This window comes from Tauraco erythrolophus, chromosome 12, assembly GCF_009769465.1.
Source record: "Tauraco erythrolophus isolate bTauEry1 chromosome 12, bTauEry1.pri, whole genome shotgun sequence".
Lineage (NCBI taxonomy): Eukaryota > Metazoa > Chordata > Aves > Musophagiformes > Musophagidae > Tauraco > Tauraco erythrolophus.
The window spans coordinates 7,976,243-8,117,807 of record NC_141476.1 but is presented as its reverse complement, the minus strand read 5'-3'; the positions used below and the strand labels follow the sequence as shown (position 1 = coordinate 8,117,807).

General features: G+C 49.0%; 1 protein-coding gene across 1 annotated transcript; it reads right to left on the bottom strand.

Moving 5' to 3' along the window:
• Positions 1–26,433: 26,433 nt before the first annotated feature.
• Positions 26,434–132,836, bottom strand: PRICKLE2 (prickle planar cell polarity protein 2). The gene is made up of 9 exons (XM_086619075.1): positions 132,795–132,836; positions 132,371–132,456; positions 57,265–57,448; positions 45,500–45,613; positions 43,606–43,743; positions 43,032–43,235; positions 41,191–41,377; positions 38,089–38,952; positions 26,434–27,302 (listed from the first exon to the last, which is right to left on the bottom strand). Exons 1-9 carry the CDS (start codon positions 132,834–132,836, stop codon positions 26,434–26,436), a joined length of 2,688 nt encoding a protein of 895 aa, XP_086475201.1.
• Between the last annotated feature and the right edge of the window lie 8,729 nt (positions 132,837–141,565).

Sequence of the window (141,565 nt, the reverse complement as noted above, 5' to 3'; positions counted from 1 at the left end):
CTGCCAGTTGTTTTAATGCCATAATACACCCTGGTGATCCAGCTGAAAGCAGAAGCCAGTCTCTTTGCAGCTGGCAGGAGCTCCTCAGCACCTCCCTACTGCTCTGCACCCACAAAGGACTAACCCCAGGAGTGGTTCCAGGGCATCCAAGGAGGTCTCCTCTGCCTGATGGTGATTTTGGAGTAGGACAGGTTTGTCAGCCTCTGTAGCCATGCAGCCAAGCTTCAAACCAGCAGAATATAGTGGTATTTGCCATTGACAGGCCAGTGCTGCCTGTCGTGCGTCTGATGGCTGTGCTCCTCTCACAGGGAGCAGAGGTTCTACTGTCTGCTCGTTAAATCAAGGGGTATCACAACTCTCTGATGTCTAACAGGCACAGACATACTGACTGTTCCTCCCTGTGGCAGAGATTTTTGAAGGCTGCAGACCTCACGCTCCCCAGCCACACCATGTGCTGCTGGGAGCAGCAGCAGCAGATGGGTTAGTCTGGACCAGGCAGATGGGTCATGGTCAGCAGTATTAGGCCTCAGCACAGTCCTGTGGACTTTCTTCAGTGACTCATTACCTGGTATCTCTGTTGCCTGCAGCCCCAGATGGGCAGTTCTCCCCAAGGATGCTCATGCATATAGGGATGTTTGGTTGCTCCTTGCAGTTCCTGGGTGTACACATCCCGCATGGTCACTTACCCCTGACTGTTGCAGTTGATCACTGGCACCCCAACTACTGCCACCCTCCTTGTCCTCAGTTTTGCAGCTGTGTGAGGCCACAGAGAGCTGAAAGTGCAAATACAGATTTCCAGACCTTGTGCTTCCCCAGTAACAGCTGTTAATAAATGCTACCCAGAGCAAGGTGGCCTTCCATGCCCTGACGTGAAGTTGCTCCTTGTTGCGTCCTGGCCAGCCCTTCTCCCTTAGAGCTGTGTCCAGGCCACCCCGATGTCCAGCGAGGCACATCGGCTGCAGCGTGTCCGACTGCGGCTGAACAGCCACAAGATGACAGTGTTTCAGAGCGATAACCGCTCTGTGTCTCTAACTGCTGGGTTTTTGCTTTGCTGGGCTTTTTTTTTTTTCGCCCAGCCTGCTTTTCCTAAATGCTAACCGAAAGCTTTGGGGACCACCAGCCTTCTGCAGGGGCACAGCTGGGGCAGACCACCCAAAACCTGCCGTGTCCCTCTCCCCAGCCACCGCCTGGTGCCCAGGCTCCTCATGCCCGGCCAGACGTTGACTTGCTGCTTGCAGGGAGCCACCAGTATGGCAGTGTCAGGATAGGAGTGTTTTGTTTGCAAGTGCCATCGATGGAGGTGGGCACCCGGGCCGCCACTGCTCCCTCTACCCATCCAGCCCCGGCTGGTGCGGGGGCTCCTCTCTCCCTGCCTGCACGGGGGAGAGCTCACATCACCTCGGGGTACATGGCATTTGCCAGCAGCAGGTCATGGAAACACTCCACTTTCCTCTCTGAGGAGGTCCTGTGTCACTAGCTGGCTCTCCTGGGCTCCAGAGGCAGGGACCACCCCGGCACTGTGAGCGTTCTCTGCCAGCACATCAGGATCCATGGCAGGGCTCCGGATTAGACCCGGGTGCTGCTGAATGCCTTTGCTTTCCCAGCACAAAAAGCATGACGGGTTCTGGGAGCTGGTTGGTGTGTCTGTTCTGTAATGAAGAGCTCTTTGTGCACAACCACGGCACCACGAGCTGCAGGCTCACCTCGGTAATGCCAATTACGCTTTCTTACCTTGCTGTGATCCTCAGGCATCTTTGTGTTCCTTTTGCAGGGCACTTTTAACTTAACTTTGGAAAAGATGGCACTTGAGTCATGTCTGGCTTCATTCTTCATCCTTCGGTAGCAGAAGCGTTGACAGCAATACTCAGATCTGCCCTAGAGCTGCACTACATAAGCCTACAGGTGTTAGACATTGATTTCTTCCGAACAAGCTCCTGGAAATTATCTGTTTTCGTAAGTAATTATTGTTGGCACAGATATGGCTTTCATCTCTGCAAGTTTGGCTCTCAGAAATTACAGTCTGTATTAGTGAGAAGTGAAAGGCAGAGGCTCAAGCCCTCTACCAGTGCAGCTTTGCTGGCCGGCTGCCATTAGACAAGCCCTGGCACAAGTGGAAGGACAGTTAGAACATGCCCTTGGAGTGGGATTTCTGCATCGCTTGACCTCCCCGATGTTGTTTTGTCACCGTCTCCGTATTGCTAATTGCATCTGATCAGCCAGATATCCGTTTCAATGCAATTATTGTATTTTATTTATTTATCTGGTTATTTTCAAATCAGTAAATCCTTCCCCACTAGCGCATCAGGATGCTTCGAAGGACAATATTTCACATAGTCCCCAAATTAAATCTTTTATGGCATTAAAATCTGTTAATTGGGGTGTTCCAACAAGCAGCCATGTTAGGGGGAGTTTATTACCCTGGCAAGACAGGATGAAACCAGATCATTAATTAGAGATCTGAAAAGCTGTTAATATCTAATGACTGTGAGAAATCAAGCTGGCAGGTCGGGATGGGATGGTGGGGGAGCCTCTTCCTTCACCCCGTACCTGCAGCAGCCCTGGGTGCAGGGGAGGGTGATGGCACACTGCTGCCGGAGGCTGGATTTATTTAACTCCGCTGCTTCGGGAAGTCTTGGGGGAAAGCTCTTTTTTAACAGGTGAGAACCCCCTGTATTTGGTGCTGCAGAAACATGCGGGAAGAGACTTCTCCTGGGTGAAATGGCTTGTAATGAGGAGTTGGAAAGAGTGCTGCAGCACGGGGAAGCGTAATTCTGCACCATGTGTCCCACTGTCAAACCAAGAGACACTGAAAAGATGTTTGTAGTGTTCCATAAATATACACACATGCAAACGATTTACACTTGAACCTTTTATTTTAGGTCCTGTATTGCAGCCCTTCTGCTTTTAATGCCATCTGGAGGCACAGGGATAGGAGCCTGAGAGCCTGAATTTCACAGTGAGGTCTATTTATCTTTTTTCCTAGGTATGGATTTACTTTCAGAAAACGGGTACTCTAGACCACCTCACTGGTGCCTTTGTTTCATGCACAGCAGCAGCACCCAGAACATAACTGGTGTTCCCTGTGACAAACAGTGTGAATATTGTCGCAGACTGGTGCTGGATCTGGCCCTTGCTTCCTCACATGAATCACAAATATCAATACCTCCTCCAGACTGATGTGACAGTTTTTGGGGAGTACCATCCTCGCAGTAAGGTCTACTGCATTTTCAGGTATCCTATTGCACAAAGAAATCACAAATCTTTATCAAGATTTGTCAGCTCCAGCTGTGGGTCTGTATCTGCCTTGGTTTTTTAGGTAATTGGTGCTGTACACTTTCACCACATGGTTGCTTTTATGTGTGCGGTTCCTTCTTCGGGCACTTCTCTGTTGACTATGATTACTACCACATCAACTGAAAATGCTCCTGTACTGTATAATTAACTTTATCTGCTTTGCTACAATGCCTTTCGCTGGTAATTACACACACTTCAGCTCTTTCACTGCGTTTCTAAGACTTTAAGAAAGTGCTGATTACTCTTGCCCAATCTCTGTCCAAACTGAAGAGCTTTTACATGTCTACAATTGTATCTTTTTCCTTGCAGCAGCACTGCTGTAACCTGGATATTGATTATCGCACATATAATGTGATCTTTAAATAAACCATCTGTTTCGAATTCGTTGGGGTTTACATGTGCCAGTAGCAAAAAAGCTAATTTAAATCCTCAAGTTGTTGGCTGGTTGGTGTGATAGTTATCAGTTTACTGAGATAATTTGTAATGGAGAGCAAGGATTTTGAAATCTTTCAGTCCTCTAGGGAGTTACTCCCTTTTCCTTCCCCTTAGCTCAACCTTCCCTGCAATGCCTTAGTGACTTTTGTCCTTTGATGATTTTTTTTAAGCCTCTTTCTCTAAGGCAATAGCCTCATGCGATTATAGTGTCTGCCCATCAGGCTCTGTTTCTGTGCTCTAATGCGTTTGAACCCCGTGGTCAACTTGAACCAAATTTGATAGATGTCATGAGCTCTTCATAATGTCCAGTTCCTTGAAGTTACGTGCAGATCAGGTAGGACAGATCCAAAGTGGAAAGGATCAGCCGTTTTGGCTAACCCACATCGTCCTGCCCTGCAGCGCCTGGATCTCAGTGCCCCACGCTAGCAATGCCCTTTGCTCAGCTGGTGTTTAGGGAACGTGGCGACCAGTGAGGACAGCTGTGTGGTCATCACAGGCTACATGGAGGAATGGGAAATATATAGGCGTGAGTCACATAGAGAGGAAGAGCTGGGAGTATTGCTGTGGGGATGGGGATGAAGTGGGGAGAAGGGGTATGGGATCGGTGGGAAAGCAGCCTTCATCCATGACTGCTCGCAGAGCAGCAGCTGCCACTGTAATTACAAATATTGATGTATTTTCCACAGCTTCTTTTCAAACACACAGCCTTGTTTATTTATTTTTTTTTCACTCTTTATAACGACAAGTCGTTTTCACATCGTGCAAAGAAAAGCGCTTGGCTGAGAAGCGTTGTGTAATTTCCATTGAGAGCTCGTGGCAAACCAGGCACGCATTTATTAATCAAGGGAAGCGCTGTTTGATGCAAACACCAGTGTGATGTTTTAACATCGCGTTGCCTTTTAAGATAAACCCAGTGGTGGAGCAGATGCAGTCTGTACATCCTGCTAAATTCACAGGGCAAGGTACTTTTCTAAAGCATATGAGCATGTCGCTCTGGCCATTGCTGCAGACTGTTGGTGTACCTGGAGAGCATCTACCAAATGCCTGTTGACTTGGACATCCATTTAACTGAAGAAGCTGCTCTTGCATCCTTCTCCTGAGTGCACTGCGAGTCCCAGAGTGAGTGGGATTTGGGGGTATATGCTCACAGCGCTGTGCTGGTCTGCCCTGGCATGAATCACCTTACATGTTGCACTTTCACTAATAGGCAAGTTGCTGTCCTGAGAAACTTCAGTTTGGGTGAAAATAGGTGGATTTTTACTTTAGGGGATTTTGTGTCAGTTTTAATAAGGATCCAGAAAATTCAAACCATGTGGAACTGAGAGTCTATCTCCGAGTGCAGTGCTGGAGGGTGCGCCTCAGCTGATGGAAATCTCTTTGCTGTTGCACAGAGGTATCTGAGTGACTTTGGGAAGTGGAGAACTGGGATGCCCAATGCCTCCAGTATCTTTCTTTCTTTTATTTGGAAGAATAACCCTGCTTTTCCAGAATAGGAATATCTTTCATCTGGTAGAGGTGAAGAAAACTCTCCAGATGATTTACATCATGTCTTGAGATCAAACTTTCAAAGGTCACAGAGAAGGGCCTTAAGCAAGGAAAGCGTGATTTAGCCCTCTATAAATGCTAGTGTTATTAGTGGTATTACCGCAGTGTGGGTAACTTTTTGTTGCATATTTAATCTTCTTCAGCTGTGATTTGACATTATTGAGTAAAAAAACCTGCGTAATTGGTTCCTTTTGGTGTCTTTCTATGTTGTAACCGCTCAGAAGTAAAGAAGCCTGTGCCTTGGTGGTATTTCATAAATACCTGGTTATCTCCCTGTAAAACCCCGGCTGACTGCGGCGTTCAGCCTTCGCTGCTGTGGCAGTTCTCTGCCCGTCTCCGTGGCACACTGCTCTGCAACGGGGCTGCGTTTAACTCTGCTTTTGTAGCTGATTAGAATTGCCACTTAGGTGGGGTTATTTTTCCCTTGATTTCCATTTTCCTTTCACTTCTCCCCGGCTTTCCTCTTCGCATCTCTTGCTCTCTGTGCTTTTCTTTTTCCCCTGTGCCACCTCCTCTGGTAAATGTGAAGGTTCTTCTGCTGTTGCCTCCCTTTGAGCTGTAGTTTGAGTTTCTGATTATTACATGTTACAGCTTCTGAAATCCCTCCTACTACTCACAGGAACCCGGTGCGATGCTGGAGCACTTCTCAGGTACTCGCCCTTGAACCAACCTCTTTTTGTTGTGCCTGCTGAGACATACCACTTGGCACTTACTAGCACATGGGCACCATTTGCTGTCGCAGGATTATTCCTGTTTATTCAGTGCTTATTCCAATGCAGCATAAAAAATGAAGCAGGATTATCCTGGCCCCAGCCAGCAGTATGTGCTAGTGAGTGAAATAATGTGTATTCTGCTGCTTCTTGCATCTTCCAGCAAACATTTTTCCCTGTTACAACTCAGTTCTTTCTTCTCTAACTGCATAAATTGTCCTTTTATGTTCTCCTAGTGTGACCTGCATGACAGTACCTCCACATCTCACCTGCTTTCCTCTGTGTTCGTGCTGAATCCTGCCCAGCCATTTCCAGTGCCATCCCACGGAGGTTGTACCTGCTGCTCTGCTATCTGGGCTGGCTCCCTGTACGCCTTCCCCTGCGCTTGCAGCTCATGTGCATCAGTACAACAGCAATTTTGGCTGGAAGAATAACCCCAGAAATGCTGCTGTCTGCCTGGCATGGGGAGGTGTTCCTCACATCAAAGAAAAGGTACTTTGTGGAATGCAGTTTACTGCTCTCTTGAGCAGAGACAAAGGTGTCCTGGTTTGTGGCCATCAAATGCTTGCTGTACCCCTGCTTTCCACCCATCAGGGCTCTCTGCAACCACGCTGAGCTCCCTGTTTCATGTGTTTTTTGATTATTTCAGCTCTTTGGCACCCATCCATTCTGCTGTTGGATGGCTGGATCTCACCCTCAGTGTGCATTTTCTGGTCATAGCAATGCTTGGTCAGATGCCATTTAGACACCGGTCCAACTCATCAAATAACTTGCTTTCCTGCTCAAGGCCTTGGACTTCAGTCAAGTTAACCTCTGAGAAACTCTCTTGTCTTCAGTTTCATGCAGGAAGTATTTGGTTTGTGCTGACTTCTTTTTTCAGTGTTATTTTTTCAGTAGTGTGTATGTATATAAAATATATATATTAAAAATGTGTGTATATATATGTATACACACTATATATAGTTACATATATAACTATATATACACACTATACTGTATATATGTAATCACACACATATGCCTGAATTTATCTATCTACATATTTAGATATGCACATAATAAAGCTTGCAGGAGTCTTGCATTCATTTTTCTCTCAGAGTTTTGTTCTCCTGGAATTTTCGCTGATCCATAATTTTCTAGTTTGCCCCATTTTGCCCTTTAAAATCCATTTTCCAAGAACATCTAAAATTACTGAACTGTTTATTCGACTGACTTTAATGTCTAGAACATTTTCAAAGTAACGTTCCTGGAGCAGCTATTTTCAGCTACCTTTTTCATACCTGCTTGTGTTTTGTGCTACTTTACGTGTAGTTTCCATGACAATTATCCCCAGAGTTAGAGGCAGCCTTGCCCTTGGTTGCTGTTTTGCAAAGCTGCCCTTGCTCTCGCCCATCTGAGAATCTGACTGCAGAAGTTCATGCCTGATTCAATTTTTTATTTTCATATCTCCTGTATGTCCCACTAGCACTGTACGGGTCCTACAGGCTACCGTAATATTTATTGCATTCAGCATATTGCCATGGAAATTGTTTGGAGGGCAGAGCCATATCATCCTCAAAAGGAGCAGCATCTTCTGGCTAGTGGAAGAGGACACATCACCCACGGAAGGACTCATACCAAGGACTGGCTTCCCCTGGTGCAAGGTAACCCACTGCTCGACACGAATTCCCAAGAGCACAGTGCAGCCAGGTTTGGTACCCATGGGAATGAGAGAGGAAGGTGGAAAGAGCAGGCTCGTGCTGTGTATGGGTGCAGGTTTGCGCAGAGCCCAAGCCCTGGCTGGCTCCTGCCCCCATCACACCCCGGCACCAGCTCCCCACCCTGGGCACAGCCCCTGCCCAGCCACATCCTCCCTCCTGGGCATGTTTCTTGACTGCTGCTCTCTTATTCTGCAGAGTTGTTCAAACATGAAAAAAGTATTTTGAATGTTTTGAACCATATATTGACTACAACATCTTTTAACATTTTTAGTGTCTTGGTGTTTTCTTCCTGCTCATTCTCCTTTTCCTGGTTCCTCCATCCCACCTCTAGCGACTCACAGCTGTAGCTGAAGTGCCAAGCAGCATTCCTTGATGTGTTATCTTTACATATGTCCTTATTGTCCTTATTTCTTCAGTCTGGTGCATATAACTCTGAGCTTTCTGTATGATCTACTCTCAATCCTGCCAGTACCTCCTCACCCTTTCTATGCATTGGGGTTTTTTTAGTTTAGTTGACCGTTTCCTTCTATTTTTCCATGCGCTGCCTCCTTTCATTCTTACCTACTTGCGTCCTTCCCTCCTGCCACCCCCAGCTTCCTCTCCTGAATCCACTTAAGTGTAATCTAAAACATACTGCATGAAAGTGGAAGCCCAGAGAAATATTTGCTCTGGCTCTTGCCAGCACTGCGCGATGCCAGTGAGCTCTGAGGCAGCGGATTCTCAACCCTGCAGTAAAACGAGCCTTTCCCGTAAGTTTAAAATTTGAGTCTTTCTTGCAAACTACAGTCAAAATGATTGTCAGCTCAAAAAGCGCCTTTTAACTAAATGCAAAGGAATGCATTCAGAACAGATTTTTGAATTTCCACCACGATAAAACTAATTACAATTACCAGCCCGTTACTGAAGCAGAAAACATCCAGAATGCCATAATACTTGAAGTTATGTTTTAAGGAACAAACATACCAGATCAGAGAAAAAAACTTCAAAGTCCAAAGTAATCGTCTTCTTAAACAGTCTTAATTGCTTGTAGGATAAATGGGAATAAAGAACTAGGAGAAAGGGAAAGCCTTGCAGATAATCCACATGGAGAATGTGATCTGCTATAGCAAATGAGCCTTGTGTGATCCGGTACCAGACCATGCCAAATTACCAACTCACCTGCCCAAATGCCACCACTCACCCACCAACTCAGCTCACAGCGTGCAGCGGAGACCGAGACGTCCCATTTCAGGTAGTTATGGGATAATGAATGCTTCTGCTGGCTACCGAGAGCAGCTCTTCAAAGCTCCTTAACTGTTTATTCATCCTTGGAGTTGCTCTTAGTCGTCTCATCCTTAGTCAGAAGAAACATAGAGTTTTGCAGCTGTGCTGGGTGAATCGCTCTGCTCCATGTGAACAATTTATCCCAGTTCTGGGGAAAAATTTGGGTGCTTGCCAGCAGTGTGTGGCCCTCCTTGGGTGGGGAGGGAGATCTTGGTGATATGTGAGATTGAGCTGCTCTTTGCAGTTTTTTCCCAGCTAGCTCAAAAAGTCCATTTCTCCCTCTGGAGGGCTTTTTTTCTGGAAATAAGTTACTTTTAAATAACTGACTGATTAGAGCCTTGACTTGTTCCTCTGTCTGCTGGAGGTGACTCAATAGGTGCACTTTACTAGTCTGATCCTTGCAATATATATATTGTTCACCATCAGGCCCAGCCCAGCCACAGCAGGGTCTGGGGTGATATTCCTTGTCTGATGTGTCTCACCAGGACCCGGAGACTCTCCGTTGAGGGTAGCTCTGGCAGTGAGAGATTAGCCTCACTTTCCCAAGAGTCACAAGTGTTTTCTTGTTTGATGCTTTCCTGATTTCGTGCTCCGCTGTGTGTCCAACCCCAGCACCTTGGGACAAACCTTGGTTAGAACAGCATTTCTGAAATGCCATGTGCCCAGCAGCACGGCAGCCGGTCATGCCGAGATGCCCAGTTGGGCTCCTCCATGTGCAGTGGCCAGTTGCCTGATTTGCACAGTGTCTATCTGCACCTCTTCCTGGGCCAGCCTGGGTGGTGGGATGGGCTATGGAGAAGTCCAAGGGGTGGCAGGAGAAATTAGAGGAAGGGAGGCAGTGGAGGACCAACCCCTATGTTCACCACCCCACTACGCACCACAGCTTTGTCTCAAAGCATTAGCCAGGAGCGGGGCTGCCGGTGGGACCTCTAAAAACACAGATGGAGTGAGTGGTGGGGAGCAAGAAAGAGAAGGGGAAAGCGGCCAGGCTGGTGAGATGGGCCTGGGAACTGTGGGCGGAGCTGAAGCTCCCAAACTGCGTCTTTCTGTGTGTGGTTGGACTTGCCGCGGTGCCATGGGGAAGTAGATTTTGGAAGCGGTCACGGCTCGCTGCTTCTCGAGCAGTGGTGTTTATGGCTGGCTGTGGTTTTGGCACATGGTTCCTGTTTCAGTTTCTCCTCAGACGCGTGGTTTGGGTCTGCTGTGGCACAGGGGTCTGCTCCCAAGATCCGAGGGCTGGGAGGGCAGCATGGCTGGTGGATTCCCTAGCATTCCTTTTCGATGGCGATGGAGCCGAGACGAGGCTGCTCTGTGGTCCCCTTCTGTCATTACAAGGCAGATGATATTTTATTCCAAGTTAGACTAACCATGAAAACGTGCTGGACACTGAAAAGAGATGTCTTGAGCACACAAAGCAGCTTACAAGCCTGAGAAGAGAGGAGGGAATTTTTCATTTGGCAGAACAACAGGCTGAGCGAGCGATCTTGTTTTTAATAAGCTCACAAAGCTTTCCTGAAAGCCAGGGATTTTTTTTTCAATCCTGAACACATGAGGTATTTTCATTTCATAATGAATGCGTGTTATGTCCAACTTCCAGAAAGCCTTTCACATGAAAAAAATAGCAAAGACTTTTTCAGATGCTGAAGTGAACAGGGTGGAAGTAATCATGAAACAAAATGCTGGAATATTTGCTCTGTGCTCAGAGATTCTGTGGCATCTTGTATTGTCTGAAACAGCACCAGATAATAATTGTACGTGCGAATCTCTCAGACTGGGGCAACAGGGAGAGGAGCCAGTCTCTGTGTCTCCATAGAGCTGGAAGAAATCTCAGATATTTCTGTTTGTCTGCAGAACAGCTGGGGACTTCTCAGACATGAATCTAATTAAGCATATTCCTCGCCACAAACGCTTCAAGTCCTATTTCTGAGATCCGAATGTCTTTCCAAAATGAAGCCTTAGGAATATTGCTTTCATGCAGCATGCTTGGGTTTTTTTTCGGTCTGGGCAAAATTAAATTACAGTTATAGGCTCAGAGCAAAATTTACTGAAGTCAATAATATTGACTGATATCTGGATATCAGCAGAATGTCATGCATTAGTAATAGCTGAATTTAATCCACAGGCCCAAGAGGGCTCCCGGCAGCAGTGTGGGTGTTGGAATCGTCCAGGCTGGGATGACATTTGAAACGCCTGGTCCTCTCTGCCCAGCGATGGGTGTCCTCCCTGCCACAGGTACTGGAGCCCCATCCCTGCCTCCTGCCCTGCTCCAGAATTCAAATACTGAGAATTTTTTTTATCTACTTACCATATCCCAAGGTTTAAAATAGAGTATTTATTTTCTTGGTAGAGAAAAGGGCTTGATACAGCAAAGGACTTAACTGGAGCCTTTTCATTGTGCCCGGGATGCAGAGTGGTGCAAGCCTGGCAGTCCCGGTGCAGCGCAAGCAGCCGGGACTCCAGCCCACAGCCCGTCCCTGCTCCCGCCGGCACTGGGCATGCTGAGCTCCTTCGGCTGTTTCCGTGGCACACATTCCCTCTGCGTGGCTCTGTGGGCCGGCTGCCGAGCGGGCAACCGTGCCCAGATCAGCCCCACCACCCCCTTGCTGAGACCCCACTGGAGCCCCAGCTCCACCACAGCTCTCCAAACCACTGATTTCCAGACTTGCAGCCACTTTTTGTTTTAAATCCTGGGTTTTGAATCAACACAAACCAGAAGGAACATTATTGCTTGTTTAGTTTTGTGGCACAAGGTCACCACTCACCTCTCTGCTGTGTCTGAAAGCCCTCTCTGGGTTTCTTGCAGATTTGAAGGAATCTTTTACTGCTGATGTTCCAGGGAAAACATTAATCTGAGGAAAATCCCAGTATTGATGCACTACGGTTTTCCTCCATCTGCCTTTTTTCTCCTACTCTGTAATTCCACTCTTAATCCAGTTGATGCCAAGCATGAGGCTGGTCCTAGGTCTCGGATCCTGCTCTCTGATGCAGTTAAAGCACAGCCCTGGGAAGGCTTGTTGGGAAAGCCATGTAGCCTAAGACCATCTGTATTGGGTTTGCGTGGCAACGTTTCGGTAGTCGGGGGGCTACAGGGTGGCTTCTATGAGAAGATGCGGGAAGGTTCCCTTGTGTCTGATGGAGCCAATGCCAGCCAGCTCCAAGATGGATCTGCCACTGGCCAAGGCTGGGCCCATCAGCAATGGTGGTAGCACCTCTGGGGTAATAAATTTAAGAAGGGCAACAGCTTGTGCTAGGGAGAAGTATGAGAATATGTGAGAGAAACAACCCTGCAGACACCAAGGTCAGTGAAGAAGGAGGGGGAGGAGGTGCTCCAGGTGCTGGAGCAGAGATTTCTCACAGCCCATGGTGAAGACCATGGTAAGACAGTGTCCCTGAAGCCATGGAGGTTAACGGTGGAATAGACTGCAGGTGGATGCCCAAAGGAGACTGTGACCTTGTGGGAAGCCTGCGCTGGGGCAGGATCCCAGCAGGACCTGTGGAGAGAGAAGCCCACGCTGGAGCAGGTTTGCTGGCAGGACTTGTGACCCCATGGGGGACCCATGCTGGAGCAGTCTGTTCCTGAAGGACTGCTGCCTGCAGAAAGGACTCACACTGGAGCAGTTCATGAAGAACTGCAACCCATGGGAAGGACTCACGTTGGAGAATTTAATGGAGGACTGTCTCCTGTTGGAGGGACCCCACGCTGGAGCAGGGAAAGAGTATGAGGAGTCCTCCCCCTGAGGAGGAAGGAGCAGCAGAAATGACATGTGATGAACTGACCACAACCCCCATTCCCCATCTCCCTGCGCCACTCAGGGGAAGGAAGTAGAGAACTTGAGAGTAAAGTTAAGCCCGAGAAGAAGGAAGGGGTGGGGGGAAGGTGTATTTAAGATTTGGGTTTATTTCCCCTTATCCTACTCCGATTTGATTAATAATAAATTAAACTAACTTCCCCAAATTGACTCTGTTTTGCCCATGATGGTAATTGCTGAATGATCTCTCCCTGTCCTTATCTCAACCCACAAGCCTTTCATTATATTTTCTCTCCCTTGTCCAGCTGAGGAGGGGAGGGATAGAGGGGTTTTGGTGGGCACCTGGCATCCGTCCAGGATCAACCCACCACACCATCTAACACAACTGGAAAAAACAGATAAGCTTTCGGTCGCATAAGCTCTTCCTCGGGTCTCTTATATGCAAAGTTACTTGTCTGTGCTCCTCAGATAGTTTGGTTTATGTTAATTTGCATATACCAAGTATAGCGAAACCCGGTGAATTCTCCTGATATGTTTTCGCTCTTGTAAGAAACGTGATGGGAAGTAGAAGATGTGATCATCTCTCTCCCTAGTGGCATCAGTAAATATCACACATATCAGATTAAACCCTTGACATTTTTCCAACAGTGTGAAATTTGCTTGAAGATGTTGGAAAATGAGTTATAGATGTGAAAGCAAGGCTTGGAATATGAATGCAAACACGTTAACCCTAAAACTGATGTAATTTGCTTTCCTCGTCATCCTGGTGCATGGAGGTGGAGGGGCCGTGGGGGAGAGCTCCCACCACGGCGGCAGAGATGGCGATGAGCAGGATGTGAGCCTTTTGGCTCTAGAATAGTGATGAGGTGCTAAATCCTGCCCAGTGATCCTCAGGGATGCACCCCAGCCGTGAGGTGGGACATCACCCGCTCTGGCTGGTGTATTCCTGCCCCGAGGTCAGTGTACAAACCTCTCCCACGGCAGCACAGCCCCCAGGGAGAGCTGCCTGGCAGCTTCTGCATGAAAAATACACTTTTCACTTTGCTGGAAAGACAAAAATCCCTCAGGGATTACTACAGTGTGGTCACCCACCTGCAAAACACTTCGGGAAAGGTGAAAACTGGGGATTTCAGGTGGCATTGTGGGCAGGACCAAGTCTTTGACCTAGAAGTTAAGATCAGGACTCTCATACGTCTTATAATGAATCTGGTTTCATTTTTTCACTGCAAAAACGCTCCAGCAGGTTTTCAGATGTTTCTCCCTCCAGTGTGCTGCAGTTGAAAGGTGCACTAGGTTAACGATGTTGGATTTTCCATGCTTGCATTCAGGGGTCTCTCATGTCCTGCTGGTAAGACCCAGTCCTGGTTCAGTGAGCCCGTCTGAGCTCCATCCCCTTCAGCCTCCTCCATGGACGTGCGCAGGGTGTCAGTGAGCAGCGGTAGCAGAGCAAAAACTGAGAGACAGGAAAAATATTGTGCATTTTAAGGAACAGACTAATTTTAATCCAGAGGAATTGTTGTGACAATTACACTATTCAAAGTGGTTTCGATGCCTCTTAATTTCTTCTGCATTATCCTCTTGCTCCCTTGGAGATGACCAAGACAGAACTTGATTGCAACTGCTGCTCATGAGCGCAGTGGTTCCTTATGAGCTATTAGGAGTGCAGCATTCGCTGGAGTTGCCATGGAGATGCCAAGGCTGATTGTAAGCCAGGTGAACCGCTCCTCCTGCCGCGCCACTGCTCATCCCTCCTCAGGGACACAGACTGTGCAGCCCATCCCTTCGGCTGGAGGGAGCAGTAGCACCAGACTAGGCTGTTTTGCTACTAGGAGAGGTGGTTGTTTAAATCAGAGCGTGGACTGGGTGGCTTGAGAAGAACCCGTGCACCATGCCAAATCTCTGTCCCAAATATCCTGGGTCCAGTCTTTTGTGGATGCTCTCATGTTGGCCTCACTGACCTGGCCAAGAGCTGCTCTGAGGGAGCTGCGGCCATCGCTGGGTGTTTATGCCCCCATCGGACGAGGGGGTAGCTCTTTCTGGAGTCGTGTTGTTGCACTGAGAAATCTGGTCTTTCAAAATTTTTAACTTGAAGTGCAGTATTAGCATAAATTAGCTGAGAACACGTTTATCTGTGATGGAGTGAAGGTTGCTGTTTGGCAGCAGGTGGCTTGCTCTAATGCAACAGATATTCTGTCTTCACTTAATAAGCATCTATCAGATAAAAAGGTGATGTGGTTGACACACGGCTCATCTATTCTTAGATTTGGCATTTGGGATCATGGTTTCACGGCTCGGATCTGACTGGAAGCATGTACCATTTCACAGGCAGGAATGATCTTCCCTGTTAATAAACGTTGACTCTGATTTCAATGCAAGATGAGCACACGTCCTCTCTGCCCTGGCTGAAGGCTGCAGCGTGTGCTCAGCCACTGCCTGCATTTTGTATGCTTGGATTTGCCCCCAAAAACATCAGACTTCTTGCACCCAGTGCTGCTCTGGGGACTGGGGAGCCCCCTCCTCTCAGGGTCCAATTGTGGGAGAGCCCATTGGACTGCCGGGGTATAGACTGGGGCATATCTCCTCTATGGATACCATTACTTTATATATCTTACCTTACATATATATATATATATGTCTCCTACTTTACGGATATCTTACTCTGACACCACAATTGTCTCCTTCAAAATACAAAGTTAGAGCAGTTCTTACAGATTTCAGTCCTCTGAGTGAAGGTCAAGAATCTTTTTTTTTTTTTCCCTTCTTTTGAGAATGGTAATGGAAAAAAATTTTACCAGATATGGAAACAGGGTCAGAAAGCTGCAGATAAATGGGGCAGAGCATTGAATAAAGTGATAGGAGACCTAATTACGGGTTTGAAGCTATGGGATGAAATAGGTAAAAATCTCACAGGAACTTGTATCTCCTTGTATTTTTTGCAAAAACTTGAAATGCTCTTTCCTCTACTCACATGAGCCTTTTAGAAATGAGTACATTTTTAGTTGAAAGTTGGAGACAAGGACTAAATGGCCTTGGCATTAAACAGCACGTTTCAGTTGTCCAAGAACAGCTGGAGAGATGGTCTCATTTTCCTCCTTGTATTCAGGATTGGGTGGTTGACCTTGGAAATGTGAGTAAAGGCTTTTTTCCCACTTTTTCATATTGGCGTTTGTAATCACCACCACCACACGTCCAGTTGTACTTTCTACCATCTACCCACTTCATGAGCTTAATTTACAAGGACAAAATTATGTAGTACTGAGATATTATATCATGATTGCAGCAGTTGATTCATCCTAGCTGCTTGCCCTGCCTGCGTGGGATGTGCCACGTTTGCAGAGTTGTGTTTGCACACCTAGGAGCGAGCGTTCACGTTTCTGCACAAGTCCTTGCCCATCCCAAAGCTCAGACTTGCTTGTGCTGGTGGCATTTGACAGGACAAATGGGTTAGCCAGCCATAAACCTCAGAAATTCAGGCTTCTGAAAGCCTGAAATACAGGCACCCACTATCTGAGGGAGGAAATTGGGAATCAAAATTGTGTTGAGTAAATGTCCTTATGCTTCATGCTGTGCTCTGGGAGAAGAATAAGGAGCGTGTGCTCTGCAGGTGGGCAGAGGGCTTGGGGTGCTGCTGCTGGCTGGCAATTTGTTTGCTCAGTCCTTTGCTGGGAAAGTAGTGGTAACGCATCAGAGAGAGGAGAATACTAGTTTGCGGGTATGTAGTCCACTCCCACTGTTCATGAGGCTCTTCCTTTCCCAAAGTGCTAAGAATAAATAACGCGGTACGAAAATGAAGGCAATGTGGTTATCGGGGCTATTAGATGACAGCACATGGGGAGCTGATTTAGATCTGGATATTCTGCCTGTAGTTTAATGTAGTGGCTATTGGAGAAATCACTTCTCTGGAAGACCACACGTGCCGGTGGGGAGAGGGTATCATGCCGGTCCTGGGATGTGCTTATCTTTAGGAAAGAGTGCTGGAGAACCTCGCTCCACGTTGGTGAAACTTGATTACTGCCTTATCATTCAGAGCTCGAGGGATATATTCATGCTGTTATTATAATATGCTATTTCCTCACAGTTCCTCATATAAATGATGGAGGCTGTGATGCAGAACTCTGCGTGTGTGTGTGTGCAGGAGAGGGAGAGCCTTGTGCCTCTGTAAATGAAAACCCATCTGCTTTCTGTGCTGGAGGTGGCTGCTCAGTGCAGGGCAAGGGCTGCTTGTGTTGGCTTTCACAGTGAGCCGTGGTCCGTGACCATGTACCGGCTGCATGCACTGGGAATGAGAAACTTGCAGTAAGTGTTCGGAAACCGAGATGTGGCTCCTCCAGCACCTGCCTGGATCTTAAAGCTGCCCAAAGCAGCAGCTCAGGGTCCCTGGGAGATTCACTCTGGTTCTGCAGCAGTGTTCATTGCTGGTTCCCTGGGGGAGGAGACAGAGGTGGGGACAAACCAGAGCCATGCTGGGGTGCTCACAGCCCGCTTATTGCTGGTCCACAAGCCGGAACCCCTGGCGGCCCACTGCCACTGGCTTATGAAGGGACACCAGTCCCAGGCCAGACCCTTAAACCAGCTTCTTTATTCCCAGCACACTCAGGGAGTTGAACCCCACTTTGATGCAGGTCAGCAGGGAACCTGCTGGTGATGCTGGAGGAGATCTCAAGCAGTGCCGGCACATGCCAGTGCTCCCAGCCCTCCCAGTCCTTGGCGAAGTGCGGAGCAGGGGGCAGAGCTGGAGGTACGTTTTTGTTTGGTGGTTATGGTAAAGCCACTCAGTCTTTAGCTGCTTCATTGGTGAGAAACGGGTGAGCAGGGATTTATTGGGAGAACTTTTTGCCTCCTCTGCCAAGAGCAGAGTGACGACCCTGCTTGCAGGGACCCTGGGGAACATTGTGAGCTCTCCAGCAGGTTGTTAAAAGATCATTTTCATTAGGAAGCAGAAATCCCGCTGCTGAGAAAGATTGCTTCACGTGAGCAGATCTGGGCTTGCTAACCAGTGTTTCCCACTTCCAGCCAACCCAAGTCCGGTTATCTTGCCAAAAGATGGGCCCAGGCCACACCAAGGGAAAAGTATTCCCATGGGCATCAGCTCTTTTTATATTTACCATGAACAAAACCTCAGACCTCTGGAGTCCACACACACAGGGACAACGGCACGGTTTTCTCTCTGGAGAGAGGACTTACCCCTGGAGATGACCCTGTGCCCGAGCACTGGGCACTTACAGCATCCCTGCGAGTGTTTGATCGTGGAGCCTCACTCGCTGCCTCCATGCCTTGGCACAAGCTCCTACTCAATTTTCTGTTATCTTTGCCCATTCCTTAGCTTGTTTCATTCTTCATCCCAGTTTCCTCCTGTACATGTGATTGAATCTGGTACTGCTCATTGCCCAGTTACAGAGAACCAGAATATTGCATTGAATTATTTGATCTTAAAACTGTCACCTGTGAAAAAAATTGACGTTACATACGGAAAGAAAATAAGTGTTAAAACTTCATTGAAAGGAAAAGTGGTTTTGAACAATTTTCATTTCACTCTCTTTGCCTTTAAACTGCCTCAATATTCCAGTAATAATTTTGGGTTGTTTTGACCTGAAAGAATCAAAGTATTCCTTTTCTGACAAGGCTGACAGATGCTTTGACTGATGCAAGCTAAAATCAGGTCTTTCAGTCTAAGAAATGTTACAACATGATTTGCATACAAACAGAGACCTAGACAAGCACTTGAAAATTTCTTGCACTTGCAAATCCTGACACTTGAGACGAATAAAAGGAATTTTACTCCCTGAGCCCAGTGGATGCTCAGCAATAATGACGTTCTCGTCAACATTAGTTTGAAACTCCAAATTATGAACATGATACTGGGAGATTTTTGCCTTTCTTCCCCCAGACAGGCTCTCCAGACACTCTCTTGGCTGTTAACAAGCAAGGCGCATGAAAGGCAGCGATCTCTGGGGCTGCAGTAATGCCTCCGTGGGGAGCGATGCTTGTTTGCTCCAGTTCTCTCTGCATCCAAAATCAACTGCCTCTCTTCCTCTCTTTTGCCATAAACGATTACGTTCATAAATATGCAAAGATTTGCTTCCTCTGAGCAAAACCCGCTGCCGTCACAACTGGGCCAGGTGGTGGTCAGGCACGCTTACTTCCATCATTGCAAATTCTGATATAAACTGCTGGAGGCCCTAGTGTCAGGAGAGGAGGCTGCGGAACAGGGCAAGTGTCTCCCATGGGAGATGCTCTGCTGCCTACCACGATGCTGTGTATCCAGCATGGGGGAGAGTTTCCCCTACTTCTCCTTTCCCCCTTTTTCCCCTTCCATTTTCCATTCCTTTTCCTTTCCATTTTCCCTTTCCTTTTTCCATTTTCCCTTTCCCCTTTCCTTTTTCCATTTTTCCTTTCCTTTTTCCATTTTTCCTTTCCCCTTTCCTTTTTCCATTTTTCCTTTCCTTTTTCCATTTTTCCTTCTCCTTCTCCTTTTCCTTTTCCTTTTTTCCTTTTCCTTCTCCTTCTCCTTCTCCTTCTCCTTCTCCTTCTCCGTCTCCTTTTCCTTCTCCTTCTCCTTCTCCTTCTCCTTCTCCTTCTCCTTCTCCTTCTCCTTCTCCTTCTCCTTCTCCTTCTCCTTCTCCTTCTCCTTCTCCTTTTCCTTTTCCTTTTCCTTTTCCTTTTCCTTTTCCTTCTCCTTCTCCTTCTCCTTCTCCTTCTCCTTCTCCTTCTCCTTCTCCTTCTCCTTCTCCTTCTCCTTCTCCTTTTCCTTTTCCTTCTCCTTTTCCTTTTCCTTTTCCTTCTCCTCTCCTTCTCCTTCTCCTTCTTCTCCTTCTCCTTCTCCTTCTCCTTCTCCTTCTTTCTCCTTCTCTTCCCTACCCAAGGGCCACCCCCTACTCGCAGACACTGACGTGCCAGGGCCTGGCCTCCCCAGCACACACCAAAAATTACCATTTCACCTATGTCTTATCCAAGGACGAGGTTTTAATTTAACTCCTCTGTGGTGGGCTAGCAGGGGGTACACAGCTGTGGGGGGCACACATCGCATCTGCTCGCCCAAAATCTTGCAAATTTGGGGTTCAACCATGAAGAGTTTGCAGCAGTTCTCCCCGGCCCCCCTTTCCTCCCCTGCAGCCATGTGAACAGCATGCAGTGTGATACGCAAATATTTCACTAGGCATTTTTAAACTATTTTTTACAAGAGTCTGTGAATTCTGTCAAACTTTCTAAATATTCAGAAACTGCTCACCAGCCACATGAGCCGATGAAGGATGGAGCTGGCTGGGGATGGATTTACTATTTTGAAGAGTCATCACATAAATTATTCAACAGCCCTAATCTGACCAGCTGTATTTGCTGTCATGGGCCAAGAGCTCCAGAGGCTGCTGCCTCCCAACACCGACCAGAAATTTCACTGTTTCGGCTTTTGGCAGCGAGTCGAGGTGAGACCCGACTCAGGCGGATGAGGCAGGAGGAGGTTGGAGGGGAACTCATCTGGAATCATCCAGCCTGATGGCAAAAACCTCCATCAGGCCAATATATGAATGGCCTTTCCAACAGGCGCTCTGTGGAACCCTGTGCATTGCAAATGAGCAATGATAATTACGGAATTGCAGTGCCTCCAGATGTTTTGTATATGTTTCAGTCTTCATTTATTTGTTTTCTGTGCTGAGTTACTTGGGATACTGAAAAATGTAAATAATGAATATGTGATGAGCAGCAAGAATGGATCCCTGCCTTGCCTCGCTCTTCCAAAAAAGCTAATTAAACCAAGTACCAAAATAAAAACTGCTTGAGTCTGCTCCAGCATCAGCCGTAAAAGAGTCTTCATGAGCAAATAATTGACAATTAAAGCCCAACTTACAGAAAAGAAGAAAAAAAAAATCTTTTATACTGCTGAAGCGAGCTCTTTCGAGCAGCAAGGATCTACGTGAGGATTGTGTCAAAGGAAATGAGCTATGGCTGGGGCCTGAGCGTGCTCGCACACAGGTGCCAACAAAACTGGCTCAAGCTCTGAGCCAGAGCCACTGGTTTAAATTAGAACTGTTCTGGCAGCCTCCCTCGTCCAAGGTTTTTAAGCTCCTTGTTGGTAAAAACATCATTACGAATAAGGTTTGGAAATGGGGAAACTGAGGCACAGAGCACAAGCAGGGCCGGCAGCCGAAAGGATCACTGCGGCTGGGGTGGGAGTGGATTGCTGGGCTAATAATCAGGGCATGTGCTAATATATACATTGCCTAATATACACATAGCTTAGCTCAGGGCTAGCTTTCTGCTGGGGGGGGGGGAGGATGTTGATATGGGATCCCAGTCCGGAGGACTGCATATTTGATTGTATGAATTATATATGTGTGTGTATATATATATATATATACACACACACACATATATGTGTATGTATGTATATACTGTGATCTCCTGTGTGCTGTTTGGAGTTTAATGCTTTATTTAAACTGAATTAACTTGCTTCGCAGGGCTTTGTTTATCCATTTTAATAAATCAGCTCTTTCAGCTAAATCTTGCCTTAAGAGTTGATCGTATCCAGAGCCTCTAAGAGAGCAGCAGATATAAATATTTGCTTTTACAACGGGAAAACTCTCCTGAGAATGCTTTAGCAAATGACTGTGGGTTTGCCTAAAACAGGGAAGCTGGTAATTTGCTGAGTTATTTAATAAGAAGTGAAGAAGCAGAAAGGTGGAGCTGTAGCAAAGAGATCTTCGGTCACGGAGCTAAGGGACAGTGTGCCATCAGGAGGGTTAAGCCTGCGAGCTGCTGCCTTCTGCTTCTCCCAGGTGAGGATGAAGGCTGGATGCAGATGAAGCTGATGGTGTTACGTGGAGGGAGGCATGCAGCACAGTGCCAGAGCCCAGGGCTGAAGGACAGAGGCAGCAGACTCAAATAATATAAACTTTCTCATTTTTTCTCCTGCTCAGAGGTCCAGACAGGCATTCTTGGCACTAGGAATGACTATAAGGTCTTTCTATCTAACAAATGAACTGTCAGCATCTTGCAGTACCTGGTAATAAAAGGCTTTTTTTTTTTTTTTTTTTCCTTTTTTCTTTTGGTATTGTCAAATATTGAAACAGCTGTGGAAAATGGGAAGGTCTTTCCTAAGGGACACTCAGGCAGGTACTAGTGGGACTTTCCAAAGCAAAACTACCTGTATGGAGCAGCCCTCCGGCTGCTCGGGTTTGTCTGCAGCCAATTTAAAAAGGAATGGAAAGGTGTGATCACACACTCAGAAATGCAGAGGGATTGATCAAACGGTGCTGGTGTAACTCGGAAAATGGCTACTGAAAGTGTCTGGGTTGGTGAATCATGTGCAGTGATGACAGGGTGGGAAAGGATCGGCTGGCGGCTGCAGTGGGCCTGGCAGCAGCTCATGGGAGATGGAGAGATGAGACCTGGCTCACGAGAATCCCACTTTGGAGGCTGAATTAAGAAGAACAATGTTATTATTTGGGACAGTTTATAACTGCGCTGATATGTCATGACTTTTGGATGCTTTTGGAAAGGAGACCCAGCTCTCTAGTGACTTGTTCATGGCCCTGAGCATCCTTGGCCACCGATTCCCCTTGTACACAAACAGGAGCTGAATTCCTAAATAGTTTTAAGGATCTAGGTTGAAAGTGTGTTGCATAAAAAAACCTCACAACGCTTAAAATAAAGTCCTCTGAAATTGCTCTCAGCTAATGAGCTTCCCCTGGCAGTGGAGGATGGTCATTTAATAGGTGGTAGATAATCTCCGGGAGAATGAGGACAGCCTAGATTTCAAGAATAGCATAATTGTATGTAAATGCAAGGAACAGGGATTTATTTTTTTTAGCCTGAAAGAGCAAAGTTCATCAGATAACATGGCAGCTCCCAGCCCAGGGGTCCAGATGAGCTGGAAGCTGGGGAAGGGGCCGGGGAGCGAGGGCAGCAGCAGCAGAGCATCGCTAGGTTTGGTGCTGCTGGCCCCACGCTGCACGAGTAGGCATTTTTGGGGGTATTTAATTGTGATGCTAAAGGCATGGCTGTTTCTCAGCAGCCCTCAGCCTTCGTCTAACCACTCGTTAATTAAACTGCCACCCAATGCTGCTGTCTTTGAGCTGCGCATCATGAGCAACTGGGTTTTTCAAAGCCACTGAGCACTTTGGGTGCTCAGGACCAGCTTGCTGGAAGCGATGCACGCTCCCAGCCTGACTGTAAAAGGCAGATTAATCTCCTGCCCCTCACAAAGCCCTGGTCAGCATCGCATGGCTCTTTGTGCTGGGACGGACAAGGTACCACTGATGCCAGCCCATCCCCTGGAGTCATGCTGGGTGAGCCTTCCCAAGGACTTTTTGGGGTAAAAAAGGAAAAAAAAAAATCTTTTAGAGAAGAAAATTGTGGCAGCAATAGACCTGATCAGATTTTATTACTCTTTTTTTAGAGTAATTGTCACATTTTAGAGACACATTGAGAGTGTGCCAAGCTGACTCTGGCAACACAGCTGTCCAGAGCATGGGCAAAAAGCTTCCCACTCCCTCGGCCAAAGAGTGACCCCACCACTGCGCCCGGTTCCCCGCCCCAGGAAAGTGGACTCACTGACGGTCACCTGAGCTTCAGGTGGTGTCATCTTCACTCAGTTCTCGGTGACGTGAAAGAAAAGGGCCGTACACAGCGTGCACAGAGAGGCAAAGCAGCGGGGCCAGATGGCGACGGAGCAAAATTTTACAGGCTTGTAGCTCCATCCCTCAAGCTCAGTGAGTTTGTCAGAAATGGTTAATCATGCCTCAAACGGGCTAAGAAAGAAAAAAAATAAAGCTCTTTTTTTTCTTGTTTTAACCACGTGTCACGAAGTGAATAGGACTTCTGGAGCCCGTATGAAAAATAAAAAAGTCAATAAACTAAAATATTGACTCGCTATTTTGCCAGCACTGTCCTTCTTACAAAATGTGACCCAAGACCCTTCTGTAGTGCTGGGGAAGGGCCCAGTGGAGGGGGCATCACCTGAGATATTTTTCTCTCCCCAGTTCGTTGCCTGTCTTTTCTGATTCCAGCGTTACATTAAGGCTGGGTTGCATACTGGCGGTCTGCAGGGATGCAGAGATGCTCTCTGGTGAGGAACAGCGCGTTTTGAAGAGCCGCTTCCAGCAGCAAAACCATCCCACATGTAGAGGCACCAGGCCCTGGCTTTCGGTACAAAATTGAATAGGAAAAGGTGCTGCAATTCTGCTGCAAGGAGCCTTTAAAGCTTGCCAAGTTCCCCCTGGGGAGAGGCAGCAAGCAGCTAACGGGGGAAAGGCTGGGGATTAGGTTTTTAGCCGAGCGATTCAGGCTCCCGTCGTACAAAGCAGCAGCTCAGCTGTACCAGAGCTGACAGACAACGTTCATTGTGCTTTTAATCACTGACAATGAATTAAATTGTACATATTAAAAGCCAATTATATACTAACCTGTAGTTAGTGTCATACTTGTCGCTGAAAGCAATACCCCTACCCGACCTACCAGGTCTGTTTTGGAAAACATGGAAAGATCAGTGATCTTTCTAAGAAAAAGGCTGTTATTTATAAATTACAGGTTGACATCTCCCCCAGCATAAGCCAGAGGCCCGGCAGAGATTTTGGCTGAGCTGTGCTGACTTACACCAGGTGAAGACTTGGCTTTTTTAACACCAAAAAATGGGTCCGAGTGACCAAGCCTGGGGAAGGCGCTTGGTGTGCAGGAGATGCTCCTCCGTCGGGTTCCCCTGCCCACTGAAACCACGTCAGGGATGGGGCTGAGCTGGTTCTTGGGCTTTTATTGCAAGACCAGCTAAATAAAAATCAAGTTAATCAACACTCCTTAAGAGCAAAAAACATACACACGAGACTGCCCTTTGGATGAATACTTCCATTTATTCCAACTGGAAAAAAAAACATTTTGTTTTTAAATATACTTAAGTGTCATTTCTTTTTTTTCTTTTTTTCTTTTTAAAGGAATAATAATTATTATCACATTGTCCTTTACAAACAACAAAAAAATTCCTAGCAATAGTCTGTAGTATGGAGACATCCATCTTCAAGATTTTTCTGCATCTACTGCTTTGAGGAGGCAACAGGACGCGCCCAGGGGTGCCAGCGCTGTCCCTGCAGCGGGACCCTCCTCCTTGGAGTGCGGGGCAGGGGCTGGCTTGGTGGAGGTGCAGGGGCACCCCAAGATGCTGGCAACGCGTGGGGCGAGGGCGATGGAGCCAGTTAAGCCTTTCAGCACTCCTGCAGCTCAAAGCCCAGCTTTATCTGAACACAGTTAGATGCTAACCCGCATCCTGGGGTGCCAAGAGCCCCTTTTGGAAACCTGCTCCTTCCCGGGAAGCACTGGGACAAGCCAGCATCAGTTTGCAATCCTCCGGCGCGCTCCGGGACGCGCCGTGGTGGCAGTGCCCCAATGGTTTAAAGCACACAGAGAACAAACTCACATCCACCATAACACAATACAGCTGAGCCCTATTTATAGAATGCTCTGCATGGGGCTGTCCTGGCTCCGCAGGCAGAGGCTGAGCCCACCCTGGGGACAAGTTGCCCCCACTCCTGGGCACAAGCGGCCTCGGAGGGGCGAGGGTGTCTCGCCAGGGCAGGATCAGCCCGCAGGGAGCAGCTCGCAGTTGTTCTCGTACGTGTTAGGCAGTAGGCAATATTGAGACTTCCACTCGGTAATGAACAGCAGTTAACATAACCCAGGAGACTAGAGCACCATAAGACAAGTCTATATTCAAAACAACGTCATGCTGACATCACACAATTGCACCATTTACACTTTTTTATTTACTCCAAATAATAGTTCAACGTTTAGTAACTTCAGCGTTCTCTACAGAGGTGTAAAATTCCTTCTCTGGCTTTGGTCATTTACAACGTTGCAGACATTTGGTAGTTCTGTTCTTTCCTATTTAATAATAATAATAAAAAAGTCCCTTTTGCAGCTGTCAGGATTCCTGTATCTGACTGATGGCATGTACCTGAAAATCACAGGCGAGAGCAGACTTCAAAATGCCACTGAGGCCTCTTCAAGACTTAATGAATCAGAAAATGTTCTCATTATTTACCAGGATAAAAACAAACCAACAGAAAAAAGGGTTAAAAAAACCCCCAACCCTCAAAACAGATGACAACTCAAACTCTAACTGATATATTTAAGAAATTTGATGATGAAATGGAAAGGGGAGGGGTCCAAAGTACTGTTTGGTTAGCTCTGGCTGAAAACAATTCTGAATGTGCATGCGTTTTCCCAGTGACTCCTAAGATATAGAAATTCCTCTGATATTACAAAATACAAAAATATTTTCTCCAAACTCTCATTTACATTGCATTTACAACAATCATGGAAATAACTTAGGCTCCCACACTGTCCGAGAGACAAACTACCTACCGACATGGCTAACGGAAAACAAAAACGTGATGGAAAGCAAAAGCTACCGGCAAACTGATGCTGAGAGTCAACGGCGGTAACCAAAACGTACGGACAAACGGAACTCAAAAGGGCGGCAGGATTTGGGAGAAAGAGGGAAAACTACCGGGTAAGTATTACAGGCTAAAGTGAACTTTTTTGTTTCTGTTTTCTTTTTCTCCAAAGTAAGATGTGCAAAATATATTCACCGTGCCCAGGATTATGACTATTTATAGAAGCCAGTCTACAACCTTCTTACAAATCCCTACTCTTCGGGTCTTTATCGTTACAATAAAAGCGCTTACATGAGCTAAAACAGTGCAAGTTTGTGAGTTACTTTACATTCTCCCAAGGTGCCTGGCAAGGATGCCATTAGGATATGATACAGTTTTTGCTCTTCTGTCTTTTCCGGCTGTGCAACTGTCCTCTGCCACCCAGTGTGGAAGACTTGGGCATGCTGTACGAGCCGTACTTGTGCAGGAGCTCCTCGCTGGTCACGTACCGGAGGCGGGCGGGCTGGGGAATCGGCTCCCCAAGGAAATAGCCCTCGTTGTCGGACTCCGAAGAGGAGGAGCAGGTCGAGCACCAGTCGTATTCAGCGAAGTAGGGCCCCCATCTCTCACCCAAGTGGTTCTGCAAGGCGAGATCCGACACCGTCCGGGGACAGTGGCCGTAGACATCCCTGCGGGGACCCTGCTCCACTGTCTCTCTGCAGCTCCTCTGGTGCAGGAACTGGTCGTAGTCTTCCCTGGCTCGCAGCGAAGGTCTCTCCTTCAGCCGGCAGCACTGCTCGCTGGCCAGGTGCAGGGCATTATCTGACCGGGAGCGTCGAGACCGCCGGGGCCGGTGCGGGCGGTAATGCCGGTCATCATCCCGCAGGTTAGTTCGCCGTCGCGTACGCTCGCTCATGGGGGCATGCCTGGAGCCCTCCTGCACCCCCAGCTTGCCCCCGGGCACCCCGCTGCCATAGTCGAAGCTCTGGTGCATCCGCCCGTGCGAGGGCCGCTCCCGGTAGCCGAGGGGGCTGGCGAGGTCGTGCAGGTTGGGCTCCATGTCCTGGTACTGCTGCACCGACAGCAGGCTGCGGACCGACTCGGCGCTTCGAAATTGCATGGAGGAATTCAGGGTCCCCATGTTGCTCATCTTCTCCGAGATGTTCATGCCGGAGTCTTTGCTCAGGTCAGGCATCGAGAACCTGGAGAGATGCTCCTGGCGCTTGGCTCCGCCGTCTGCGGAGAGGCCTTTGCAGGGAAAGGGGAAAGGAAGGAAAAAAAGAGAGTTAAGAAAGAGAATTTTCTGTCAGCAGAGATGGAGGGACAAGGCTGGGTTTGGCCCGAGACTTTTGCTTTAAAAAATAACTCGGTAGTTCAGATGTTGTCCTGAAGAGCCCTCTCAAGAGGTTGATATTTTTATTTTTTTTTTTAAAGAGCAGGCAGTTCCTCCTTTGGGGAAATCACACCAATTTAAGGTGTTTCGAATTGGACTCCAAGTTGCTTTTCACGACTTCCTTCTCCATATGTCTATGCTGTCTGAGACTTGATAGGAATAACTAGTGACGCCAGTGAGAAATTATGCATCAGAGGTAACCTGAGGCCTCCTGCACGCTGAGATAACTAGGGTGCCATGATCCTGCACCCACACCTTGTGCAACAACGACATGTTTTGAAGGACTGAACAATGACAGGGGCAGCTGAAAACGGGGCGGCTGACTAATTCAGGCTTGCCACTATCCTGCACCGCACGGGTCCCCTGAATGACACCCTTGGGTCCCCAAAGGCGCAGCCTTGGCCACATGCATGTGGTTGGGTTTCCCAGGAGGTGAGGAAACACCCGAGCCCCAGAGGATCTGCTGGAGGACCCTCCTTACGTCCCCCGTAAGCAGTGGGACGGCAGGAGGGTCAGGCAATCCCTGCAGATAACCAGGGAGCTGCACATGGCAGGAGCCAGGAACATCGCTCCAGCTTGATGGGCTGCCTTGCTTGAAAGGGTGGCCCACTGGGTCTTTCCCATGTGCCAGCCAGCCCTGAGCTCCTGCAAGGTGCTCTCCTCCGGCCCAGAAAGCCTTAATCTGGCAGCAGAGAAGTGGGGTCAACGAGAAACTCAATGCACCCCACATTGCCCTAGTCCTTGGCCTGTTTTCTGGGTGTCTTCTGCCTATTTTCCAACTATCTCCATGTTGGCTTGACAACTGGCAGCAGTCAGCGCTTGCACTGCAAGCTCAGGACAACATGTTTCGCAAGCTATGTCAAAGGAAATCCATTTCATCCCAAATCAAACGCAGCGTGTTTGCTTTGGCGCTCTTCTCCCCATCCCTCTCTGACAACCTCCCCGTGCAGACCAAACGCAGAGCTGTGCACCATCAGCAGGATTTTCAACATGACGCACAGCCCTTATGCAATCACCGAGAATTTACGACCTCTTTGTAAATTAATTTAAAAACCCAACCACCCAGCCCACAATTCAAGAATAAACTCCTTTTCCCCTTAACAAAAGCTGCTTACATTTCATCGAGAGCTCAGCTCCTTCGGCATCAGCCGCTGCCTGCCAAACCTGAACAAGAACAAGGGCTGCTGACACTGACCCCGCTCACGAGCCGCTTCAGGGTTTCTTTAGACTCAGCCTTAAAAAGATCAACAGATCCTGCAAAGACAGGCAAGGTTTTCCGAATCCTTGCTTTTCTGCTGTTAATGGGGATGTTTCTGGAATTTATGATTACAGAGGAAGGTAAAGCAAAGGCGATTCCTGAATGCCGCAGGAAAAGGGAGAGGCTAGGTTAAAAAAAAAAAACAGTTAAAGCTATGTTTTGTTTTGAAAAGGGCAGACTTTTCAAGCCAGCTTCGAGCTATTCCCAGCACACACCACCTCCCCTCTGGAGCTGTGATCTTCTGCCTTGGATCCCAGTGATGCCCTTTGTCACATCAGGCACTGCTCCCCATGCCCCTCCCGTGCCACTGTGGAGGAGCCCAGCAGCAACCCCCCAGGAGGGAAAAGCAACTCAGTAATATGCACAAAGACCTCCCGAAACGCCAGAATAACAGTAGGATTGCCGGCAGAGCTGATCCGAACGTGAATCACGGCCGCTGACAGCGAATGTGGCCTTAATCAGATCTGTCAGACAATAGCTGATGCCAAAGAAAATGAGTCCTCGGTGACATTTATACAGCCCTTCGTTAAGAGAACTGGCGCAGCCCCGTGATAAGCACAAGCAACGGCAGCACTGTGCAAGAATATGGCTCCGAACGCCGTGGGATGCTTCTGCCGTGTCAGCAGACTGATTCTGGCAGCCTTGTGTGGAAGGGGCCAACCTCATCCCGCCTCGCAGGGGCATGGGGCACACCGGTGCTTTGCTCCCCGTGCGCCGCCAGCCGCCTCGGACAGCACCCGCGGGTCTCGGCTCCCTCTGCCACGGCCAGCTCTGTCCTCTGGTCCTGTATCCAGCAAGAATAAAAACAAGCATCTGGAGAGAGGTTCCTGGAAAGGCAGATTCACAGGTTTAGTTTCTGCAGGATGGGGGTCTCCAGCCCCTCGCACACACCTCTGGCAGACACCACGATTGCTTTGTCCTTTCCTTTTCAGAGTGTTGGCCAGCACAGGGGGAAGCAATTCCAGACGAGGAATCTGCGATACATGTATGACTCGTGCTCGGAGTGCAAGATTTAATCAGTGATTATTAGGTCCAGGGGAAGTTTCTGGCTGTTCATCCAGACGGCCTGATTATAATTAAGCACACACATTTTAAAATCTTGAATCACTGGGAAAATGTGGATTGTAAAAGGAATCCAGCACAGAGCACGTACACCACCATCGTCAGCACACGGAGCTCAGGGCGTGATGGAGCCCGTGCTCGGGAGGCGGCAGCAAAGCCACCCGAGACCCAACAGCTTCATTTCTCCATGCGACAGAGTGGGAAACGCTCCTTGCTGAAGGCCAAATGCATCTTCCAAGGCAGATTTGGCAGGATGCACGCGTGCAAGCCATTTTTTGGGAGCCACACGAGCAAGTGACCCAGCAAATAGTGTGGCCAGAGGCCAAGGAAACTTTGTTTTATCTGCTCACGGTGGCAGTGAAGGATTTCTTGCACTCACTCAGGAGCAAAGCTGTGCTTCTACAGCATCCCTGCAAATACCAAGAGCTCCGCACGGCTCTTACGGTGCGGAGCAGGTACCAGGTCAAGGATGCAACTTCTAACCCACGTGAAACACAAAGGTGCCTCCAGGCTTAACTTTACGTTTACACCAACGCAAGGTGTAAAAGTATCGTGAGTGGGGGACAGGCCCAGATTAGATCTTTGAAGCTCGCAGAATGATCCTTCCCTTCCTTGCAGAGCCACAAAGCCTCAGTAAGGCGTAGCGGGAGGAAGCCAGGAGCACAGCTTGACCGCAGTGGGTTCAGAGGACAGCAATAACCATTCATCTAAAAAATTTCATCTAGAAAACATGACCTAGGAATAAAGTTTGAAAGAGCAGGGATTGTTTAGTCTAGAGAAGAGAAGGCTGAAGGCGATATAATAACAGCCTTCAAACGTGGAAAAAAATGCTTGTGAAGAGGAGGGAAATACATTATTCTCCAGGTCTGCTGAACTCCTGCAAGGGTTATTTCAGCTTGGAGAAGAATAAAAGTCTTACTGTACAATCACAGCAGTAGATGGCCAGGGCAGGCTCTGGCACCGGAGGGTTTCCCAGGCAGCTGAAGGCAGCAGGGGCCTGGGCACAGGCAGGACCACTCCAGGTCTCCAGTCCCACACCACCCTGGATGGGGCGAAGGTGGCACTGATCCTCCTCTCCCGCAGTCATTTGCCATTTCAGAGCTATGCCAGCGTATTGAGGCCCAATCTTCCTGAATTACCAGTATTTATTTACAGCTGCTGCAGCTCCCTCTTAATGAAGTGCTTCATCTGGGAATGCAGCTAACAAACGAGAGAGCCCTAACCTGGAAGAAAGAGCCCGCGAGGGGAGAGCTCACCATGTCGCAGTGATTTTTTTTCTAACAAGAAAACTTGAGGATCTGTTTCCTGAGGCCATCCAGGGGAGCAGGAGCCCACGGCGTGGGATGGTTGTTACACCACCGAGCCCTTTCCAAGGGTGCAAACCCAGGGATGACATGCTGACCCTACGAGACTTTCCTTCTGCAAAACGATGCTCCAAGAGACACCGAGCGCCTCCGGCAGTGGCTGCCCCAGAGGCTCTTGCGCTGGAAGAGGAGACACGGCACCTGCTGCTGCCAGCACGGTGCGGCGGCCGGTGGCCGTCCCGCAGCCAGACTGGAGCCAGCACCGCGGCGCACGTGGGCACAGCAGGTTATTGTGCTGCTGTTCTCCGCTGCGTGGGGCTGCCAGGCTCAATATTTCACCCCGGAGCCATGGAAACGCACGCCTTTCGGATGAAGACAAGTGAAAGCTGAAGCTTGTCTGCGGGTGTTCGATATAAAACTCGAGAGCTGGCTACAGCACCAGGAACACAAAGCAGGTTTCTGGTTAACATTAAGGTTTGCTAAGAACATGCTGTACGAGCCTCTCTGAAGTCCTTCCCCACCCCTGTTAAGAATCGTATTTACCCCACAAAACATTGCCAAAGGAAATAACAACCGAATAAGCAAAGTGACGGCACAAAGATATTCCTCATGAGCATCACCTCTACAACCTCGCCACAACAAAGCACTCGGAGGCGCTGAAATCTCGCCATGTGCTTTGCTAAACTGGGGCTGCAAGTTGCATTAATTAAGAATTATTAAACCACTCGGCAAATGACAGCAGAGAGGCTGCAGAGAGCACGTATGCTGGGTGCGAGGCTGGGAACGAAGCCCCCCGTGAAGGGAAGCAGCTCCCAGCCCTCACCAAATTAACACCCCTGTGAAGGTGGGATAACGTGGGGTGAGGTCCTGCCACAGGCCGTGTCCTGCTGCACAGAGACCATCGTCCACTTGGGATATTGCAAACAAACAGGGCTGTGCTGACACGTGCTTCTTTGAAGCATACACATGTCCCTGTGCATGGCCGTCCTCACCACCCGATACGCACAGAGGTGCCTCTCCACACCAAAACCCCGCACCCAGCCCAGCACGCCAGCATTTAAGTGCAGCTATAGAGGCACAGGAGGGGATGATGCAGCATCTCGTGTCCAGCCCCCACCCCATGTCAGAGCCTTCTGTCTCTCATAGCATCAGGCAGGCATGTCCTCTCCACCCCTGAAACAGGGTTGATTTCAAGTTCAACCCCAAGAACTCAAAAGGAACTTAAGGAGAAACAGCCTGCCCAGGGCTTTGTTTATAGCTCAGCCTCATCTCACTTTTGAGCGACCTCAGGGTGTGCAGAAACAAAGCAGAACCCTTATGTAAGTGGAAATCGTGGAGAGTAAACAATTTGGGGGAAAGCAGAGTGCTTGCCAAGCGGGTCGCGGTGCCGACAGCCTCCCACGGTGTGGCCCCGCATGCCATCCCAAGGGTGTCAGGGCATATGTCCCACTGGATCAGTCCCTCTGTCCAGCTCACTGAAAGAAGTCCCTACACAGGTGCTGTCTGGGAAAGGAGCTGGATTTTAATCTGGAAATGTCCCTGTAACCCCCTGTCATGGACACCACCAGCTCCTACACCCTCACCAGACAAGGCCAATGCGCTGGTCGGGTATGATGTGCTATTGCTTCACCCGACGTCTCCTTCCAGAGCCCATTTTGGTCATCCCTCTGGTTTGGTCATTACCCCTTGTGCTTTGGCACATCCATGTGTGGCACCAAAGGCGTGAAGGCATACTCATGGCCAGCCTCTACAGTAAGCTCACCAAACCTCCCACCACTGAGCACCAAAAGGTGGGTGGGAGGAGAAGAAACATTCCTGGCAGTTTTATGATGTTTCAGCATCGGCCCTTTGGAAAGGAAAACCTCTATCTTCACATCTTGGGTTGTGAAATGACTTGGCTTAGACTGGGGACTGTTATATCTGGGTCTCAAAATTGCAAGAAATCCCCCCAGGGATCCCATCTTCTGACTCTGAAGCAATTTTACGCTGCTCATGTCTGGGGGGAAGAGGATGGTAGGAGCATGCTGGAGAGCTGGGAGCCTCCCTTTTCTTAGAAAAACCCAAGAACAGCCAATGTGTCATTTGCTGGCTCACGTAACTCGGCTGAAGTGCCCAGGGTAGCCGCCCGCTCCAGCCCAGGGGAAAAAGGAGCTGCTGCGGGATGCTGTGCCACTGAGGACATGGTGATGGGGACCACCTCCCGAGCCCCTCACTGCCGTCCCTGAGGGCGTTCAGCAACTGCTCCCAAGCCCTCGGTGCAGGGGAGGCTGGGTCATTGAACGCTTCTTGGAAAATATATCCTGGCCCTGAGAAACAGCTTTTTCCTTTCTCTCCCTGCAGCTTTCCGCCCCTCCTGAGGCAGAGCAAGAAGTGGGGACTGGAGACAGACAACGCCACCAGACGCAGGGATCAGTGCTGACCCACGTGCGTATTCATACGTTTTTTCTCTCTGCCTTCTGGCTATATCACAGTTGTTGTTTAGTCCTGGAAAAACAAGCTATCTGGGGCCTTTGGGCATCTCACAACACAGATGACAGAAGAAACGTGCACCATTCATGTGAAATCACATTCCATCCTGTAACGGCACCAGTTCAACTTTTTTTTTTCCCCTGGATTTATGCCCGTGGCAGATGAGGCTGTTACCCTCACCCAAACCCATTTTCTCAAGGAATACTTCAAATCTATTTCCCCTTTTGCATACGACAGTGTCACCATTCAACACGACTTCCACCTCCAAATCACTCCTGCTCTCTGCAAGCCATGCACAAAGAGACTGTTCCCAGAGAACAACATTTAGCCCCCAGGTACTTTCTTAAGTGGGCTATTTGACCAGCTGGCATTTTGTGGAAATGATTGCTTGGATCAGCAGAGATCAGCTCCTGATTTCCAAGTCGGTGCCTGCAAAACCTTTTTAGGCTTGCAAGCACAAGCAGAGCAAGGCAGAGTACAAGCACTGGGAGCAGGGATGTGATGGACCGAGTATCTTCTGGGAAGCGATTAACCTCTGGCAGGATCAGGCTCCGCCTCATGAAAAAAGCTTCCTGGATAGACTCCATCTTAGCATTGTCCTGATTGCTTAATGAAGGGAGCTATGGGGTAAACATTGCTACATCATCCACTGTTTTGTATTGTTTCTAATGTTGTTAAAAAAAAAAAAAAAAAAGCAAAAGCAGCCAAAGGCAATAAAATAGAAAAGATAATATAAAATCAGCAAAAATAAGCTCTCTCTGGGAAAATGTGCTGGGAAATATTTTTTGCTCTTTGCCTCTCCATCTAATGGCCATGTCAGGCAGGAGGAGGACCCAGTCCCTGGGAAGCTGTAGTGGATCGAAGTGTGTCGCAGCCTTCAGTTAGTTGATGGCAAAAAAGGGATCTTCAAACAGAAATGCGGACAGAAAGGAGAGAGCAGAGGACAGCAGATGCTCCCATCTAATTCAAATCCTGAAACAGAGCACAAGGAGGGTCCCCAGCTACCTCTGCAACACAAGATGTGTCACATCTCTTTACTAACCCAGGAGGAACTGGCTTTAAAGCGATTAAGTAGAGCCTGGTAGGTAAGGTGAAAACCTGGGGTCTTGTAGAAGACTTGAGGTCACATAGATCACCAATGGGTGACCCCCTCGTCTGGCACTGAATGCATTACAAATATTATATGGACAACATCTGCTCACAGGAGGCTGCCTTCTGGCCAGAGGACAGGGACTACTGCTGCACACCCCATGAGCTATCTGCTTTTACTGACATCTCTGGCTAATTAGTAGCTAAGTCGTAATAGAAACATCACAGCAAAATCTGCTGCCAGGGAGGGACCAGCTTTTAATGCATGCGTCGCAGGTCAGGGACTGTTTGCCCTTCAGCTCACTCTAAAAAAAAAAAGAATGTTTTCAGCAATGCCATAAAACATTAGATGGATGCAGTGTTAATTACTTCACTTTATAAGGTGGAGCAACTGTGCAGCATCAGTAGCTCAAAGGGACCTTGTATGTGGATGCCCAGGAGTTTCTTGCAAAGCAGAGCTGGGGCACGCAGAGTGGAGGGCATGGAGCGAGCCAGACCCCCGGGCTCCATGGGGTGCCTGCTGGGCACCTTGCTTGGCTGCGGCGGGGAGTGTGTGGACAGGAAAAGCCAAGCAGTGGGGTGCTGTGCCCTGCGCCCCCCAACCCAAAACCTGCTCTCCCACAGACCTCAGCCAGGTCACCAAACCTCCCTGTCCTCAAAATGCTGCCTGTTAAATGGGATGATAATTGTGCCCTCCATAATTGCACATGCGGCCCCGGGGGGGCTGCCTGTTACTGCTGCAATGTCCCCAGCTCCAGGTGAGCCAGGTCCCAGAGCAAGGAAAATTATTAGAATTTTACACATTAATAAAAATGTTATCACCTCACTCTGCAGAGGAACTGCTTAAATTTGTTGCAAGCCCCATCATGCTGAGTGTCTGCTCCAGAAAGCAGGAAAGAAGCGAGTCGTTAAGACAGGCGCTGCCCAAAAGGAAATTCATACTTTTGCTACGCATGGAGGATGGATGCCTTTGGAAGGTCTCCCTCCCAGCATTTTAAAAAGGGGTTTCTAAAATGAAAGACAATGATTTTCACTCTACTGCGAAGGCCTTGCCACGTTTCCCATCTCTTGACCTGTATCCCCAATAACTCGTTACACTTCAGCTCCAAAGCACGCAACAACCCCTCCAATACTCAGGGATTGCTCATCCGGACTTGGTGTTGCTCAAGACTCTTTGTACTGATGGGGTTTACACAATACGAGTTTTCAGGAACAAGAGCGGCTTTGGAAACACGGAGCTTTGCTTAGGGAAATCTTGTTTTGGAGAGCAATTTCCAACTCCCTTGCTATTTCACATCTATTTTTCCTGTGTATATCTGAGGCTGTTTGAGCAGAACTCTCTCCAGCTCATTAGCTTCTCCTCTCCCCCTCCTGCTTTACCACTTGCTGGTTAGGGAGATCCTGGCTGAATACAGAGATCACCTCGGAGGCTCCGGGGTGACCTTATAGTGGTCTTCCAGTACCTCAAGGGGGCCTACAAGAAAGATGGGGAGAAGCTGTTCAGGAGGGCCTGTTGTGATAGGACAAGGGGTAATGGTTTTAAAATAGAGGGAGGTAGATTCAGATTAGATATTAGGAAAAAATTTTTTACCATGAGAGTTGTAGAACACTGGAACAGGTTGCCCAGAGAGGTGGTGGATGCTCCATCCCTGGAGACGTTCAAGGCCAGGTTGGACGAGGCCCTGAGCAACCTGATCTAGTTGGAGATATCCCTGTTTCTTGCAGGGGGGTTGGACTAGATGACCTTAGAAGGTCCCTTCCAGCCCTAACCATTCTATGATTCTATGATTCTACGATCATTTCACATCTTGGCACGGGGCTGGCAACTTCCCTAAACAAACACACCGAAACCCAGGAGCGGGGCGAGGATGCACGGGTGGAGCAGAGCAAACCTGTCCATCCAGGTGGGGCAGCGCACAGAGCTGGGCTTCAGCGTGGCTCAGCTCTCTGGGGGCCTGGTGATGCTCCCTGGTGCATCCCCACCACCCGGTGCCAGCATCCCATGGTGGGCCTTGGGACCAGGCACCAAACACCCTGCGGGCTTCTTGCTGCCCGTGACAGCAAAACAGATGGAATCCATTTCTCCTATGAAGACAGGCTGAGAGAGTTGGGGTTGTTCAGCCTGAAGAAGAGAAGGCTCCAGGGAGACCTTCTAGCGGCCTTTCAGTACCAAAAGGGGCTGCAAGAAAGCTGGAGAAGGACTTTTTACAAGGGTGTGTAGTGGTAGGACAAGGGACAATGGCTTTAAACTGAAAGAGGGGAGATTTAGAAGCAATTCTTCACTCCGAGGGTGGTGAAACGCTGGAACAGGTTGCCCAGAGAAGTTGTGGGTGTCCCATCCCTGGAACTGTTCAAGGCCAGGGTGGATGAGGCTTTGAACAACCTGATGTAGTGGAAGGTGTCCCTGCCCATGGCAGGGGAGTTGGAACTAGATGATCTTGAAGGTCCCTTCCAGCCCAAACCATTCTGTGATTCTATGATTCATTTCACAGGGGGCAGGCACGGGACCTGCCCGAATCCAGGCAATGCTTGGCTGGAGCAGAGAGAAGCCGGGGGAGCGGCAAAGAAAAAGCAAGGCAGTGTCTCTGGTGAGCAAACCAGGCTCAGTATTTTCTTTTCTGAGCAGTATTCTGCTGAGGGACACGGAAGCAAGCAATAGCTGTGCCAGGCGGGCACAGCCGTCCGACAAAGCAACTGCAGCAGGCTGCAGGACGGCGTGCGCAGGGGCTGAGCCTCCCCAGCGCCAGGCTGCGGACCAGAGCCCCGTCACAGACACGTCCGTGCACGCACACCCATCCCCGCAGCCGCAAAATGAAACTCAAACACGTTTGGGGTGAGAGGACCCAGAAATACCATCCTGGGATGCACTCGTGAGAAACGGACTCAGCCTGACGGGACAGGCATCTCCCCTGGCTTTTCCCTGCAGTTTCTACCAGAGGGCTGGGGGAAAACCAGCCAAGTTGTGCATAGAGAGGGAGGAATTTCTTTTAACTAGTCACGTGCTGGAGGACTGCGTAACATGCAAAAGGGTTAACTGGGTCTATTTATTTCAAAGCATTTAAAACTATTTTTAGCCTCTGAGGGCAGCTGACAGCAGTTCTTCAAGCGCCGAACGCTGGAATCTGCCTCTGCGTTAGCAGCTGGCCTTGATTTTTTCCCCCCCTCTTCACAAAAGGGAGGATTAAAGAGCTTGAAAACATTTGTTTTGAGCTACACAGAAGGGCCAGACATCTATAAAGCCCTGTACTTGGTATACAAGCAAGCAGAGAGAGAGTGGGCTGCCAGGCACACTCGGGGCCGGGCATGAAGCCCATGGCCCCGAGCGACCATCCCCAAGCTGCCGGTCACCTCCATAATGGGAAGACACCTGCCGTGGCACTGACCCTGAGCACAAGGGACCCCATCGCATGGAGGAGATCCCGGGGTGTTAGCAGGATGACAGGAGCAGGGGTGACCTACCTGTTGCGTTGGAGAGTGCGAGGGACTCCATGGAGCCGCGGGGAGTCTGCTCGGTGGGCGTCAGGTCCTCTGTGAACTTGAGGGCGTTGATGGGGTGGCGGGTGCGGCACTGCGGCGTTGGCATCCCGCCTTCCTCTTCCTCTTCGTACTTAGGGACTTTGAGACTTCCTCTGGTCTCGGGGAAGCTCTGGTTGGACATGTCGCTGTAGCTCTCCTGCGAACGAAGCCTCCCCGAGTAGTAGTCCTCCCTGCAGTCCTGGATGAAGCTGCCGCCGTGGCCCTTCATCGCCAGCGAGGAGCTCCTCTTTGGGTTGCTGAAATGTTTCGCCCACAAATCCGGCTGCGAGCCTGGGACCTGGCTGGGGTTATAGGAGGTCCTTATGTTGCACTGGCTGAGAAGCTGCAAAGGGCTTTGGGACTGACTTTGCTCCATTTTGCTCCCGTAGTGATAGAGCTCATCTCGGCTCCTCCATACGTGCTCCCTGTTGAGGCTTGGCGTCTGGCTGGCCAGGCTCAGCAAATCCATCTGCAGCGAGAGTGGGTCCACGTCGGTGGAGAGGCGGTTGGAGGTGACCTGCAGCTGGTTGCAGGGGCTGCGCGCCCCCTCCTCGCCTTTCCCCTTGTTCTTGCCAATCTTGGCGCTGCGGCGGGACTCCTTGGCTCGGGCACTCTGGAAAGCTGAGTCGGAGGAGTCAGAGCCATTGGGGTCATCACCGACACTGCAGGCCCTGGAGCAGAAGATCTGCCCCTGCTTGGGCAGGAAGGGTCGTCCCAGCAGGGACTTCTTGCACTGCGCGCAGCAGAAGCAGGTCTCGGTGGCATGCCAGTGCTGGCCGTCGTACGTCATCTGGCCCTGGTCGATACCTTGGGGGGGAAGAGGCACAGCGTCAGAGCCAGCCGCGTACGTCACTTCGCACTGCACTTAAAACACACGTCCCCTGCAAGTGACACGCACCCAGGCTTGCTCTCCAGAGCCCTTCAGCAGGGTTTCTCCGACACATGAAGTTAAGCCCATTTCTAATTCCTTGCAGGCTGCAGGCCTTTGCTCACGAGTTACTCAATGTTGGGAAAGGCAGCGGAACTGAGCCTGGAGCTATTTCATATTAAACGGGGATATTTCCGATCATAAAGCAAAGGAATGCAAGAAGTTCTCCATAAAGTCCTTAGAAGTCGAAGCAATAATACGCTGCCTATTTAAAAAAACAAAAAGCCTCCAACCAAACCATAATGAGGAATTTGTGCTGCCTTGGTTAAGCATGTAACAGAGCAGATGGCATTCCTGTCCCTCGCTGCTACCGCAGCTCCATCCGAACTTTATTTTAGCTACTGGGGCCCCTTCTCCAACAGGGAGCACAACGAGCCAGCCCCAGGGATGTGAGTACACCCCACTGCCTTGCACCCAGCCACATTCCAGGGGCCGTCCCTTGGGTTAAGTAAAGGAATTGATGCAGAGAGCCTGTCCCCCGCCAGCGAGACCCCGGGGCTGCTCGCAGGCACCAGCCAGAGCCATGGGAGCCATGACTGCTGCATGCAAGTCGCTCTCGGTCAGCGCCACGAGCAAAGCTGCCGAGCTCTCGATTATAACGTTTATCTGCCCGTTTAAGCTGCCGTTCATGGTGAAAGGCCCTGTTACCGGAGAAACTGCAGAGCAGGGCATGGGCTGGGCAGCACGGCGGGGTGCCACGCTGCACGTGTGCACAGCACGTGCTTGCACGCCCACCACAGCCGTGTCGCTGGCGGGGGGGCGGATAATTTACAAACAAACAGTACGTTAACAGTCCATTTTATTTCCAGCCAAAGTTGCTTTAGTGTAATCGGGCTTTTTTCCTTCCTTTTTAATGAGCAAAATGTTTTTATGTATGGACTGGAGTGGACAGAAGAGAGACGAGGCGGTGGGTGGGATTTTATCAGCTCCTTTCCCAGTGCCCCAAAGACATCTCGCAGAGGAAGAGAACAGTCTCCTGACTCTGTCCTCAGCTACCCAACCCAAGCCTTACGAGTCTCAAGTACGCGCTTACCTCTGATTTATGTGGCTCTTAAGCACGATGCTCAGTAACTACTACGAGCAACTTGCAGCAAAATGGCTGCAGTCCCTCCTTTGCTAGAAATGTGCAGATATCCACCAAAACAGGCACTTTGCCCCAAAAACCTGGGCATTGGCAAGGTCCGGACAGATGGATGGAGGGGAGAACAGCAGATGGGGGAAGCAGGAGAGAAGGGAGCACACAAGAAGCGTTAACACCTGCTTCTTCACCACTCCGGCAGCTGAGCTTTTGGGAAGGATGTGCTGCAGGTCACAGCAAACACGTCCTCCGAGCGCTCCGCTGAAGCCCTGAGTCTTTCCCTCCCATGCCATCTGGCTGCTGCACAAGAGCAAAATGGTTTGTTTTTTTCTTTCCCTGCAGCCTACGAATGATTTGAACACATGAGCTCACCTCCATGGACAAAGAAAGGGCTGCCTGCCCGCCCGCCCGCACGTGCAAGCGCTCAGCCAAGGGGCAAACAGGATTGGAGAGAGCAGCGAGCGGCTTCCCAGCCCACCCGGCTCACCATCCCCCAACAGAATAAAGTATATTTTAAATCACTGTTCTAGAAACATAGATTGACTCTGATGCATTATTTCTTTCTGTCTGAGAACATCTACCTGCAGGTTGATTAAAAAAGGCAAACATAAACAGCAATGATGCCTAATGAACAAGCATCTTTCCTGTCGGCAGCTCATTAACTCGTCTAATCCTTCGGCAGGCTTGGCTGGGGAGAATCTGCAAGTTGAAGAGTCAGGCTGTTTACAGGAAAACAAGATTTAAAAGGAAGAAAACGTGTGTTACGTTAGGTCAGAGAAAGCTTCCACTAGTGGCAACAGCTCCCGAGGTTGCTCTCTGATAGTCCTCCCCTCTCTGACCACAAAAAGGGATAAGCAGTGGCTTAACCAAACCAATTACTGTGCTAGCTCCTTGGCAAGACGCAAGAGGGGCATGAGCAGTCCCAAGCCGTTGTCAAAGACGCAATGCAACAGCCCTTGTTGCCAGAAACAACCTTCCAAGGTGGTGTTTGCCCGGTTCCCCTCCCGCAGCGCGTCGGCCCCGGGCTGGCGGCACGTACCGATGTGCTGGGCGCAGGTGTCGCAGTACTCGGCGTAGAGGGACTCGAAGCAGCTGCAGCAGTAGGGTCTGCCGTCCTTCATGATGTACCTCTGCCCCCCCAGCACTGTCTCACATTCAAAGCAGCAGAAGTGCTTCATGTGCCAGTGCCGCCCTTCGGCCTCAGTGCATTCGTCGGCAAAAATGATCTGTTGGGGCGGGGGGAAAGACAAACGTGGAGCAGAATCGGTCAGAGAGGGGACCTGGGACGCAGGCACCAACCTTCATGTCTCCTGCCCCTGCACAGCAGCTGTGCCCCTGTGCTCATATAACCTCCAAATTTGACAGCTAACCTCTCCATCTTGCAAAGGAAATTCCCGTTTCCATCTTTGGAAGGAAATCCATTAAAATCCAGATACCTCAGGGTCGCGTTAGTGCAGGGACTACAAAGCGTTAAGGGAGAGCTGGCAGTAACGTGCTGGTAAGCACATCCATCAGCAGGAGGGGTCGATCAGGGTAATAAACACGCTTATATACAACCTATCGATCTGGTGGACTTTTGAAGAACAGAGCAGATGCTTACTAAAACACATTTACCCGTCTCTGAAACAGGGACCCGAGTACAAAGAAGGAGCGGAAACACAGAAGAAGTGGCAGCTCTCCGGAGGGGAGAGAAGACGGAGCTTCCTGGCTCCTCACCACCGCCTCTACCCCAGCCTGTGTGCTTACAAAGACAACAGTGGTCGTTATTCCAGTAGGGAAACTGAGGCACAGAGTGCTGTTAGGAGTGGGCTGGTGAAACAGCCACCTGAAATGGTTCCAGCAGATGCTTTCTTCATCTTTCTTTGTCTCCACCCCCAAAGCCAAGCTGCGGGAGCAAGCAGTGGCCCAGCTCGGCTCCCTGGCTCTCTGCCCTGGCACAGGTCACACCAAAATCTTTTCCCCTGCAGTTCCTCTTACCCCTGAGTTATCCTTTCTTGAAATTATTGCCGGACATTTCAGGAGAAGAAGTGTGTGTTAAACATGGAGCTGAATGAAACACTTGTATGAGAATTTGCAAGGACAAAAAATACATGAAAAAAAATTACCCAGCCTAAGCCACAAGGAAATAGGGCCAGGCAAATGGTTGGGAATTGTTTTTTTACTGGTAACATTACAAATTTAATTGGATACATACGTCAATGTTCTTTATATTTGAAGTGCATATAGCCTTGGATTTCTACTATTACACACTTGCATAGATGGGACGTGGTATTTTATAGTACAAATGTTTTTCCACACTATGGTTTTCATAACTTTAAAAGCCAGAACAATTTCCTTCACCAGCCTTTTAAACAGAGATTGACACTTGAGAAATGCTCAGAGGCGACTCTGTACGGTTTTCTATATTCGTTTTGTGTTCCATTTGTTCAGCTTCCCATAGCCTGCTAATCTCCTCTCTTAAAGCCTGTTTCAGCTCGGTGTGTACTCAAACAGTAGCATCTTGTAGGAAACACAGCACTCATCCCACCAGAGGCTTCTTCTGGGGAGACAGAGGAGAAGGGAGGACCACCACACATGGCTGGACTAAAATCATCAGAAACGTTCACGGAAAGACCCAGCAGCTCCCTGCATGTAGACAAGGATCTCTCCTAGAACAGCCCGAGGCAGACTGCACCTAAAAATCCCCGAGATGCTCACCTGAAACCCCAGGAAAAGCTTGCATGGACTCTTGGCAAAGCCCAACCATCGTATTTCGCATGCATGCCTCTGTGCAGAGGTCAGGGTGGACAGAGGGGAAATACCATCCAGGTGGGAAGGGAAACCCTCTCATTCCATCCCCATGGGCACCCATGGCAGGAGCCAGGGCGAGCCGGCTCTTACCTCGTCGCAGGCAGCGCAGCGGGGCTTGAGGCACTCGGCGTGGTGCCGGCCGCAGTAGATCTTCCCGTCTTGGTAGAAGTAGATCAGGTCGACCAGCAGCTCATTGCAGACGCTGCAGATGAAGCAGGGAGGGTGCCAGCAAACGCCGTGCCCAGCTCGTGAGGCGAAGACAGCCATGTCCCCTCCGTTGATCTGGCCGCCGCACTGTCAGAAAAGCCAGCGTTTGTGGGGGGCCGGCGAGCCCACGGCCGCCCAGCGCCAGCCACCTGCTCCCACAGCCGCAGCAGCAGAAGGTCCTAATTCACAACTCCTTTCTGCTGTCTCCTAATCTCTTTTCCTCCCTGTTTTATGGCCAGGATATCACCAATTAACAGCTTCCCCCCGGCACGAGGCCAGGAGCTGAAGGGACTGCTCCACATCAAACATTGCGGGGTGCCCTCAGCACGCGCCCTGATGGATCCCAGTGCTCATGGCTGGTGGGGGCCACAGGGTGGGTGCTGCCCCTATGAGCTTCGCTTAACTTTGGTGATTAAAAAGCCACCTCACTCACGCCAGCTCATCAGCCGCTACCCACCTGCTCGCAGATGGCTCCTGTCATGGTTACGGGGAACGGTCGGACATTGCCTCTGCCTAAATTTTCCCTCTTCCTTTGGTTGCTGAAGAGTTTGAGCTCCCTCTTCTCCTCCTCATCCAAAGAATTGCAATAGCGAACCTAAAAACCAGAAGCGATGCTCGGTGTTGGGGTGGCCGTGGCTCCCCAGGCAGCGAGCCACCGTCCCGCGCGCTCTGCCATCCTCTGCACGAGGGTTACGCACACGGACGCTGCCTGGGGCTCAGGGCAGGCTGGAGAAACGCGGCTGTCTGGGCTGCAGCCAGCCCGGGGCTTGGACAAAATGTCAGCAGGTAGAGATGAGAAGAAAGAGCAGGAGGAAGGTTCGTCTTCGGATGCGAGGTTTCTAGGAACGCCTTAAAAGTCGGGTCCTCAGAGTCCTCCCCAAACCCAGCGAACAGACTGATGGTTTTTCTGTTTTCTCCATCAGTCTCCTTAGGGCACAGGCCTTACAGCAGCTTCTAAACGTTTTACTGGCATTTCTAGAGCACAGCCTGCTTTCCCTGTGTAAATGAGGGAGGTCTGGCTATTTGGGAACTCCAATTATTCTTCCAGCATAGAGTCAAGTCTGCACGTTTGCAAAACCTCTGTGTTTGCTAAGGAAATAGGTAAAATCAAAGGATATAAACAACGAATGACACATTTTCCCCGAAGCTTACGAAACTCTGAGGCTTTCCTGGCTGTTTTCACGCTGCAGGCTTAGCTCTTAGCTGGTTGCATCTCAACAGAGAACATGACTGAAGAGCCAAGGTGACGACAGGTAGCACCAGTGCTCAATCCAGCCTTCGTTGCTTTGGAGAGTGGGCTCGTGGAGCCCAGCAGGATTATTCGTGTGAGTAACCAACACACCTTGAATTTTCAATGAAGCAAAACCGAGCACGAGAGGAAAGGGGATGCAAAATCTGCCAATTTGCAGAAAATATATGCAGACTCGTGCCTCCAGCTTGCAGCAGCACAGGCTGCAGTAGCAGCGTTCATGTGTATTTATTTTTGGCTTTTTCAGCTGTTGGAGGCCGTGGGTTTTCAGCGGCAGCCAGGGAAGGCAGGCAGGCAGGTTGGGGCCCGAGGGCGCAGGGGAAGAAGCCCCTGCCCGGTGCACGGAGACGCTCCGGCACTGGCAGCGCTGCGCTGTGCCCATGGCAGCCAGCCACACACAGGCAAACTCATTAAAATCTGATCCAGATCAAACAAGTTACCTGTGCGCATTTTCCAGAGCGGCTTCTTCAGAAAGCAGCATGAAAATAATGTTTTTTTTGTTTACACAGGGAAATTTTGCGGGCTACCAGAAGCCAATGTTCTCACTGGTGAGAACAGGAGGACCCTTTTCGCTGCCCCACATCCTTCTTGTGAGACACAAGAAGGTTTATTTGCTCTGATCGGCCTTGGCTCAACCTCCGCCTTGCCGGGCTCTCCGAGCTCGCGAGGCTCAGCCCGAGTGAAACCCCTCCTTGGCACACACGCTCCCGCTCCCAAGGTGAGTCGGAAGCAGCACTTGAGAAAAGGCTTTTGCAACCTTGGATCTGGCTCTAGCTGATCTCAATAGCGTTTCAAGCCGCTTTTAATGTGGCTTTTGCTTCCGAGGGCTGAAGAAAGCGCTTGTATTTCAGAGCACTGAAGAAAGATGATTAAAAAAATTTTAACTTTAGAAACAAACAACTCCCCACTTCCAACGCAATCCAAGCAGGGAGCAAACATGGCACTTAAAACAGCAACATAATCAAACTCTGAGTAAATCCCCCGAGAAGCAGAAAGGGCTGAGAAAGGACCAGCCATGCTTCCCACGAGCAACTCCAAGAGATGCATCCCCTCCCAACCCACAGCCCCGACGGGTGCCCAAGGATGCTTTTCGGTTACTAACCTCATTGTCGTGCGGCGGCAGCTGATGCAAAAGCTGCTTTATGCGAGATTTTTCTCCCGGGCTGTTGACGTAGGGGACCTTGTCCTCGGGCAGGCAGCTGTAGTACTGGTGCACCTATGGAGCAAGAGAGGGGACTGCAGTGGGGCTCCTGATCCAAGCCCGTGCCCCCCCCCGCAGCCACCCCCAAAGCCAGAGGCCGCTGGGTCTTCCCAACGATCTCACGCAGGGAAACGCAGCCAGGCGCTGCTTTGGCTTTACTGCCTTTTCTCTGTCGAGAAAGAGGGGTGGCAGCCCCGGCGAGGCGGCGGAGCTCATTACCGTTTGCTCAGTCAGCCTCCATAGCGTGAGCATGTTTCACCGGCTGCGGGGATGTGTCAGCACCTGCCTCGGCAGGGGAGGCTAAAAAGGCTGTGCCCCGGCAGCCTCCGTGTTGCTGGCTATCTCAGCCTCCACCTCCATCAAAACCCTCCGGGCTTTTTTCTGCAGCAACTTGGGGAAGTAAACAGCAGATAAAAATCTGTTGGAAGGCTTGGTTTTTCTCTTTCGTCTCGGAGCGTGTAATTAAAATCAGCCCGTAACAAGGCAGTGCGGTGGGGCACGGCGTGCCCTGGCGCTGGAGGAGCCCAGTGGCAGCCCAGAGAGGAAGCACACCCCGAACCCCAGCGTCTCTCCTCCGACTGCCACACCTGGGACATGCACTGAAGGGCCGGGCTGAGCACTGGGATGGGACTCACTGGCTGAGGATCGGCTCCGAAATGGCCACAGCACTGTTGAATGGCTTGGGAAGAAGCAGGAGGAGGTAAAGGTAAGGGAAAGCTTTCACTACTCGGCTGGGATTGGGAGTCTCTGCTGCCTTGGATGCTTCTGGACGCTCGGGCAGGAGCAGGGGGCTGAATGGTTTCCTTAAATGCGCACTCATCTAGAGAGATGCAAACCGTTTTCCTGGTGCATACGGCTTCCTGCCTTTGCCGTGTTGGGACAAAGCCCCTGAGATGCCCCCTTGGCTCTGACACTACAGCAATTTGTTTCAGAGTGGCTGCGCTGCCAGCAGCTTTAACAGGGCTTTTCCCAAACCACACCTGCTGTGCACTCGCTTCTGATCACCTTCTTCCCTCGCTGTATGTTTTGGGCTTTGGCCTAGAAAGCAGCACCTGGGCTGGCTCTCCCCAGGGAACTCCCCCTGCCCGCACAACCCCATGGTGTCTGTGGGATGACAAGCTACCACAGGTCACCAGGAGGGATGGGGACGTGGAGGCCGGTAACGGGGCTGGCTGGCAGGAGAGCTCGCAGGCTGCTGGGGTTGCTTCATACGGGGAGTTACCCTCAACAGGAAGAAACCACTTTTTGTCCCAGAATAAATATCCAAAACAGGCATTATTCAGGAAGAATTACTCTGTATTCAGCCCACTCTCCAGTCTCATTCAGAGCCACCTGCCAGCAGAGCTGCTCCAGCGCTTGCAAACGCTCTTCTCAATTTACGGTTCCTCCCCAAACCGACCCTAACATCCACCTTTCCCGTCATCAGGTTTTGTGGAAAGGGAGATTTTTAGCAGATTTCCACCCGAAACTCTGCAGTGCTGATGACAAGAGAACTGCTCGGGTCAAGAAGCTGAGGAACATTCTGAACATATGCCACTGCAAAACCCTAAATTTGTTTTGCTAAGGCACAGCAGAAACAGACCCACCAGCTATGGAAACTGTCAAAGAAAGAAAGGCTGCTAAGGATTTTGTTACGTTAAAAAGAAAACAAACGATGTACATTAGAATACTTACTTTGCATTTATAGAGCATCCTTCATCCAGGGACATCAAACCACATAAAAAACACCGAAATTCTTACGACATGCTACACAAGGTAGCAAATATATGCACGGGAGAGGACTCTACGCAGCACAACGACGTTAAACGAGCTCCCTGAGTTCATGCAGCTGGTCTGCAGCAGAGCTCGCAGCTGAAAATCCCCCGGCGATGTCCTGGCTGCCGTACCTCTTACCAGGCTGCCAGGCTACCGTGCTGCCATGCCGCACCGTCCCGGCCGGTGCAGATGCCTGCGGACTTCTCCCAGCCAAATCCCCCACGTGTGGACGGGCTGCTTGCTTTCCCCTGCACTCAGGTTGGTTGGTTGGTTTGGGTTTTGTTTTTTTTTTTTCTTTCAATGAAGTTTCTTTTTGCCCACTGAGACCTTGAAGTTGGCAGAGACTAGAAATGACTTTTTTTTTTTTGAAGAGCCGCCAAATTCCATCAGGCTGCTCTGGTCCCTAAAGCAAGAGCTGTAAGATGCTCACCCTGGGCAAAAAGCAGGGATGTGAGTTTTTCCTTCGGCAGCCCAGGTGCTGCCTTCCCGGAGCCTGACGCAGCGGGATGTACGTGCCCAGCTCCGCTTCTGCTTCCGTTGGGAAGTTTTCCATTTAGTCTCAGCAGGTCCACGGGAACTGGCTCCCATTGCACCAGCAACATAGCTCAGCAGGGATGGGCAATTTGGTTTGAAGAGCAAAACAAAATAAATATAACAGGTTCCAACCTGTGTTCTGTTGCCTGAAATAACCCGAAAGGGTTTGTTTTGGATCCACATCAGCCAAGGGGACCTTCTGCAGGGGTGCTCGTGGAGGAGATGGAGCTGCCAGTCCTTGCCCAGTGCCTGCGGGACATCTCAAGGGGAGAAAACCTTTTCCTTACGCCTGTTGATGGCTTCCTCCGCTGTTGCCTTCTCACCCACCATCCCTCCTGGGACAAACCTGACCCAGGTTTGATCCTTTCACCTGGGGCATCACTCCTATCCCGAAAGGTCCAGCTGGAGTGCAGGCAGAGAGCAGAAAGACGTCCCTTGCCTGGGCTGACGTTAATCCAGGCTTGTGCAAATACACTGTCTTATCCATCGCTGATTCCCTGTGGGATGTGCCTGGCTTCCCAGAGAGGACAGCTGAGCCCAGGAGGGACAGGGTCACAGACTGGCAGTGTCCCCTGCCTCTGTGCTCAGCCGGTCACCGACAGCACTTCCCACCCCATGAGCGAGTGGCCGGTGGTTGGGCTGGCACAGGATTTTCACAGGGGATTTTCAGATAAATTTGGCTTTTCAGAGAAAAGGCCTGCAGAAAACGTTAACTCACTGGAAAAACTAAAACTGCTCAGTCTGCACTTTGCTTTTGTACAAAAGGTCACTGTTTTCAGTGAAAATAACTTCTCCTCCGTCCAGCTCCAGTTCGAAGCACGCACAAGGCTCTGTAGCTAGAGAGCCTTGCAGGGCCACTGCGGCCAAAGGGCCTGATCCAGACCCCCCAGGCACCAGCAGACGGCTCCTCACTGACCTTCTGGGCTTTGCAACATGAGCTGCATCCAGATAAGGAAAGCAGCATGGGACAACGACACAGGATGGATAACGTATCTCTTTTAAATCATGTGCTATCATTAACTGTTTTATTATTAAATACTGCTGCCATACAACACAGCCGCTCCGCATCCTGCTATTTCTCCTCTCACAACAGATCTGCTCTGCCCGTGATTATCCTAACAAGCATCATTAGCACACATGAGCCATGTGCGGGGCCAGGCTGGGTTTTGCCCTCAGTTTCCCCACTTGTCCGTCTTTGCTCTGACCTCTGCTCACAGCTGGCTGGGAGAAATACCAGAGGAATATGGAAAACATCAGGCTGAGTTAAAATTAGGCTTCAGACAACGTCAGGAGCCCTGATGCCATGGGGATGGGCTGGCCAGTGCGCTGGAAGCCAGGCCAGCTGTGGGTGCTCAGTGCCGTGGCACGCTGGCCAGCCGGGCAAGCCCCATCCTGCCCCAGGGAGGTCTCCCAGGCACTTGGACAGGCCGTGAGAACCTGGTGCAGCAGACATCCATCTTCCCAGGGTGCTCTTCTCACCTTCAAAAGGAAAACGTCCAAACGCCAAGTTTGGCTAACAAAAACTGATAGTAATTTTGGAAATTATCAGCTGCTGGGAGCTAGAAGGGGAGGGCACTGAGGAGAAGACAAATTAAAAAAGAAAGAAACCAGGAGAAAGGAAAGAACATGATGTAAAAGAAGAGTAGGAAAAAGCCTTTAAAGTGGAGCCAACTTTATTCAAAGGCACTGAGGAAGGTAATTACATTAGTTTATAAATGCCTTTGTGTTCTGCAGTTTTCCTAGGTTTGGGGTGTGTTTCCAGTTTAACTCTGACAGTTTACAAACCTTCCTGTCCCCACTAAATAAAGGCAGAACTGCAGCCTCTCCTGGTCCAAGGAGTGACCAAAGACAAAACTCACGCCAGCACCTTTGTGGTCAAAGTCCTACACCTTCTCCTAGAAGGAAAAGTTTGCAAACAACCTGTGAATTTAAGCCATTGCTGAAAGATCTCTTTGATCAATGAATTACAGGAGGCGGAGGGGAAACATCATGTTTCTTACGCCATGAATTGCTGTTGGGAAGCAGTGTTTGGGAGTACTACTGAAAGCACCCACCAAACCGGGCTGTTTGGGATGACTGTACCACTGGGACAGACTACAAAGGAGCACGCGGTGTCCTGGCGCGCTCGGCTGATGGGTGCCGACTTGCTCAGCCGTAACAGCTCCGGCACATCCAGCCGGGCAATCCTGCCTGGCTTTCACGAAACAAACTGCAAAACGGACTGCGAGGCTTTTGCAAAGAGCCCTGCAAGGGCAGTACGTGCTGGCCTGTACACAGATATCCCCAAAAAGGGGACCTTGGTGGGTCAGCCACTGCTAAACAATCACATACAGCAGAGCCTGTTGAAACTCCAGGCATATCGCCATTCTCCAACGTGCCCCCGTGCCCAGGAGAGCATCGTTTCCCCTGGGACCACACCAGGGGTCCCGCAGCCCCAGTAACCCACCCTGTGCCACCCGGGGACGTACCGCACCGGCGCAGGGAGCTGCCAGTGCACTGGTGTGTGGAGCCATGGCTGCCAGTGCACGTGTGCGTGGACACTTGCTCGTGGCCCTGTCTCCCGGCTCGCTGTGTGTGAGCTCCCACGAGCTTTGGCTGCAGCGGGAGGAAGGCGGCCAGTGGCTCCGACAAGCCTGTGCTGGCCCAGGCGAGCATGGCTGCTCCTGCGGCTCGCCCGCTCCTCCCCAGCACTGGCTTCTAATCGCAGGTCAGGCATTGAATGATCTTTTACATCAAGCACTTAAAATCAACAGAGAAACCAATCTGGTGTCTTCTGTATTTCTCTCATTCCTGCTGGTCTCCTTTGGAAAAGTAAAGGGGCAAAAACCCCCCCGAGAAGCCACATGCAAATAACCCTCTCAATGTGTCTGCAGAACGTTGCAAGCGCTTGTACACGTAGGCTCACACATGGGCGCCGCAGATGACAGCACGTGTGAAACTGGAAAACGGGTTCCGTGTGCTTTGGACCAAGTCTGTCACGTCCTCCCTTTCCGAGGCCATTAGGACACAAAGCACTTATTTATTTCTTGAAGCAAAACAATCCTTGCAGCAAGGCCAGATGCTTCAAAATGGAGAGGAGAGTGGGAACTGCTGCCTGGGTCTGCCAAGCGCGGGGATGGAGCCAGGCATGCAGCCCGGGAGGGAGCTGGGGACCCCCGAGACCCCACAGCCCTGACTGGGAAAAGACCCGTATCACCCCAAGATCCGTGAACGTGCCTATGTGCCGGCACACAGCAATGGGAGGCAGATGCAATCCCCGGCGCCGGATCGCCCGACGCCCCGCGATGCTGGGTTTGCTCTCGGAAACCCGCTCCCGAGTCGCAAGGACAAAGGCAGGGAACAAAGAAAAAATCATTTTCCTAAGTGCTATTTGTTCTGGCATGCTCCGTGACTCTCCGGGCGCTTCTCTCCCACAGCTAACGGCAGCCGGGTCGTTTGAGCATTGCTGCTCACCAGTTGAGAACGACATCCATTCTTGCCAAGCCTTTGGAGCAGTTCTTGGTCTGCAAGAGATCCTGCGGAAACATTGCTTCCTGCTGGCATCAAAGAAGAACATTTGAATGAAGGCCGTACATCCACGAGTTTTAGTCTCGTGAAAGCACATGCCATGATTTTTCTTTTCTAAGCAGAAATCGAATTTGGATTAAAAGGAACCAGAAACAGCACTTTCAAAAGCATCTGCGAGTGGTCTTTGTGCTGCGAGGTACTGACCGGCAGAGCCGTGCTCACACCGCTCCAAGTCCCCTGGAGCACCAGCAATTACAACCATCATCTGCTGCATTGATCATAGCTGATAATTGCCCTGGGTCTGCCACTTGAAACGCTCTTGTATTTATAAGGCACGGGGTACCGTACTAGATCAACGCTGCAACAAGGAAAAGCTGTAATGGTATGCTGGAATAAAGCTCCAGGACTAGTTTGTATTGTGTAATCTGGGATTTCTCTGTTTTCTGCGTTTTCTCTGTTTTCTTTTCCACTCCCTGCTCCTCCCCAGCCTCTTACCTCTGCTGCCTGCCACACAGCTAATTCAAATTTGCGAACCAAGCAAACCCCATCAGGTGAATGGGTTTGTTTCTGTGGTCCACCCAAAGCAGCTGATTTCCTCCCTGATAACAAGATTGTTCAAGGATTAAATAATTCTAACAGCTCCCATCGGCTCACAACGATCAAGCAAATCCCCCAGGATACAAAAATGGAGCAAAAGCTCAGACACGTGGTTTTGCCTCGCTTTTTTTTTTCTTTTGCAGCACGGGATGCACTCACACCTCCTCCATCCGCTCTGCTCCAGAGCAGAAGGAATAGCTCCAAGACCTCCTAAGCCACTCCAGCTGCCCCCAAGTCAGGCTGCACAGGCATCACACACGGAAAAAGCGTTTCTTTGATGTGGAGGATTGCTGCTCCATCTGGCTGGCAAGCATTCGGCACGGTCCGATGCCTGGAGGTTGGATTTAGACAGCTCCAACCTTGAAATAAGAGCCGCTAACTGCCAGGCTATTTAGATACTGAAAGAGTTCACCGGGGAGGTGATGGACTTACCGCTACCTCAAAGTGAAACTGGAGAGCTTTTTAAAATGTGCTGAAACGCAGCTTTTGGATAAAATACTACTGCATGCAAGGGGGCAGAGCTAGAGGTGGCTACAGCTTCTGGCACCGGTATACATGAGTTACTGCTCCTCTTCAGTGCCCTCAGCTCCCCATCCGGCATGCTCTGCTCTAAGGATCTACCAAGGAAAGTAGAGCTCTTCATGGGGCTTCTGTCCTTCCCCTATCTGGCCATAAATTAGCTTATCTGCTCCCCACTAGCATGCAGGCTTGAGGCACAGGGTTGCTTTGGTCTGTCTTGTTCCTTCCTTGCTGCACGCAAGACTTCAGTCTCCTGAGGGGTGAAACAAGTTGCTGAACTTACAGGGCTCCAGAAAGGACGAGAAGGTAAAATGCACTCGATTGTGACACACAGGCAGAAATGAGGTACACGTCCCCCAGAGACGACTGGCCCAGATAACGTACATTCTACCACACCAAGGTGGTGAAAGTGGGTATCTTTAGGTAAGGTGTAAATGCATGTTCAGTGGAGGTTCATCTCTGCTCTCCTTCCTCACTTTGTGACCTGAAAGTAAATGATGAAGCTCAGAGCTTTTACGCCTCAAGCCCTTGCTATAGGTCTCACAAAAGATCCAGAACAGGAATCGACACATATGTTAGTCCCTGAATAAATTCCCCATGACAGCTATGAGTTTCACACCACGCTGCGAAGCTCTTGAGGTCCAAGCTCTAATGGCCATTTTAGAGAATGGTCCCCCAAATCTTCATGCTACTAAGTTTAGCTCAGATGAGATTTTCATAACTTTTTAAGGAACTCAATCAGAGCAACTGTGCTGACAGCAAGCGGGAATTAAGTTCTTATGGCATATACAAGGGTCTCGAACGTTGGCATGCTGGAGCCATGCAGAAAGCCGCACCACAGCTGAAGTAGAGCCCCGTCTTTTGTTTAATTGGAAATCTATGCCCATAACCAGCTGCTCCTATTATTGAGACACAATAAAGACAGAAATCCTCAACAATCCCTTGTATTCAGAAATTCAAGCTGGCATGTTATAACCCCTTTGGATTTCTCCAAACCACAGCCCAAGGAATTCAAGGCTGTGCACTCACATGCCCTGCCTAAAAATGTGAAAAACACATCATAAAAGTACTTATTTTTAAGCATCTGCCCTCAAACTTATGTCAGTGCAAGGAGGATCAGCTGTCGGATTGCCAGCCCCAGCAGACAAACTGGCTCCCGAAATTGCCTTCCCCTGTCTTCGCGGCCAGGCTCGGTCTGGGATTTTGCTTTGCTGAGGACACATTTCTATTGGTGTCTGCCCATTTCAAGCCTTCCACACTTACTTCTTTGTCCAACCATCCAAAGGCAGGCAGGGAGGAAGAGTATTTCTCAAAGCCCATGTCCTAAGCTTCTGCCTTGCCTCCTGTAAAGCCACCTCTCCTATTCCCATCTGTATGTTCCAGAAGAGAAGTCCCTCTTCTGCCATAAACCAACTTCTCATCGAGGTCCAATCCAATTGGGATTAAGGCCCACAGGAGCCTCTTGGCCATCCTGTGTAGCTGACTGCTATTACAAGAAACTACATCTTCTAATCGCGTTGTAATTTATGGAGCTCAGTCTTGGGTTTTTACCCATCGCTTTCCCCATTGGCAGGTTGCCGCTGAGCCTTACACCTCTGATGGTTTGAAACCAATTCCAATTTCCTGCCTGAACGCATTCAGAGCCAGTTTGTATCTATGTTCTTGTGCCAGAGTTGGAGCTTGAGTAACTGTTCTTCCTCCTCTTATGCATAGACAGTGATCATAACCCTTCGATTTGCTAGGCTGAACAAACCAAGCTCCTCTGGGCTCCTCAACAAAATAACATTTCATGTCTCCTTTCAGTTTATACTCCTCTTTCTTGAGCAGAGATGTCCTAAATTTTAGCCAGTTTTCCAGATGAATTTTTACCATAATTTATGCACTGGTATTATAACATTTTTGATATTACCATCTTCATCCCTGTGTTATAAACATATTTAGAAATACATAGTATTTATGGCTGTTGTGTAAAGCACTTTGTGGTCCTGCACACTGACGAGCCATAATATAACAGATAACTTTCAGCTTTGCTTTTCAATGCATTGTCTGGATCATTATTGTGAACACTGGACCAACGTGTTTTTTTCTTTTCAGTAGTGGGCATTAAGTAATCAACATGATTTTCCCATAGTTGACATGTACCACAGACCAGCTGATGCCTGAATTAGTGTCCAGGAATTCAGTGAGACCTTGTAGGTTTGGGTTGATTCCCCTTTAGGCTATATTTAAAATATTAAGCTATGGGTTGAAGAGACTCTCCAGATTCTGAAATGACCTAAAGAAACTGCCAAAACCCGATGTCATGTTTGTTGGCCAACTTCCCCCCTTGAAATCCTGTAAATTGCTACGTTGAGTGAGACGTGAACGCTGTCTCCCAAGAATACGAGGTAGGAGGCTGCCGTCCAAGTATAATAAGAAAACTGCATTAGTCTTTCAGGGGACCACTTAGCTCCCCAGCTCATACACTGCGTAGAGATTTTAATAAAGTAGAATATTGCAGAAAAAGTTGTTTCATTTCATCTGTTTCATGTCAAAGAAATACGATAGTGAAACAGCCGAAGGCAAAGAAAAATTCACCGCCTGCAAACCTGTATTTTCAGTCCAGCCTGATGGCAGCATCCTCAGGCAGAGCAGAGCCCACCAGCTGCTCCACAGCAGACATCAGCCTTCCAGAGGCTCCACATCACGTACACACACCTGACTCATCGACCAGAAAGCCACACATCTGTCTGCAGCCTTGCACTGCTCCAGTAAGCTGCTGGGGAGGTACCTCCTACCCCCTTGGGAGGCAAACGTGCCCTCCTGCACCCGGGGGCATCTCCCAGCCCTGCAACATCCTGGGCACACAGTAACTCCTGGAGAAATTCAGGGTGCTGCTCTTCACCCGGGGACAACCCCCAGCCTTGCACTGTGGCTCTTTCACAGCCCTGCTAAGTCACACCTTGCTTTTGTCTCCTCGGTGGCTTATCTGACGCATGAAAGGTCCCTGGAAGGCCTGGCAGATGAGCTACGCTGGAAGGATTTCAGTGCCTGTCTTAGGTTCTGCTTATGGCTGCTCTTCATCTCCATGGTGATGAGAGACAGGTCTGAAGTGGCAAATCTGCTAAAAGACCCAGCAACGCAGACAGAGGAGTGCAATTAGAAAGAGGGTGTTCATACCGAGAAGAACCATGACCTCTGCAAGAAGCAGATGCTGGAAGAACCTAAAAATACATTAACCTGGTTAACGCATGAGATGTCAGCACCTACTGCTAGAGCTAACAGACTTTTGTTTTCTCCTGAGCATGCCAAACGCCCTGACAGCACACTATTTCTTAAAAACACCTGAGGGATCAAAGAAGCATCCAGGTCTTCTGGAATATGTCACCACCATACTGGAATTGGGTTTCAATTGCTGTCCATTGCTCTACTCATCAGAGACCATGTCTACCGGGTCAGGTGCCACCTGTCACTAAATATCTGTGTTTCTACATAAAGCTACAGTGTTGTGGGACAGCTTGGGCTCCAGAAGCCACCGACATGCCTGGACAGAAGGCAATGCTGAGAGCAGGTGGCACCAGCTCAGGTATGGTCCTCCAACGGGACTCCTGAAACCCAACTAGTTCACGTACCCACAGCGCGCAGGACTAGCAGAGCTAGCTCAGGACCATCTGCATCTGTCCATGTGCGGTGTCTTGTACCTCCTGGGAGGCATACAGGGAGCCTCTGACATAAGGAAAGTGAATGGAAAACAAGGTTGCTGCCTGATTTGCATGGTTGGATGGCATCAAATGAAACACACGGTGTTGTGGAATTTCAAGCAAGCACTGAGCCAGGCACGTAAAGACAAGAAGAAGGAAAAAAAACCAAACCCAAACAACTGGATTTCCTCTAATCAGACAGATAATATTTACAGCCTATGGGTGGTGCCAAAATATTTCAGGAAATGCCTAAGGCCTTCTGAATAAAATCTCTAGAAAACACAGTATTTAAGGTCAGCAACTACGACAGTAAGAATGAAAGCTTTCCACCCTCTCTCAGCCTCCTTACATGGTTTAAAATGATTGCCATAGCAATTATCAAGGCTAAGCTCATTTTGCAATCTCTTCTGCAAATTAAGTTCTGAGTTGAACATGTAAAACATCAGCATAAAAACCAAACGAATCATGTAAACTGCAAGCAGCAGAAATCAGAGTGTGCTCTGCACAGACAGCAGGCTGAGGTCTAATCCATCCTCTTCAATTCCTGCACCGAGACTTGAACTTCATTTGAGCAGTTCCTTCCAGTAAGGCACAAACATCAAGCTTGAAAAACCCAGCCTCAAAGACTTTGGCGAGTTTGTCAGAGTCATCTACCAGCTTTGCCTGTCTGCCCTGGCCTTACCGCAGAGCAGCGTGGTCCAGGGAGGCAGAACAGGAGAAAATGGAGAACGCTGCAGTCCCACCACTATTTTTTCCCATGAAACAGTAGTAGTCTATATCTGTTCCCTTGCACAACCACAACAAACTCCATCCCGGAAGTATTTTTTTTCCCCCCTTTCAATTACCAATTACATCTACAGACGCAGAAAACCACAAGTCCTGCAAGGATTGCATCCCTGTTTTGCTTCGTTTGTGCGTTCAGACCAGACCTGTCTCTGAAAGTCTCTACAGCACGCCCAGAAACAGTCACATGCAACAAGTCCTCCCACCCCTAGAATTAAAATCAGGGTGACTCTTTCCAAAAAAGCATATTAAAACAATTTATTTCTGGCAACTGGGTGGTGTCACCGTTACCTGCTCAGGCTTCAGGCCGGGGGGGACCCATGCATATTCTTCCAAGGCACAGCCTGAGTCGTCGTCAGAAGTCGAATTCCTCTGGAAGTCAAACATGAGCTTTGTGACAGTCTTCTCCATCTCCAGAGGCATAACTGTTACGATGTGCTCTTCCTGGGAGCACTTACAGTGAAGACAAATCTTCCTGCAAAGTGAGGAGAAAGGAAAAAGAAATGTCCCGGTGAGTTGCACTTCAAATAAGAAAGCAAAGTGATTCCCGACAGTCCCTTTTTTTATGCTCAGGCATTTTCTAACGCAGGATTTGTCTCTCTCACAAGGAGGAAATAAAAGTCCATATTTGCTGTAACAGCACTTGGCAACGGAGCTGAGTCCAACTGCCCAATGTCTGGGGATATGGGATTGCTCGTCCCATTACTCCACCGCGAGACGTATTTCCAGGGGCCAGCACAGGCAAGGGCCACACGCCCGCCTGGCGCGGATCGGCATGCCAGCTGGTAATTGCCGAGCAGTTACCAAATTTACGACAGCTGAGCACTTGGCTAACACAGAAAATGGTGCATAGACTGGCAAGCTGTGAATGACAAGTCCCTTTAGCATGCTGATAGCATAAATTTGCTTATTAAAGTAGCATAAAAATTGATTATAGTCTGAACATATAAAGCTAAATTAAATTAAGGAAGGCTACAAAAACCACAGTCACACTACAACGGCATCTTAACCGCCCAGCTCAGTGGCACGTGCCGCGGCTCGGCGGCACACCAGCTTGCACGCTGCCCAGGAGCTGGGGGGGGTGTGGAGGGGTGGTGGGAAAAGCACTGAAAGAACAGCCCACAGGTTGAGATTTAACAGCCATTAGCTTAATTCACTGCAAACACCACTTCTTAGCATTTCTTTTCAGGGTCTGTTCCCACAGCTGGTGGTCCATGGGGGATTTTCTTCATGGGCTTGAACCTGAGCATTTATCTGCAGGGCTGCTAGGACATCACAGCCCTTTGCCAGGGGTAAGAGTGAAGGACTAACATGGCTGAAAACATCCCCAGCCCCACAAAAAGAGGTTAAACACTGATAAATTGCTTTCTATTTCTGAAAATGCAATGCTCTTCCACAATATGGGACAGTGGTATCTATTTTAAAGTAACCACGCAGGATTCTGAATTAATTTGCACGAATGAAACGCCACTGACTTGTGAGGAATGAGATATAGTTTCACTTGGGTAGCAGAAGGGAGACATCTCAGAAACAATAAGGTACCACACAAAAGGCAAGGAAAAAGTTATTGTTGCCATTGCAGGTTTCTCTGCTATGAGGTAAAGCAAAGAAATTCAGAGGGCAGCAACAGTTAAACAGTGGGGGCTGGGATTTTCAAACACCTTTCCTGCTTTTTCACCGCTGCGTACAAGCCAGCTAAGCATACCAGCACTCAGGTCCAGATTCGAGTCTAAATTTCCACTTGGCCATTACAGCACAAAAAATGCACTCTAGCAAAAGTCAAGAGGCTCCGTTAAGTCAAGCCAGGGAGATTTGCCAGATTTTCCTATTTCCTGCCTTTCATCAGATCTAAACCACACAGCGACCCCCACGCACCCCCGGCGTCTGGTTTGCGTCCAGGCGGAGAGTGTCGGCATCGCCTCCGGCCGTCACCTTAAAAAATAATCAAGGCACCGTTTTCATGTGAATATTTTAATTAATCAGCTACTGTGGAGGGGCAGGCTGAGGCTCTGCCTCAGCAAAGCCGCTGGTTTCTTTGCTGCTTCCATCTCGTTTCACGATACAGTTAGAAGCAGCTCAATATGCAACAAGACACTCAGAACAATTAACAGCTCCAGAGCCCCGGATTTGGCATTGCAGATAGTTGTTCTAATGGAGTTTAGGACTTCTTAGCCAAATTTTAATTTTCAGGGTATCAATCACAAGGAGATGAACCCAACAGTCCATGCTTGGATAGCAGCAACGCCGGGAGCACGAGTGCTGCGATGGGGAAAAAGCCAGCCCGCACGTTTGTGCCCTCCTACCCACTCCGGACACATCCCTCCAGGAGATGGAGAACGCAGGACAGTGTCAGAGATCGTGGCTTTTAATGAGATAAATCAGGCCATCGTGAGGACTTTGAATCACAGTGTTGAGGAGTTAATAAGCAAGATGTATGATTGATTAGACCCCACAGGTCACTCCACGTGACCGCCACTCTGCAGCTCACCCCACATACAGCCCAGAGTATAAAGACTGGCTTGGGAAGCTCATTTACACCCACCCTCACTCCTGTCCCATCCCAGGCAAGCGGGTACTACTAGCAGGTGGCTTCTCCTGGTCAGAAAACCAAAGGATGAAAAGGACACAGGTGGCCGTTTGCTCATCAGTGATGTCTCCAGGCCAAGACAACCGGCTGTATAAAAACTCTGCCCCATTAAAAATTGAGCATCTCCAGGCATGGGGTTTCTGCCACCTCCCTGGGCAAACTGTACAAACTTCAGGATCTTGCCCCTGAGATATTCAGTTCTCCTCCTTTCCCCTCATTAAAAGAAGAAGATTAACAGCTTTAATTACAATTATTTTCTTTACATTGGGATATGTTGTTTCATGGGAACAATACCGGGTGTCCTAGGAGTGTCTTTCCACTCCTATGATATGGTTACCATGACTTCTTCGCATAGGTCTCACTTACTCAACTTTATTTTATCGTCTTCCAGCTCACTATAATTAAAAATAATTCCCTGTAGTAAAAACTTAATATAAAAATGTACATTTCAAATGCGAGATGAAATTGCAAAAGCAGTAACCCCCTCGCCGTGCTCAAAGCAGAGCACCAAGAGGTGAGACGATGCACGTGCCAGTGCTCGACTGGGCACAATGACCGGAGCAGCAGCGCGCCATGGGTGCCGGTGCTATGGCAGAGAGCTGGTAGGTGTTGGAGAGGAGCAGGGCCGCGGCCGGCAGCCTGCCCGCGGCTCCCGCCAGGGACGGCTCATTAGTCATCAATGCGGGAAGAGCAGCGGAGCCGGGAGATGCTCAGCGTATCGGCGTGCCGCATACCTTACCATAGAAAGGATGCTGCAGCCCCGGTGGAATGGCACATCCTGCAAATGGAAACCTGTTAGCTTGGCTCTGGCCAGACACAAGCCTCACTTCTCCACCACCAAAGCTTCACCAAGGACGACTTCTGCTGCCTGTGCAGCCAAGGATCCCCACACAACTTGAGAAGAGCGCGGGCAGGTTGTTTTTTGGTTTTTTTTAAGCAAGAAGAAACTAATGCCAATCACTCTCCAGAAATCCTGTCTTCATTCCTGAGTCTTTCCATCTTGCTCTCACCCCAGAGAAGGGTCTGCAAGCTCATCTCTGGGGACTACCTGCCCTGGTGGTTAAGAGAAGCAGTCAGCATCAGGGAGGACACAGCTGGAGATATTTCGGTGCTGCTGCTAAAAGCTGGGGACATCCTGGAGTGTTACTTGACTCCAGGAGCTGATGGCTTGTGGGGAGAAACCCAGCGATGCCAAGCTTCCCAAGGAAGCAAGGAGAGCCGACAGCATGACCAGCTTCACGCACGGAGAGTACATAAAGGAGCTGTTAAGCAGCTGTAGCTTGTGGACAGGGAGAGGAGGAGAGAGGGAGGCGGCGAGCAGCCATGCTGCTGCCGGAGGCACGGGCTGGGGAGCAGGCAGCCGGGCTGCTTGGCATGGAGCTGGACACGGAGCTGCCCTGCCGCGGGGCCGGGACGGTGGGAAGCAAACGGGAAGAAAAAGAACATTTCCTGGTGTCAGATTTAGCTGGAGAGGAGCCCGCCGCGAATTGACTTCACATGGTACAAACGCAGCAATGCCTCAAGAACAGATTGAAAAATTGATTCTACTCAAGGCCAGCGCTTCATGTGATGGAGTTACAAGATGGATGTGTTTTATTTCCCAATGGCCGCTTTTACGTGGTGCTTTTGGCACGGCAGCCGCTCCTCTCCTCAGAGGAGGCTCTAACCGCCCTCCCCAGTTACATCCCCACCGGGTGCAGGGGGACGGTGCAAACTGCACCCACCACCCTCCGCCAGCCCTCTGCTCTCTGCGGATGAGAACAGGCACACAAGGGGAATCCAAAGCAAACAAGGCTCAACACACCAAGCAGAGAACCCGGCTCCCGAGTTCCTCTCCCCTGGGATGCAGAAGCATGCTTCCAGCCCAGCTCCACCGACGTACAGCTCGACGTGAGCCCAGCTGACCTGGGAGGTCTCTGGGACGAGGCAGTCTCTCGGCGTACACCGCGGTTAGAAAAGCACAGCCTCTGCCATCGCCGGAGCCTCCCGCAGCCCTTTCACCACAGCAGCGGCACCAACAATAAGCTCAACCACGTTGGAAACACTAGTGCTGTGCAAGAGGCTCTGGAAAGAGCCATGAGTGTGCCCCCGGCTCCCTGAAGAGATCCAAGGTCTCCCTGCTGTGAAAAACTCCAAGCTGGGGAAGAACAACAGAGCTAAAAAGGCAGGGAAGGGGCACCGGGGGCAGCGTGAAGCCGAGGCAAAGCGGGTGCTTGCGAATGGTGTGTAGCTCCAGCAAAGGTGCCGGCCAAGCTGGCTTGTCCCAGCGGACAGCCTGCGTGTGCCGGGGGCTGGGCAGTGCAGGCAGGACTGCCCTGGGGTTGGTGGGGCAGAAGATCCCTGCCTGCAGGAGAAGCTCCTGGCCACAGGGGTCTTTCTGTCCAGCCACGGCTGCGTGACCTAATGCAGTGAATGCCACCGAAGCGAAGCCCGGCCGGACTGAGCAAGGCGGCTACTTTAAGAAAGGGCAGCGCAAGATGTCAACCGCTGCTGGCAGCACCAAGAACGAAGGCAGAATTTAAAATCGTGGCAGAAATGTTAGAATTCCTCTCGGATAAAGAAGGAACTCGGCAAACAGCCCTTATCACCGCCTGGCGCTGCTTATCTCTGCTTCTCACTTGTTTCTTCTGGGATGGAAATAAACGGGCTGTATCAGGGAGCAGTTCCGTCTCCAGACAAAGTGAGGAGCAGGAATGCCATGGCCCGCGCCGGGCCATGCCATGCCTCTGCTGCGCTCCGTAATAAAGGATTTGCATGCATTTGTGCACACATTAACATACAAGATTGGGAATCCCTCAAAAAGCAATTGTCTGCTCCGCTCGGATGGGATGTGTAAAAGCAAAGGGGCAATTCCCTTCCCGCTTGGCTTAAGACACATACAGCAGTCTGATTTTTTCCCAGCATTGTGCCATCATTCTGACTGCAATGAGGCTTCTGGGTCAGTCATCAGTCAGTAAATGACAAAGCTTCTCAGAAATGGGAAAGGCTGAGGATTTGGGGCAGCTCATGTGACCCTTGAGCCTCTTAACAAGGGCATCTTAATATCCCTGCCTGTTATCTCCTCCCCTCATTTGAGAGCTAATGAGGCATCTTCCCACCCTGTGCGAGCTCCAGCTACACAGACCCATTTCTCCAGACCCCACAGGCTAGGCAAACATTTATCTAAACTGAAAAATTAACATAGTCCTTCACTGCGATAGGGAGAGTCTGGTGGCTCCTCTCCTGTACAAGCACCAGTCTCCCATTTCACAGATGGGGAAGCTGAGGTGCGGGAGTACCCACAGGCAGCACCCAGCCGTGGCTTCTCCCTTGGCTCCCTGAACATCAGCTTCATCAGAGGAGTCCCAAGCTTTTGTGCTCAAAACATGCAGTTGGAGCTGAAGCTCTGCCTCCATTGCCAACTTCTCTAGCACCATATTTTGAACCAAACGCTACTAGTAGCCCAGCGGGCTGTCTCATGGACCTCAGCGACAAAGTAGCATCTCTTTGGACAAAGCGTTTCTGCCACTTCACAGGTCTTCCAGAGTCACTTCAGTCAGAAAAGAAAACATCAGTGGGAATGAATTGCATAGACCTTGTGTCACCTGGGTTGAAAAGGAAGCTTAGTGAAAGCTTTTATCTGCCACACTGAGGTGCAGGAGGCTGCAGGAGGTGAATTAGACCTGGGCATTTACAATAGCAGCAATTGAAAGTCTGAGGACAAGGTGCCCTTGGTGGCTTGCAAGGACGGCCAAGGGAGGACAATGCTCACTTGACCCAAGATGCCGTAGGGACAGTTGGCTTAAAAGATCAACATCAGGTGGTAGCAACAGAGCAGGTAGCACAGTAATGCCGAGAAGCTAAGGAAGAGAGAAATAATCCAACAACCAAACTACTCCTATAGATGCAACACCTCTCAGTCTCAGTGGCCACAGGGGAGCACGTATAGCTGCACGTCTTCAGGGAGGTCTGCAGTAGGTGAGGAAACACCAAGAAGATGGAAGAGTTGCAAGTCAGACTCTTCTCCATCTTCCACATGTCTTCTCTACCTGCTTGATTTGCTCGAAGCAAGTCAGATTTTCAGTGGTGCTTTATTTTTAATCCCCTCTGACCTCCACAGTGCCAACAGCAGCAATTGCAAAGGTATCCAGGGTGGTGTTGAAGCTTTTATTACAAACGCCATTTCCACTCCTGGAAAAATGTTCCTCTCTGGCTGAATTTGTCCATGCTCGGTTTCAGACTGGAGACTAATTTTATTTTTAAGACTCTGTAAAAACCCTTTACCATTGCAAGAGTTATTCGTGCTGAATTAAGAGAAAGTAGAAAAAAAAGAGAACTATCCTCAATATAGCTAGCTGCAGCCAAATATGAGCAAAAGCAGCCTCCGAGGATTTTCCAGCTGGTCTGCCTTCACGGTGAACCAGGACCATCAATTCAAGAAGCCGGTGGAACATCTGCCTGTGGGTCCCCACTGCCCTGTCTGCAAACCGCTGCTTCCCTATGGCACAGCCCAGGGCAGCATCCAGTTTTGCTGCCTGTGGTCTTAGGCATCACATGGCAGACAACAACCATCAGCGCACCAGGTTGTGCTCCTTCCAGATGAGACCAAGAAATTAGGACAAAACATGACACAATGTACAAAACCCCAAATCCCTCATCTGGGCTGTCTTGGTGCCCTCTTAGGCAAATGAGGAAACAAGACCACAGCCCCAAACCATGCCCAGACCCTATCAGTACCACTGCAGGATGAATTAAACTTTTTACAAGGGCATGTAGTGATAGGACAAGGGACAATGGCTTTAAACTGAAAGACGGGAGATTTAGATTAGATCTAAGGAAGAAATTCTTTTCTCTGAGGGTGGTGAGGCACTGGAACAGGTTGCCCAGAGAAGCTGTGGATGCCTCATCCCTGGAAGTGTTCAAGGCCAGGTTGGATGAGGCTTTGATCAACCTGGTGTAGTGGAAGGCGTCCCTGCCCATGGCAGGGGGGATGGAACTAGATGATTTTTAAGGTCCCTTCCAACCCAAACCATTCTGTGACTATATGACTCTATGATAAAACATGACCAACCATTCCAACCTGTGGCTAATCACACCAGGGGAGCTGGGGTGCATCATGGGTTATTTTGGGGGGCCCAGGTGCACCCCAGCACTCTGCAGTGAACACAGGTCCCCGCTCGGGCTCCAGTTTCCCCTTGTGAGCTGGGTAAGAGCCCCAGGGTGCTTAAACACCCTCCTGACCTGAACCAGACTGCCAGGCTACTCCCGTGAGCTGCAACCCCTGACATGAACCATGAAAATTCTGATGCATAAAGATGAGATGTTTAAATTAAGGAATATTAATAACTCGGCAGATCTCAGAAGTACTCTCTATTTGGAGCTCTCAAGATGTTTTGCGGAAGATGCAGTATTTTTTTTTTTCATAATAGAGGTTAGACAGAGGTGGGCAAAGTGCTATACCCATGTGAGCTGCAGATCAAGCAAGATGGAGAGAGAAGAGGAAAAATAAGGTGCTGTGAGCCCCAGCCTGTTGCCCAGGAATGCTACCAGAAGAAAAAGTGTTCAACAGGCTGCTCTGTCACATCCAAGACGACGGAGGCAGCCTGCCAGCTCACAGGCTTACCACTCATCTCGACGTGTTTATGTTAGGGGCTTTTCTTCCCCTTCTTAAAGGTCCAACTCTTAGCATACAGAAATAACAACAACCACATATTTTTCCCTGGTCACAGGGAAGAAATGCAAACCACTGGTTTCCAAGTTGAAGAGAAGAACAGGCTCACTAACGGCGATAACAACCCTGAAGCTGGTGGGCAAACAATGCTGAAGCCAATCTTGTGATTTCGCAAGGCAGGGAGAGCCATGGGATGGGCAGACTCAGGAGCTGTGGACACCTGGGAGGAGTTTGGTGTCCCCTATGGCAGGACAACCCCAAGGCCCCCAGAGCCCAGTGGGGTCCCTGGCCAGTGAGGACAGAGCAGAGGAGGCAGCGAAGGGAGCAGGCAGCAGCAGGACCTTGGCCAAACTCTCCCTCTGGTCTGAGTTCGGCAGCGCTCCCCACCCAAGAGCCAACGGGCACCTCTGCTGCAAAGCCCCTGTCCTACCCCAAGGGTTATCTTGTCAGATTTTTAATTATACCATTCAGTGGCTTTTCAGCCTAACGAGATGCAGAGCCGTATCACAGGGGGTTTCTTTCTGCTGCTTAACTGAAGGAGGAAAATTGCCTCCAAGCCTGAGGTTCTAGCTAGATGTAAGCTCTACCTCTGCATCCAAACCAGCTCTCCATGAAGAAGACTGTTTCTGTTCAGCATATGGGTCCTCACTGTCTTCTCAAGTTTGCATAACTCTGATCTCCTCACAGGCAGTATTTACCTTCCTGCCCCTCTCTTTCCCCCACCCTGTTCCAGGCTCGCAGCCCATCTCTCCAGCACTGGGCTCAGACAGACAGGCTCAGCAGAGCGGATTCCGGTGATCTGCCCCGGGGCTGTAGTTGCTATTTTAAGGGACTTTACCAGTTTGCATTTGCAGCATGACAAGCAAAAACCACAGGCAGCAGTAAACACGCTGCAATCTGAGCATCTCCCAGGCCGTATGTCCTAAAGGAAAAAAACTGGTTGATAGGCAAAATGCTCAGAAGAGGATGAGCTAGGCTGAAAACTGTAATTATTTCAAAAAGTTGAGGCTTAGATGGCATCCCCCGAGACAGGCAATACTGACTTGCTCATGAAAGCAATCACTGCCAGCCCGATCCATGTGTGTGCCGGCTAAGCCCGAGCAAGTCTGCCAGCAGCAAGTGAGCAAGGCTGGGTCATTTTGTTAAGCTGGATCTGGCTGGTAGAAAACACGCGACGGGAGAAGATTAAAATACGAAGCAAAATATAATCTCGTTAGCTGCGGATAGTTTTACTTTACAAATCTTTATCGCACGATCAAGCCGGCACCCTTATAAATACAAGGCAGTGATGTGAGACACATAAGTGCTCCCACAGTAGGTGGAATAACAGCGGAATAAAAATAAGTCAGATAAGTTACAAGATAAGAGAGCTAAAATTGAAAGGATGACACTGCATCTGGTGCGAATAATTATTTTGGCATTATTCTGTCCAGCGCTAATCCTCGCCGGCTTGAAAAGATTCAATCAGTGTTTAGCACCGCCAAGGAATCATGACTACAAACCAAAGAGTAACTGGATTAAAATCTTTCCATGGTCACAGGTCATGTCTGTGTCACATCTGCTTAAAATGTTCCTTCAAGGAATAGGAAAATAAAAAAAAAAAAAAAAAGGAAATTTGACTTGAAAAGATTGCCTTGAAAAACATAAACCCCAGATTGCAGTTCTAGGATGGTTTACAGTTAGGCATTCTGGCGTGAAAAAGGAGGATGCAGGAATATTATTACTTTAAAACTCTCTGTCCTCAGGAAGGCAAAACCACCACAATAAACATCTGAACAGTAATGTCCTCATCCACACCACCAGCCTGCCCACAGTCTGCTCAGAAAATGCCAAGAGAACCCAGGCTCCAGAAGCCACATTTACCAGAGCAATAAAATTAACACTGAGAAATGAGGATTTTTTAATACTTATTCCTATTTAGAGCCAGCTGAGCCTTCCTGGCTATTTTTAAAATGAAAAATCCATTACGGTGGCATCAACGTTTCTCCCCAACTTCCTGCAGCTGCAGAAATACATTTTAACAATTAACCTTTCTACATCCATAAACACCAAGAATGGCAAAAGCTGGGAAAAAACATGCATTCCCCTCGCAGCTCCCCACCATCAGCACAGTGAGCAAAGTTAGCACGCAGCTACGCGCGTCCACGGAACACTGCTTATTCCTCCTCCTCCTCTCTTCTACTTTCCATCCCTCCTAAAAATCCACGACAACTTTGCAGTCGCTGGCAAAAGGCGGTTTCTTACCTGTTACCACCAACAACGGCAGCGCAGGAGGAAAAAATCCAGCGGGTTGCTCAGCCGCCCCTAGTTGTGCCAGTTGCCTTTCGGCTGGCGGGCTGCTCCCAGGACCAGCCCAAGCACCGCAGTGCCATAAACCATCCCGCGCTCCCCCGGCGCAGCCCACCGCCCCGGCACACGCAGCCAGCGGCTGCCGCCAGACAGGCTTCGCTCGGAGCCTTTCAGAGGAGGCACGCAGCGACCGCGGCGCGTCTCCAAAGGAAACCTGCTGCGGAAAAAAACCGTGCCGTTCCTGCCCCGCGTCTTAAGCTTTGGCTTAAATCGCCTCGCTCGGAAATCCAGCTCCAGAGGGTGCTCCCCCCTCTCCGCTCCCAATCCAAATGAATACAGCGGTTCCCCCCTCAACCCGCCTCTCCCTAAATGACCCTTCGAGGTGGCAAGAGGATGTCCAATTTGCTCTCCGAGCGCGAGGCATTAACGAGGAGAGATGCAGCCCGCGGAGAATAATTGCCGGCGCGGGAGCGGCGCGGGGCTCTGCTGTTGCATTGCTCTCCTCTCCTGCATGCTAATGAGCAATGATGTCAGCAAGCCAAAGTCACCGCATCCGGACCGCGCGCCGCGGCCCGGCCACCCTCCCATTTATTTACATGGAAATCAGCCCGCTCTTAGAAATCAATAAACCCCGTCGGCTGCTTAGGGGAAGGGAGAGGGGGAAAAAAAAAATAAATCCTTCTCGCTGGCTCGCATGTGCGCGTTTCAAAGAGTTGGCGCGGCACCAGCAGCCCAAATTGAATGGTGTGAAGACACTAATTATCCTTCCCCAACTATCATCTTATTTGATGCTGACCGAATCTCAACTCCCTGTCAAACTTCAGGCACAGCTTCTTAGGGACGCGGGCTGTTAAAGCGATGATCTGCTGGCTCGGAGCAACGTATCATTTTTCTCTTGGCTTTCAATGCCCTCTTAATTATTTTCTGCAGTCGTTTGCTATGATTCCCCACTGGTTCTTAGACGCAGCATGTTTGTGCACCAGCAGGGCTAAACATTCTGGGAAATACAAGTTATTAGCGTGGCATTTTGGTTACCGCATATTTTAATACATTTTCTTTCATATGGCCCTGAGAGAAGCACGATTCGCACCTTTTATGTGTATCTCAGGTGAGTTCTGTGAGCCCCAGGAACACGCAACCCCAACGGGGATGCTGAAGCCTCCTTCCTCCATGTTTCCCTCCCCTCAGAAAAGAAAATAAAATGCAGAGAAGGAGTTACGCTGCCAAACCTCTTCTGCTGCTCTTAAAGCCCGTTGCTTGGGAAATAGGTGGTCATAAACGAATCTCTGCTTCAAGTCAACTGGAGAAGAGCATATGTCTCAGCTTTTGCATTTGCAAAAAGTGAGTGAAATTCAAGTATCTAGTTTCTGTGGGCTCAGAAAAATACAGATAGCTAATAAAACTTGCCCAACATGTAGTGCTTTTGTAGAACGCTCCTGACTTTTAGGGCCTGGCTCTGGATTTTGGAGCCCTTGATTCTGGCAATATTAGCTATGTTTACAGAACAGAGAAGGATGCAGAAACTACAGCTGCAAGTCTTTCTGCAGTCTCAAATGCCTTAAATTATTATTATTAAGGGTCATAAATTAGGTTTCATTATGTGGAATTACCCTCAAAATCTCCAAGACAAGCTCTTCAGCTGGGACAAACCAGCCCAGCTCCTCCTTGGAGCTGTCCCAACTTACCCTGGCCAAGCGGGACAGACCGAGAACGTGCAGAGACCTCATCTGGCTCAGACAACTTCATACAAAAGACAATATTCAGGGCCATCGATGAAATATTTGAGCACTTACAGTTCCTGGTTTTATTACTTTTTTTTTCCTCCCTTTTTTTTTTTTTTTAATTAAAACTGCATCTGCAAGTCCAAGAGTTGAGCATTGACCCATTAACCGCACCCAGCCAGGTCAGACCTTCCTTTCATGGAGGAAGGTGCAGCATCACCTCCACTTCTGGTGGGGATGGCCACAGCGCCAACGAGGGTCCCCTCCAACCCCTCCGACTACACAGAGCAACGGAACCTGTAGGAAAAAACCTCCCCTGATCCTTCAGCTTCTTCAACTGGTACATTTTGCCCCTTCCAGCTTGCATCAGCGTTGCAGGCTGGCTGTCAGCTCACCTCTCTTTGGTTAACATGCCACAGCCCCAGGATGACGTATTTTTCCTCTTCAATTTAGAACATGTTAATTACAATACAAAGGAAACGAGACAAAACTGAATCGTGCAAAAGCAAATAAAGAAATCTGCTTATAAAATGATAATGTCGAGCAGAAACGTTGTAGAGCAGAAATCCTCCGTGTTTACTGAAACAATCTTCCCTGGAAACTTATAACTAAAAGCATGCAGCAGTGACCAGGGGCTACAACTGGCACAAGGAATATATACTGCTCCATATGGCAGGTCCTGTAGGCACTAATTTTCACCAAACACATGAGTAAAAGGCTTGACTTGATCTGCATTAACTTTCAAGGAGCAAAGGCCCTTTAGCTGTAAACGCTTGGGAGCAAAGTGTCTATTAGTGCTCCAAGTGCCACTTGAGCAGGACCTCCAGCCGGCCCCGCACTCGGAGGAAAGGCTGGCAGGGTCAAGTGTCCAACCTCACTTCTTGTACGACGTGCTCTCTGTAACTCCATCTACAGCAGCTTTGATCACTCAGCACCAGCCTGACATGATCCCACCACAGGCTGGATCATGGTGTCATAGAATCACAGAATCATGGAATGGTTTGGGTTGAAAGGGACCTTAAAGATCATCTAGTTCCAACTCCCCTGCCACAGGCAGGGACACCTTCCACTAAATCAGGTTGTTCAAAGCCTCATCCAACTTGGCCTTGAACACTTCCAGGGATGGGGCATCCACAACTTCTCTGGGCAATCTGTTCCAGTGCCTCACCATCCTTAGAGGGAAGAATTTCTTACTTAGACCTAATTTCAATCTCCCCTCTTTCAGTTTAAAGCCATTTCCCCTTGTCCTATCACTACACGCCCTTGTAAAAAGTCCCTCTCCAGCTTTCTTGTAGGTCCCTTTAGGTACTACTGGAAGGCTGCTAGAAGATCTTTCCAGAGCCTTCTCTTCTCCAGGCTGAATAACCCCACATAACCAAGCATCTTACAGCAAAGGTGAGTTCTGCTTGGCTGTCCTAGCCAACGAGATCATCTTCAAGAAAGGGATCACATCAGAAACTGCAAGCTTTTAAGTATAAGTTGATCCGAAAAAATAAAACGTGAGTGAGAATCATGAGCTGATGTAAAAGATCAGTAAGACCAATCCTTGTAACATCTCAGCTTCATGGCTGGCTATGAGCAGAAGAGCTTTGTGTCTCCAAACAGCACGTATAATTGCCATCGCTCCTGGCAGACTTCTTGTTCCAACACTGCAAACCTAAATATCCACAAAATCCAATGAATAGGCTCTTCCGAGACAAGAAATCAGATTAGAAACCGCCATGTTTGGACACAGAACTGTCTTGGGAAAGTGGAAATGAGCCTTCCTGCTTTGAAAGCTGTCGATCCGTTGGCAATTGCCCCACATTACCATAACCTACTGCAAGGCTTGTGAAAAGGTCATGTGTTGGAACAACTCCAGAAGGACACAAAATTTCTTGATGAATTCTGCACATTACACAGGTGAAATGGGTGTTTCACTAAGCAGCAAGTATATCAAGCCAGCAGAGCACACTATCCAAGGTCACGTGAAGGACTTGCACCATCACGAGGACGGATGCTGACAATTGCCAGCAATAGAACAAACGATCAGAAGCAAAACCTTAGCTACTGAAACAAAGAACGCTCAAGAGCAGGAAGCCCCCGCTTAGGTGCAGAGATGTGAGATGGACAACTCTGCTTGTAAACGTAGCCACATCATTCTGCCCTTGGCTGCTAGTTTTAAAGACAAAGACCCAAACCCAGTCGAGGTTAAACTTCCTGCCGTTTGTACAAACTCATCCCTACAGCTAATGTAACAAATCCTTGTAAGAGCCCACGTCTCATAAACACTGTATTTTATCACCTTGGTGTATCGATCGGCCGTCAATCCATACGGCTGCACATGACGCCGTTGAGTCTCCCAATGACAACGAGCTACACGGCACGGCCACACTCAGAGACAGCAGACCAGTGTCCTCAAGGCCGTCAGGCTACTAACCTGATGAATGTCAGATCAAGTTGTCTTTCTGAATTATTTAGCGAGCATCCTCTGCTGCAGCTCGCCCAGGCAGGGCACAGCACTGCTGCCCTGCGATGTCACAGCAGCTCCAGCCTCCTCTGCCCTGAAATGCTGCCCATGGGGACGAAGCCTGTCCCTAGTGCCACACGTACCACGAGCCCATCTGGGATCGGTGGGATAGCAGGTCTACCCTATCACCGAGCCCATCCAGGCTCCCACTGACAGGCACAATAACAGATTGCTTTCCCACTGCTTTTTCTACCCACAGAAATGCATACTCATGGTGGTTTTTTTCCCATCTCCATTCCCACGCTCGCCCCTGTAATTTGCAGAGAAAGCTCCGCTTGCCGAGCCAGCGCTCCCATCCCGGTGCCAGGACGGGCTGTGCCCAGCGTGGTTCCCAGGGCCGGGGGACAGTGGGAGCACGAGCAGGGCAGGGCCAGCGGCAGGGCCATCCTCCCATGGTCACCGGGCTGTGATAAGCAGCAGAGCAAGAGGCTGGAGAGCGCACAGCCCTACAACGGAGGGGAAAGGCAAGGTGATTGCAAAAAGGTGTCAGCAGTGGGCAGGGACAGGAAAAGACCCTACGTGGCAGAATCCGGCCCCGCTCCTCCCAGCCAAATGCCTGGCTCTTTGGGAGGCACATAGGGATGTGCCCAAGGTATGGGGAGAGCTCCTTTGAGAATTAGAGTCACGAAATACTGGTCAGGATTTTAAATGAGGTTGAGCTCTCTTTTTTTCTTCTTCTTTGATTTTTTCTTTATTCTTTTTAAGCAAGGCAGCAGACCTCCCCCATAGCTCTCAATGCCAGAAGCAGGGATGTCTTATCTCAAAGAAAAACGGGACGGAGGGAGGGGCAGAGAGGCCAACATCAGATGTAGATCATTAATCCCAAAAACTCAGCCTCCTCCGGTTTCCCTCAGGGCTGCCATTTGTACCTCACACGGCTCCTGCCTGAGACAGACCCACTCCTCCCGCCGTCACCGCTGCTGCGTTCTGCTTGTTCTCGGCACAGCCATGGGTAGGGATCTGGGCTGTGGGTCCGCAAGGAAGAATTTAGTTTTTAAACCACCACCGAGCCCAGCAGCAGCTGACACAGAAGCGGAGGTACAGCTTACATGCACTGCAGCTGATTTTAGAGACAATTTTATGTACTTCTTACCAACTCACCCAACGAGACAGGCCTGACTCTTGCCAGCATCCTTCAGTGCACAGGCAGCGCCAGGCAGCAGCTGCGAGCACACCCTGTGCCACCATGTCCTCTGGCAGCACCGAACCATGCAAAGACAGGAGTGATGCACGGGAGGACTCATGGCACTCCCGAGCATCGCTGCCCTGCACCCCATCCCCTCCCACACAACAAGGCACCTCAAAAGGACCCTCACCCACCAACTGTCCCCATCCCACCATGCACCCCCAGCTTACACACTGGCACCGCATGCTCCAGTGGGGGACACGGAGCACGCCGCAGATGGTGTCTCAATCAATCACTGTATCTCTTTCTCTCTCTCTTTTTTTCTTTTTAATCACCTTAATGCAAGAAGCTTTAGCGAGCTTAACAACAATAAGGCTTTTCATAGCCTCCGGCTTTAACTCGGCACTACCATGTTTTTTACTTTTGTATGTTGAAGTCAAATTTGTAACCGAATGTGAACAACAAGCTGGATGCTCACGTGGTTTTCTCCCCTCTGCTAGTCCGGTAGTATTATCATCTGAAGACTTTTTAATAGTGTCCTTTAATGATGTCTACAAAAGCCTCATTAAAGCACTGTATCTTAATTTAAGCTAAACAAAATCAACACGGTTATTTTTTTAATGACATATTTTTATGGGCCTTTCCATGAACAATAAAGTGTTCACTGAAAATATGTTACAAAGGAAACGCATAAATCTCCAGCTTATCTGGTGGTATGTTTTCCAAAGATCCAAATCTTTGATCAGCAACAAATTAATTTTCCATTTACACAGAATAGAAGAGGTATTTCCAGGATAACCACCTAACCCTGCAAATCTGCATTAACATGTGCCTTGGCAGCAGCTCAGCGCTCCCTTGCTGCCTGACGCTGTCAGGGTCGCTGTCACGTTAGATGATTTTTATTTTCTTTTTTGGCTTCAAACCTGTCTAATAGGGTGTTTCGGGTCAGTGGTTATGCCCTGAGGATTGCTTGCCTTTGCTCATCGAGCTCCTCTCTGCACCAGCCATGCACCACTCAGTCCTCCCCTCTCAAAAGCTGTGCATCTCCCAGGAGCGGGGAACGACGCTGAACCATCTCCGCGCTCAGAGCCAAGTCTGGAGCCAGCCCAGAGTCCTGACCAAGTGACACCAGTCTGCGCTGTGCACATCTTCTCTGGCTGCCAGTGGGATTTTGGTGCCCCCCTCGCTCTGGTCAGGCACCGCATGAGCCCCAGCTCCAGCCAGGCACCGCGGGCAGGTCCTGGGACTGCACAAACCTCATCTGAGCTCCTCAGAAACCACCGAGAGTTTAAACAGACGTGTTTCTGCCCCCACCCCGGAGAGACACGTCTGCCTGCTCTTCGCTAACTAAAAGACCTCTTTGCTGTGTGCTCCCAAACTGCATTAAATGCACAGGGAAGTGGTAAATCCAGCACCTTTTTGGATCCATCTGAAGATCCTGTAACACATCTAGGAGGAAATCACGCACGTTGGATCATGAACAGAAACGGGCTTTCACAATACCTTCGAGTCTTAGATTTCCCAGTGTATTTGCAAACGCAGGGATGTTGGCTGCGGACAGGAACACACCAGGCTCTTCACCTCCTAACTGCTCAGTGGGAAGAAAAGTGCCAAAATCAGGTTTTATTTCATACCTGAGAGCATGAAGTAGACCTGGATGATACAAAACCAGCTAGTGCGACCAGATGGACTGGCACGTGCTGTTTTGGTCCACCCCAAACTCCACCCATTACAAGACTTCTATAATCCAGCTTGATTTTAAAATAAAAAAAAAAACAAAAACGACACTAAAATAATGAAAAGCGGCATCTCAGTTTAAGCCTGGGTGCTTCACCTGCCCCATCACCCTTAAGACCCCGGCCCCGTGCCCTGCTTGGAGCGCACAGAGCAGGTCAACGTGGTTTGGGCTATAGTGAGGTTTGCAGCCTGGCTGTCCCACCGCCTGAAGCTGGATGGAGCTCGGTGTTCCCAAGACAGCCTGGCACTGTGAGCAAATGACAAGAGATGTTTGCCATTCTTTCCTTTGTTTTAATTAGTAATAACAATTTGTTATCGTGTCTTGACATTTGCTCATACTTAGGAATAAATTGCTTCCTCAAATGATATGCTGAGATTACAACGGGCTTTCTGTGTTTGTGTTGGTTTTAGTAGCTCATAACAAACCATGAAATTCATTACTCTTGCCACAAGCACCCATGAGATGTGCCAACCAGGGTGTGATTTATACACAGCTCAACTCATGGAAATTAAAAGGTTTTAATGTTGCCTGCAAGAAGTCAAGGGTTTGAAATTTTATACAGCTGAATTACAAAAAAAAATAATTAAATCCCGGACGCAAGCTACTGCATTGTTTTATCTGCCTAAGGAGCCTGAACATTACAGTTGGGCTAAAAATAATTCACTAAATATTAATTAATTTAAGTGTATAATTTGAACAGCCTTTTTAGTAATAAGCCTTCTGGCCTGCAAGTTACTTCATTCTCAGCTTTTTTTAACTGCTTGGAAGCTATATAAAGGAAGATATTTAACAGTAAAACTTCTCCGCTACAATATAATTCGGCAAAACAATCCCACTGGAAGAAATCACTGGAAAACAGCCTGTGCCTCACCGTCCTTAATGGGAAAGGGCTGTCAGTCATACCCCAGTCCCACTTCTCCATGCCGCGTCGAGCCTTGTACATCAAACCCAATATACAAATCGCCAGCCCCATCAAGATCATTAGAGCCGCGCAGCCCGTCACGGAAAGGTCAGCGCGTCGCCGGCTGACGGCTGCCTGCTCCGAACCCCGCATCAATCACAGCCCTCATCAAAGGCGGCCACGGCAGTGAGAGTGCGCAGCTGGAAACCCACATCCCTTCCTCCTATAACCTGTCATCTTCTAACTCCCTTCCCTTAGTGTAAAACACGGCTGCGCTTTTATCTTATCGCGATCTACAGGGAAATGCAACTAAACCGGCTGCCGAACGAACAGGGGGGATCAGGACCCACCAGGAGGGATTAAGACCGTATCGGGAGAAGGTCAGCCAGAAGTGTGGCCGCTGGCTCTCTCCTCTGCAGAGTCCCAGCCTGTCCCTGCTCTCCCGATGGGTCCTGTGCAGGCGGTGTCATAGAATCATAGGATCATTGAATGGTTTGGGTTGGAAGGGACCTCAAAGATCATCTAGTTCCAACACCCCTGCCATGGGCAGGGACATCCTCCACTACATCAGGTTGCTCAAAGCCTCATCCAACCTGGCCTTGACCACTTCCAGGGATTGGATTCCAGCTTCTCTGGGCAACCTGTGCCAGTGCCTCATCACCCTCAATGTAAAAAATTTCTTCCTTAGATCTAATCTAAATCTCCCGTCTTTCAGTTTAAAGCCATTGCTCCCCGGAGTATCCCTCCTCGCTGCTCAAGCCCTGGCCCTGCACACCCGGTAACTGTTTCTAGCGAAGGGTCAAAGCCACCCAGCCAGGAGCTGCTAGTTGGTGCCATCACAGCCACACCAAGGCATGGCAGATGTCCCCAGCCAGGGGACTTCAGGGGTGTTTCGCATCCATGGAGACAACAGTATTACCGTTCTGGGCTGCTGGTGCCCTCCACCAGCCTGAACCCCAGGTGTGGTGCTCCCAAATTGCACAAGCCCACGAGGGCATCCTGCCCACAGCTCAAGTCCTGGGAAGGGTGGAGAAACCAAATCACTCATGATTGACATGAGGACACTGGCATTATCAAACGCTATTGCTCCATCAGTCATTGCTCATTAAACACGCTGCAAACCCCAGGCCATTTCTTCCTCTTTTTTCCCTACCCTGCTGTGCTGCACGCAGCATTATCTTCAAAGGGCGAAGCAAACATGTTTGCTAAACACGAGCAGACTAAACACATCAGCCTTTTAGAAGCAATTATTGCTGCTAGAGATTTAGTGAGCCTCATTGTTTCGTGGTTCAGAAAGCATTTTGCTGGCTGCTTCGGCATGGGCTGCTCCTTCAAAGCGAGCGCCCTGTGACGACAAGGAACCCCTTCCCAGTGAAATAAAAACCAGGTGGGCATCCAAAGGAGCGATGCTTGCTTTTCACTGAGCGTTTCATTTACAGCGTCTTCTTGCGACAAAAGAACTGCAGTTTGGGGGTTGGCTCAGCTGCTGCCAGTGCTTGTACTGAAGGCAGGGTTGGCCAGGTTCCTGTGGCACGGGATCCAGGACATTTCTGGAAAACTGTGGATGTTCTTTGGGTAGAACTGGGAACCTGCCTGGACTAGAGGGGATTGCTCTGATCAGGATTGAGTCCGGTTGTACTGGTACAGGGCAGAAAACAAAATGTGGAGGAAAAATGCAACAAAGTAAGTGCTGGACATTGTCCTCTTCCCTCCATCCCAAACAGGTCGGGATTCTCCAGAGCAGGCTGGCTCACCTGGCTGACATCCTTGGCAAGGTCCAGGGCAACATCTCACCTTTCTGTGGCCTTATTTCAGGGCAAACAGCTCAATCTCAAAAATTCCTTCTCTGTGCAAACCATGATCATTCCCTTGTATCGGTTTGGGGAAGCAGAGGGGGAGCACAGTTGGGCTCCCTGTGGTATTAAGCCCTTCAAACATGTATCTCAAAAAGATGAGCAACCATGGATGGCCAAACAGATGGAGGAAGGAGAAGGGAAGCTCACAACACCGGTGAGACTGTTATAATTAGTGTAATAAGCAGCAATCACAGCTCAACAGCTGCCTTCCTCTCCCTGAGCGTCTGCTACACGCACCGGCACAAACCCATGGCCAAGAAGGATTTTGACACTTGCTGTACTCTAAACAGCTCTGTTTTGAAAAAAGGTTTGACTTTGGTAAACTTTTCATTCCACGTAAGACGCAGAGGAGAGGACTTTCCTGCTTTCCCAGCCTCTCCACCTTCACCTGAGCAAACAGCACTCTGTGCTTACAGAAGGGTCACGAAACAGGGTTTAGTTTCGATGTCAACTACGATTTTGCAGGTAGCTTAGAACAAAACATCATTACCTTTAAGTTGAGGCAAACCTGCCAAACTCAACTTTCTGAAGTCCCTGAAGCATCAGAGCTGAACCATTCTACAGAAAATGGCAAAACATGACAAAAATAATTTACTGCGGGCATATATCCATCCTCCTCTGATGGGCACGTGTCCAACATCCTTCTCCAAAGCATCTCTAAGATAAATTTCTTTGAAACACATTTGTCCCCATCGACGCCAGGTATGCAGAAAGTTGGCAGTGAGCATATAGCACAGAAAAAGTGCTCTACAGCTCACCAAAATCCAGAGCAGCCCTGCTTTAAAAGAGGGGACTTCTTCACAGGAGAATATTTTAAAGGACTGGAAAGCAGATACAGTGATGTAACCAGAGTGCAGTGATTTTTTTATACCAATGGTTAATTGGTTTGGAAACATATTTAAAATGCTGGAGAAGTTCCTGGGTAGATGCTCATTCAAAATCAGTTGGGGATTTAGGTGAAAACGCCACTTGCCAGCGGCTCACCTGTGGCAATTTGTGACAAAATTCAAGTAAGCCTTCTCCAAATTTTGGGGAGCTGAGAACTAAACTCTCCAAAACACCATCTAGTACCTTGAATGATCGCTTGATACTGCTTTATCTGTGTTGCTCCACTCCCCTCACCCCTAACCACCAGTTCTAGGGGTTGGATCATCATCTGCAGCCAGCGCAGGGGTTGCAAAGTCGCTTACGGGACAGGCTCTGGGTCCTAAATTGCAAAATACACTGTGGCTTAGACCCAGACGAATTCTGAATCATTTCTGGCGCTCATGCTCCAGGAGGGATTGCTCTTCTCCCTTCCTTTCTGCCAGCCCTTGGTCTAACAGAGGTGGTCAAGGGAAGCAGCTAGATGCTCAGGATACCTGGAAATTTTGGCAGTAGTTAAGGATTCAGCTCCCACTGACTTTTAGTGGGTGTTAGACATTGAGAAAGTGTCTACCGTGAAGATGTTTGGAGGTGTGAGCTCCAAGCTCTTCATGCAAGAGACTCTGTCCTACAGCACTTCAGAAAATGACAGCGTGGAGACAACAAATAACAACAAGCTTAGAAAGCACAAAAGGCTTACATCAAGGAAATTTAACCCCTTGGTGAAAGAAGCGCCAGCCAGGCCGGGCAGGAGAGCTCAGGAGTGACTGCAAACAGGCAGTGATCTGCTGGAACCACAATGCCAACAAACACCATGCTGAAAGGGTAAAAAACATGACACATGCCACCAGAACAAAGATTTCTTTAATTTCCCAGTGCAAAGAAACACGTTTGTACTTCCCTGACAAGCAGCACGTCAAAGCAACAAGAGGAACACTATGCCTCTGATCGTCCCCAGCTCCCCAGCTGGGACCCGGCTCACCACGTGGCAGCTCCCGCATCTTCCCCGTCAGCACACCTTACCCACCCGTTACGTAGCTGAAGGATAAGTGGCAAGTTCATAAAAGCCGTTTACGTGGGGTGCTACAAGGCATCGCTTTATGCGAAGCAACAAAACCCAACAGACGGGAGGCTGAGGCACAGCGAAAAGGGCTCTGTGCTGAGCCACGTGACTCTCGGGACCGTCATCGGGGCGGGGGACAGGGCTCCTTTCTCATGCACAGGGGTGGGGGGAAAAGGTATCAGAAAGTAAAGCGCATGGGCACGGTGGAGCCCTTCATTTGCCACTCTGCTGTAAGGCACCAGCGGAAATTAATGGGGCTTTCAGGTACATAGATGGATTGCAGAGACATCTGCAGTAAGTCTATTAGCTAATTAGTCAAGATCAGCATTTATCCAGTAGGCATACAGGTAGTTCTCTTATATCTGTATATGTCCTTTTTGCATCTGTTAAAAAGTAAGACAAAGCTGTCTCCCGGTGACAGTAATACCAAGACAGACATTCTCTCCCCCATGGGAGATGCTCATGGGCGCAGCCTGAGCTGGGCACGTCACTTGCTGTGGCTAATGGCATGGGACAGGGCCAGCATCACGGACACAAACCTTCAGGCCCAAAGCCCAAGTCTAGCAGACCTGGGCAACCAGTACAGACTTTGGCACAAGCATGAGGCCAGTCTTGGGCTCACGCTACTGATCTAGAACAGGGTATCCTAAAATCGGACACAAGATTCTGTCTCATCTCGGAGGAATATTTAATCCATCAGGCTGCTGATGCTTCAGACCTTCCTCTTACTGCTACGGGAAGCCTAATGTCCTGTGCTGTCATCTTCTATCTGAGGATGCAACAGCCAACAAATAAATATATTTCGATCATTTAATTAGCTTCACTTAATAGATGTAGGAAACGTGTTAGATTTATAGCACCAGAGTAATGTGATACCTTCTGCACCATTAACGAAGCAAGCATTAATACCATTTTATCATCAGGTCTAATCTTCCTGACATCATTTCATGCCCCCAGATAACTCACTCCGTAACTCGGGACCTACAGCGCATGTTGGACGAGGCCCCCAGCCACAGCCCATTTCCAGCGCCCTGAGAACTCAACCTCTGCTAATCCCAGCCCTTCTCAGCAGCTCAGACCTGAGCCCTCTAAAAAGGAGGCACACGAAGTCACCGAGGCTCATCTCTCTAATTGCCTGCCCGCCATCAGGGCTTCGGTGTCAGCCCCTTGCACTCATGTAAGACACGGCAGTCAGAAAAATCAGCCCTGAAATATTTACCGTGAGCATTTTCAGAACTGTAAGCGGAACTATTGAAATCCTGCTTCCTACTGTGACTCCAAATGCAACAGTAGCTGTGGGGAATACATCGGGGTAACAAAGCAGGCGTTCATGCCTTCCCTCTGCTGCAGCTCTTTCCAGGTCTGTGGCTGCGTAGCACAGACTCCAATTCTCTCGACAGCTTTCCTGCACTGCCCAGTGCCAGCACAGTGAAAATGTTAATGAATGCCATCCCATACATAATTAATGCACGTTTTCCTGCCAGTCCTGCTGTGATTAAATAGCCACCTCATTACCCAGGCCCACCTTTCTTTCATTTTTATCTTTGCATAAAGTACCAAGAATTGGAACTATACCCATGCAATTGAACTGTGGGAAACATCACTGCGTAAACCAACACCAAGGGGGCAAAATCCAAACACAAACTTGCAAGGAATGTAAAGAGAAAACTAACTCTGTCAGAGCAAACATTTCATCTCAGCTACCTCCTCCCAGGATTTGCAGAGAAAGAAAAGCAGAGAGGAGAAGCCGGCAATACACTTTCTTTTTGAGTGCAGTTATCTGTCTGGTTTTGTTGTCTTTTTCCATCGTATTTGAAGGTCTTGGCTGCAATGGGGTCCCTGCACATACCATCTGGATACGGGCATCCCTGGGTACCAGCCTGGGGCTGGTTCTGCTCTGACACCAACCCCTGAACAGCTGCAACAAGAGCTCTGCTGCTCTCCCTGCATCCGAAACTTGGAGGACATCCATGACTCGTCTGAGGTCACACAAGCAGCCCAGGGCAGACATGGAAGGAAACATGGATCACCCAGATGCGTCACCATTGCAACATCTGTGACGCTCATCTGTGGCATCCAAAGCACAGCCGACCACAAGATCCACCATGCTTGCATTTGCAATGTCATGACGACTATTTAGGAATCGTGATATAAAAATAGTAGGATATTGTTTCCTGGGCCATTAGAATTGACTTATTGGAGTCCTTCCCACTAACGTTCATCTCAGAAGCTATTTCAAATTTTATTTACAAATCAAACCAAAAGCTGCAATTCTCCTGGGAACACCTGACACCCCAAGAGTAACACCGAGTGCTCGGAGTCAGCCAAGGCAGGGAGTGGGGCTGGCAGCACCAGCTGGGGGGTTGTGCAAACATGGCACGTGGGATTTCCAGCACTGCCATCCAAGCATATCCCGGCCGGAGCAAGTGCTGGTGCTGGAGATGCGTTCATTCCACTCCCCAGGGCTCGGCATTGCGGGGCGATGCTCTGGCTTTCACACGGGCCACGGGAAACGTTGCTTCTGAGAGAGGAAAGTCGTAGAGTTCAAATTCACACCAAACTGCTAAAAATAAAAAAGATCCGAAGGAATAAAGCTTGCGTATGTCAGAACTTTTGGTAATTCCTCCCAAATACATAATTTTTTGGCGCAGACGCTAAAACGTAACCGGAGGGCAAGCATTTAGTTCTGTTTTAGCTGGGAGAGTCCCAACTTATGTCTCTCCAATTTATACATGGAAGCAGGCTCATTACGCAATACGTGTTTCAGCGAGTTCTGCATCAGGGAGGGTGTGAAGCTAAGGCTAACGAGGGGAATATCATTAAGAGTAATAAATGGTACAAAAGCATGAACAAATAGGCTCATCTGAAGCACAGGATGCTGCTACATGTATCACAAGGAGACTCCAAAGTGAAAAATGTGAGTTCTCTACTCTGAGACACAGGAGGGAGGGCAAGAAACAGTGCTGCGTGGGCAATGCTGGTGAGGAACCGGTGCCAACTGGTGAGGCTGCTTTTGCAGTGCTGTGCAGAGACACTGGGTAGTCTATACAGTGCCACGCGCTAATGCATGGGAAATTTAAAGGCCACTGGAGATTAGAAGGTGTATTTTTTTTCCTCCAGAACTGGCCCTGAGACACCACTCCGTCCCCAGCCTGGTTAATACACACAAACAGAGCATTCAGAAGACCACTTTGACATATCTTGTATGTCTGTACAACACTGATGCTGGGACTAAACATACACCTCTGCTGTCACATTTAAAACCGCTGCCGCCAGGACAGCCAGCCCCCAGAAAGTGTTGATGCCCATCTCTCCGCGCCACATCCGCAAACACCGGCACTATTTCCATGGCCAGCCTGAAACGGCTGGCTGCATGGATACATCACCTCCACCACAAACAATACGATGGTGTCGTTTTGCTCAGCCTCTGGAAGCAGCTCACTTCCAGCTCCTCCAAGACATTTCTGCTGGGGAAGGAGCTGGCAGTGGTAGGCAGGATGCTCCAGTGCTGCTGGTGACGTCCCCTTGTCACCATGCTGGCACCGTGACCGCCCCATGGGCCCCTGATGTGGCAGCACCAGGGAAGCCAGCTCATCTGAGCCTCCTTATTGACCTAAGTTGGCAGCTGCCTTTTGGAGAGGAAAAATACCTTTTAAAAGAGAAAAAAACAGAAGCTTCCCCCCCCCTCCTCCTCTGGGTGAACAAATAAAATCATTTAAGGTGTAAGTAGATCAAGTAGCTAATTAAAGAAATAACCGATAACTTAATCAAGATCATTAGAGGAATCAGCATGTTGCTGCCATTATTTAAATGGTAGTGGAACAAAAATACGCTTGCGCAATTACAGCCTTCTAAATCTCTGGGTGGCCCGATCTACACGCGGGGAGGCTCCCATGTCACCCCATTCCTGCTGCCACCACTGAGGAAAATACTCAATTCTCCTGGTAATTTCCTGTAGACAGAACATTCAACCATCCTCCGGCCAACACCGCAAAAAATCCCAAGTGAATGAATCACACGTTAAGAGAAATTTACTGTAAGAAGCGTATTGTGCCCCGGGACGCAGCCCCTGCAAAGTTCTTGGTGAGGGGGGAATAGCTCCTACGCAGAAATAAAGTCAAATACATCATGCCATATGCATTTTGCTTTTGGCAACTTGTGCTAATTTGACTCCTCAGCCAGCTGCTCCCAGGACGGACTCTTCGATTTCTCTACTCCCCCCCCCAAAAGGGTGTTTGCACACCAGCACCACGTCTCTCTCCCTAATTAACTCCACCAGTTGCATAGATAAAACATCTGCTGGAAGACAGCAGCGATCCTAAAGCACACAAACAATCTGCACTGCCTAAACAAAGACAACCGGAGGATGTTGGTAAACACCCCCAGCCCAGCAAACAGCCCCAGGAGCTCTGCCCAGAGCAGGGGTCTGGCAGCCTGCGTGCTCCTCTGCCTTCTCCCGCAGGAACAAATCCTTGTTACAATCAAACACAGCCTCCTGTCTGCTTAATTCCTAAAGTATTCAAAAGCAATTGAATTCAACAAGTTTGATTAAGTACTTGGAAGTCTTTGTTTCACTCAAAAGAAGTCTTTGTTTTGCCTCAAAGACATTTTCTCCGGAATTCAGTTTAACAAAGGCAAAAAAAAATTCAACATCTCAAAAGTTAAAAATAATCCTTTATCCTGTATTAAACACAGCTGCCCAAGGTTCAAAATTCGCATTTTGTCATTCCGCGAAAATCCTTGCAACAGCTGAGAAGACACACAGCACGTTTGGAAACCCGGAGCTGAAGATAAGCTCCAGCCTCCCGCAGGGTTTTACTCTTCGGGGGTTTTTCAACAGAGTGAAAAAGCAGGAGCGGCTCAGGGGCTGGCAAGAGAAGTCACGTTTGTGTCAAGGAAAAGTTTTACTGCGTCCACCAGGGCAGATATTAGCAGGGAGTAGGGCACATCCGCTGCTGAAAAAGAAAATCGTTTCCCAACACAAACATTTGTACAGCGTTAAAGAGGCTTATACTTTCACAGGCTACAAACTGGCCGCAGTTACTCACCCCGGCTAAACAGGCGTTGGCTTCACACGCTGAAAAACCCCCGTGTAACGGCTACGGGCAGAGGGAACGACGGGCAGCGGCGAGGCGATCGCCGTTGGTGCCGGGGACCGGGGTTCATCCTCCGGTGGTGGCGGTGGCAGTGGCCGTGCCGGGCGGCTGCCTGCGCACCGGCGAGCGGCTGCGGTCATTCGGGGAGGGAAGCTCCCCGGCCGCTGCCTCCGCCGCCGCAGTGCCGCCCACCGCTGGTTTAGCTTATTGGTGAAAACCGTAAGCCCTAATCCAATCCTGTCCCTTTACCCAAATTTAGCTCTCCACGGAGCCAACATCCCTTCCAGTTTTGACTGGCGGTATGAAAGCAAAGCTACCTTGCCAATATAAAAATCACAGAAAGAGAAGCCATAAAAAAAACCCAAACACACTCAATTTGCTTCACCTCTTTCTCCCAAAAGAGTTTCTTACCTACCTGTTTCGAGGGGACCGCAGCCTTGGGAGCGCGCTGAAGAAAGCCAGCAACTCCCAGCACGTGACACCAGGTTGAAAGTCAATAAGGTAAACATCAGGATGCCAATAAAACCAGCGTTTATCAGAATCCCTAACGGTACTGCTGACACGCCTGGGTCAGGACTGTACCACGTAAGGAGGAGGTTTATCCAAACAGTTAGAACACGGTTCCTGAAGTTCTACCGAGTTTTGCAAAGGTAACTACTGAATCACAAAGCGGTGCTGGCAGACAGCCCGGCTGCCCGACACACACGCTTTTCCTTTTTTCGCAGCCTGGCGCAGACATCGGCTGCACAGACACGGCTGCCCGCGCCGCACACGGACCCACGTGCTTGACCACGGCGTTGGCTTCTGACGTACGGGCTGAGCTCCAGGCTACCGGCAGCAGCTCAGCAGCCACAGAGCTGCCCCGCGGGCAGCGTCCTGCTGCAGGCAGCGACCTACAAACCCTGCCTTCGTTTGCAAACAACGGATGGCCGGGGATAAAAGCCGCCCGTGCAACTGCATGTTTCTGCACTCAGTTACAGATGTGCAACCCTGGCGCAGCTCCAGAACGTGGGCTGGCGTTCGGGCCAGCTTTGAATGCGCACGCACAGCTGCCTCTGAGCAAGGGGTATGAGCTCCAGGTGTCCCGGCGGATGGGCGGCAGGATCCAGATGTGGGCAAGCTGCTCCGGCCTTCGCAGAGGCTATGGATTCAATGAGGTCTATTCATGGAGGAGTGAGCAGGGCTTCCAGGAACGCACAGGAAGCATTTCCGAGCAGTATTCCCATTGTAAGTCTAATAAGTCCCTTTGCATTTTAACCTCCCCCCTTTGCAAGCTTTAAATATAGAAATAATCAAAACATCCATTAAAAGAAGAATTTATTTTGAACTTGGCAGTGTTGATGTAAGAACCATCCTGCTCGGGAGCGGGGCTCAAAGAACCCGAGCAGCCTCGGGAAGGGTTGAGCCTGGCTCCCCGGGAACAAAAGCAGCTTACAAACCAGGTTTGCCACGTGAGAGCCTAATTAGAGACCGAAGCCCACACAGCAAACAGACAGACTACAGAGGAAATTGGAGTCTAATTTACATGGAGAACGATTACTAACTGCAACCAATTAGTGTCAAGCTGACTGACAGGCTACCCAAAATATGTTCTCCCCACCCTCCCCTGCAAGTCTGAACCTTCCTTGCTGCTTTATTTTCCCTGGGTTGTACGTAGGTTAGTGGTAGCACCTCAGCTCTAGACATCAGACGGCAAACGGAGACCTTTTGAGCTTCCCCATGATGAACTCAGAGTCAGAGCCAGCCACGTGCCACCCAGAGATAGCAACAGTGGAGAGCAGCGTGACAGACTTTCTCTCCCAGATGTAAATCCTTAAATGACATCCTGAGGGTCCCAACAAGAAATTAATCATTTATGAGAGGTGCTCTCCCTTTCCTCGGCATGGAAGCCACCTTGGAAGGGGACAACTTCATTGCGTTTCCCAAAGCACAAACCAGTTGCTAATTCTGCAGGAAACCTGCCCCTCCTCCATATCGAATTAGTCTCAAAACTAGTGAACGGACTTCAGGAACTCCTGAAGCACACATGTGGAACCGACCAAACACCGTTTATCTTCCTTTTGTTGTTAAAGAAGAAATGACTCACTCTATCATCATGGTTCTCCCCTTCCCAGGAACACGCTCCTTATTAACAGGACTGTCTAATTGCTGTCTTTTGCTCCAAACCCCAGACTGCATGTGCATTTTGAACGCACAAATGACAACAGCATTTCAATGCAACTGACTGTGTTATTCTTCATAAACTTCTCAGGACAGTCTCTGAGCAGCCTCTGACTGCTCCTCAGAGAGCTCTTGTGTATATGCATTCAGGGACACAGGGACCACATTTTGGATATTTAAGATCAGGTAATCAACCCTTCCTTTGACAAGCACCGATATAAAGCATATTCAAGGACTTCATGGTTCTTCTGCATGGTCGAGATAAGCTATTCTTTTAACCTCTGCAAGCTACATGGATATACGGCATTTTAAAGGAAACATCCTAAGAAGAAAACGCAGACGAAATGCCTCGTGAAGTATCTACCAGGTGTTTGGTAATATCTGGAGACAGCCAGGACCTCAGGTGGTGTAAAGCATCAGCAGGGATCCTTTGACTTCAGTTTGCTTCAAGTCAACGGCGCTAAACCAATTTACACTACAGGAGCACCACCAAGAGAGGCAATCCAGGACCATCCCACCTGAGTCTCCTTCAGGTGCAGCCACCACAAGGCTACAAATCCTGGTGGCCCTGGTCTTCCTCTGCTTCATGTCCCTCAGTTAAATCAAAAGTCTCTATTAACTACCAAGTGGATGCAACGAAAATACACATGTGCTCGCGCTCCTTAGAATTAGGCTATTAATCTGGTGTTTAAACTCCTGGAGTTTATCTCCTCCACACCTCCCTTCTCCCCCGGGAACCGACTCACCACCACTTTATCTGCAGCTTGAAGAACAACACACACTGCTTCGTTTTTAAATTCCCCTCCAGTGCTACACCCTGAACCAGCTCTTCACAGAGGGGCCTCCGCCAGCTGTAATTCCAATTAATTCCTCTTATGATTAACAGGTCAGCTTCACGCCACCCTGATGACAGCAGGCTTCGGAAGTGCAACTCTATCAAAATTATCTATGCATAAAAGACAATCATTATAGGAGCAAATGCCTCGCTGAGACTTCCATCAGCTACGCGCTCACTGCTCGTTTTTGTGCCGCTAACGACTTTCTAGAGAGCAGGGAAAGCTTCAGCCCCATCACTGCCCTGTGGTGCCTCCAGGCAGAAGAACCTCTCCTCTGCAGTGGGTGAGATGTTGATTATAAAGCCATGGAGGCAATCACTCCCAGAAAGGGGTAGGGACAGGTGGGAGTAGGGGGGAAATTAGGGAAATCTTCTTCTGAGTGCATCCCATTAGCACTGGTGGCAATTACAGGTGCTGATCAAGTATGTGGCCTTCCCAGAGCCCGCTCTAAAATTACTGGGTGGGGAAGAAAGGTGAGAAACAGAAGGAAAAAGGAGAAAAACATAGAAAAAAGCAAAATATCCCTCAACAATGGCAGCAGACATCACCCCGGCTGGTGGGAAGAGGGCATGGAGGAGCAGCCTCCTTGCCCCGGGCATCCCCGTGCTGGTGGTCACTCCGGGGAGACCCACGGAGATAAAAGGCAGTAAGACCAGTTATAAAATACTTGTAAAAATGCTAATGGGCTCAGGTCCTTTGAAGCCATCTTGACCGCTGCTAAATCACTCCTTTTATTTGCTTTCTGGTGGGATTTGCTTAGGTTTGAGCTCACCATGTTTATGCTGACACGCTGTGCACCCTGGTGCGCACAGCAAAGCCGGCGTGGACCCGCGAGCCGACCTACACCGCAGCCATCGCTACCAAGCTCTGCAGACCATCCCTCCAGTCTTTCAAGGGTTTTTTTCCACTAGTTGCACGGGAAGAAAGGAAGAAAACAACTTAACACTATCTTCCTTTGAATATTCGCTAACAGGAGTTATTGTAATAATAAAAACCAGAAGGAAAGGCGAGAACTTGAGTTGCAAGCATCGTGCAGCCTTGCAGTCCTGACCCTGAAACTCCTGACAAGGTGACAAGTTATTAAGAAATATCCATATTAATCCTAACTGTAAAGCGCTCCATTCAGCCAATTAAACCACCCGGGCAGCTGAGCGCTCCCAGACACCTTTGTATTCTCCTTTTTTTCTTTTTTTCTTTTTTTTTTTTTAAATGCCCTCTTAGGAAAAGGAATGGCTTCTGCAGAGATGAACCGCCCAGCTCCTTCCAGTCTCGCCGTGTGTGTGTGTGTATAAAATGTTCTTGGCTGCTTTCAAACACTGCACATTAATCTGCGCAATGGAGCCTGTCTCATTCAGCGTTCGGATGATTTCTCTTCGAGGCGGGTAAGACAGAGCTGTTCCACTTGGCATCACATCCCCTCCCTGCCCCCTTCCCAGCCTTTTCTTTCTTTTTTTTTTTTTTTTTTCCCCCTTTGGTATTGCCAGAATAGCTCACAAGCCATCACCCCAGGCATGTGTGAATCCAGAGAAGAATATAGGAGGAGCCCACAGATATATGAGACAGCCAGGATGCTCAGAAACAGACCTGGAAGATTACAGTTTTAATGCATCGAATCATGAAAAATACCACCGCTCCCTTCACGCAGCTTATGACACATCATTTACTTCTCCCTCGGCCATTTCTTTGCCTGTGGTTGAACCCACAGTGACAAGACACTGTTTCTTAAATTAAGGGCTGCTGGAAACGAAACCCCAGAGAGGTCTATGGGTGGCGATTACTGGAATCTCTGCTCCAGAGCAACACGAGCCCCACCGTCCCACCTCAACAAGCCCCGTGCACCAAATCAGAGCATCCTCGCCACACAAAGGGCTGTCCGGCACAAAGCCAGGCATTTTTATTAACATCACGCTCAGGGATTGGATTTTCATACCTGCCTGCCCCAAATTTACCCAAGTGAGGATGCCCGTTGCTCAGGCTACTGCCAGCCAGGCACCTGGCCAGTCGCTTTGCACACGCGATGGCTGCAGCAGCTGAAGCATGCTCTGAACAACTCATGTGCCACCAAGGCCCAGATCAATGAATCGTTATATTTCCTCAAATCTTCATTAAATTTTAAGATGTTCTATAGTTGCAATCAACAGGCTTCCCCACAGCTGTGGCTTTGACCTCTGGGAAGTGTAACCTTGGCTGCGCCCCACGCAGAGGAGAGATGCTCATTGCTGAACTGAGTGGTCCCTTGCCATGAGTCATGGTGGACATTTCCCTTCATCAGCCCACTGTGATCACCTCAGGCATTGTGCTCCACAAAAACGCTCAGAGCCTGAGGAACGGAGCAGAAGCAGAGTGGGGAGGGACCGCAGACCTCCTCCATGCCTGGTACCAGCCACTGTTTCACCATACTTGGATTCACCACAAAAGGGATGAATGAGTACTTCTCATCTCCACCATGGATGGGGCTACTCAGGAGGGTAGATGGATGGGAAGCATAAAAGCTGTCTAAGGATGTACGAGTACCCTAAACTCTGCCACTCACTGGAAACCCAACAGTCTCAGGCTTCTTCAGGCTTCTGCCCCTCTACTCTACTCTGGTGAGACTCCATCTGCAGTGCTGCATTCAGCTCTGGGGTCCCCAACACAAGAAGGACATGGAGCTATTGGAGTGAGTCCAGAGGAGGGCCACGAAGATGATCCAAGGGCTGGAGCACCTCTTCTATGAAGACAAGCTGAGAGAGTTGGGGCTGTTCAGCCTGGAGAAGAGAAGGCTCCAGGAGACCTTCTAGTGGCCTTCCAGTACCTAAAGAGGCTACAAGAAAGCTGGAGAGGGACTTCTTACAAGGGCATGTAGTGATGGAACAAGGGGCAATGGCTTTAAACTGGAAGAGTGGAGATTGAGATTAGATCTAAGGAAGAAATTTTTCACTCAGAGGGTGGTGAGGCACTGGAACAGGTTGCCCAGGGAAGATGTGGATGCCCTATCCCTGGAGGTGTTCAAGGCCAGGCTTTGAGCGACCTGATCTAGGGGAAAGTGTCCCTGCCCATGGCAGGGGGTTTGGAACTAGATGATCATTAAGGTCCCTTCCAACTAAAACCATTCTATGATTCTACGATTCTGCAGCACATCTTGTGTTTTGGAAGCTGCAATGGCAACACCATGTACTTTCCTGTATTTACAAGCATCCCCAAATCTCCAGCTCCTGGCATTTCTACAACAATTAAACACACAGTTCTCAACACTGAAACCCCATAAAACAAAATCCACATGGAGACTGTCCCCAGAAACCGGACGATACCTGCCAGCAGCCGTAATCTTGGTGCCGTCAGATCTGCACAATAAACGAGTCCATTTTACCAGGGCCGGGTTTTTCTACAACTAAAATGGAAACAAAAACTGGCTTGCGAAGATGAATGATGCCTGTGATAGTTTTTTGCTGCACTTGATTAAATACAGCACACAACAAACCCGTTTCTTCCTCCTTGAACGATAAACTCGATAGTCTAAAATTAAGTCCAGCAGGGTAAGTAAGATCCCGTATAGATTTCAAAAGATACCACGATTTTTTTTTGAAAGCCTGACTGCACTGTATACATACTTTGCAAAATCGCTCAAGTACCTCTGGCACCAAATATAAACACAGGCAAAGCTAAAAATCATGTAGTGTTTTTATCTTGATACAGCCTACACCACAGAGTACAGCTGTGGTTTGCCATTTCGTGATAAACCAACTCTTTGCTTTTGATCATTTTAGTGTGTAACTGTGGGTAAGAATGTATGATACTATCATAAAAAAAAAAAAAAAAAACAGGAAGAAAAAGCCCAGTTAAAGAAGTACCCCAACCTGAACCACACACTTTCCAACCAAAGGGTATTTGTAGATACCAGAATTGCCATTTCTCTTTAAGACAACTGATCCTTTTCATGAAAATATAAGAAGCCCTAGAGAAATTCTGGTTGATTGTTATTAAATGGACAGCCCTTGTGCATTTTTTTTTCCAGGAAAACGAATGAAGCTTGGCTTTAGCATAATCCTCAAGATTATTTACATCTTCTGCAGTTTTTTCCACTGCTGCTGAATAATCAGGGCTCCTTAGAAAATCATTGCCAGAGAAACGTAAATCCTGTTTTTCCTCTCCTTTCCTCTCCCCTTTACTTGTTTTTATACATTCTTCCTTATACAAGAGGGGTAAGGAGGCCAAAAATACTCAAGGCAAGCAGGTACAAGAGAAACCTCCTGGGAAGCAGCTGGGAAGGGTCAGCGTTCCCCCTGCTGCAGCACTGCCTGCTCTGCAGCAAGGCTGCTGGGCCAAATCTCTTACCTCTCCTCAATCCCCAGCTTCCAGCACCCTCTGATGAAATGGGAGCTTGGGCTGCCTTTCAAACACTTTTTTTTTAATTTTATTTTTTCCAACAGAAAGGTCTAAAGGAGGAAAAAATTGTAGCTCCTTGGAAGACAATGTGAGGAAGAGCCACCTCTCCTGTTTGGAGGAAAGGGCTCCAAAGTACTGCAGGTTCCTTGAGTACTGGGATGCTTTACAGAGGGAATCTCACAGGGATGCTTCAAGACAAGCACTTGGCTTTCTGCTTCAGCATCCGTCTTCGTTTCCAGTCACACGGACTCTCTCTCCTGCTTCTGCCCAATCCACTACAAACCCTGCGCACAGGGAGTGAAAACAATTAAATACTGTTAAGCAGACAAGGCTGCGATGGGCATGGTAATGAGGTCATTATGCTCCTTAACGTGCTTTCTAAAAATAAAACTACATCCAGGAACACAGAATTGTCAACTCTCTAACAGCCTGGTTTGGTTTTGTAGTTTCAGAGCAAACCTGGCCCCATCAGGACCACAAGAAGGGCTTGGCTGATGTGCAAGGTCCCACATTTCAGCTCCTCTCAGGTCAAGGGGAAGCCAAGAGAGCTGGTGCTCTGTACAGCCAGAGCCTGCGTTAGAGCCGAGGGTCACTGCTCCCCACCCAGGGCACAGCCAGGCTACGGGCCCTCTGCTCCACAACCAGGCACTGGAGGAGGTCAGGACCAGTGTCTCGTCCTGCTGGTGTGATGTGCTCCCTGTCATCGTCGTGGGGACGGACGTTGCCAAGGTCTAGCCTGCAAGGGATCCCATCTGGTGAGCAGTGTTGGTTTGAATTACACAGCAGCCTGTGCTGCAGAAGGCTCGTTTACAGTAATTAGAAGCATCATGGGGGCACACAGGAGGACTTCAAAGGACATCGGTAGCCTCGACGGTGCAAGTCTCTTTTTTAGTGGTCAAGACGCAAAAACTCTCCCGTGCCCTCAAGCATCTCTTAATAAAGCAAAATCATACAGCATTTTTTTGAAGGGGAACCAGACAGGTCACTGCAAAACCCACTCCAGGGAAGGACAAAGGTTATATTTTCTATATATCTTTTGACACGTGCGATTCACATGAGTGCACAGGTCCCTCGCCCCGACGCACAGCCATACGCGCTGCTTTGCTTCCACAGGTCTGCCAAACTGAACGCAAACAAGGGCTCATGTATACTGAAATCTGTAGGAAGCTTAACATTTACTTGGCTTTTGTGTAAACACTTACGTGAATTACACGAGTTTCAGCCAAGAGGCTCGGCACCCCGCCGTGCCGAGTCACATAATTCATTACAATTAAAAGCAGAGAACGAGGCAATCAGGCTGGCCCAACACTGCGCTGGTATGGATTTGCTCTTACAAATGGTTTCCAATTTGTCTTCGCAGCAGCTCAGCCTCTCCCGGAGAAACTCCGCCAGCACATGCCCCATGCTGCGTGGGGATGGAGAGGCTGTGAGAAACCCACGGCAAGAAATCGGCATCACCCAACGACAGCGAAACCACGGGCGGCAGAGGGAATGGGTGGACCCAGGACACATGGGTGTCCCACCCACAGCCTCACCACACCGAACGCCGTGTCCTCCAGTAATGCCACCAAACCAGGACGTTTTGGGCCGTACACTTGCTTGTACCATCAGGGTGAGCCCAGCGCTCACCGCAACCCACCTCACAGGCAGGTGAGCACCGCCTTGGGAGCAAGTTTTATACATAGAGAGCATCACACCCTCACAAAAGCACTTTAATAATAATAATAATCATCATCATCATCATCATCAGTAAGAAACCTCTCCCACACAAGCACGTACATCACCCGAAACTGCAAGGCAGCATCTATTCCCCCAAGTCCCTGCCTTTCTCACTCAATATTCATCATATGCTAAGCTATTAAACTATCCCACAGAAAGTGCCCCGGCTTACAGCACGGCAGACAAGTGGTGTTATCATTTGGTATTTCTTCTTTTGTTATTACAGTGAATCTTCCTACATCTCTGAAAATAATCCAATTATTGCTTACCACTGGTAAGGTCACTGTTGCTTTGAACAGAGATTTGGGTAATACTCTGATTACTCTTAAGCAAATATTGCTGGGACCTGGGCAGAAATTTCAGAGAGACTGAAAATCCGTTTTACTGGAAACCACAGATGGAAAAATATTCACACTCCAGAGGATATAAGCAAAAAAAAAAGTATCATTTCTCTGCCTTATTAGAAAAATATTGGTTTATCTGAAATCAACAGCATATATATTCAGCTATTAAAACAATATACAATTTCTCATACCATATAACCTTCAAAATATGGCAATCATTGAGTCTTTATTAAATGTTCCCATACAGGGTCCGAAAGGTATTGAACTACTTAAGAGCAATATATGGAAAACAGCAGAAGGTTTGTATCACTTGTGGGGATAAAAAAAGCTCCCAGAGAAAAGCAGATATCAAAGATCAATCTGTAATAGGAGAAGGAAGTTAACATCCCTTACAGCGGCCTCAGAGATAATTTTTCTGCATTGTGCCAATGAGATAACAGCAAAATCACACAAAATACAGATGATGCCAAGAAAAAGTGTCTATTATATTTCTTGTGGTGCAATTAATCATGGGTTCTTTACTGTCAGATCATCTTTAGGTAATGGCAAAAACAGGGGAAAAAATACCCAGCCATTTTTTTTTTTTTTTTCCTAAAGAAGGAATTAATCATATTGTCACTGAAAGATGGTTTTTCTGACATCACTTTTCTTGTACTGGCCAACTGATATTAAAAACAAAACACTGCTAGGGCTTGCTGTCCTTCTGCTGAAAGAGTGGAAGGATGCTCAGAATTAACCCCTGAGTGTCCTGCCAGGTGGAAACGGGCCATCTCAGCGATAGCACCAGAAAACACAAACTGGTGTCTCTGGACCACGGGAAGGATGGCAAACGCCAACAGCTCTGGGGGTGGCCAGGGCTGCCTGACCCACTGATGGCTTCTTCTCCTCCTCCTCCTCCTCCTCTCCTCCTTACAACCACATTGCTTGCTGGAGTTTCCTCCCATCACCCCCACCACACATCTTTATCCCATGGTTGGAATCTCTACCAGGGTCCCAGCTGGACCCTCGCTCAGCCCCGGTGTGTTTGGCCCAGTGAACACCCCTATGTCCTTTTCACAGCTACATCTATTTTTCCCCCTAGTCTTCCAAGCTCATTAGGTTTCCAGCCTCACGGGCGAATAACGCCAGGGCAGGATGTCGGAGTTGCTGGTATCATGATGCCGCACGAGTCAGTCCCACCGGGGAGCTGAGGCAGCCAGTGACATGTCACTGGGGACGGGGACAGGCAAGCAGGCGCAGCGCTGCGTGTCTCTCTCCTAGGAAACCTGCTCCGTCTGCCTCAGACGCGCCGAAATCCCGAGGGCACAGAGGAAGAGCGGAAAACACACCAAGAAAACCTATTTAAAGTGATACCCCACAATCACGCAGCATGAAACGCGTGCATGCCTCAGCCCCCCCAGTGGCTGTACTCACCCCAGCGAGCTGCTGGCACAGCCCAGTGCAGGGAAAGAGGAGATGATCAACACTGGTGATGTGGCAGCACCATCCCAAAGCCTAGCCCTGCCTTTGCCCAGCCTGTCCTTGCCTCCTGCCCTCCTATCTCAGACCAAGGAGGAGACCAAGACAGTTTGGAGAGGAGGGGACCAAGAGACAGGCTGTAAGCTAACCGTGCCAATCCAGCTTGCTGGGCTTTATTTCTCTCTACACACAACAGCCAGGGCTTGGGCTCTGCTTAGACCTTCTCACGCATCTATGGTGCTATGAAATCAGAGCGTGAAAGGTACAAAATACTGTCTAGCAGTAACTGCACTTACACTGGGCTAAAGACTTGTGCCCTGTGTGATTATTCCTACAAAAACGTAAGTTGCCAACTAATCCTCACTTTTTTGAGTAATAACCATATTTGCATTTTTTTTTCAGCACGAGACCTATTTTTTTTGAGAAAAAGCAGCAGCCTGAAAACTGAATATTTAACAAATAAATTGTATTTGTGCCTTAGGAAAAACATTGGGTATTTTAAGCATGTTGGATGGCTAGGTTAAAGATCAGGAAACACAGAAAGAAAAACACACAGAGTTTTGTGATCCCCATTAACAGTGCTAAACCCCAGCACACAGGAAAGCCGGTGGGACAGGACTTTTAGAACCATCCTGCGAGCTGCAGAATAACCTCTGGGTTAAAAATGCATTAAGATAATTACATCCAAAACATCCCTGTCACTCAGCAGTGTCTCATACGGTAAGCAAACTCCTGAAGGCACAAAAGGCATCACCTTCCCAAGTCAATGTCCAGGGACGGGCTTTGGTCACCAGCAAGCAAACGAAATCAAGCTGCGCCATCATTTTGCTGCCAGCTGCAGGGACAAGTTATCCCAGCTACCTCGCCAGGGCCAGCACCAGCACGGGGACCCAGGACCCACTGCTGCGGGATGCAGGATGGATGTGGGTGCTATGGGGGAGCCCAGCGTGCTGAAACGTCCATGTGGCTCCTCGCAGCATCCCTCTTCCAAAAACTAGCCTTGTTGAGACCTAAGAAGTGATGGATGGGTCTGAGATAAATGAACAGATTCATCATCCAAGGAGAGGCAGGGCAAAATGCAGAGCCAGGTAGCAAGCAGTAACCGTCATTACTCTGGCACAGCACAACCTTGATGTTGGCAAGGTTTCCAAGGAAAACGATAAATAAAAATAATAATAATAAGAAAAAAAACAGACTCAGCTGGCAGACCTCATTCTAACAAGGTATGCAAAAATTTCGGAGAAATATCAAAGTATAGTGGTGTTTAACATTGTCAGTTTACAAACAGCACCTGACAGTGCTGTCTGGGTACAACACCTCCCAAACAAACTTCAGAATCAGAAGGACCAAGAGAGGATCGTTACGCTCGCATTTGCACTGCTGCTGTTAAACAGGGCTGCTGAAACGAGAGGAGCCTGGGAAGGCTGGTGGCACGAAGAGAAAACAGAATGGGTGGATTTAATGCAGAAACCCAAGATGGCTCATTAGTGCGGAAGTGAGCGTTGTCAAAGAGCTCATGTCCGCACCAAACCTGGCGTAATTGAGCCCAGCTATTTAACAGAGAGTGAAAGAGACTTTACCATGTGGTGGTGAAACAAGAACCTGCCAGAGACTCCGTTCCGCAGGTACCACAGGGAGGGTACCACTGCCTGGGGTGGCACAGCATCACCATGCAGACTTAACGCAGCCTGAAACAGCCAGCAAACACCACGTATGGTGGTTTTTCATAAATTTAGTCAAATAACCAGTTGCATAGTGCAAATGCATGCTGAGGTAACGCCACTCGCACTGTCAAGGTTCTCATCAGGGACGAGGATGTCATGAATCACTGCTGAAGCCAACACTAAAACGATATTGATGTTGAGAATCCCGGGCGTCCCATTTGGTGCTCATATAACATATGGCACATGTGATTTTATAGCTTTTGTATTAATCTGCCCAGAATGCCATCGCTTTGCAAGATTTCATGAAATATTAAAATTACAGAGGATAATTTATTTTACAGCTCCAGGCAGAGGCCCTGGGAATGATGAGAACCTCCCCATTAAGCTCACACAGGTCTGCGACTCGCTGCCCTAATATCTTGCATCTGTTTGCGAAGTGAGAGACAGACACCAAGTCTTTCAACTCGGTTACTTGATGGATCGGCCTGAATTTGCTTATTAAGGTTTCTACAATCCATTATCACTGCAGGAAACAGAGGGAGGGATGATAGACTAAGCATGTTTATCAAACCATGTGAAGTCCAGAGAGACACTCAAAACGAATCTCTACAGCCACTGCAGGAAAGTGCCGGGCATCTTTATTGACGGCCCAACTGTGAATTGCACAGTTGGCTTTTAAAAACCCACCAGAAGGCTCTGACGTGTAAGGACAGTATAGAAAAAGACTGAATTTTCATCTCTTATGATAAACGTAGCACCGCTAGAAGCATTTCTAAAGGACTCCCGTCACCTGCGTGCAAAACAGTATTTAAGATACCAGCAGGTGGCCGAAATGCTTGTGCACCAATGCACAAACCCAAGTCGTAACGGACGGCATTAGAAAGCAGTCATGGCCAGGATATTCCCTGCTATGATCACTGTAGAAGAGAGTGATTTCTGCAATATGTATCAGGAAGACTGGAAGCCAACAGCTGCTGGGAACTTTGAACAACCACAGAATTCAACAGTAAATCTCCGATGAATGGTTAACACCTTGCAAATCTCTTTTCAAGAGCAGAGAATATTATAAAACTAGTAGCCTGTTGCAAAACTACGTGTGCACAAGATATAAAGCCCATATTTCAACCAACTAATCACAAAAAAAGGAAGGTCCCTTAGTCCACCAGCCTCATGCCCTAAGGGGTAGGCGTGTTGACCACGTGGGTAGTCATGCACGTCTCGGACTCTGGCTATGTCCGTGCACGCAGGAAGAGGCAGATGAAGAAATCAACTGCAGCATCACATAGTCACGCACCGGTACGTAACAGCCTGGGTTGCGCTGATGCCTGAACAAACAGTAATTCCTGTACTTTAAACACAGCACACACGAACTTCTGCAAAACTTATTATTCTCTTATTTCTTATTGCAAATCGGGCTTACTGAAATCCTCCAAGCCTCGCGACCAAACAAATCATCCTTTTAAACATGCACTGAAGGGGATGAGTGGGGATGCATCTGCTTAAACGAGCTTACAACTGGTAGTTACTCAGCATGCAATCATGAAAATTTGAGTCTCTATCTACAGAGATGTTTCTCATTAAAAAACATCTTGGTAATACCAAATACTCTTGGATCACTTCTGCACAATGTAAAATATCATGTGCTAAAGTACATTCTACTTCCAAGATGCCATAAACGTGAACAGCAGAAAACCAGTATTACGAAAAAGGAACTTAAAAGTTCGTGTTATTGCCCCAAACAGCTGCACTGCAATCAAATGCCCAAACAGCACCATCAACAAAACAGCCATCATCTGCCCAACAGTAGCCCATAGTCAAGACCACAAATGATACGGACAATGATGATGATAAATGAAGTCAGACCAGCAATGGCTGCGTTCTGAATTATACTTCGATTCTATCATTTTCAGCTCTCACAGCACGTGTGCTAAATACATTGAGAACGTATCATGGTGACATGTGGATTTGCGCATCGATTTCAAAAGTACGTGGATTCACACAAACAGAGCGCGACCATGTGCTCGTTCCAGCCAAGACACCCGCTTATTCCTCATATGCATTTCAGGGTGGGAAAGGGCTTGTCAGCATCACTGCTTGGTTCATCCGTAATTAACATCTGGATGCCAAAAGAGAACAAAAGCTGACATGAGGCCTGAGTTCCAAAACTTTGCAAGCTCTCTGAATCCTTGAAAACTAAACATGGAATTAAATAAGATATCTCAACCTGTAAAGTAGAATTTTCATTTCTAGCTTAAACACATGCTAAAGTATACAGATGCGTTGGTCCAGGCTGCTGACCCAATTGGCCTCTGCTGATGAGGGATGACCTAGCAGATGGAGTGATCACACAGCACTGTAGAAACAAGGAGGGATTTTGCTTTAACTACTCTTTTCTGGGAGATGATCAAGTGGAAACAGTCCTATTAAATTAAGTGGGGCTGGAGAATAACAAAACGGGGCAGTTGGGGGGAAAGCAAGCTTTCACATACCACTAAAGCCTGATAAGGATGCAGATGGTCATGACAGCTCAGCTGCCTTTCTCCCACTCACGCTCTCACGTGGGATGCTCATTGGAGAAACACCCCTTAAGAGATAAATCAAGCCCATGTTCATCACATCCCAACCTGGGGCCCTGCTCTCTCCCCAGGGTGATCACAATGCCCAGCTGGCTCGGATGCAAAATGTTAACTGGAACCAAAGAATCACGAATTGGCTTCACAATTTTGTTTCTGGAAACCTCAGGGCAGCTCTGTCTTTCCCCATTAGACGAGCCTCGTGCCGCTCGTGTACAGTTTCATTGAGTCTCCTTGCTTTTACAGGTCCATCAGACATAACTAAAAGCAGGAAATGGATAAACGCACCTGGAAAAAGTAATTAAAACACTTGTAACACTCCCTTAAACACTCATTGTTGTGCTTTACTGGAGGACATCCCATGCTCTGCATGCTGTACTCTCTGGCAAAGGAAACAATTCTGGTTCTTCCATGTTTAACCCACAGCAAATTGACCTGGATCACCACGTTAAACCTGTCCTGAGAAACAAGGAGGCATTTCTCCAGGGCACTACCCTCCTTCCAGCTCAATTGCTCTGGGAAGCCTCTCAGCAGGGCTGGATGGCCCCAAGCACAAGCAAAACCTCTTTGCCCATCCTCTCTGGAAGCTTTCTTCAAGCATCAGACACCTGGCCGCTGTGATTTACCCCAGACAGGGCTCCCTCTTCACAGCACTGCTTCTTCACTGCACCTCCACCAGCAACACATCATGCCACCATGACTATGCTTCCAATGCTCCAAAATTACAGGGTTTTTCGGAGTTCCTGGCTAGGGTTTAAAGGTTTATTGACCTAATGTCAAAGCTTTCACACGAGGTCGAAGCTGGTGGGCAGTTTGCTTTCGAGTAGCTGTTAGAGATGGAGGTGAAACAGCAGTGGGCAGGTGTGACCGGCAGCACTGCGGTGACTGCAAGGTGAGAAGGAAGGTGTACACCTCCCCTGCGAGTCCGCAGCCAGGCTTTAATGCCAAGCAATTAGCGATAGACTCCATCCACCATAAACATGCTTTTGTTTACAACCTAAACTAATGCTGCAGCAGACTCTATTTTCACCAATGTTTCTTAAAACCAGGGCTCAAAGAGCATTTCAGCTCATCCCGAGCAGATTTGCCTTTCCTGCACTAGACAGGATGTCAACGCAAGTCTTGGAGATACGTTTTCTCCCCCTCAAAAAAAAAAAGATTAATCATAGTACTTTTGGCAACTTACATTTCATTTAAGAGGACCACTTTATGAATAAACCCAATTATCACCTACCAAAATCCAAAGTTACCTACAAGAGGGGTTTCAGTAAATGAGGAAAACAAAGCCTCACCTGCTGTTAGCAGAAGGATGCTCCATCTTTATCTTGCCAGATGCTCTGAACATTTGATATCACAATTCAGTAAGTCAATATACATACATATATATCTCTCAATGCTCTGGGTCTCCAAAGGCATAGAACTATAGGCCACTCATTGACACCAAGGCTTAGACGTGCTATTTTTCACGCAGTTCATGCTTTCAATCTGCCCAGCATAACTGTCTCGGGTGATTTAAATAAGAACTGAAAATCTTCCCACAAGACTGCAGTAGCACCATCGAATTTGTAAATACCTTGGGCTCCACGGAAGGCTGTTAATGTTAATACAGAGAATCTGTTTGATGCAAATGAAAAAAGAAAAAAAAACTCATTACAGAGTTTCTCGTAATGACAGTGCTCAAATATAACCACAACAGTCTGCTTTTGATTAGAGCAAGCCATTTAGTGCCGCCGTTATTATTTGTTGTTTCTATGGTTCCTTGGGTGCACATCACTCTTCCCAGACAAACACGAAGAAAGGCTCAAATGTTTCTTCACTGAAGTAACAAATCCTGCTGGATTTCAGCAAGGTCAAGCCCCTTTGCCCTCCTCCTGGATCCAATACAGCTTTCTGTATGGGTTTTTTTTCTTTCCTTTTTCTTTTTGGAGCAGGAGTGGGGATCCCTTAGACATCCATCCTCACTGGGAACCTTCCCATGTTCTCCTGTCCACTTCTAGAGGCAAATGTTCACATTCTTATCATGTATGAAAAAAAGTCATTCTCACCTTAAGAACTGTATGAGGTTCATTTAAATCAGTGTAGTGCCAAGGATGTAAAAAAGATGAGCACCTCAAATTAAGCTCACCGTCTCCATCCAGCTGCCTCCAAAGTCCACCTTCAAACCGGACAGCACGCAGCGAACCTGCAGGCTGGCAAAGCCACCACAGGAAGACACTTTTTCTTCAGACTTCTCAACATGATGCTTATTTTGATTTTTTTTTTTTTTTAAAGAAAATAACCCAACAAAACAAAAACCTCCAGCAATCTGTCAGGTCAGAAGGTTAGAAAACGGAGCCCGACTTTAATTAGCTGATGGTGGTTAATGGCCCCATAAGCACGTTGCGTGCCCAGATTTGCGACCTCAGTTCCTCGGCACACGCTTTCGTTTGGCTGCAAGAGATGACACCGACCACAGAAAAGTGGCTGCACAGCTACAGGGTCGGTTTGTGCCGTACTAACGAAGCAATACAGGTGTGATAAGAAATACATCTAGTGCCTGGACATACTGTATGCTCAGGGGAACTGGACACATATTAAACAGCAAAATAGTCATCTATTGTGTAGGATGCACGCCTGAAAGAATGGTTTCCAGATGGGACCATACCACTCGTAAACAGAGGTTGTGAAAAGCTCTATTTCAAATAGAACAAAAAGAATAGTATATATACATACGGTAATCTATAGTACACATGTATATTGCTTACATTTTTCCAAGGAGACTTTATCACATCTCCCCCTTTAATTTGTACCTCGTTTGTACCTAGATTCCTTTTTCGAGCATAAGGTGTTTTATTGACACAGAAAAGAGCTTTCTACCCTAGAAGAGGGGAATTTAAATGAGAATTGCCACACTTTGCTTTTGCCCCGTCAATTCTTCACCCAGCTCTGGATGGCTGGGACGGATTGGGAGGCCGGAGCTCACACACCAAGGAAAACAAATGTAAAGTTGTTTTAATTTTTATAGTATTTCCATGTGCAATACATAAACCCCTCTTCAGAGTAAACAAATCCATTGCGAAGCTGGAAGGGGTGATAATCAGAGTACATAGATCTCAATAAATACGTCAAACCACCAAACTATCAGACTTGGCTCCTTCCTTTGCTATTTGAAAGGGACCAAACAAACATTTGGAATTAATAAAAAAAAAATCATTTAGAAAGGCCATACAATAACGAGGTTGGTAATAAATCATGTTAGTGGAGCATCCCAGTACAAACTGGCACTTGTGTGTTGGAGGAACCGATCTTGGGAGAAAAACGCTGTTCTCCACCCCTCTATAAACATTATTAAAAACTTGTTTAGTTGCCATTGATATATCATTCCCAAAGCTGTTGAAAAATTTCCTGCTCACCAGTGATTTAAAGAAATGTTCACCACGGGCTGAAATTCCCACCAGAAGTCCCCTCAGGTTCCCATGGGGCAGGTCACCGAGTCCCCACTCCTCCCATCCCTGGATGCCAGACCAGAGGTGGGGGGGGAACCAGGGCTCTGAACAGCCAGAAAACTATTTTACTTTTTATTACAGCTGCAGGATTTGACTTCCACTCCATTTCTCGCATCTGTTTGCCAAACCCAGCTATTTGCTTATCCGTTTCATTTAAACGTTATTTTCCTCTCTGATATAAACAGTTTATCGCTGGAGAGCTACTCTACACCAAACGAGGGCTGTAAGCAATATTCCACCCTCTTACTTATGTAAATACTGTTTATTAACGGCAGGCACAAAGTGCAGTGCCTGAACTGGGGCCTCTGAAGCTTTGCACCCACATTTTGGCAGAAAATCTGAGAACTGAGGGAAGGTTTGATGGGGTATAAATCAGAGGGAACCCCAACCTGCTACCAGGGAGCTGCCAGAGCTCTAAGCACCTCGCCGCGCACCACAAGCCACTCAAAACCACAAAGTCATTTTCTGCAAGTCCTAACCTGTTCTAAAAAGGCACATTTTTCTGAGTGGAAATGTCAGATCGTGGCAAAGTCAGGACAGCTTTTTGGTTTGTGTCACCTTTTTATCTCAGAGATGGAGCCTTGTAAGAAGAGTTGACTGAAACGACGGCTAGAATATTATGGCAACCAATTTGTACCACAGATCAGCTGCTGAGGTGATGAAAACAAATATTCCCCAGTAACATGGTATTCCCTGAATGACTGACCAGGCAACTGATACAAGTTGGTACCAAGAAAAAAAAAAATCCATAGGAAAAATTATTTCAACTCCTGTCTAATCCCTGCTTACTTCACTAATGACTCCAAACTCTTTCATCTGTGTTACTACTTTTGTTTATCAAATATTTTAATAAAGAGCTTTTTGTGTGTGTGTTTTTCCTGTGTATTTCTATTTTCTGTTTAGAGATTTCAGACTTCAGCTTTGAACATCAGCACCGGTTTGCTGCTTTTCATCTTCCATGCAAAGCTGACTTGCAGCCAATGGAAATCAGGGATGGAAATTAGGGAACCTCTCCTCCACCTGCCCCTGGGCAGAGCCCAAAGTAGGGTGCAACTCCCTGGATAAATGCCCTGCGAGTCACTTCGTTACTGAGGCTGGATGTAAGCAAATTAATTGAGTGTATCTGTTCCTCTGTACTGCATCCATTCGATGCAGTCTCTCCAGAAAGGCTGGCTGCCTCGCAGTTACAACATTCAGATGTTATAAGTTCATGAGGCAGAATCAGTAAACATGATGCAATTATAAAAATAAGTTGATGGGGAAAATCAACTTAAAGGGTCCTCGAGAGAAAAAGCACTTCTAGATAAAATGCCTCATAAAAATGCACGTAATAGCATTCTGGCTGCAGCACAGCCAACAACCCGGGATCGCATTTTATTTCGTACTGGGTGAATTACACCCCGAGCTATCTCATCCTGCCTTTCCCATCACAACCGTGTGTCAGAGGTTCACAGCCCTGGACCTGCTCCCACTTCTCTGCTTCGACCGGACTAGATGAAGCACTCGCAAGCACACACCCATTAGGCAGAAGGACAGGACGGGTCTTCTCCTGTCATGCTTCTTACTGTTTCCCAGGGTTTCTTTTGATTTTGCTGCAATGTTAATTCTCCTGAAATCCTATAATAATCACCCTTAATCCAGCTGCCAGGATCCCAGCATTTGTTGCTTTGCCATTTACTCTAAGTAAGGTGTGAAGCTGCTTTATCCCACTGGAGTCACAGACAGATGAGTTTCTAATTGCAGAACCATTCCCAGGTTCCTTGTTCCTACTTGCAAGCCAATTTCCACGTGGGAGAAGAGAAAGCCTTTGCACAAACCCATGGTCAGCACATTTTGTTGGCTCTCCTGGCAGCTCACAAAACCATTGACCATCAGGTTTACTGCCTGTCTGCAGGCACAGACAAGAGAGGACAGGTCTGGTCATCACTGGCTTCTTCCTTTTTCAGAGGTCTCCAGAAATTTGGGTGGGCAAATCTCTAATCTCATCAGAGGGCTCCTATGAATCACAGCCTCTCCCTCGCAGTCTGAGGTCACCAAGACACGCTTTTGGTTGCAAGATCATCACCTCGGGATGTTCTGCCCTACATCTCCAATGGTTGATGCACAGGCTGATGGGAGGACATCTGTACCTCAGGAGAAAGCCCAGCTGTGAAGCAGGCACCACACAAACGTGTGCCCAGGGTGATATCTCTACCCTTAAGATCTCATAATCCTCTTTAGAAGGAAACAGGTTTATCATATTTGGTTGCAAGGCATATCCCAAAAAAGCAAAAGCTCCTCCATTTCCCTTGCACCAGCACCTTCTGAAAGAGTCCTGTGATCACCACGGGGCGCCTTACCTCACTGGAGCCAGGATTACACCCCTCTCACCCACAATTTGGCCCCAGGCAGAGCTGGCAGAGCATGGGCAGGGAGACACGCCGATACAATGATTATCTGAGCTCCAGTATAGCCACACGGGTCGGGCTGAAGCATGACCTTGGGGGCGTCCTGGGGCAGGTGTTGCAGCAGAGCACAAGGTTCAGGGTCTGCTGGTAGAGAATCCCCGCTGTGCCCCCTCCCTGGCCTCCTTATCCACCTCAACACCCAGTGCTCCTCCTCTTCTTCATGCCAAGGAGCCACAAGCTCTCCAGGGATCAGGACTGGGGACATCTCCTTTCTCCTGGCTCCAAGTGATGCAACAAACTGGCTGAGCATTTGGGCAGCAAGCTAACCCAGCGCTCATGCCAATGTGTGCCAGACGCCATGGCAACTGGTGTGATGAGCTAATTACGCCCAGCCACAGTGCTTAATGACGAGGCATTATATCGCCTCATTAGAAAGCCTTTGCCTGGCTCCGTCCCTGCTCCCCATGCTGCCTGCAATGGCAAGGGAGCGCTCCAACCATCGCTCCGTGGGGCCCTTCCCACCCCCTCCTTCCAGCAAAAAGGGCTTTTTTGGCGACAGACACCCCATCGGGGAGATGGTCTTGGGCCTTGCAAACTCTCCGCTGCTCTTCTAGGAAAAAAATCTGCAGCACAAGAAACATAGAGATGGACGAGCCAGAGGGGAGATGCTTCCCCTGGCATCCAGCATGGCCCCTTTGCCTCTCCCCACTTCACGCTTCGGGATGCTCAGCAAAGCATCCCGCACTCGGCAGGCACCGGCTCCCACCCACCAGTGTCCATGAGGGACCCCGCTTGGCTGGCACGGCCAGCACCGCTGCTGCGGGGCTCTGTGTGTGGTCCCTGCTCCAGCACCATCTGTCTCCAGTTTAGCACAACAAGGCTGCAGCCCCACCAACTAAAACAGGCTGCGGGGTTAAATCCTGCACAAATGCAAAGCAAAGTAAATGATCAGCAGTGAAGATAAATAGCACAGGGATGGGTATGACAAGGGTGGGAGCTGAGAGAGACGGGGCACCACGGGGAGTGAGGGCATGCACCCAAAACTGACCCCAGGTAGAGCCAGTGCCCTTCCCGGCCCTTAGACGGGTGACGGTGGCATCAGGACATCGCTCACTGTCTGCCTCTAATGCAGACTTGGCTGTTCATTGACTGCTGTGTCGCACCTCGCTGCACCAGTGTCACGACAGGGAGAAAGCAGTAGAATGCCACGGGTGAAAACACAATTTACTGCAGCTGCCAGAGTCCGGGGAAAAAACACCGTCAAAATGCAAATCTCTGTTTATTCAAGGGTAGAACAAGCTGAGAGGCTGAAACGCCAGATCCAAGATGTATCCCCTGCACGTTCTCCTCCTGTCACCACTCACCAACAAGAAAGCCAGCAGTGCCGCGAGGCAATGTAAACCAACACAACCGCACGTGGGCACGGCATGGAAGTGCAGCCCTGGCCCTCGCTGCATTAGCAGAAGTGACCAGAGCGATACCAGATGAAACCATGCCCTCAGAATGGAAATAGGGAGTGGACCATCTGCATCAGATTGGGAGACAAACTCCCCAGCATTCATCACTGCACTGTTACCATCTGATGTGGTTTCCAGAAATCGTTAATAAAATCCAATGTGCAGCTGACCTCGATTATCTTCTCTTGCTTAAAAAAAAAAAATAAATCCAGAAACAAGAGCTTCCTCCATGGCTCTAGTGAATTCTTCAACAGAAGAGCAAGAGATTATTAAAACGAGCGGAGGGTGGCTCGGGCTTACAGAGCCAGAGATAAACAGCGTGTTAGGCAGCTGTGGCAAAGTGTTGGGCACCAGGCTGACCTGCCAGTGCCCCACCGCCACCCAGCCCTGCAAATTGTCATCTGAAAAATATCAACTGCCACATGCTGAAAAGTCTGCAGAAGACCACACTGCTCTGTGTACCGGAGGAGCTCCAAGGCTGCTGGCTTCCCAGCTAACGCTCCGTGCTCTCGACTTGTGTGCAAGAAAACACTGTCATGCTGCGGGGGCTCCTGCGCGCAAGGACACACGTACGCACACAGGCACACAATGGGAAATACTGCACAAACAGGCTAAAGCACGGATTTTCCATGTATGTTACAACCCTGAGCCACTCAACAGTTGGAAAACTGTGGTAACAGGAACGATCTCCATGAGGAACGAGCAGTGGTGAAACAGCATTGGGCAGCAACAAATCTGCCAAAGTACCACAGGACTTATTCCCAGCTGGTGTCCTTGAAGCAAGCAGGAGACGAACCCGATGGGTCTTTACTTGAGCAAGGCTCCTCTGGCAGCCCAGTAAGATGTTCCCATGCTGCAGAGCAGAGCAGGGAAGGCTGAGCCAGCCCCTCTCCTGCCCACAGGCATTTCAGAACATTGGGGATTTTGGACTGGTCAGTGGAGGAACTGGATCTGGTTTGGGGGTTGTGTGGAAAGTGAATTAGCCCTCATCTGTCTTGTCCTGTCATAATCCCTCCACCACTCACTGGCAAGCTCCTGGGACTCGGAGCACGTGGAACTCCTGTGGTCCCCAGCATCCACACCACACGGCTGTGTGCCCATGGACGGGAGCGCTTCGCGTGGCTGTCTCCACCAGCATAAGCTCAGGATGCCATGCCAGCAGGTGGAAGAAAGCCTAAAGCACCCAGCCTGCCTGGATCCTCCCCATCCCAACCCCGGACCATGTTGTACCAGAGAACAGGGTCGGATGCTCCCAGTGCCTGCATCCAGCCCTGGTTGCGTACGACAGCCTGTTCCATGCACCGAGCTCTGCAGGTCCTGCCTGCTCTCCCAGTACCGCATCTACCAAGGACTTTAGAAGATGCGGGAGCCCTACAGATGCTATCAGAGGAGCAGTCCTTCACCACACTCCCAGTGCCCCAGCTTCCCAGCTCACCCTGTGGTCCATCCACCCCACAGGCAGGGCAGGACACACACCCTTGCAGCTGCAGCACAGCCCACCAACCCCACTGAAGATGTCCCACTGGCTCTGGTGGGAACAGAACCATGTCCTAACGCAGGGGATGCAGGTGGAGGTTGCTCAGTGGAGATGGTTTAGATAAACATCACATAAAATAGCTGAACCCTGATTTCTGCGCAGAAATGTATCTGCTCGTGTTTACCACCCACATGCTATTTTATTGAGACATAATCTCAAACAAGAATTGTTGCCATTGCTGAAGTTTATTTTAACATATGGCTAACTGGGCCTAAGAAAAACATGTAAAATACATTTTAACGTGTTATTCTTGCCTGATGGTTTTTATAATTTTCTTAATGTCCAATATATACTTATACATTCCTAACACTGGGGGAAGGCATGTATGTTAAAAAATTATATCAGTCACATGGTGACTGCTAAATGAAAAAAGTACTGTGGTTCCTTTGTATTAGTCCAAAGCAGCTAGTGCTGTTGCCATTTTCAATAGGTAAAAGGTAATTTGTGGTTTCATAAATTCTGCTCAAGATATCATAATTCTTACCTGGTCACAGCTGTCAGACGTTGATACACTATACCGTGGTGATGGGTTTTTAAAACCAGAGATGAACGTCTTGTAAAAAGTCCAAGGCATTTAAAAGGCAGAAAAATTCTTTCAGTCCACAAAAAGCCCAGCTGAAGTCCTGCCTGGGGTTTGCTGCTTTTGCTACAGTTCAACAAGGTACTTAAACACATGCCTAATATTAAGCACAGGAGTAGGCTCTGCTGCCTTTGATAAACCATCCGTGCGTGCAACTTTAAGCACACGATTTGCCACATAATCACGGATATCACGACACCATTAACTGGAAACCACTGGCCGAATGAGTGTCCCAGAGGCCTCCAGCTCACTCATCCCATCTGCACGGACGCGAGGTGCGGGCGCCCATCCCAGTCCTGCTAATGGGAACACTATTTGCCTCCCTGCTCCCAAATTATTCCCCTAGGCCTCAGAAGAGCGTCCAATGGCGCAGAGCAACCCCACAAAAGTTAAGTGCAGTCACAAACTAGACTGACCACCCTTAGGCTGGTGTGGATAGAAAGGTGTTTCCACACAAAAGCAGCCCCTCTGTCTGGGTTGTTGAGAGCTACGTGTCCCGCCGGAGGAGCATCTTGATGAGAGACCGGCATGTCCCACCAAGCCGGAGGGATGTCGGTGCCTCCACGAGGTGCAGCCCATGGAAGGAGACCACAGAGCAGCCCAGGCTTCCCTGCCGAAATGGCTGGGCTTCTGTGCCCCTCTGACCCTTCACAGCTTGGTTTCTCCTCTGTACAACGCAGACACTGACCCAACCAAGGGTGGCCATCATAGAATCATTTAGGTTGGAAAAGACCATTAAGATCATTGAGTCCAATAATAAACCTAACACAGTGAGTCTTGCTCCTTCCGTGAAGCCATACAACAAGAACATGATGGCTGTTCCCAGGTGGAAGATGAGTTCCGAACTCATGAGCAACACTCAGGGCTGGAAAAAGCCTTTGTCAGAAGCATGGATGATGTTACACCAAAAGACTTCCTCAAAAGTCTCTGCTTTTCATGTTCGAAGGGACACGGCCCTAAATGAATTTATCCTCATATGAAAGCTCACTCTGCAGAATTGAATTGGATATATTCTAAAATATCAGCTCTGTTTCTTCACCAATAAACCAGAAAGCCACTCTCGCACATGTTTATTTGAAAGAGGGATTTAGCAAGTATTAAATGCTCTCCTCTTAGCTACGGTTCCAGGCCAGGATTTAAGTATCCGTGTTACAAGACGAATTTGAGTTTTAAACCGCAGTAAGCACATTCTAAAAATGGAATAAAATAATCAATTCCATGTGCAAATCTCTGCCCTGCCGGTAACCCTCCTGACCCAAATACAACCGATGCTCTGACCCATATGGGATGGTCCCCTCGCTGTCTGCTGACAGAAGCAGACAGAAAACCGAGACAAAAAACACTCCATCCAGCTTTCAGTTGATTCCCCTCAAAGGACAGAGCCATGGGGAGGATGAACTCTGAGACCACTTGCAAAGGCCACTTTGCACACACAGAGTATTCTTTATACAGTATTTACATATTGACTCGCATCCTGTTTTGATGCAAACCGTAACGCTACTTCACCACTGTCTGCAAAGCGAGCGAATTCCAGCAGATCTGGCAAAACACTTAAGCCACCGCTTAACTTCCAGCCCAGCAGCTGCTCAATGGGGCTATTCACCAACCCTGCACAGACTTTAGTCCTTCCCGCACCGAGAGGTGCTGAGCTCTTTTCCTGGCTGCAATCCAGAGTTCCCGGCAGGAGATATTTTCACCTCTGCCCTCTGGTTTTATCTGCTTTCTTCAAGCTGCACATGATGCAACGGCAAAGAAAAAAAAAAAGGAGGAAAATTATACAGAATGCAATGACTTTGATTTGTTTTCTGTGTTAGCCTGAAGGCAGCCATGGTTCAGCACAAGTAACGGGCAGCAAACGATGGTATTGCTGATCCCAGCCTGGCTCACCATCACAGACATAGTAGTACGCGTATTTTGTATATTCCTGGGACACCATTCACACAGAAAACACTCAAGATTAACCTTACGTCAGGTACAAGGTTATCATTTTATGATAGGTCTTTCTTATTTCTATTTTTTTTAAGAGAAAAAGAAGAACTACAGCTTTTTAAATCCAGTGAATCAAACTCCTTATAATTAGGGCTGCTGGTTTCCACGGTAACAAGGATCCAACTCCGTTTTATGTGAAACGAAAAAAAAAAAAAAAAAAAGAATAGCTCCACTCCAGCTGTCGGTGTGGTCTGGGCATTGCAAGCCAGCAAAGGGATGGTGCTGCAGACATGGTGGAGCTTGGCAGCGCTCGGGGCACATCTGCTCTGCTCCAAGTGTCACCACGCCAGAGGAGGGATGCGCAGTGAAACATCCCATCTTCATCTGGTCAACAGCAGAGATGTGGGCAAGAGGTAGACAGGGACTTGTCCACCATTCCCAATGGTGCCCGCGTCCCTTTTCCCCAGGACACCACCACCACAGCTCTTTCTGCAAGAGCAGCATCACCCACACCCTTCCCCAAGGGTTGCACAGCCTCCTCTGCAATGACTTCACCTCTAATAATAACTTCCAGGGCCCCATGAACTCCAGAGGAAAATAAACTCAAGTTATTTTTTCCTTTTACCATGCTCTTATTTTAAGAATTTGATGTGGGTGTAGAAGAAAAAAGACACACCTATCGTAGCTGGAACGAAGCGCTGAGGGTATGATGTGACTCTGGCGAGCATGAAAGTGAATCACACAAGTATCTGCGCCGACTTTCTAAAGCAGTAATTTGCCTGGGCCAGGCTTCCGTAACAGATGTTGCCGTTTATATATGTAATTTTGTGTTGCTTTTCCAAATATATAAGGAAAAATCCAACCCAGCAATATAATAATCCTCCTCGGCACACCAGCACTGCCCTGCACATACACGTCTGTAATACTGAAGATGAACACGAGTGAAAGATAAAAGGCTCAACGAATGCCAGCTGGTGCGGCCAGGCAGGAGCTCGGCAGCATCGCTGCCTGCGGGCACCTGCCCGGCTGCCGAGGACGCCGGTCTCCACAGCCCCACCATCGCTGCAGACCTCAGTTTGGGGAAAAGAAGGAGGATTTTACCAAAAGTGAGTGATAACTGACCGCACAGGTACAGGCTCAGCGTCACGCCGCTTGCAGTCTGCCATGAACTCCAAGAAAGCCACGTGCGACGGGAAATCGATGTCGGAATCGACTTCCTCCATCAGCTTGCGGCAGATAACGATGGCGTCGCCCGAGCCCGATTTGATTTCACAAATCAATACTGAGTGCTTAAGAAGGGAGCTGGCTGGAAAAGGCTTTGTGTGCGGATTTCCATGGGGAAAAAAAGGGAATTCTCTGTTATAATTTCAACACTGACATTTTGAACAAACAAGCCCTTTTCTTTTGTCCTCCTTTCTTGGAGACGTTGTGGCACGCACAGGGGACGTGGGGCTCAAGGCTTCCCTGGGTTGGGTGCAGAGGAGGCAACATGTCTTGCAGAGCAGCCGTGTGCCCCCAGGGACTGAGCCCCTTGCAGAAAAAGTCACCGCTTTTGAACCAAGAGCTGGGCACCTGAAAGCTGAGATGACTGAAAGCCCAGAATGGAAAACATGGACCTGGTTATGTTCTGGATGGCTTCTCCCTCTTCGCCTGCTTCTGGCAACCCAGTGCCAAAGCCTGTCTAGATAGCAGCTCAAGGGACACTGCTGACATGATGGCCTCTCTCACCCACACCTAGACTTCAGGCACTCCACGTAATCTGGAGGAAGTTCCTGGCCTCCATCTGCCACCAAAGTTTGGGAGACCATTTCCAATCAAAGCACCATGGACTCACACAGCCCTCATTGTGCCAGATGTCTGGTCAGAGTTTTTTATGCAGTCAAAAAGCCAAGTTACATCCACAAACCATCCGTGCTAACAGGATGTGTCTCGGAAAAAACAAACCCAATTATTTGCGCAACGTTGGACAGGGAGTTGTTTGCTTCTGCTGAAGAACATCGGTGATTTTTAAACACTTTCTAAGAAAAATCTTTTCTTTTTCTCACTTCACCTTCAACCAAAAAGCTTTTTCCCTGTCAATTAGGAATCTTAATGACACATAAACCGATGAGAGAATCAGCTTGGCTGTAGGAAATCTATCATCACTATACTATAATCCAAAAGGGACACAGTTATGATTTGCTCAAGCTACCGCATGCTGCTTTGAGAAGAAACATGGCCATCAGCATTGGCCACCATGCCTGGGGGCTGGCATGGATCTGTGAGCAGCCTGGGAAGGCTTTATTCTCTCACTCCTCGGTTTTGGGCTTGAGGATGGTTTCACCTCACCGAAGGACGCTAACTGGGTTCAAAGCGAGGTGGTCTCCCACGCAGGGGCACCGAGCCACAGCAAGCGATGCTGCGGAAGCCGAAAGTTCATGTGGTTTCAAAGGGAAAACAGACAACACACGGGACAGGAAGGCATCCGGGGACACCAATACCTAGAAATCACACCTGCCTTAAAGTCTCTGAGCTGGAAATACTTTGGGCATGCGAGAGCATCGGAGAGACGTTCATGCCGCTCTCCTCTTCCTGGCACTGCCACAAACCCCCCCATTTACCTGACTCGCCTCCACTTCTCCGCTCTCAGGTTATGCTCAGCTTCGTGTTCCAAGAACCAGAGCTTCTTGTAAACTACCAAATTACTGTTTGTTTGTCTGGATTTTTAGTAGAAAGTACAGAAACGCTACATTTGAGGAGTCATCCCTTTTGCTTCCAGACGTTAGCCAGACCTGTTTGTTTCCCCCCAAGCTTTAGCAGGTTACAAGCACCAAGGAAGTTTTGCCAAGGAAGTTTTTCAACCTAAGCCTAACATTAAATAAAGCTCAAATTCATAGGATGCTCCACATAAACCCAGCAGGGACATGAGGCGGCACGAGGCATTTGCAAAATCCACTTCAGAAACCCTCAGAGGTGCTTACAAAGATATCTACCCCAATCAGAGTGATTTATATTTTTCACGAGTGAGCAATTCACTTACTAGGAAAGAGACAAATTTAATTTTTAATTTGATCTCGGTCAAAACAATATTTTCTCGTTGCTATGACAGCTGAAAGGAAAATCTCTTACCTCTGCGACAGCCAGCCCACGGCACTGCCGCCCGTCCCCCAGCAGCAGCAGCTCGGGGAGGGAACACAGCCGTGTGCATCGTTTTTGGCTCTTGGTGTCTTTGATTTGATGGGGATTTTTAAAAAGGACATACTGAAGCCAAGGATTAGAAAGGCTCTTTGGAGAGGCTGTGGGGAAATAGATACAAAACATGGGAGCCTTGTAACGCCTGTGGGACCCAGGACCCATCAAAGCCCTGGAGTCCTTCCAGGGCCCCTCCGGGTTTCACACCAGGCTCCAGGGACCAGTTGTCCTGCACCATAACCCAAGCTGCACCTCTAATCCAAGATGCACAACGCTGGGAGGAGAAAATAAAAAAAGACATCTGCTGACCATCAGTAGATATGGCAAGAGTCCAACAACAATAACAGAAAAGGTTTAAATACATAACCGTTTCTTTTCCTTGCACTCCTCCTCCATGGCTACCAGCCTCACAGTACTGAAGAAGTGCCCTGATGAATAAATATCTTCTTTCCCTTAGCAACAGTTAGCAACAGAGTCAAGTTCTTTGATTTTGGGGTTTTTTTTCCTTGATCAAAAGAAACACATCTCAAGCTAACACAGTCGATTTAAACAGCAATAAATATAGGACGTGGGTGTAATCAAAAATCGCTGAAACGCAAATCGCACTTTTTAGCCTGGGTTATTTCAGAGCATGAGCAGAGCTGCCAATGATCTGTACAAAGAGAGCAGAGAAGGCTAGAGGGGAAAGGAAAAACGTAGCAAGATTTCTGGGAGGACAGAAAGATACTGTCCATTCCTCCTGCGCAAAGCCCAGCCCAGGAACCACGATGATACTCCAACGTTTGCCTTCGGCCTTTAGTACAACCTGAGTTTCTGCAGTAGATTCCTCTGCCTACAAACTGCAAAGGTCGCATATAGTCAAAAATCTGCTAAATGCATAACCCCGGCGCACAGCAAACGTATTCTTTTCACAGCTCTATTCCTTTAACAGTTCATTTAAGACGTCTGCCTTGCATTTTTCCATTTGGTGTTGGGAAAATGTTTTCTTTCACTTGGCATGGAGCCCAATTCAACAGAAAAAGAAAGCCCTCCTCGTTTCCATGGGGCCCTGCAGTATAAGACACAGGACTAATTTTACCCTTAACTGGGCAACTTTCAGCTCTGTCACCAGGTATTTCACCTCCTTCCCTTTTGCCCAGGCTCTTTGCCTCCTCTCGCCACTTAGAGGATGAGCTAATCTTTTGCTGGTTCATGTGGCTCTTTCCCCGATGCTATCAGCAAGGGCCATCCCCTTCCACCACCCCTGCTCCTCCAAGCGTCATCACCACCACAAGAACCACCACAACCACCATGACCATAATCACCATGACTACCAGAACCACCATCTAGTGCCTGTGTGAGCGCTCTCCCCGCAGCCCTTCCCATTCCCACCTCTCCAAGCCTTGGTCCCAAAGAAAGCAAATCTCTGCTGCCACCATCCCTGCAAAGACCCGGTAGACACAGGTCTAGCTGGGTTTTTCGGTGACGTCTCACTGCTCTTTCTCCACCAAGACAAATATTCCCAATTTCCATACGAATTGCAATGCCTTAAAAAACAACAGGAATCACAGCTAGACCACAGAACGTAGCCCGGTTTCTACACAAAACCGAACAAAACCAAATATCACTAATTGCAAAACAAAACCACGGCGTGGTCCTGCTGATAATGCGCTGCTGGAGGGTAATGGGATGGCCCAGAGGTTCGGCTCTCCGGGATACTTGGCTCCCAGATATACAGGGGGGGATGGCAGGGAGATGGTGACAGAGCCAGGCAGCTTCAAGGCGTCTAGATTTCATTTCTCTAGAGACCCAGGGAGATAACAGCATTTGGTTCCTGCTGAGTTTCTCAGGATAAAAGATTGTTTCAATTATTTTATTTTATTTTTTAAAAAAAATTGAAGCTGGAAGTGGCAGAAGGCAGCTCTGCAGCCAAGGAAGCCCAGCTCCCTGGCTGTCACTGTGTAACGCCACATCCTCTTCTTCACCTTCTTCTATTCCGATAATGGAAAAGTCTCAGGAGCTTTTGTCTAAACAGCTGTCGGCTCCAGAGAAGTCGTCCTCGACTCGGTGATAAACCGAGGGCTGATTCCCATCCCATCCACCACGAGGACAAGACACTGCACTGTACTGCACGTCGCGAGGCCGTGCTGTACAGATTTGTAGCTAAAATGACTCAGTAGAACGATGCCGGCTGTGCCGACTGAGAATTGGGCTGCTTCATGTTTATCTATAACATGTAGATATTTAAATCCCTAAGCCCAAAGTAAAATAATTTAGAAGCTCCAGCTATAAAAGATCTGCTCCCAAATCCTCATCACTTTTCAATCCTAGTCGCCAACACATTATATTATTTCGGCATTTAATGTGCCCTTAAGGTGGGGATTAGGTAGGCATTTCATTATGTCTTTTATGTTTATAGCAATTCATTTCCAAACCTTTACAAAGTTTAATTAAATGCTACATTTTTACCACCTGAATTGAGAGAGAACAGCAGAGAAAAAATCTGTCCTCAAATAAAATTTACATTTCTAAAGCACTTTTTTCTGTGCAAGCACCTCGAGGCTGCTGCATAAAATCATCCTGAGCTGCCTTAAGATGTATCAGCACAGACATCAAAGCACCTCTAATACTGACCCTCCTGCAGACCCGCCGACAGCTGAGATCACTACGTCCACAAGCAAGAAATAAAACAGCTCCTGCCAAAACCAACCATTGACCCCCTCAAAAGGTGGCCACGGCGAAAGCGAGAGCAGCAGCCCAACTCCAGCAGCAAAAACCAACCTTTGCCTTGGAGAAAGCTCGCAAGAAGGGACCTGGTAGCCAAAAGCATGGTGGTCAGCACAGCGCTTCATCCAGCCCCACAGTCTGTTTTTTTCTGAGCATCACTATTCACAAGAGGAGACACTGTCGCGTTCCCATGAAGTCAAAGGGGAGCTGAGCATCCTCAGCGAGGAGGAAAGCTCAGCACAGGCAGCTCTCAACAGCTGGGAACGACCAAGCCATCTCCAAAGGTAACTCCCCTCGACCACAAAGACTTCCAGCGACTGGGAAACGTAACGCCATTTCTTTAGAATCTGGACCCTTCTCTTAGAGTTGGCTGCAGTCGGGGTCACCCCAACCCTGGTTCAGCGAAGGGCCACGCACCGACCTGCATCGTCATTTCTCACAGAGGACATAGTCTGAAATTTGCCTCTGTTCAGCATTTAGGAGCTGAGAAATTGGATTTGAAGCCAAATTGTAATTGCAGGTTGGAAATCGGGATTTTGCCCCATTTTAAAATCCGGGCGCAGCAGAAACGGCTCTCAGGAACTGTCAGATCAAAAAGACATGGATCTCGTAAGATTAGCTGAGCTCTGCAGCTTTGCCCTTTGGGGCCAAGATAGAAGAATGATATCAAATTGTTATCAGCTAACAAATTCAAGCCTAGCTTGAACACCACCACATCTCCGCAGTCCATCGGAACAAATTCAAACTGGGCAAGGAGAATACTAAAAAGATTTAGTTAAAAATCTCACAGGTCAGGTAGCATCAAGGTCAAAGGTGCAGACGCTTCTTTGCACAGACGTATAAAATGTTGAATCAGTAGCAAGATCCTGTTTTCTGCTTTCCTGCAACTCCCTACCTGTTCTTCCAATGATACAAAGGGGTTCAGTCTCCAAGGATGCTGTGCCTCGTTTGCTGCATCCCCATCCTACGGGCTTCAGGGAAGCACGGGGAGATGAGAAGAGATCAGATGAGACGAGATCTCCACAGCTACAGATGGTGCACGAAATACACCCAAGCTTGCAGGGCACTCGAGCTCCTCATGCCACAGCCCACTCCAAGCTCTTTAAACAGTTTGGGGGGAGATATTTAAATCATTGATCAGTCTTGCGCTTGCCTACTGTGCTGGGCTGAAATGTCACTCGTTGGGTTGCCAAGGTCAGAAACGCCGTGTGTGCGTGCACGGTCCCGCTGCTGCAAACTCATCCATCACTCACATCCAAACAGCTTAACTTTTCCTGAATCGCACAAAGGCATTTCCCAGCGAGAACCATAGTCAAGCCAAATTTTGTCCTTCTAGCTCCAGTTGTTCCCATCGAAGAGCATTAAGAAAACACAAAGCTGTATTTTACCTTGCCTAAAATGCCCCACAAAGGCCAGATGGGTCACTTTCCACGTCCCTGGGAAATTCATGGCAACTTCCCCAGGGCCAGGATTTCACCCCAAACGTGCAAGAGCTCAGGCCAAAAAGCAAGCTTAGACAGTTCCTGCGTGCACTCAAAGAGAGGGGCTGGAGCGGAACGCCGGCGTTGAACAGTGCTTGCAGCCCTGCAAAATTTTACAAGACACAACCCTCGTGTTAAGAGGATCCATTTCTTTCTTCATAAAATATATTGGGCTTCTCCACAAACTCCTTTTATTGGTCCATTTGGCTACTCACTCCTTTTATGAACTACTCCAGTTCCTGAATCATCTGGAAAAGCCCAGGAAGACAGCCGACCTGAACCACAACGACATGCCAGCCATCGGCAACAACCTTCTCTGCTAGCACGGCTTGGGCACCGCACGTGAAAGCACAGAAGAGAAAAGCCAGCAGATGGGGCAGCTGGATCTCATCACCTGAATGGAAGCACCCAGCATCTTTCTAACCCGTTTCTTCTTACTGGCTACAAGATTTTGGATAGAAATACCCCAAACTCAGGCATCTTTCACCTCAGCCCAAAATCCACTTGGCAGCAAACAAGCTGTTAAGATTGGGAATTTTTTTTTTTTTACCAGCCTCCCATATCTCTTCCATGGGGGTCCTTTAATGGCTACAGTTAAAGAGCAGTCTTGCACGGAGGTCCACATGCTAACATAACAACATATTTTAACTGTGTATTTAAGCAGTTTCATTTCTATTGACATTGGCTAAGGTGAGCCCTAAGGCTCGCCGGTCTCCAGCACAAGGCTGGGCTGCCCACGAGCGCAGCCTTTCAAGCTACGCATTGCCAAATCTCTTTTAAACAACGACAAGCTCCTGCAAAACATGTCATAACCATCATTTCCCAAGGAGCTGGGTGCCTGAAGCACTCAGTGTGCTAAGTCCAGTGCTTTGCGGCACGGTCAGTGCTGAAAAAGGACCAGCGAAGCCTTAAAAGAGAGGAAAATTCAAGCAGCACGAGCAGACACGTGCCCAGCTCCGCACATCTGCTCCTGCCCAACAACCTGGAGCTGGTGGGGCAGGACCGGGGTCCTGCACTCCAGGCTGTGGTGTTGCATCTTGTTTTTGGTCCCAATCTCACTGCTGCAAGAGTTCGTTCCCAGCAGTGTTCTCCCAGTACCTCCCAGCCCAGCACCCAGGCAGGAGCATCTAACCTGATGCTTCAGGTTGTTCTCACAGCTCCAAAACGTGCAATGCAGGAATGGCTGTAATGGGACAAAACACCCCTTCCCAGGGCCCAGCTCCAGCCAAACCTCCAGAAAAGCAATTATCTGGGCACATCAATATAACTGCATTTTCACCCGAGTGAGAAGGTGCTTTATGGCACGCAGGCCAGCTCGTACCCTGGAAATTATTCACGTATTTCATGTCTCAGCTGTACCGAGCTCTTGTGAAATAATCTGGCAAGGGTGAACGCTGCTTGCGACAATCCCGTGGAGAGGCTGATTTAAGCCCTATAACAAGGAGCTCTGCTGCTCACCCAGATAGCAGGGGCTATTTTAAAAAACCTTACTATTGTAATCTTGGATTACTCCCTACCATTCAAATCCATTTCATCTTAATTAGTGTCCATTATTATAAAGCCCCTCCAACATTTCCGTATTTCTCTGATCGTTACAGTCCACAGATACTCAGTAGCAAAATCCACCCAGCTGTGTATTTTGCATAAACTGGTTATTTTGAACCACATGCCCTCTCACTCTTCTTACCGGCCCCATATTTTATACAACAGTGTTGACACTTCCCACCTCTTGCAGAAGTATGGCTTTGAGAGCTTTAGATTAAGTCCAATCCAAGCAGCTCACTGGGGGAGGCAGAGGAAATCTGAATTCCTCTCGAATTAATGACTACAATCTGAAAATTCAGCATGGCATCTTACGGTTTCACCAGGAACACATCACCCAAAGCACGGCACAAAATCCAGCTGCCCTGACTATTTTAATAGTGCCGCAGCGATGCCAAAAGCTGAGCATGGGCTTGGCACTGGAGTTCTTCATTCTCTCTTAAAAGAGGCACAAGGTGCACTAAGAGCTCAATGAGAAACACGTCTTGGTAGTGTCTGTGTGATTAGCTTCAGGGGGAAAAAAAAAAGTCTATTTCTGTTGGAAAAACCTTATTACACAAGGTGAGGCCCCAGTTTCCATGACTGGCTCTGGACGACGAAGCACACATCTCCGTACCTGCAGGATGAGATCCCTCACCAGAAAGCAGAAGCTTCATCTTCCAACTAGTGATCTCCAGCCCTGTCACCTCGCCTCTAGGGCCAGGGCTCTTTCCTACGTCCTCCACCAAACTCAGTATTTTAAGTCTCCTTAAACAGTTGCTAACTTCTAAAGTGGGCATAAGAATCATCTCGAGGACTTTCGCAAGAGCCCTGCAACTCCACCAGCTTCAGCGCTGCCGGGAACAAGACATCAGCACTGCCAATCCAGTACGGAAACCCCCCAGCCCCTAGATGCGCTGCTTCTCTTCTAGAAGGAAGGACTCGTAATTCCACATACCCAAGTCGTATCCATTTTTCAAGACCTTTCCTTGACTTGGGGTAGTTCCCAACATCATATGACATCTCCAGACTCTGGGTCTTTGCAAGGAAGACAAAGATTGCAACCCTTCACTTGCCGGGGCCTCTTCGTTCTCCCCTCTCAGCATGCTTCAATCCCCTCCGAAGCTTAACGTGACACCAGGCTGAGCATTAATCAACACAACATGCGGCTTCATCCAACTTCAGCAACCACTACAAATATTTAAGTTTTATATTATGTGCTGGGATTATTTTTATATATATATGCCACCCTGTGTCTTTTTATATACACACTCACACACATACATAAGCAAAAACACACACAGAGTATTTCATTCTGCAAAACATAATTTAAGCAGAAGGATTTTTTTTTTTTTTCTTCAGGCAGCCCCAAGCTGCGGCGATGCCGAGTGCCCTCTGCTGTACACACAGACGAATGCTTCTTTGTTTAAAAAGAAGATTTATTATTTTTTTATATACTTAGCACTTTATCTTGGACAAAATACTTATTAAAATGATATTTGATCATTTTGAGCGCAACACGCAATACTGAAGCCACATCACTTCTGTCAGACTGAAAGACTCATGTCTCCTATAGGTTGCATCAGCAGGAAGTAAAGAAAGTAAAAAGCCTGGGCTGGAACTACACAGGGTACATTGTGAAAATGTTTTATTTATACATTTGAAAATAGTAAAGGGAAATGAGAACAAACAATATAGCTTTATTATTCAGGCATTTATCAGATAGCCTTCACACTTCAGCAGATCGCACATCTATTAGAGGTACAAGCTGAAACTATCACATGGCAACATGAAATCATTTTTCGTTTGCAAAGCAGCATTGTTCCTGCTACTGGAAGGAAAGATAATATTAAAACATATTCAAATATATGTATTTGAAAGCTCTACATCTTGTAATAACCTAGGCACTCGATATTAAAAATCCAAGCTACGCTGCACAAACTCAACTAAAGAATATTAACTTTGATTGTTGTCTCACATCCCAGCCCTCCTCAAATCTGACAGTTAGAGGGGCCGCATTTCCAGCACGTGGCCATTATGGCACCGGACACAGATTTAATACGACATGGGTGCAGCTCTGTGACAAGCATTCCCATTTGTTTGGCAGGCAAGAAGAGAAAAGGAACCAGCCCGGTCCCTGCCCCACCATGACTTCTTCAAAGGTTGCGTAATCTTAAGCAAAAACCTGACTTATGCAGATCATGGGTTTTGGAAAAATGGGGATTAAATCATCCGCAAAGAGTCAGGGTAGGTTACGAGATAAGAAGTCCAGCACCATCTCTGCAAAGGGGTCCACCTCCACCCAAGGAGACGGCTCAAAGACCAACCAGCTCCCCATGGAGCCACGACAAGCACCCGATGGCTTGGGGAGGACGGAGCAGCGTCGCACGGTACACCAACACCAAAATCCCATTTACTGGCACCACGATGTATTTTTCCCCCCTCTGCTTCACGCTCCCGCAGAAGGAGATGTCTTTTTTTAACCTGTCTCTGTGCGACACCTCGGCTCCGCAAGCGGGGCCCATCTGCTCTGCAAAGCTACGTGGGCACACCTCTGCACCGCCCTTGGAGTGGGGTCGGCAGGGTTGAAGCACCCATGGGTGCAGTCTCCAGCGATGCCCAGGCCCCCAGGGGCTCCCACGCAGCCGCCCCGTGCCCGTCGGTCGATGAGCTGGTTCCCGAACGGCACGGCCGCACCGGCACAACTGGTTCCCCATCCCTTCCAGTGACTCACTGCAAAACCTCTCCATTTCCAGCATTTGTATTCTCTCCACGGTTTGGATTTCCTAGAGGAGGCAATACCCAGGAAAAAAGCCTCCTTTCACACCCTCCTGTAAATGTGTCCACGTGAAGCTGGTCAAAAATATTCCAGTTTATTTTTTTAAATGAAATCTTTTACCAGCATTTTTTCCCAACAAAACACGGGGTTTTTTTATAACTTCTCATCTTGCTATTCTCAGGGATTCTTGTCCTAGATTCCCCATCTTGGTTGACGGCCAAGCATCACTAGCTGAGCCAGAGGGAATATAAAAGCATCTTTCTAAGACTCTATAGAAAGGAAGAAGAATTGGACCCTGGGAGCCAATTCACTTTCATGCCTTGGGTAGTTAAGGATCAAACACGCATTTGAGAGCTGACACAAGGTAAAAAGGTGGCTTTTAGACTTTCGGGTGTCTAAAGAAGCCTCTGAAAGCATCTTTTTACCAACTCGAGTGCAAGAGAAAACCAGGAGCAGAGACATATCCCGGAGTGCGGCTGCCGAGCCCCTGGGGACAGCCGGTGGAGGGGACAGCCGGGCTCACCGGCCACTCCTGGTGGCACTGAGCACTTGACACCGCTGCTCCGCTTGCAAAGCAAACAGCTGAAGGCAAGGAAATGGGAACCACCCAAGACACACTGGGGAGGTTTCCTATGGTTACTGCTGCCATGGAAATATTTTTTTGTTGGCTTGATCTATATAATATCTGGCTCCTGGGCTGCAGTAACGCTTCCCGCAAGGTTGGGTTGGATCCTTAGACCTGCACCCTGCTACCGGGGTGTGACGGCATCAAGCACCAGCCACCTCCAAGGTGGCCCAGGAGCACCTCACACCTGAACTGCTCGGGGCTTCCTCCTGGCTCCCCGGGGCCCATGGTTTGGGAGAAGAGGAGAAGAAAATAAAGGGGGGGGGGGGGGGATAAAAAAAGACATTTTTTACTAATTGCTCACAGCTGTGGCCAAGCAGCTCCCATTTCAGTTGCCAGGAGCTGCAGCCGGCGGGGAGCGTGCTAAGGCGAGTGCTGCTGCTCTCCCCAAAAGACTCAGGAGCAAGAGAAACCCCTGGCAGGGAGAGGCATCTCCTCCATCCATCCATCCACACGCTCTGCGTAGGGATTTCAATAATTATATTTATACACTCCCCTTATCAGCGAGAGCAGCCATTATGTCTTTTATCACCACGGCAGCAGCATCTGCACGAGGGCAATTGATAGGGGATGAAATATTCACCGCGACGGCCGAGTACAAAGCACTTCCCTCCGCGGTAAGAATAATAATTGGTAAGACTTAGCTCTCCGAGTGTTAAGCTCTGGCATCAGGGCCCTGTGGAGAGCAAAGAGCCACGCACGGGGGAAGAAACAGCAAGAAACAGCCCCTCCAGCAGCAGAGAGGAGCACCTTGAATTTTATATACGCCTCTCGGCCCCAGCACCAGTGAACCTGAGAATGGCTCTGGCCATCGGCCGCCTCGGGGCTGCGCCGACACACGCCGGGAGCCTGCAAGGACACGACAGCCCACAAGAAAAAGGTTCTTTACAGCCACGCTCGCGAGGCTTACCCCGAAATTAGCTTTCTTCACATCAGACAATTCTGCTAATGTTACAAATTCCTCTGACATTAGATAGTGACCGCAGAGATGCTGTGTGCGTGGGGAAGAGTCCCCAGCCCGGCTTTCCCCCCTCCCGCCCCGGCCGCCCCTGGGAGATTATTCACCGGAGAAAAAAAGCAAATATCCAAATGAGCATCGCAAATTGCAAAACCATCTGCCAAGGGGCTCAGCTGATACTATCGGCGTCCTTAAGCTCGCTGATAGACTTACAAGCCAGACAATGAAAATGCAATTGATTATTTGAAGAGTGACTCACTGGTGTAATAGGGATGGATTACTGGGGGGGAAGAAAGTCTTTTAAAAAAAAAAATAATAAAAGACTGCAGATTGACTTTTTAAAGGCAAACAGAAAGGAAACAAAACCCAAGGAAAACTCTTGAAAGCACTGAACAGCCCTCTACAGCAGAGAGCAACAAAGAGGAGGGCAGCACTCAGCCAAATAGCTGTGCCCCAGTCCCATCCAGCTGAGGATCTCGGGTACCAGCCTTTATCCACTCCACTCGGCTGTTGCAAACCCTCTAAATAAAGGGGTGGTAGTTTTCCCTCCCCGCCGAACACGTGCTGCGCACCCCGGGCAGGCAACCGCAGCCAGCACCGCCAGGGCTCCGTGCTCTCTGGAGGCTTGGTGGGATGCATCCTGCAGGAATAGTGGATCCTGCGTGCTCCCATAAGGCCAGCAAGGAGAACCAAGAAGGCTGATGCTGCGTCAGGGCAGCAAAACCCAATAAAAGATGGAGATGCTGAAGGCAGGGATGATGGCCCAGCTTTGCGTGCCATGGGACCAATGGGACCCTTCATTCTCCACCTGCTCCCTCTCCCTCTCTCTTTGCACCAGCTCAGCAGAGGCTTCAATGATCAATTTAAATCACTGCCCTGGGCTTGAGAGGGATGCACGGAGAGCACAGGACGTTCTGCATCCAGCAGCACCGAGCTGTTACATCAGTTCACTGTGTCCCTCTAAATCACACCCTACATAGCACCATAATCCATAACCAGCACCTACAGCTGTTCGCCTGAAGGAGACTCCCACTGCAAACTAATCCATCCTCCTTCCGAGTTTTGTGGGTCTGACTTGGGCAATTCCACCCTGAAAGGCTCTGGGAGGTAATTGTGCTTTGCTGGTGTCCAGCGGCACAGCCCCATGGCCGAGGCACTGGGAAAGCGTTTCCTGGTTGCTGTCCCGCCTTTGGGATGGCAAACCCCACTCGCTCACACCAGGCAGATGACAGTTCGCTCTTTGCATATCAAGAAGTAGCTGTAGTCATTTTTCCAAAAATTTACTGAAAATAAAAAAAAAAACCACCAACTCTGCAAAATATTTGTTTGGGCTAGGAGTAAAATATCAGGTAAAGTCAGAATTTGATGTTTGTCTGCTCTGCCACCTCCATCACTGGTGTCACAATCACTCCAGAAACAGAATAAACCCCTCAAACGAGTCCAAAACCTTCAACAGGTATTTGTTCATCCCATTCATAAAACTGGAATTACACAAGGCTACTTCAAAACAGACAGAAAACATACTCACATGGTCCTTTCTCTAGGAAAAATTCTGCTTTTTTGGCTTTTGCCAGCATCTCAGCTGCGATGGAGCAGGGCAGAGCCCGGCTGCACAACTCCAGTTACAGCAGCTGCAGACTAGGGCTCTGTGTTCAGCTGAAATTTAATCAAAAAGTGTCTCAAACTCCTTTGAGTTCTTGCAATACAATCCGGAGTGGCTTGTGAAGGACTTCAAACAGGCTCCCCGGGCTTGCCCGGATACAAGTACGTACCTCACCTGCTCTTTTGTACATCACGTACAAAAAATTCAAAAATTTATTTTAGGCTTTTCGCCAGGGACAACACTGCCTCCAATACTGTAACACTCTGTTGAAGTGGATATCATGTCTCCCAGCCAACACAAACAGGATACCTTATCAGTCTCTGCTGGCTGAAGTGCTGTTTCAGCAGCAGGGCATGAAGATGTGGAAGGGACAGGCTAAAATGTTGGTTGGGAGTTCCTTAAATGCAACCGTGCGCTCGACATTTATGAAAAGATGGATTGTCCCAGGGCAGGATGAAGCTGATCTCTACACTACAGCCCACCCCAACTCCCATCCCGATGGCCTGGCTGCGCCTCGGCAGAGAGGCTGTGGGGACGGTGGCGGCAGCACGAGCAATCACAGGTTACCCTGCTCTTTCCCTACTGCCACAGGGGTTGAAAACTCAAAGAAAAAGCAGGTCCTGATTTTTCAAACACTTACACAAGTGCTTAATCTCGCAGGTGTGAGTAAATAGGACAGCTGAAGTCACTGACACCAAGCAAAGTGCATGCTCCAGCATCCTCCTGAGCTGAGCTTCAGTGGGCACAGCAGCCACCCATCCCACATCACCCTGGCCAGAGGCTGAAGGACACTGACTCTGTCAATGACTAACCTGGCAGGGAAAGACTTCTCCTTTCTGAACTGCTTAGGACAGGGAAAAAAAACAAACAAGCAAAACCCCCAAACAATTATAAACAAGCTAACAATACCAACCCTTTTGTGAAAGGCTTTAAAGTCTGCAGACAAAACACACTTGACTTTTTTGCATCCCCTCCACCAGGACAACTGCATCCTCAGGAGCCAGGTGACTCTCTCCCACCCCTAGGGACAGGCTCAGGTCCCCTGGGGCAGCAGCCTGCTTGGCCCCTCCACGGTCCCTCATGGACTCATCTCTGGAGCAGCGGGATGGATCACAGCAGCTGAGTTCTGTCTATTTCAGCAGGTTCTTCATTGCAAAATGAAAAACTTGCTAAAACCCACCGGGCCCGGCGCAGTTTGCCGCAGCGGCGATGAGAGCATAAGCCCATTCAAGATAAGGTATTGTTATTCTCACATCTCTAAAGCCTTTCAAATAAACATGCAAGGAAGTGTGGAATATCTGAATCCTAAAGGAGAGAGAGGCACAAAGCCTGTTATTCATGAAAGGGAAAAGCTGGGAGCGCGTGTGTGAAAGATACATAAGCTACGAAAAATGCTGAAAACATATGGAAGCAATAATCTGTACTTTTTTTTTTTTGGAAAGCAGAAACAAATGCTTCAGGACTCGGTATTATTCCTTCACGTGCTGCATTACAAATATTATTGTTTCTGCTCTCTGGATGAGATTCTAGGCATCAAACCAGAGACCCAAAGGCGCCCTGGGTGCGTACGCGTGCCTGCCGGGATGTCCCTCCTGCGGGCAGAGCCAGCCGAATGCAGATTGAGGCTGCAAAACACATGGAGAGTTTCTTGCTGCACGGACAGTCCTGTCTGCTGCTCACCACACACGAGGAGATAATGTCCAGAGCACTGGGAACTGGACAAACACACAAAGAAAATAAACATCCACTGCCACTAGCAACTCCCTGCCTACAATCAACAAGGCAGAGACGGGAGTTGCAAAGCGACCTATCCACCATCACCCAGCAACCTCAAACATTTCTGGGCTTCTGCTCAACCACCTCATTTATCAGGTCACCATCTCACAACACACATCTCCTCCCTTCCTTGTCCATAGGTTTTTGTGATTCAGTGGTCAATCATGACCCTTTGGGCTTGATCCTGTATCATCTGGGATCTCCAGGTGGTCTCTCTTGAGATGTTGAAAAGTTTGTCTTTGCAGATGCTCCCAGATCCGATGAGGCCAGATGCGATCGGACTTCTGTGGGACTGGCCACAGTTCATTATAGTGAAATGCTGAGTTACAGAAACAAATAAACGCTCGAAACAATGGTATGTACCAAAACTTCATTTGTCAACCTGGAATGTTACTGAATATTAAGCCAACAGTCACGTAAATAGTTGCCCTGGAAGGTAAGGGCTGGGTACTATGTGCTGTGCAAATACACATTGCGCATATTAAGACCATGATGTGGGACAACAATGCATGAAGTGAAGCAGATCCCTTCCCCACCAAAACGTGCTTTCAAGGGACAAAGATTACATGGCACATGCAAGAAAAAAGAGACTCCAAGAAAAGATGTAAAACACAATCTCACACCGAAATGAAAAACCCAGTAAGCCAGTCTTTCTCTTCATGTCATGTTTATTACTGTTATTTAAATGCTTCTGCAAATGAGAAGAATAACTATGGCAACAAAGACTTCTCCAAAGCTTTTCAGAAACTATTTTTAAAATTGTCTTATCTGCCACAGCATCTGAACGCCTTCCCTCTGAAATCAGCCGCCCGCCGCTGCCTCTGCAGGCTTGGCAAACCAGGTGGTACGTCCCCCCTCCTCAAACCAGAGAGCTCAAATATGGTCTTGAGACTTAGGTGTCCTCCATCTACGGTTTAGCTGGTGGTTTTGGAGGAGAAGGTAGAGAGCAGGGAACAGCACGGTCTGTTGAACTGCAAGAGTAGCGTCTTTTTGCAAGGCTTTCTCTCGAGGAGCAAACAAACCATGCCTCTGTGTGCTAAACACATGTCAATCTCCCAACACGAAGGATCCGCTATTTTAAATACAGTACTAAGGCTGTAATTTTACTTCGCCCAGAGTAAATCCGAAATTAGTTCTTCACAGTAGGCTTAACAGCAGCAAAAGCCACTCGCTCCCTTCCCGGAGCTGCCAACCATTTGTCACCTTTCAGGTTTGCATATTCACACTAATTGCACCAGGACTAGGTTATAAATTCCCTTCCCTCCTCCCGGACCACCTCCCTCGCAGGCTTTTCTCTCCAAGACATTATGCAAAAAGACACTCCTAATGGCTATTCATTCACCAAACTCCACTGACAGCTTTATTTAATGCCAAAGCTTGTTAACAAGCTGAATGGCACACAGTTTAATGTAATGCAGATCTGATTAGAAAACAGCAACCGGGCTCCTAAGGAGTTGGGAGATTTTTATTGAATTTGATTTCACTTTTTCCGCACAAAGCCACCTTTCAAGTATCAACCTGTTATTAATGAGGATTTTGTTGTGTACACTCAGTTTCCATCCTCCACACCACAGCCCACACAGGTGAACTTTTCAGTCCTTATATACTTCACCGACAACCTCCCACAAAGGGCAGCGATGCCATCAGAGCAAGGAGTCGTTTTGCTGTTCGGGCCATGAGAAACCGGGGGTTCCACCAGTTATAGCGTGACAGCCACATCCTCGCAGACTTCACACCCGAGCATGATGGAATTCAATCTTCAGTCTTTTCAGACAAACCACTTACTTTGGGGCTAAATGATTTAAAACTGAAAATGGAATTTCTGCCTTACAACAAGGGGCAGAGGTCTGTGGCACACAGGAGGTCTGAGCACTTTGAGGGGGCAAGGTGCTCAGCCAGTTAAACTGGCTCCAGTTTAACTGCGTTGGTGTTATCAATTCCTTGTTTTCACCAAAATAGTATTAAATATGCCAACAACAGGATAATTCACCCACTACCTTGAATTTGAGATTATAATTTCAGAGCAAAATTAAGGATTCTAAAACCAGGGATATTTTTTCATTACTCAGTGATCCTCTCATCTTTTTGCACATCACCTACTGTACAGAGGCTGGTTTTATTCTGAAAAGAAAACAGTTCTGCAGAATACAATTTATTTTCGAGTGGTTTCCCTGGCTCGGGAAACATGCACGTGCTTCCAGGAATGATAAATTCAACCAACACTCAAAGCCATCTCCCCATCTGAGAAAAGTGGCTTTTAAGGGAACGTAAAGGCGCAGAAATCTTTGGCGTCTAACAAAGCAATTTGCCTGCTTGATGGAATAGCTGCACAGATCACACCTAAAAATCACAGGTAACTAGAAAATACACAGTCCTGCCTAATTACATATGCGACAATACCCACATCAGCAATGGTTTCAGTGCCTGCGAGCTTATAGATTTCCTTCTCCCTGAAGCATATCACCAGTACCCATCTCTGAAGCAAAAAATATCCCATTAACATTTATCAGAAAAACTCTGATATTAAAGGATTATTAAAAGGCTTACAAATCTCTAGTGGTTAATTGATCTGGGTTTGCATCCTTAATCTGCAGATTTCCTTGCAAACCCTCGTTTTCTTCCAATCACACCCTGCACGTTAAGGTGTGGGTGGGCACAAGCTGGTGACACCGCCCCGCACCCAGAGGGCACGGGCTCCAGAGTACATTTGCAACCTACAAAACTGCTATTAATAATTTGCCTGCTTACATGTCCCTGGCATTAATAGACCACTGGCTGGTAATAAATGAACACACTTCCTCTCTATTGTTTTCTGGCAAATAGGTTGCCTTTATTTAATTGCCTAATTACTCTTCTATCAAGGCAATTAAATGTGAATGCATGTGCAGGAGGGCTCTGGGCTTGTCCAGTCCTCAGTGTAAGGTGAGGCGATGTAAGGTCTAACTTGGCATTGCCTGCCCACTCAGTGGGATATGCACAAGCTACAATGCCCCTGGGGACTGACTCCCACCCGTACCCACAGGGCCCTGTCCTTCTCCTGCCCCGGGGGAGGTAACTCCTTCCTTCTCAAGAAAAGGTTGCTGGAACAATCCACATGGTTTTAGCCAAAATCCTTGCCCATGTCTGGGGTCCCCCAGCAAAGGGCAGCTGGGAGACAGCTACAGGTGGTCCTGGCAGGCTGGAGCCTCCTGCTCCACCTCTTCTTTCATGCAGGGTTTTGTGGGATATAGTTTAAGAGGCACAGCATGCCAGTGCAGAGGACACAACCTGAACAGAGCCATGATACCACGTCTCACCTGATGCTCCCCAAGTAGCTGTGTGCCTGCTCTGCTGGACTGTCTGGTCTTTGATGGGATGCTATCAAAATTCACCTGATTTTTCAAAAGTTCCTAAATAGTTGCACCCTCTGACATAAAATTCAAACCACAGCACCTCGTTAAGTCCTTGGTGCAGAGGAGAAATAGCTTTGGTGACGATGCCTTTTCTTATCCTACAGGTGAAAGTTCTCCTTGACACTTTTAAGCATCATGAGCACCTCTGCGACAATACCTGTGCCCCCAAACTTCAGCTACAAGGAAACCTGGGACAGCTCAGGAAAGCATTTATAAGCCCTGAAAAGAAGAACTCAGAGGTGACCTTATAAATCTATTAACGCATACATGGCAGATTCAGATTATGGGGAGGGTGTCAGGACACCACAGCTCCTGCAGCCTGGGAGAAGGAGACACCTTCACCTTCTGAAGGTATGAGGTGGGACATGGTGCATTTGGATGTGCCACCAGCACCCATGGAGGGCCAGGCTGGAGGATCATGACGAGCCCTACCTGCTGCTGCGCATCCCTTGGGGCAGACCCCAGCCCACCACACCTTAGAGCAAACACCATCACAAACGATGATTTCCAAGGCTGAAGCTTAAGATACAACTCAATGAGAATAAATCAGTCTCCCTCCTCGCTCTGAACTCGTGCTTTAATCTGCTGAAACGCAGCCCCGAGAAGTGGGGCAGAGCTGGGAGGAGCACCAAGCACGGCAGATGCTGGAGAAAAGGGTATACCCTATAAAGTAAGGTTAAAGGGTCACCAAGGGCTCCCTGCCCTACAAAGTGTGTGCACCAGCTCCCAGAGCCCACGGCCCAGATTTAATATTGCCAGGTCCCAGATTGCCCATGAGCCGGAACTCATTTCTAGACAGCACAACGTGGGGAGGGGAGAAAGGGCTGATCCAGCACAAGGCTGGTCTCACTGGCACCAACACTGTCCGTTTTGTAAGGAGACACAACAGAAATAGCCAAAAATACTTGTTTGTTCTTACACACACATCCCCCCCCCATCCATTTTAATTGCTAAATCTCTGCTTGGCATCACTGAGAGGGGATAAACCCACCATGGGGTCACCAGGGGAGGCAGAAGTTTCACAGAGCAGTTCGGTGCAAACCACCCAGACCCTTTTCCGCCCCAGCCCCCACTTCCCACCCCAGCCCACCCTGTCCCTGCCAGGCGAGGGTGGCTTCAGCCTCGGGCAGGACCCGGGGCAGCAGGATGAGCCCCTGACCACACTGGGGAGCGGATCAGCTGCGAGGTGGTAATTAGCAAACCAGTTACCCCAGTCCTGGGTCTGGATCCTGCTGCATCTCGCACCATTGCCAGGCACGGGCACAGGTGGGTGCTGCTCAGAGGGGCTGACAAACCCACTCGTGTCTCCAGAACCACCAGCCAAGGTGGGCAACGCTTTCAGACCAACACAAGCGCTCCCCAAAAAGCCCCATCTACACCCTCGAACACGCACAGAGCTGGGCGGGAGACACAAAACTCTGCGAAGGGAGAACCGGAGGAAGATCCACCGGGGACACGGGGCGGTGGGACGGGGGTCTCGCCGGGCCTTACCTCCACTTGTGCAGGGCGAAGCCGGGACACTGGTCCCCGCAGGTGGTGCAGGGCTGGCCCCGCTCCGGCTCCCCCGACGCCGTCAGCTGCAACAAACCGCAGAGGTGAGCCCCGGCCCCCCGGCGCCGGGACAGGGGGGTGCCTGGGGGACGGGGGGCACGCCCGGGGAAAAGGGGGTACTTGTGGGGAAAGGGGGTACCCGCATGGCTGGGAGAAGGGGCAGGGGACGGAGCACAGCGGGGCGGGAGGGGGGACGCACCCGGAGAAAGGAGCGTTTGGGGGCAGCGGGGGAGGGGGAGATGCACCGCACCGGGGACGCAGCCGGAGCGGACGGCGGGACGGAGCCACAGGTTGGAGCGGAGCGGGGGTGCGCAGCCCGCCGGGACGGGGCGGGAAGTGAAGGGAGACCCCCCCGGGCACTCACCGACCGGCCGGAGAGCCGCTTACGGGAGCCGCGGCCGAACATGGCAGCGCCGCGCCGCGCTCCGCGGAGCCGAGCGGAGCGGAGCGCAACCCGAGTGCGCGGCAGCAGCCGCCCCGGCCCGCCCCCCCCGGCGGCCGCCCCTCCGCCGCGCCGCGCTCCCGCCCCTTCACCCCGCCCCTCGGCCCGGCAGGCACCGCCCCGGGAGGGCCCGGCCGTCCCCCCCGCCCCGCATCGCCCGGGGCCGTCGGCTCGTACCGCCCTGCTGCACCGCAGCGCCTGCTGTCATCACTCCGCTTCAGAGTTAACGATCCTCCCCGGGCCCTTCCTGGCGCTGACTGTTGTTCCTCCGCACTCGGGAGTGTAGCGCTCGGCCAGCTCAGCCCGGCAGTGCCGTGCGCTCGTAATGCTGCAGAGCACGGGTGTTAATAAAAAACTTGAGCTCCAGAAGAGCAGAGATGGGACTCTGCAGCGCTGAAGGGGCATGTGCTGAAGTTACAGCTCTGAGCACGTCACAGTCTGTGCTGCGTGGGGTACTCGTACTGCTGTAGGCAAAGGCAGGGAGCAAACAGCCCGGGTTCTTGATGGGCTTCTCTTCCCCTCCCCATGGGGGACAGATTTAGTCCACAAACACAAGCAGCGTGCGGGAGAAACGTGGTCATGTGAAATATATTTGCAGCCTGGGGACACAAAGCACCTGTTACACCCCCGGAGATCATGATCCTGCCAGAGCTACACGTGGGCCAGTGGGACCGGGAGCCGTGGGGCAACCCGTGCAGCAGCCTCCTCTTGTCATTTGTACAACACGCTACAAAGGGATCCCCACGGCCAACCACCAGCCCATAGCCCGGGGGGTTTGCAATCAAACAGCACATCTGGCGCAGGGCAGAGCAAAACGGAACAGGAGGAGAAGGGGAAGCAGCAAACATGCTCCACGGAGCACGAGGCTCCTCGAAAACTTGTCCTCAGTGGGGATGGAGCAGCTTCACCATTAGCATTTCACAGCTTCAGCCCGTGGTTGTGGTTGTTCACAGATCCTGCCATCTCTTTCCCCTCCTTCACTGCCTCTTTGTTCCCTTGCCTCGCTGCCTCACAGCTGGTTAAAACCGTGACGCTTTGATAATTCTTTTTTTTTCATTTAATCAGTTCTCATTTTTGTCAATTTTTCACTTGTATTTTCCTCTCTAGGAGTCTGAAATGAGGCTGGGAGCTGGGTGGTTGCCTTTTGAAGAGTCTCAGGCAAAAAGTTTCAGGGAGATTTTCACTCTTTCCTATCATAAATGTTGGGCTTTCTTTAAAAAAAAATAACAACAAAAGCAAAACAAACAGGGAACTTTGTCACAGAGAAAAATTTCTTTTTCACAGGCTTTCTTCATGTCAGTGGGAAAACATTGACATCGCTCCCTGCTCTTTTTTTTCTGTGGTTGCTATTTTTACCCTTCCAAAACCCTCCAGCTTCCCTTCATTGCTTCTTTCTGCCAAATTTCCTCATCATTTTCCTTTGCTATTTCTCTCCCAGTTTCCAGCTCATACAGTGGTGCACGAATATGTTATAAGCTCTTGAGGGAGGAGAGTGTATCTCTTCAAATACACACACATTTCATCACATGGTGGGCAACTGGTTACAGGCTGGGGTTTGACCTCATGTTAAAACATCCCTACCTATAAGCTGCATCTAATGTCAGATACAGTAATATCAGGGGTGCTGAGTTACTGTTATCTCTACTGAAGGTCAACGGGATTTCAGGGAACGAGTGTCGTGCAAGAGAGGGCCTGAAAACCTCCAGCACTTTGGGTGTCTTGCATAAGAATCAGAATATTTAAAATTCCAATTAAAACTGCCGAAATAAAAGCATTATTGGATACAGGACTTATAACAAGATTCAACGTGCTGTGGGAAATGCTTTAAAGGTGACCCGCAAATCCTTTTTAATTGCTTTGCTGTTGCAAGAGATGCTGTGAGCCCTCAATAACAGGGCTGGTGAGGACATCTGCTATAAGTTTAAAACAGCAAAAGTAAGTCAAAGTTGGAGGGTAAATTCCTTGGAGGTGTGGCTGAGCTGAATCATGGCTCCAGTCTTCTGATGAAGAGGCAGGTCCTAAATTGCTTCTTAAAACAAGGCAGGTTGGTCCCCTCCCTCCATCCCAAGCTGTCCATGGAGCCGCCAAACTTGCCTGCCATCCTGCACAGCTTGTATCCTCCAGCCTCAATTCAGCAGATACTGCAGACGCTGGTGGGCAGATCCTCAATACACAGGCAAAAGGCAGGGAAGGCTCTGAGCATCCAGACCTACACTGGTGTGTTTGAAAGGAGAAGGAAGATGAGGACTCAGCTGGGGAGTGCAGAAGATGCAGATAAGAGGGGTGCTCACTGCTTCTGCCCTGGTGGGCCTGGAGGGGCATCTGAAGAAATTGTGTGCACCCCGGAGCCATAAAAATATTCAAGTACCGTACCCCAACAGTCAGGTCCTTAGTGACTCCTTGGCATCTACGTATCTCACAGGGACAGCAGCTTCCCTCTGGCCCAAGACATCCAAGACAAATTAAGAGCTTGTCACAAGGGCTCAATCCATGTTTTTGGGATGATCAGATGCTGAATCCGCACAAAGAAACAGCCAGGCCAGAACATCATCTCTGGGATGTATTTGGGAAAGGGAGGGGAAACATTATCTCACTGGCCTGAACGCTCCTTTTCTCTTTCCTCCCCCAGAAAAGCTGCCAAGAGTAAAGATCTCTCAGGAAATAAACTCCCACTCCCTCGTTCTCACCACGTTCAAAGGGGATGATGCACACATCCTGGCGTGGCTGGGCGGGCAGGAGACAGCAACACAGTTACAGCCCTACCTGTGCTGCTACGAGAGGTACTTTCAAAAGGGGTTTTTGTATTTTTATTTTTATAAACATGTAGATCTTCCTCTCAAGAGGAGACAGACTCAGCGTGGAGGTGGAGGGTGTCAGATACTGCTGTCAAATAGGCTCAGAAACAGAGACACATGGATAATATATGCCAGACAGTTTGTCTGACAAATTATTGTTTCTGCTGTCACTTAAATTGTTCCATACGTCATCTTCCCCTCCCATTTCTGTTTCAACCAAACCTGCCTAGAGATGACACTTCTTCCAGCCCTTCTCATGACTGAACCAGTTTAAAACCCAGCTTGCTCCATTTGTGCACTGTGAGATGGACCCCTTTGCCTTTTGAAATTATGGATGGCTGAGAGGAGGGAAATGACAGGGATGCACTTCTCATCCTGCTCCCTGTTGTACCTGATACTACAGAAATAATTATGATTAAGTTCAGAGAGCTCAGGGCAAGGTAAAAGGCAGCTCCTGCATTAGTTCCCACTAATGGGGCAAGTGGTGCAGGGGCTGATGTGGGACCCATGCAGGACAGCAGCCCTGGCCACCGTGGCCACGGTGTGCCCAGGCTGGGCTAGCCCTCATGTCTCAGCAGGTCTGGTCACAAGTCCTGCAGAGCATCTTAAGCCACCATGCACATTGTGCAACGCCTCCTGGTCAGATAAATGCACTTCTTGAAGCAAATTCAACCTCTGGCAACAGAAGGTGGAAAGAAGAAACTCATGTTGCTGCAGAGCTGTTCTGCTTGCCCGGTCCCAGGGTATGTGCCCAACCTTGTAGCTTTGCCAAGTCTCACCTTGTACCATGCCCCACTGCTGCACATGAGGGAAAGGAGTTGCCATCAGGGCTCTGCTCACCTGGTGACCTCCATTCCTTTTGGGACACCAGCTTAAGCAATAGCAGGAGCAAAGTCACTTGTGTACAAGCCCGGAGGGAAGTTCTTACCACTCAGGAAGAGGAGCTGCAGGTCCACAGCAGTAGCTTCAACCAGGGGATGGAAAATATGGGGACAACTCATGCCACCAAAGACCACGGAGTCTGTGCCTCCAGCAATAGCCCAGCACTTCTGGATGGGAGTTAGCTGGCAGACACAACACTTCTGCGTACAGAGCCAGGAAAGTTTGCTAGTCTTTCCAGGAAAGTGCCCCCAGCTCTTCTCCTCCGCTGCCAACCATGCCACATATCAGGAAATCACCTCCAAAATATCTGCGGAAAACTCTTAGCGTCCTTCCATCAGCCCTGACACCCTTGTGCAGCCCACGCTCCAGACCTGACCATCAGCACCGGGGCAGCAAACGCTGGAGTAAGGCAGCGAGCAGCTCTCGTTTTGCCTGCTGGATCCGTACGTTTCTGCCCTCCACCATGTCAAGGCGGATTTGGCTGTTACGGACCGAGTCAGTCCCCTCGCGGTTCCTCCTGCCCGCAGCCTGCACAGGTGAATTACAACTCAACGCAAATCCTGTCGCCATCAGTACCCTGAAGGTACTAACTGTCTGACTGTTATTAGGCAGTTATTGTCTGAAGCCTTTCAACAATGAAACGAGGGCTTAAAAAATGCCTCTAAGTGCCACAGCTGCTGAAGCACTGGACCTTTTTTTTTAAATCTCTTTTACTGAATAGTTCTTCCACCAAGCCGCCTCCTTCCTGGGTAAACGTGTCCTCATGAGGGTCTTTTAGGAGGGAAAAAATTCAGTGTTTCCGCTCATTCCGGCTTCGAGTTTTGCAATTACTGCAGGCAGAAAAGGCTGTGCATAAGCCCCGGTTTGAGGTGGGGATATGGAATTTCAATCTGTGCTGTACATAACAGGAACCCAGGCCGGGATGAATCATGCTATGTTACTTCAGTTTTAAATTTTTTTTGCACTGCGTAGGTTTTTCTAGGGCATATTCCATCAGGCACATACCGGTCAAATTCACTTTGAACATTTATTGCACGGTTAGTCCGCGGTACACACAACTCAGATGTCAGAAGCAGTAACAAAGTGGGTTTAGCAACTTAACAAAACCCTTACGTCATTTCCACAGATCGCTGTACGTTTTCGGAGTGCTCTTTATCACAGCCATTTGACTACTATTTTTTTGTTAGGTTTGTCAGTTCTGAGGTATTTGGATTAAAATCGCACTGAGTAATTTCACCTTTTTTCCTCCATCAATACAGTAATTTGTAAATATCTCAGTGTTGTTTTTTTTTTTGTCCTCCCACCCAGGAATGCAAATGGCCATTATGTGCTCCCCAAGGTATCTCCAAATAACCCTTCTCCTTTTAACCTTAGGATTTTATTGTGTTAGTTGCTAGGTAACTGAGTAAGATTTATAGCCATCTATTGTTAATTTTGAAGGCAGTCTTCAATTTCCCTGTAAATAGCATTTGGGAGTTGGAGTCCACACCAATAAAAACTTGCAGCCCCATCCCACTCTGTGGAGAGGAGCACCTGCTATGAAACACAGAGCCAAGCAGATACATAAAGCTTATCCCTCCTTCCAACAAAAGGGCCTGACCGCTCTCACACTGGGCAGGCTGAGCACCGCTGCGGTGCTGGAGGGACCCCGAGCACTCCTGGCCTCTGGTACCGGCACGGCGAAGTGTCGGCGCTGGAGCACAGGCTGTGATGGACACTGAGAGCATCCTGGCTGCCACCCTGCTCCTCTTCCAGCCCCCTCCTCGTCCTTGCAGGCTGTTACTCACTCCCTGAAACAACAGTGCTGCGGATTTTTCCCAGAACTGGTTTTCTTTGCTGTCAAGCTCCAGGCTCCCCAGGCACAGCTCTACCTCGCCTCTCTTTTTGAGGAGAGGTGGGTGGTAGATGGCCCTGGTTCATGCAGTTCCTTAATGCTTCTCAATTTGAGGCTAAACAAAGCAATCAAGTGGGGCTCTGCCAATTTGCACAAAACCTCCTTGCGCTATAGCAACAAGTAATTTTCTGCTATCCCCCTCCCTCGCTCCCTCGAGCTCTCCTGCGATCCAGCAGAATTATTTGCTTTACACTGTGAATTTCACGCTCCTTCCATGCTACTTTTACTTTTCAGGACTGCTCTTGAAAATGAGAAAAAACAAACCTATTTGGGGTAAGTCGCAGAGAGGCGAGGGTCAGCAGCTGAGGCAGGAGGTGAGCTGTCAGGAGCAAAGCCACCCTGCCCTTCGCTGGCACTGGAATGACCACAGATGCTGTTCAGTCATAGAATTATAGAATGGTTTGGGTTGGAAGGGACCTGAAACACCATCTAGTTCCAACCCCTCTGCCATGGGCAGGGACACCTTCCACTAGATCAGGTTGCTCAAAGCCTCATCCAACCTGGCCTTGGACACTTCCAGGGATGGGGCAGCCACAGCTTCTCTGGGCAACCTGGTCCAGTGCCTCACCACCCAAACAGTTCAGCACCCTCCATTAATCATGCATTTGCCATCCCACAGGTGGAAAGGTCCTTTTATTTATTATTTTAAAGCTGCTTTATTGTCTCTTCTCATTGGGGGAAAAGAAAATAGCCTTTTTCTTCTCGTTTCACAGGATTAAAACCTGCTGATAAATAGAAGAGTGAGATATCTGAGAAAACCAGGCTGCCAGTGGTTGTAGCAGGGTAGTAGCTCAAATCAGGCAGATGTTAGGTAGCTGCTCTAAGGGAAAATTCAGAAAACTACATCTATGGTCCCTGAGATGCCAGAAACGGTTTCTTTTCCGCCCATGAATTTTTTCAAGTTTTACATTTGTGCTGTCTTTACCTGCTGGAGACACCGGTTCTTTGGCCAAGGCAAACAACCCCGGACCTACCTGCTGTCTAAAGCTTCCAATACTCCCAGGTTAAAGGCTTCCATACATTTATGATCTTGAAATTCCCAGGCCATTAAGAATGAGCAAACGGGAAAAAGCCAGTAGTGAAATCTGAATACAAGTCATACCTGGAAAGCTTCACATACCACTTGCACAACGTGGAAGAGAGCCGATGAAGAGGAGGGTATTATCAGATTATCTTGGGCACCTAAGGAAGGCAGCCTCTCCCCGGGCGGGCACGCAGCTCTCGGGGTTATCCCAGGCGAGATGCACACCAGCACAAGGCACACCCACTGCCTTTGCCACATAGAGCAGGATGAAGCTGTAGATGTTGACAAGAGTTGTTGGAAGGACTTGAAATAGTCTACTTGATGCAATTCAGTGAGCACAATTTAGAAACATCTCTAAAAAACGTATCTGAAAGGCAATGTCTCTCCATTTGCCCAACCTGGATGGGGACAGAAACCCAAGTGAAAGTCAGCTGAACAGTCTGCTGTAATGCCCTGGGCTGAGGGTTCCTTAGTTCATCTGTGCCACTGATGCGTTCAGCTGTGGGGGTCCCCAACACAAGAAGGACATGGAGCTGTTGGAGCAGGTCCAGAGGAGGACCATGAAGATGATCTGAGGGCTGGAGCACCTCTCCTATGAAGACAGGATAAGAGAGTTGGGGCTGTTCAGCCTGGAGAAGAGAAGGCTCCGGGGCGACCTTCTAGCAGCCTTCTAGTACCTAAAGGAGTTACGAGAAAGCTGGAGAGGGGCTTTTTACAAAGGTGTGTAGGGACAGGACAAGGGACAATGGCTTTAAACTGAAAGAGGGGAGATTTAGACTAGATCCAAGGAAGAAATTTTTTACAATGAGGGTGGTGAGGCACTGGACCAGGTTGCCCAGAGAAGCTGTGGCTGCCCCATCCCTGGAGGTGTTCAAGGCCAGGTTGGATGAGGCTTTGAGCAACCTGATCTAGTGGAAGGTGTCCCTGCCCATGGCAGAGGAGTTGGAACGAGATGATCTTTAAAGTCCCTTCCAACCCAAACCATTCTACGATTCCATGATTTTATGACCCAGGTGGATTGAACCCCCTAAGACACCTGGATTTGAAGAGACCTGAGATGCTCAGGTATCTCCCAGGAAGAGAGTGTTGAAGGAGAGAGGAAGACAGCAAAGTCTTTCAGCAGCTGAGCCCCAGCGCAGACGGGAAGAAAGGCCACTGGCTTCTGCTCCCATAAGGCAAAGCTTGGACTCACCGTGTTATTCCTTGCCGCTGCCAAGAAGCAAACCTCCGTGGCAACTGCCGAACTACGCCTCCTTCCAGCAGCTTGGCTCTCGCCATATGCGGTTTATTATTTCAGAGCTCAGTTATTTGCCGGATCAGCTAATGTGGGTGCGTTTTATCTGTAGCTGCATTTTTCTCAGGCAGGGCTGGATTGCCACCAGCGGGTCTGTGTTTGCTCCAGGCTAAGCTCCGGCAAGGTGCCAGCCTCAGGGGCAAGTGCACAGTTGCATCTCCCGACACCGCAAATCTGGCTCCTGCTCCAAAGGGCTGGTCAAACCTGAGACGGACAGTTGAGATGGCTTCATCCAAGACGCCCAAGCCATGCATGAGGCCAGAGCTCCAGCCCCTGGCAGCAGCTGGTACCTGCTCACATCCTTTGCTGCTGGCAGCTTCGCTCATACCTGCCGGGGGGATGGCCGAGTCACGGGGTCAAATAAGCCTCAGCTCGTATTTGCCAGTCACTAAGACCTTTACGGCAAGTCTGCCAGCACGGCGACTCACCTGGACACGTTTGTTCTTACCAGTTTGCAGGGAGCCATCCCCGCTTCCCTGCTACTGTGAGCAGGAGCAATTAAAGCGTTTCACAGCAAATATTCCTTTCCGTGTGGGAGCGGGGGAAGGCGGGCAGCAAGCAGTGAATAGCTTCAAAGAGAAAGGTCAGCAAGGCAGCGAGGATGGATTAGTGAAGCACAATGCAGCAAAGACCTGATTAATTTAATTGCTCATCTGAAACGTAGTCACAGATTAAAGAAGGATGAAGAAATTATAAGCATATGAATGGAGACAAGTAATGATTTTAAGGGAGAAAATACAGTGCCCTGTCTTCCCCTGCACCCTCTGCCCTGCACACAAAGGGGTTCATATTCAGTGATTACTC

Coding starts and splice junctions, on each gene's coding strand:
- PRICKLE2 (XM_086619075.1), bottom strand. CDS start 132,836: ATGTTCGGCCGCGGCTCCCGTAAGCGGCTCTCCGGCCGGTCG. Junction 132,457..132,794: donor AGCGGCTCTCCGGCCGGTCG/GTGAGTGCCCGG, acceptor GGTTTGTTGCAG/CTGACGGCGTCGGGGGAGCC. Junction 43,236..43,605: donor CAGGAGCCATCTGCGAGCAG/GTGGGTAGCGGC, acceptor CTTTTCTGACAG/TGCGGCGGCCAGATCAACGG.